The sequence below is a fragment of the Staurois parvus genome, unplaced genomic scaffold, assembly GCF_062004578.1.
Source record: "Staurois parvus isolate SC_StPar_1 unplaced genomic scaffold, SC_StPar_1.0 ptg000390l, whole genome shotgun sequence".
In the NCBI taxonomy this organism is placed as follows: Eukaryota; Metazoa; Chordata; class Amphibia; order Anura; family Ranidae; genus Staurois; species Staurois parvus.
The window spans coordinates 9,851,982-9,996,160 of NW_028318186.1; the positions used below are offsets into that span (position 1 = coordinate 9,851,982).

At 43.2% G+C, this 144,179-nt stretch overlaps 2 protein-coding genes across 2 annotated transcripts; one reads left to right on the plus strand and one right to left on the minus strand.

Moving 5' to 3' along the window:
• Positions 1-7,416: 7,416 nt before the first annotated feature.
• On the plus strand, positions 7,417-67,417 carry CLU (clusterin). Its single transcript, XM_089686073.1, has 9 exons — positions 7,417-7,576; positions 37,290-37,391; positions 39,416-39,564; positions 39,698-39,868; positions 44,048-44,456; positions 48,358-48,471; positions 59,872-60,101; positions 60,280-60,446; positions 67,170-67,417. Exons 2-9 carry the CDS (start codon positions 37,307-37,309, stop codon positions 67,180-67,182), a joined length of 1,338 nt encoding a protein of 445 aa, XP_089542199.1. The 5' UTR covers positions 7,417-7,576; positions 37,290-37,306; the 3' UTR covers positions 67,183-67,417.
• An 11,823-nt stretch (positions 67,418-79,240) lies between these two features.
• On the minus strand, positions 79,241-125,579 carry SLC35F6 (solute carrier family 35 member F6). The gene is made up of 6 exons (XM_089686074.1): positions 125,325-125,579; positions 95,200-95,272; positions 91,672-91,843; positions 90,879-91,091; positions 88,463-88,573; positions 79,241-82,830 (listed from the first exon to the last, which is right to left on the minus strand). The coding sequence occupies exons 1-6, from the start codon at positions 125,399-125,401 to the stop codon at positions 82,373-82,375; spliced, it is 1,104 nt and encodes a 367-aa protein (XP_089542200.1). The 5' UTR covers positions 125,402-125,579; the 3' UTR covers positions 79,241-82,372.
• Between the last annotated feature and the right edge of the window lie 18,600 nt (positions 125,580-144,179).

Here is a 144,179-nt window from a genome sequence, read left to right on the forward strand (position 1 = left end):
CAGAATTCCTAAAAGCGATAGCCTTCTAGTTCCATACGAAGCCACTCAGATTGATGGCGGTTCTCAGTACTGCCTTATAGGAAAGGCTGAGGATTGCAAATGATACTGATAATCAGAAGAATTGCTTTTAATTGTTGAGCTGTCTATGGCTACCCTTACTGAAGAAGACCATAAACAAATTGTAGGCAGGTGCAGGTACTGACCTGTAGGTGGCACAGTGCCATTGCTACAGAGGAAGAGGAGTCTATAGGGGAAGTTTGCTTTTTAGCGTCCTCTGTAGCGAGGTAACCATATGAATTGATGCTCAAGAGAGTTGAAGTGGCCGTCTTTACATGGGAACCTTGATAGGGGATCCCACCTGTCACGGGAGCAAGTTCGCCGCCACCAACATGCAACAATCTCACGATCGCGACCACCAATATGTCACGATCGCGACGTCGGACCCCAGACCTCCTCACCAAACTCGTGACCGAAGGACCGGCCGATGTAAAACCGCGATGTGACGTGCGTAACGATGCCACACCCAGCTGCACCCTACACAGTGATTTCTCAGCTAATGGATTTCAATCTGTGCCTGCAGCCTGGATGCGCTTGTTACTGGGTCAAGTTAATAACGCAACTGACCCTTACACTGCCACAACCCCTTTTTGTACAGAGAAAGGGGAAACTCTCTTTATCAAATATACACTGTAATGGTTGAAAAGTCGGCTGTCCAATACGATCACCGCAGGCCGATTGGGCAGAGGATTAAACAAACACAGTAGCGTCTCTTTAGAGGCAGGAATTCGTAAATTGCAATTAAGCGCTTAGAAACAATTAAACACTTTCAGAAAGAAAGATTTATAACTAAAAGAGTCAAACAGGTGCAATAAAATATTTACAGAAAAAGATGTAACTAAGATATATATATATACATACAAAGAACCATAACACAGCCAAGAGATATCAGAAAGGAAGTTAAAGGGTTAAGTTACTTGCCAATTAAGCCTTAGCCATAAGCAGATCCAAGTTTCAGAGCAAAGGGTCTCCCCAGGTGGTATCTTGATGTTACAATTGGGAGATGTCTTCAACTTAACTTTTTAGGCCTGCTAGCCTGTGATTTAAAGTCCCCCAGCAGGGGGGGTGGCTCTGAGTAACTGACCAATACTCTGTTTAGGGAGGGATTGTCGGGCGGACTGAATTAAAAGCAACATCTTCATAATCCATGATATGAAGCATAGGGAACAAACTGACTTGAGGAATGTTCATTTAATTCTGTCACCTAAGCTGGTAGGTTTTATGAGGTTACAATCTCTTTCAATTCCTGGGAAAAGCTACCTTATCTGGGTTACAAGGTGAGAGGTTACACACGTTTTTGGACAGCCAGGCTCTGTCTCTCTGGGGGGCCTTTGTAGCTCTGGGCCCCCTGCTGCTCTAGCCTGCCAGCAACTTTTAACACACACACATCTGTCACTGCGCCTCTCAGGAAGGGAGGGGAAAGGAGAATAAAGGATAAATTAATACTTTTAATAAAAAGGGGGAATCTGCGTCCATCTCTGATGAGCAAGTTTGCTACACCACCTATTATGGTCGCACGCCAAACAGGTTAGGTAAAGGAACCCGCTGGATGGGGATAGTGCTTAGCACAGGGAAAGGTCCCCAACAAGTAAGGACAGTGTGAGGGATACTGTCTGATGTTACAGAACCTTCTAGAATCTCTTCAGTGGTGAGTGCAGTGGGAATTGTCCTGTTCCACCAACCCTCCAGCAGCAGCCATCTTCTGGTGACCACTGTGTGAAAACATATTACAGGGGCTATTATAAACTGCAGGATCTAATTAAGTGCCTTGAACTGCATGTGCTTCTACATAGACAACTCCAGTTAACACTTAAAAAAAACACTGGTAAAATAGGAATAATCAATTAGAAATGTTTTTAACAAATTATACAGCTATGAGTAGTAAGCTTCAACTATTAAACTGCAACACCAGCAGTAAGAGGGGAAAGAAAAGGTTGACTTATCAGCTCCCTCTGGGCCACTGGCACCACAATGGTGGATGCAGAGAAATATGCAAATGTGTACTCCGACATAAATAGATATAAGTTTCCTAATTTGAATAACCATGGCCTTAGAAGAGAAGAGGTCCCTTTACCTAGATATTGCAACTTGAGTCCTGTGATGTTTAAAGTTCCTGATATGGTGGTGTCCTTTGTCTTCTGCTAGCTATGGTGGGGCCCATAAACAGTAGTGAATACTGGTAATTCAATAAAATTAAACATATGTTGTGTTGTATGGATATGGTAATGCTCAAAGCAAAGGTCTCCTGATACTGAGGTGTAAAGGTGTCTGCATTCAGTGTCTCTAGAGTGATGACAGAAAGAGGTTGGGCATCCACCCACTCACCAATCCCATGGATAGCACAGCATCCTAGAAACAAGAGTTCTTGCCCAGGCTCTTGGCTGTTTGCAGGGATATGCAGAGTTGCCGCCTGGTATCCTGTCAGGGCAGCAAGCAGAGTGTGAAGACCGGATAGTGTCAGTCCCGATACAGAGAAGCTCATGTGATCCCAGTGTGGTGATCGGTGTCATCGCTGTGCTGAACCGATGTGCAGAGTCCCGTAGCAGTAGGCCAACAATTTGTCTCTGGAGGAGAAAAGCAGCCCCCGTGTTCAGCTCTGAATCCCACACCAAGAGAGCGAGCCAGTTCCTTGCTGTAGAATATATCTGCTTTCCCAGCATCCTTCTGGTTTCCCAGCTCTCAGGATGTATTGGCTATAGAACTACAGGTCCCAGGATCCTCTGTTGTCAGCAGAACTGGATCTACTCTAACAGAAAGTGATGTAGCAGTTCCAGTACTGGGTACTAGGGAGGAAATGATTAATCATAGTCTCATCTATAAATGTCCCTGAAAGGCAAAATGATATAGCCAGCACCTGGCTACATCTGGATTCTTCCCAAGTGGGTACCTGCAATGAGGCCCCACCTACAAGCCATTGTAGTACAGAAGCTACTGAGATCTTGGGTCCTCCTGCTGCTCCCAGTGTTGACCCACCCTGAAAGGAACCCAACGCACCAGTAGTGATGCAAAAGATGAGTTTTATTAGAGGTGAGACAAGCACTGCAAGTAGAATAATAATAACACAAATTCCGAATGCCTTCTGGGAGATCAGGGAGGAATTTATTTTCCCTGCTGGAGCAAATTGTAGAATGTAATGTACTGCACAGTGTAAATAGTAAAGCTGTTCTATGTCATATACAGCCCAGAGTATGTCAGGTACAGCTGAGTGTACAGAGTGGAGTATGTAATGTAATGTAATGCATGGTATACAGAAAGGGGAAGTCTGGAGTATGTCACATACAGCACAGTAGAGAAATTAGCTTAGTTCAAGGTTTATGTCTGCAGAGTAGGGTTTGGAAATATACAGTATTCACTTTGCAATATTTATTGTTAGGGCTGACTGTATCCTTTAAAATATATAATGTACTCCACAGGAGTCAATATGTAGTTGTGAGGAGTATGCAATATACTGCATGGTGTAAAGAGTATAGCTGTTCTAAGTATGCTCTATAAAGCACAGAGTACAAATGGGGGTACCCCAGAGTATGTCAGGTACAGCAGAGTGTACAGGGTGGAGTATGTAATGTTATGTACAGTGTACAGAATGGGGAAGCCTGGAGTATGTCACATACAACACAGTGTAGAGATTGTCATGGTTCAAAGAATATACTTACAGAGTTAAGACTTTTGATATATACTATTCAAATTACAACATTTATTATTAGGGGTGACTATAGTATACCCAATACAGATTTTTTTTTTTTTTTGGGATAAGTCACCCAGTAGAATTTAAAGTGGTTCTAAAGACTGAAGGTTTCTTTTTACAATTCAGTGATTCAGTGCTGTGCATGAGAGATGTAATTATGCGCAGTTAAGTGCGTCAAATGTTTTTTTTCTGCCAAAACGCCACTAATCCTTGATGTGTTTGCAGTGGGTTTTTTATGCCTCTAAACACCCCTGTCTCTAAACTCCTCTAAACGCCTATGTGTCCATTCTTACATGCAGGGATATTTAGAGGCAGGAAAAAAAAAATGCTCGACACCCCTAAGGTCTAGATCACACTCCAAGTAGCAGGAACGCTTGTGATTTTGTCTGCGCAATTTTCACGCTTTTTCACATGTCCCAAATAGGGCAGACCATTCACTTCAAAGGGCTGCCCTATGCGTGTTTGTTGCTGACAAACTTCACACAATTTTTAAAAGTGCGTTTTGCAGCAATTGCAGTGCAACAATCGCAGAGAAATTGTACCACGTTTTGGGTGCCAGTTAGAATAAATGGTACCCAAACGCTTGTTATTTTACAGTGATTGATATGCGATTTGGAATTGTGGGTGGATTTGTGGAGTGAATGGAGCCTAAGAGCACATTAAAACGTCCTGTGTCCATTAGGATTACAGTAAAGGATGCAAAAACACCTGGCAGTTACTCTACCATTTATATCAGTGGGCAACAAACTGCATCTCGAGGGCTGAATGTGGCCCTTTGAAGGCCTTTATCTGGCCATTGGGGAATTATTCTTCCCAATGATATGAGGCACTATTCCTCCCACTGACACTAACGATAGGGTACTATTCCTCCCATTAATACCAATGATGGGGTACCATTCCTCCGACTGGCACCAATGAGGGGGCACTATTCCTCCCACTGGCACCAATGAGGGGGCATTAATCCTTCCACTGATACCAATGAGGGGGCACTATTCCTCTTACTGACACCAATGAGGGGCAATATTCCTCCCACTGACACCAATGGGGGGGAGCAGTATTCCTCCCACTGGCAACAATGATGGGGCATTAATCCTTCCACTGATACCAATGATGGTGCACTATTCCTCTTACTGACACCAATGAGGGGGCACTATTCCTCCCACTGATACCAATGGGGGGGAGCAGTATTCCTCCCACTGATACCAATGATGGGGCACTATTCCTCCCACTGACACTAACGATAGGGTACTATTCCTCCCATTAATACCAATGATGGGGTACCATTCTTCCGACTGGCACCAATGAGGGGGCACTATTCTTCCCACTGGCACCAATGAGGGGGCATTAATCCTTCCACTGATACCAATGAGGGGGCACTATTCCTCCTACTGACACCAATGAGGGGGCACTATTCCTCCCACTGACACCAATGGGGGGGAGCAGTATTCCTCCCACTGGCACCAATGATGGGGCATTAATCCTTCCACTGATACCAATGATGATGCACTATTCCTCCTACTGACACCAATGAGGGGGCACTATTCCTCCCACTGACACCAATGGGGGGGGAGCAGTATTCCTCCCACTGATACCAATGATGGGGCACTATTCCTCCCACTGATACCAATGAGGGGGCACTATTCCTCCTACTGACATCAATGAAGGGGCACTATTCCTCCCACTGATACCAATGATGGTGCACTATTCCTCCCACTGACACCAATGAGGGGGCACTATTCCTCCCACTGACACCAATGGGGGGGAGCAGTATTCCTCCCACTGATACCAATGATGGGGCACTATCCCTCCCACTGATACCAATGAGGGGGCACTATTCATCCTACTGATATCAATGAAGGGGCACTATTCCTCCCACTGATACCAATGAGGGGGCACTATTCCTCCCACTGATACCAATGAGGGGGCACTATTCCTCCTACTGATATCAATGAAGGGGCATTATTCCTCCCACTGATATCAATGAAGGGGCACTATTCCTCCCACTGATATCAGTGATGGGACACTATTCCTTCCACTGATATCAATGAAGGGGCACTATTCCTCCCACTGATACCAATGAAGGGGCACTATTCCTCCCACTGATACCAATGAAGGGGCACTATTCCTCCCACTGATATCAATGAAGGGGCACTATTACTCCCACTGATATCAATGAAGGGGCACTATTCCTCCCACTGATATCAATGAAGGGGCACTATTCCTCCCACTGATATCAATGAAGGGGCACTATTCCTCCCACTAATACCAATGATGAGGCACTATTCCTCCCACTAATACCAACGATGGGGCACTATTCCTCCTCCTACTAATACCAATGATGGTGCACTATTCCTCCCACTGATACCAATGATGGGACACTATTCCTCCCACTGATACCAATGATGGGGCACTATTCCTCCCACTGATACCAATGATGGGGCACTATTCCTCCCACTGATACCAATGAAGGGGCACTATTCCTCCCACTGATACCAATGATGGGGCACTATTCCTCCTACTGATACCAATGATGGGACACTATTCCTCCCACTGATATCAATGAAGGGGCACTATTCCTCCTACTGATATCAATGAAGGGGCACTATTCCTCCCACTGATATCAATGAAGGGGCACTATTCCTCCTACTGATATCAATGAAGGGGCACTATTCCTCCTACTGATATCAATGAAGGGGCACTATTCCTCCCACTGATATCAATGATGGGGCACTATTCCTCCCACTGATATCAATGAAGGGGCACTATTCCTCCCACTGATACCAATGATGGGGCACTATTCCTCCCACTGATATCAATGAAGGGGCACTATTCCTCCTACGGATATCAATGAAGGGGCACTATTCCTCCTACTGATATCAATGATGGGGCACTATTCCTCTTACTGATATCAATGAAGGCGCACTATTCCTCCTACTGATATCAATGAAGGGGCACTATTCCTCCTACTGATATCAATGAAGGGGCACTACTCCTCCCACTGATATCAATGAAGGGGCACTATTCCTCCCACTGATACCAATGAGGGGGCACTATTCCTCCCACTGATATCAATGAAGGGGCACTATTCCTCCTACGGATATCAATGAAGGGGCACTATTCCTCCTACTGATATCAATGAAGGGGCACTATTCCTCCTACTGATATCAATGAAGGGGCACTATTCCTCCTACTGATACCAATGATGGGGCACTATTCATTCCACTGATAACATTGATGGGGCACTATTCCTCCCACTGACATCACTGATGGGTCACTGTTCCTCCCACTGATAGCAATGATGGGGGGGACGTTTGCTACCCCCACTAGCCACAATCCCCCCCCCCACCTTCCCCCAAAGTCTGAAGGAAAGTAAACTTGCCTTTTGTTTGAAAAGTCTGGCGACCCCTGACTTATACGCAATATTTTTTGCACAAAAAGCAAAATTTCCACATGGAACAAAAAATAAATAAATTAAAAATAGACTTTTTATTTATTCTAGCCATTTTTCCTTCAGTATACTTTTAATAATGCTCAAGTAGATGGCAAATGACTTTATTGTACTTTAAAGAAAAACACGAAGATGGTAAAGCACTGTGATGGTGTCATTGCCATCCCTGTGCGCCCTCTGCTGGTGGTCTGTAGGCAGTGTAGCTCCTGCAGAGGGATGCACACTGACTCTTCCAGAAGGCTCTGCAGACACAGTGCTGGTACATTCCTGGCTGATGAGTCAGGATCAGTGAGAGAAAAGGGAGCTCTATATATACCGTCAGCATCTCAGGACTTGCTGCACATCCAGCTGACTGCCAGGAGCTCACACTGCACTGACAGCCCCAGGTAAGGTCCCTCTTCCGGTAATAAGATGATTCTACTGATGACATTTATTAGTTACATGTCTCATTTTATTCCATAAATTCGAATTCATTCAGGATTTGTAAATGTCGCATTATTTTTCTTTATAAAACCATAATGTGTGCTGTGCATAGTAATTATTGCCAAACAGTTATTATGCAGGAGGCTCGGTGAAGACACAATAACAGGGATGCATTGTACAGATGAAATTCAGGACATTCGGATAATCTCCAGGGGTCCAGGGGCACTTTTCTTTCTCCAATGACCTCTGAGTACCATATATATATATAAATATATATATACCCATATGGTAGAAAAATATACTTGAAATGTATTTTAAAAATATTCTTCCAAAATATATTGACATATACTTGGCCGTATTCAATATATATATATATATATATATATATATATATGTGCGTGTGTATATGTATATATATACTGTATGTTGAAATGTTGAAATGCGTTTTTATTACAAAATATCTGAAAAACAATTTTAAAAATACATTTTCAAATATACCGTATGTCTTTAAAAATACAAATCTACATTTTTTGGAATGCATTTACAAATATATGTAAAAATATATATATATAAAAAAATCTGAATAATATATTAAAAAATATATATTTTTAAAATTATTTGTCATATCTTTTGTAATATATAAAAAACACATTTAAAAATATAGTATATATATATATTGAATATAGCCAAAATTGTAGTACTTCAAATATATGTCAACATATTTGGGAAGAATATTTTTAAAATATATTTCAAATATATTTTTCTTCCATGTAGGTATATATATAGTTTGCATAATGGCATGTTTGCTACACTGGATTATCAACTGTGGGTTATGTCGTTTAAATATTATTTATTTATAAATGTATATTTAAATTATGAGTATTTATATAGCACCGTCAATTTGTTCAGAGCTTTACATATTGTACATTCACATCACTCCCTGTCCTCAGGGGGTGTACAATCTAAGGTCCCTAACTCACATTCATACATACACATACTAGGGCCAATTTAGACAGAAGCCAATTAACCTACCAGCATGTCTTTGGAGTGCTAAAGGAAACCGGAGCACCCGGAGGAAACCCACACAGGCACAGGGAGAACATGCAAACTCAATGCCGATAGCATCATTATACTAGGTTTATTAATCTGGTGAAATCACAAAGGACGTACGCGTTGTAGCAACCAAACAAGGGGTTAAATTGCTTTGCTAGCAAGAGCTTACATTCTAACTGAAAGAAAGGGATACTAAACAGATTCATTAAAGGGTCAGTCCACCCAAAAGTGGTATTTTAGTTCTAGTTGGCGCTTGGTATGCAATCATTCCCTGGCTTCTTGGATACTGCAAGAGTACAATCTTCCTGACATAATTCTGGAATCCCTCAGAATGGCCACAGCAGAAGTACAGAACAAGGAACTCAGGACAGGGGTGGTGGGGACCCCTCATAATGGGCAAAACAGATGTACAGACCTGAGAACTCAGTTGGTAACAAAGTTGCCTTCAGAGCTTTAATAGTTATTGTTTATTAATTAATTATTTATCTGTGCCCTAACTAAAGGCTTCAGAGAATAATAGGGAATAATAGGGAATCAGGTAATAATATGTGTCCAGTTCTGGAGACCTCACAAAAAAAATATTGATATGATAGAACGAGTCCAGAGACGGGTAAATAAAATAGTGAAGGGTCCAAGGATCAAGAGCGACTTCAGGAACCTAACATGTACAGTCTGGAGGAAAGAAGGGAAAGGGGAGACATGATTGAAACCTTTAAAGTGATACTAAACCCAGGACCCTGCATTCACTATATCTGGTCTCCCCGGACCCTGCAATCACTATATCTGGTCTCCCCGGACCCTGCATTCACTATATCTGGTCTCCCCGGACCCTGCATTCACTATATCTGATCTCCCAGGACCCTGCATTCACTAAATCTGGTCTCCCCGGACCCTGCATTCACTATATCTGGTCTCCCCGGACCCTGCATTCACTATATCTGGTCTCCCCGGACCCTGCATTCACTATATCTGGTCTCCCCGGACCCTGCATTCACTATATCTGGTCTCCCGGGACCCTGTATTCACTATATCTGGTCTCCCGGGACCCTGCATTCACTATATCTGGTCTCCCCGGACCCTGCATTCCCTATATCTGGTCTCCCCGGACCCTGTATTCACTATATCTGGTCTCCCAGGACCCTGCATTCCTTATATCTGGTCTCCCCAGACCCTGCATTCACTATATCTGGTCTCCCAGGGCCCTGCATTCACTGTATCTGGTCTCCCAGGACCCTGCATTCACTATATCTGGTCCCTCCGGACCCTGCATTCACTATATCTGGTCTCCCCGGACCCTGCATTCACTATATCTGGTCTCCCAGGTCCCTGCATTCACTATATCTGGTCTCCCAGGACCCTGCATTCACTATATCAGGTCTCCCCGGACCATGCATTCACTATATCTGGTCTCCCAGGAACCTGCATTCACTATATCTGGTCTCCCCGGACCCTGCATTCACTATATCTGGTCTCCCAGGTCCCTGCATTCACTATATCCGGTCTCCCCGGACCCTGCATTCACTATATCTGGTCTCCTGCAGCACCCACTTATACACACAGACATTTTTAACGCAGGAACGTGTGCGTTTGGATTGTACACTCGCATTCTGATATCGTATGATCACTATATCCACGTAAGCACTTTATGATTGCATCTGACACTTATTTTTAGCGCTGCACTTACATTTGTATTGAATGTTTTTATTGAATACACTTTGATTGCATATCTGTAGGTGCAACAATTGAATTGTGTGAGGTTCTATCTGATATAAATTGGATGGATTGTTTATTACATTGTTTCTGGTGAGCTCACAGGGATCTAAATACGTTATTTCAATTTAAAGAGATTTGCAAGGAGGGATATGATTTCTATATTGTTAGTATTTGCAGTCACTGGGCTAGTATTGAATGATACTGCAAGTAATATACTACAAGGCACGGAGATATTTATAGGATCACCTTTTATGTAATATACATAAGCAAGATGCTGTATGCGCAGACATAGCTATTACCCAATATATAATTATGATTTCATTATGACGGGGGAAGGGGGGGGTCATGCTAACTAATAAATCCTGTGCTATGTGAAAGTTAAAGTACAACTAAAGGCAACAGTGTGACAGTCTAAACAAGTACCTAGCCAGTTTCTATGTGACACACAAGCTTCATAAATCAGTCAAACATTGCTATTACATTCCTTGCCCGAGCCAAATTCTCCACCATTTGTGTCTCACATGCTCCCCCTCCCAGACACTGCAGCTCACAGTAGGAGGGTTTGGGCAACAGAGGTAGTGCTGTCAATCCTGATAGCCACACCCCCTGCAATGTCTTACAATCCTTTTGTAGTGTAAGCAGGCACAGCCTACGTACATGTAAGTGACAACTCTGCTCTGAATTCAGGAGCAGTACAGGGTTGTTGCCACCCCATCACTGAAAGCTGCATTAAGTGGTCTTTACTGGCAGAATTATTATTATTATTATTATACAGGATTTATATAGCGCCAACAGTTTGCTCAGCGCTTTACAATATAAAGGGAGACAATACAGCAACATTAAAGTTCAATACAAGAGGGTTAGGAGGGCCTGATCCTGGGAGCTTACAATCTAAGAGGGAGGGGCTGGTGGTACAGGAGGTAATAACTGTGAGGGATGGACTGGTAGGAGGAATAGAAGATTCCGCTATTAGCTGAGGGCAGGATAGGCTTCCCTGAAGAGATAGGTTTTCAGAGATCGCCTAAAAGTGAGTAGAGTAGGCGATAGTCTGATAGATTGGGGTAGAGAATTCCAGAGGATGGAGAAGGATCCTGGAGATGAGCATGGGAGGAGGAGACAAGGGATCTAGAGAGCAGGATGTCCGTCAAAGAGCAGAGAGGAGAGAATTAACAGTTATTTGTGGTACTTTTCAGGGGGGACTTTAGCCTGGTCTTGAATACCCACGTACCTTCCAATCATGTAACTTATATCTCCTGTAAGTGTACAGATGACACTATGTATTACCTGCAGTGCTCGGATAAAGCCTTTCAGTACCCAAGGCAAAAAAACAAAAAAACATCATGAGCTGTGAACTGCTTCAGCAGCATAGGTTGCAGGTTCTGCATTTTTTGGCTCCTCTCCTGCTTTAGCATCCAAGGCACATGGCTTTTCTTCCTACCCTGTGGTCTGACCCCGGCTTCTGCTTTACCTGAATGTAAAGTGTATGCTAGTGCAGTTTACATAGTTACATAGTTAGTCTGGCTGAAAAAAAGACAAAAGTCCATCCATTTAAACCATTAAAAAAAGATCCAAGCATACCACATCCACCGCCACCCCTCTGTCCAAGTATACCACGTCCACCTCCACCCCTCTGTCCAAGTATACCACGTCCACCTCCACCCCTCTGTCCAAGTATACCACGTCCACCGCCACCCCTCTGTCCAAGTATACCACGTCCACCGCCACCCCTCTGTCCAAGTATACCACGTCCACCGCCACCCCTCTGTCCAAGTATACCATGTCCACCGCCACCCCTCTGTCCAAGTATATCACGTCCACCACCGCCACCCCTCTGTCCAAGTATACCACGTCCACCGCCACAACTCTGTCCAAGTAAACCATGTCCACTGCCACCCCTCTGTCCAAGTATACCACGTCCACCGCCACCCCTCTGTCCAAGTATACCACGTCCACCGCCACCCCTCTGTCCAAGTATACCATGTCCACCGCCACCCCTCTGTCCAAGTATACCACGTCCACCACCGCCACCCCTCTGTCCAAGTATACCACGTCCACCGCCACAACTCTGTCCAAGTAAACCATGTCCACTGCCACCCCTCTGTCCAAGTATACCACGTCCACCGCCACAACTCTGTCCAAGTAAACCATGTCCACTGCCACCCCTCTGTCCAAGTATACCACGTCCACTGCCACCCCTCTGTCCAAGTATGCCATGTCCACCGCCACCCCTCTGTCCAAGTATACCACGTCCACCACCGCCACACCTCTGTCCAAGTATACCACGTCCACCGCCACAACTCTGTCCAAGTAAACCATGTCCACTGCCACCCCTCTGTCCAAGTATACCACGTCCACCGCCACCCCTCTGTCCAAGTAAACCACATCCACCGGCACCCCTCTGTCCAATATACCATGTCCACTGCCACAACTCTGTCCAAGTAAACCACATCCACTGCCACCCCTCTGTCCAAGTAAACCACGTCTACCGCCACCCCTCTGTCCAAGTAAACCACATCCACCGCCACCCCTCTGTCCAAGTATACCATGTCCACTGCCACAACTCTGTCCAAGTAAACCACATCCACTGCCACCCCTCTGTCCAAGTATACCACGTCCACTGTCACCCCTCTGTCCAAGTATACCATGTCCACTGCCACAACTCTGTCCAAGTAAACCACGTCTACCGCCACCCCTCTGTCCAAGTATACCACGTCCACTGTCACCCCTCTGTCCAAGGTTTTGTTCACCTCCTCATAAAAAGAAATCAGATTTGTTTGACAACTTCTGTCTTTCATGAACGCATGCTGTCTGTTGCTTAAAATATTTTTTTCCCAGCAAGAACTCATCTATGTGGTCTTTTATTAAACTCTCCAGTATCTTCCCAACTATAGAAGTTAAACTAACAGGTCTATAATTACTTGGAAAAGATTTTGACCACAGCAAATATATGGAAGAAGGTGCTCTGGTCAGAGGAGATCAAAATTGAACTTTTTGGCCTAAAAGCAAAACACTATGTGTGGTAGAAAACGAACACTGCACATCACCATGAACACACCACCCCACCGTGAAACATGGTGGTGGCAGCATCATGTTGAGGGGATGCTTTTCTTCAGCAGGGACAGGGAAGCTGGTCAGAGTTGATGGGAAGATGGATGGAGCCAAATACAGGGCAATCTTAGAAGAAAACCTGTTAAGAGTCTGCAAAAGACTAGAGACTGGGGCAGAGGTTCACCTTCCAGCAGGACAACGACCCGAAGCATACAGCCAGAGCTACAATGGAATGGTTTAGATCAAAGCATATTCATGTGTTAGAATGGCCCAGTCAAAGTCCAGACCTAAATCCAATGGAGAATCTGTGGCAAGACTTGAAAATCACTATTCACAGACACTCTCCATCCAATCTGACAGAACTTGAGCTATTTTGCAAAGAACAATAGGCAAAAATTTCACTCTTAAAGCTGGTAGAGACATCCCCAAAAAGACTTGCAGCGAAAGGTGGTTCTACAAAGTATTGACTCAGGAGGGCTGAATACAAATGCCGCCACACTTTTCACAGATTTATTTATAAAAAATCTTGAAAACTATTTATAATCTTCCTTCCACTTCACAATTATGTGCCACTTTGTGTTGGTGTATCACATCAAATCCCAAAAAAATACATTTACATTTTTTTTGGATGTAACATGACAAAATGTGGAAAATTTCTAGGGGTATGAATACTTTTCAAGGCAATATATAATATAAGAATTTTAAAACCTCCAGACGCAATGCCTTCTCTTGTAGCATCTGCATGACAAGCTGTTGGGTGATGACAATTTTTTTCTTTTCTACCCACCTGCTTACATTTTTGGTTGTGAAGCTGCCATGCGGGACACTAAAGGAAGCATTGCTGGCATCCCCCATGCTGTATGACTACCTTATCACTTTACATCAAACGATGAGCATCCCATTCCCTGACACTGCAGTTATATTTTTGTAGAATTTCAAGTCTGCTTCCTGACTCAGGCCTGCCATTTCTATGCTGACCAAACACTTCCGCTCCCCATATCAATGTGTGCAAAATAAAAACTAGCAAATCTGCTTCTTGGCCTTTTCAGCTGCCTGGAGGCTCCCAGCCTATTCACTGTATTTAAAATTTCAGCTAGTGTGCATGTGATACTGGCAGCTTGTATTTTGCTAGACTTGTCTCTTAAGTTTCAATTATTATAAGTTCACGTTTTCAGAAGATTCATAGGCTTGAATTTGGGTAATAATAAAAAAAAACGTAGGTGAATTCTAACCAAACAATGTAAAAATGTAGAACATTAGCACCTTGCAAAGCGTGGGAAGGTGCAACGCGGTGTGGCGACAGTAAAGACAGCGTCAGGTTGCAGATAAAATTAGAACTTTTATTGCAGAGTATGCCAATTATTGATAACCCCCATTGGGAGAGTGCCACTTGGGGGTAAAGCAGGCCATACATGGGTCGAATTCCAAAAGATTTATCGATTGAAAACATAGTTTGTTCTGTAATCCGATGGTGCCACCAATGATTTTGAAAATCGGTTGTTTTTCACGAATTTTCTAGCATGCCTGACAAACGAAATGGGGAGGAACCACCAAAATCGGCCGGTGTCATTGCCCCACTAACAGCGAAAATCGGCCGATTATACTTAGGTCTGATTTTCGAAAGAAAAATCGTTCAAAATTTGACCCATGTATGGCCAGCCTAACACTCACAGCTTAGTTCAATGCCAAGATACAGCAGGTAAAGATGCACTGATAGTGTCTGTCTTTAGATGGTGGAATGTGGCCTGGCTAGTCCAGTCCCAAAGGGGAGTCTTCTATGCAGGATTGCAAGTCCCTAGCCTATCCCTACTTATTTATTTCACTTACTTATATAGCGCTGTCAATTTATGCAGCACTTTACATATATATATTGTACATTCACATCAGTCCCTAACCCTCCAGGGGTGTACAATCTAAGGTCCCTAACTTACATTCATACATACACATACTAGGGCCAATTTAGACAGGAGCCAATTAACCTACCAGCATGTCTTTGGAGTGTGGGAGGAAAGCAGAGTACCCAGAGGAAACCCACACAGGCACAGGGAGAACATGCAAACTCCAGGCAGGTGGTGCCATGGCTGGGATTTAAACCAACGACCCTAGTACAGGCCAGGCGGAAATGCTAACCATTTAGCCACCTCTATGTGCGATATTATGTGCATCATGCATTGCCATTCATTTTGAACAGTATCTCAATTCACCTGGGGTATTGCATAGTTACAGAGTTAGTCTGGCTGAAAAAAGACAAAAGTCCATCCAGTTCAACCATTAAAAAAAAAAAAGTTATAATCCTATACCCACAATTGATCCAGAGGAAGGAAAAAAAACCCAGCAAAGCATGATCCAATTTGCTCCTGCAGGGGAATAAAATCCTTCCTGATCCACTGAGAGGCAAAAAAAAAACAAAACAAAAAAAAGTTATAATCCTATACCCACAGTTGATCCAGCGGAAGGCCAGAAAACCCAGCAAAGCATGATCCAATTTGTTCCTGCAGGGAAAAAAATTCCTTCCTGATCCACATATTAGGGCCAATTTAGACAGGATCCAATTAACCTACCAGCATGTCTTTGGAGTATGGGAGGAAACCCACGCAGGCACAAGGAGAACATGCAAACTCCAGGCAGGTGGTGCCGTGGCTGGGATTTGAACCAATGACCCTAGTACTGCCAGGTGGAAGTGCTAACCATTTAGCCACTGTGCTGCCCTACTTGTCAATAACCTTTCCCTGTCACTAATCACTTTCGCTGACAGGTGGGTGCTCTTTCCCTATATTAGCCACTTCGCATAGAGTACGCCAAAACCTGGGGGCAGGGACTTATAAAGAATCTGTTGATCCAAGATGGCTGCCAGAGGTCACCTGAATGCAGCATAGCCAACTGGAACCATAGAGAAACCATAGAGTAAACCATAAAGAAACCAAATTTCTCCTGACTTCTTCCCCAGGCTATGATACTGCTTCGGTCAAGCACCACCTACAGAGGGGCAAGCATACTGCACCTGCCTACACTTGCATACATTGTCAACCAAAGGGCGCTCCGACAAATTAGAATTTCACGCCGTGGGCTTATTTGTATTTTTATCTGCAGCTTTGGATCTATCCTTGACTGCTACCTCCCAGATCTCCCCCTGTCGCCATTACTGTTTGGCAGGCTTAAAAATCACTACATGATAAAGGCCCACTTACTTCCTAGTGGTGTGTTAGGCTCCATTCACACCAATGCGTTTTTTAGTGCTTTTTGCAGAAACGTACTACAGTCCATTTAACATGGTTTCCTATGGAACATGTGCACATCTATGCTTTTTTGAACTGCTGCCTTTTTGGATAGGGACAGGGACTTGTAGCATTTTTGCTACAATAGAGTTCAGTGGAGAATCTGCTGAAATGCATGGAAGTACGTTTTTGCCGCATTTTGCATTTTTATTCTGCCCAGCAGAAAAAAAAACACTTAAAAAAAAAAAGCTGAACAAAATGCAAAATGCGGTAAAATTTTGTCAAAGACGCATGCAGAAAAACGCAAAACGAACTGTAAAAAGCATTGCAAAATGGACAAAAAGCAAACTGCATAGGTGTGAACGGAGCCTTAAGGTAGCCCATTCAAAATGAATAAACTGCTAATGCACCCTAATGGGATTAACCGCTTCCCGTCCGCCCTATAGCAGAAGTACTGCTACAGGGCGGCACGAGTGCGCAAAATCACGTGTATATTTAAGTGATTTTGCATTTACGAGTAGTGGGCGCACGCCACCATTTGCGGCCTCGGCTGCCAATCACTGGATCCCGGCTGGTGATTACTCACTGGCACCTGGTGATTGCCGAGCATCTCCAATGAGGGGGGGGGGGAACTATATGAAAATAATACAGATCTCTCCCCTGTCAGCTCCCACTAACCATATAAAGCAGTGTGCTTACAGTAATACACAGCACACAGTTAACCCTTTGATCACCCCAGATGTTAACCCCTTCCTGCCCAGTGCCATTAGTACAGCGTCAGTGCTTTTATTTAGCACTGATCACTGTATTGGTGTCACTGGGGATGTCAGTGACACCAAGTTGGTTCCCCCCCCAGTGTCAGAATTCCCGCTATGGTCCTGCTATAAGTCGCTGATCCCGCCATTACTAATAACAAAAAAAAATAAAAAAATTCCAGTATATATACCGCCATTTTAGACGCTATAACTTTCACGTAAACCAATTCATTTACACGTATTGGGATTTTTTTTTAGCAAAGACATGGAGCAGGATACATTTTGGCCTAAATTTATGACGAAATTTGATATTTTAAATTTTTTTTCTGGATATGTTTAATAGCAAAAAGTAAAAAGAAAATAGTTTTTTTCTCAAAATTGTCCGTCTTTTTTTTTTTAGCATAAAAAATTAAAAATGCAGAGGCAATCAAATACCACTGAAAGCTCTGTTCATGGGAAAAAAGAACGTAAATTTAATTTAGGTGCAATGTTGCATGACCGTGCAATTGTTAAAGTAACGCAGTGCCGTAAAGCAAAAAATGGCCTGGTCAGGAAGGGGGGTAAATTCTCAGGAGGGCAAGTGCTGAAAAAACCAACACAATATATCGCAAAGCTGTGCAGTGGAATAACGTCCTCACAGGATGTCAACTTACAAGCCGACCTCAATGCTCTGTGTAATTGGGCAACTATGTGGCATATGAGGTTTAATGTTGATAAATGTAAGGTTCTGCACTTGGGGGCTAAGAATATGCATGCATCATACATACTAGGGGGGTACAACTGGGGGCATCAATGGTGGAGAAGGATCTGGGGGTTCTGGTAGATCACAAGCTTAATAATGGCATGCAATGCCAAGCTGCGGTTTCTAAAGTGAGCAAAATCCTCTCTTGTGTTAAAAGAGGTATAGACTCCAGAGAGAGATATCATATTACCCCGGTACAAATCATTAGTAACACCTCATCTGGAATATGCAGTTCAGTTTTGGGCACCAATTCACAAAAAGAACATTGGGGAACTGGAGAAAGTACAGAGAAGGGCAACCAAACTGATAAGAGGCATGGAGGAGATCAGCTACGAGGAAAGATTAGAGGAACTGAATTTATTCTCTCTTGAGAAGAGGAGATTAAGGGGGGATATGATCAACATGTATAATACATAAGGGGGGGATATGATCTCCATGTATAATACATAAGGGGGGGATATGATCACCATGTATAATACATAAGGGGGGATATGATCACCATGTATAATACATAAGGGGGGATATGATCTCCATGTATAATACATAAGGGGGGATATGATCACCATGTATAATACATAAGGGGGGGATATGATCACCATGTATAATACATAAGGGGGATATGATCACCATGTATAATACATAAGGGGGGATATGATCTCCATGTATAATACATAAGGGGGGATATGATCACCATGTATAATACATAAGGGGGATATGATCAACATGTATAATACATCAGTGGTTCATATAGTGAACTCGGTGTAGAGTTATTCACCCTGAGGTCATCACAGAGGACAAGAAGGCACTCTTTACGTCTGGAGGAAAAGAAATTTAATCTCCAAACACGGAAAGGTTTCTTCACAGTGAGAGCTGTGAAAATGTGGAATAGACTCCCTCAAGAGTTGGTTCTGGCCAGCTCAGTGGATTGCTTCAAAAAAGTCCTGGATTATTTCTTAGATACACAGAATATAGCTGGATACTAACATTTAGAGGTAAAGTAGATCCAGGGAATATCTGATTGCCTCTCAGTGGATCAGGAAGGATTTTATTCCCCTGCAGGAGCAAATTGGATGATGCTTTGCTGTTTTTTTTCCTTTCTCTGGATCAACTGTGGGTATAGGATTATAACTTTTTTTTTTAATGGTTGAACTGGATGGACGTTTGTCTTTTTTCAGCCAGACTAACTATGTAACCAGGTGCATTGGGATACTGTTCAAAATGAATGGCAATGCATGATATGCATAATATCGCACATAGAGGTGGCTAAATGGTTAGCATTTCCACCTGGCAGTACTAGGGTCGTTGGTTTAAATCCCAGCCATGACACCACCTGCCTGGAGTTTGCATGTTCTCCCTGTGCCCGCATGGGTTTCCTCTGGGTACTCCGGTTTCCTCCCACTCTCCAAAGACATGCTGGTAGGTTAATTGGCTCCTGTCTAAATTGGCCCTAGTATGTGTATGTATGAATGTGAGTTAGGGACCTTAGATTGTACACCCCTTGAGGGTTAGGGACTGATGTGACTGTACACTATATGTGTAAAGTGCTGTGTAAATTGACAGTGCTATATAAGTACCTGAAATAAATAAATAAATAGAGGTGAGAACATGCGTGGTAATAAACACTTTCAGGCTACACAGAAGTATAAATGGGTCCTACAGGTTTCTTAGGTTAAGAGGTGACTGGCCTGTGAGCGCTCACAGACCATTAAGCACATAGAATTTTATATTTGTACTGGATAGCAGCTCTTATTAAACTATTAATACAATTCAAGAATAGATGAGATTAATCAAAAGGTAAACTGAAAATCATTTTTAATGAAAATATTCCGAAATGTTTCAAGGTGGCGAAGTTTATTTTGGTGACAATGTAACAGGAACCTGCAATCTCTGCCGTCTAAACTCTAAAGAGCTGCTGTTTGTACGGGATAAAGAGTGTGACACTACGAGGACCTATCTGGAATAAATTAGCGCGGTTCAATGCCTCCGTGTCCTAGTTGTGCCAGTAACTGTGAGGACGGGTTTGGGAAACTCAGTCGTGTTTGCACTCTGAATGCTGAGCAATGATGGAATGGATTTTAAAACCCCCGATATGACCTAATTTCACAGCCTGGTAACTTATCCCTGCTTTATTTCAGGCTTTATGGAAAATAATCGTTAGGGCAATAGCGCCCCCTGTGGCCAAATAATCGTGGGCAAAGAAAGATGTGTTGGACTTTTAAAAATGTTCAGAATTGGACATACTGTAATTGCAGATCACAACAAAATAGGGATTGAGCTGATCTGCATAACTGCCAACCTAAAGAGTTAGGAAAGAGGGAAATGTGTAATACCAAAGCTTTTAGATCAAACAAATGGCCCTGACACCATCCTGATTAGTAACCTGAACGCTAGGCAGATATAAAAGAAGCAATGTAATGCTGCTCTGTATACATTTTATTTATTATTTCAGGTACTTATATAGCGCCGTCAATTTACGCAGCGCTTTACATATATATATTGTACATTCACATCAGTCCCTAACCCTCAAGGGGGCGTACAGTCTGAGGTCCCTAACTCACATTGCATGTATTTGTAAATGCAATCAGTGTAAGTACTAAGAAAAAGGAAGGGAGAAGGGAGGGAGTCTCTAGGTACCAACCAACAACATCATTAAAATAAAAAATACATGTATTAACCACTTCAATTCCGAATACTTTCACCCCCTTCCTGTCCAGGCCAATTTTCAGCTTTCAGCACTCTCACACTTCAGTCTCTTGTACAGCAGAACTCAGAGAGTGAGAGGGAGAAGAAGCACAAGAAGCCATTCAGGGTGTGCTACAATGTAAGGAGAATGCTGATAGGTGGAGAGAGCATGGGGACATAGAAGTGAGCCTATCAGTGTGCTGCTTCTTCTTTCACTGTTCAGGTGGGGATGGGGAGAGGACCTGTAAGTGAAAGTAAAGCTGCAGCAGAGAAAGACCTGAGCTAGACAGAGTGATGATGTATGGCAAAGCTGTGTAATCTCAGGACTGGATAGAAAGTAATACACATCACTTGGCAGGTGAAACAGCTTTCATTGTTATGTATTTCATACATGTATTTAACTCTTTCCATTGAGTTCAGATTTAAGCCTAGATGCCTAGAGCAAATTTAGCAGCATTATTATGCATTGGCTTGATAATAACTCAAAGCTAATTCACCTACTCAAGGTGTTGCTAAACCCCGGACCAGGGGCGGACTGACAACTCATGGGGCCCCCAGGCAATAGGGGATCATGGGACCCCTGTGTCCTTGCCCAAACTCAAAAAAGCCTATGAAAAAGGTACGAGGGGCATCTCATGGGGCCCCCTACTGACCCCGGGCCCTGGGGCAGTGCCCGAGTTTCCAAATGGTCAGTCCGCCCCTGCCCCGGACCCTGCATTCACTTTATCCGGTCTCCCACAGTGCACAGAACATGGAAGTGCAATTATTTTAGTAAATATAAACTGCTAAATACCTTTTCTCATCAGCAGTATATAGCAGTCTTGTGGCTCCTATCAGTGTCCAGCAGAGCACTAGTTAAATACTGTAGGAGGAGTTTTCATTCTCCCCTGATTGTCCTATGAGGCAGCATAACCTCTGACCTGTCTGGACAGTTTTGTTTGGTCCTGTGCTGATCACATGCACACCCCCCCCCCCCAAAAAAAAAAAGCTCTTTAGCAATACACACCAAACTGAGCATGTGCAGCTTGCCCCAAGGCTCTGTTCTATCAGCAGATGGATTGGGGGCAGTAGAAGAAGGGGAGGATCAGAGAAGACAGGATCAAATGGCCTTTTTACACAATGCAGAGGATTAACCCTTTAGGTTCCACAGTGAGTATAACAAGCATGCTTTACTGCATATACAGACTGATTTTACTGTTGTGGGTTTAGTAACACTTTAAATGATTTTGAAAAAAAAATCAAAAAGTAATTTTTGGAAGACAGAAAGGAAATAATTTACCATGATCAGTGCAATGTAATTCAATAAGGGCTTAGTGTAGTGACAGGTCCACTTCAGATCATGGATACATCAGAATAAAGAAATAAATGATGTTTAAATGATAATATTCCTTTTCTGTTATAAATAAATAATGATCCAGCTGCATCAGGCGTCTGCTCCCAGCTATTGCAAATGTTTATCCAAGTGCTGAGTGAAGCAAGCTGACAAGGTCAGTGTATGCCATAGGGAGGACAGCTGAGAGCAATAGCCGGTCCCAGCCGGGGGCCCCGGGTCCATGGGAGGGCTGCACAGGGAAATAATAATAATAATATTAATTTCCCATATGGAAGAAAAATATATTTAAAATATATTTTAAAAATATTATTCCACAATTTTGGCTATATTCAATATATTTCAAAATATATTTCAATAAATATATATATATATATATATACTGTATGTTGAAATGCCTTTTTATTACAAAATATATGAAAAATATTTGTAAAAATACATTTCAAATATACTGTATGTCTTTGAATATACAAATCTACATTTTTGGAATGCATTTTACAGATATATGTAAAAATTACTTTTCTATGTTAAAAAAAATCTGAAGAATATATATTTTTTTTAAAAAATATATCACTCTGTTTATTTGTCCTACTGATTATTTTTCTTGGGACAGAAAATGATGGGAAGTTCAAAAATGTACAGTTCTCAAAAGAACAGGAGGTGAGAAAACCTTCTAATAGGAACATTTGTTTTAATGACAACTAAGAAGGGAGTTCCCTCAGTTTGGAAAGATTTCATGTCAATTCCTGTTGTGTCTTTGGCTTGGGAAATGATGAGAAATCTTCCCAATGGGACACAGTAGAAATAAAACCCCCACTACATCTAAAACTATTATTTTTTGGGCCTTTAAATGTACATCATGGCAAACCTGTAATAAGAGAGATATAGAGGCTACCATAGCGGACTTCTCTGCAAAATGCTTGGTGCTTTGTCCTCAATATTTTCTGGTGGACTGACCCAGAACTAGCCTGAGGCCACTGAAATCAGAGGACAGTCAAAACTCCCAATCAACATACTTGTCCCGGCCATTGAAGCCTTTTGGATCATCACAACAGTCAGGAGACTAGAATGATGAAAAGGTGAGTGTAGTATTGGCAGTCTATGTACTGTATTTGCCTGTACAGGTTTCCTTTAAGATGAAGCATAGTACCTAGTGACCTCGATGGGTCTGCAGGATACCCCAATACCAAATATGATATTTATACAATAATGGAATACATATACTGATTCCAAAAGTCAGTTGCTACCAGCCAGGACTTATTAAAGGAAGCCTGCCATGGGATATGTAGGCTGCCATTGGTAAATTGCTGAAAATGCTAATTGCTTGGCTGTCAAGCCCATCTCCTGACTTACAATGGCTTGTAACACGAAAATCATAGGGACAAGGACAATTTAACGTACTGCTACACTAGGGATTGTCCATGGATATCACGGACAACTGGCACAGGCACTATCGACTGATATCAGGGATTTCTGACCCTTGGACAATCAGTAGATATCAGTGACAGCTGCCTCATGAACTTTCACAGCTGGCTCAGGTTAACATTTTAAAGTACAGCTAGACTAGGGACTCTCCATGGATAACAGAGATAGCTGACCCATGGTCTATCCATGGATATTAGAATGTTAGGATATTTGGGTGGGGGCATCTGATCCAGGGACTGACTGTGGATATCAGAGGCAGCTGACCCAGGGACTATCCCTAGATATTTGGGACAGCTTGCCCAGGGACTATCAATGGATATCGTTGACAGCTTGCCAAGGGATTATCCATGGATATTTTTGACAGCTTGCCAAGGGAATATCCATGGATATTGAATACAGATGACCCAGTAGCTGTCTGTGGATATAAGAGACATCTGGCCCAGGGACTATCCATGAATATTGGAGACAGATGACCCAGGGGCTGTCTGTGGATATAAGGGACAGCTAGTCCAGGGTCCATCCATAATATCAGTGACAGCTGGCACAAGAACTGTCTGTGGATTGCAGGAGCAGCCGGCTCTATATCCACAACAATGGATATTGTTGACAGCTTGCCTAAGAACTATCCATGGATATTTGAGACAGCTGACCCAGGGACTATCCCTAGATATTATGGACAGCTGGCCCAGGGACTATCCATGGATATCATTGACAGCTTGCCAAGGGACTATCCATGGATATTGGAGACAGATGACCCAGGGACTATCCCAAGATATTAGGGACAGCTGGCCCAGGGACTATCTATGGATATCGTTGACAACTTGCCAAGGGACTCTCCATGGATATTGGAGACAGATGACCTAGGAATGACCCAGGGACTATCCCAGCCACTCATGTGGATGTTACTTTGACTCATACCACCTACCTAAGTATTGTTGATGACCAAGTATACACCTTCATGGATATGACATTCCCTGATGGCAGTGGCCTCTTTCAGCAGGATAATGCACCCTGCCACACCGCAAAAATGGTTCAAGAATAGTTTGAGCAACACAATGAGTTTGAGGTGTTGACTTGGCCTCCAAATTCTCCAGATCTCAATCCAATCGAGTATCTGTGTAATATGCTGGAAAAAAAGTCCAATCCCTGAAGGCCCCACCTCGCAATTTACTAGATTTAAGGGATCTGCTACTGATGGCTTGGTGCCAAATACCATAGCATGCATTCAGAGGTCTACTTGAGCCCATGACCTCATTGGTCAGGGCAAAAGGAGCTGTTTTGATGGCAAAAAGGGGACCTACTCAATATCAGGTAGGTATTCATGAAGCTATTACTGGCTGGTGTATATCTAAGACAAATGGACCAGGGACAATCCATTGAGAAAGACAACTGGCCCAGGGACTGTGTTTGCATAACAGGGACAGCTGAGCCAGAGACTATTCATGGATATCAGTGATGACTGGCCTGGAAATTATCCATGGATGTCAGTGATGGCTGGCCTATGAATTATCCATGGATGTCAGTGATGGCTGGCCTATGAATTATCCATGGATGTCAGTGATGGCTGGCCTATGAATTATCCATGGATATCAGGTACAGCTAATCCAGGAAAATTGATCTGTTCTTGAATTTCTTCTTACCGCGGCATGATGTGTTGCTTTTTGAGATCTTTTAGCATGCTTCATTTTGTCAGACAGCATCTTTTCCAGTGATTTCTTGATTCAACAGGTATGGCAGTAATCAGGCCTGGGTGTGGCAAGTGAAAGTTAACTCAGCTTTCCAAAAATTGTGATTAATTACAGTTCATTCATGATTTAGCATGGAAGGGGGGGGGGGGGTTACTTTAAGGCCAGGCAAGTTTGGACAGCTTTTGTCCCTTAATAAATGAGAACATCACTTAAAAACTGCATTCTGTATTTACTCGGATTATGTTTCTGTAACATTAGAATGTGTTTGATGATCTGAATCATTGAAGTGTGACAAATATATATAAGATAAAAAAAAATAAAAAAAATCAGGAAGGTAGCAAATACTTTTTCACAGCCCTGCATCAGAGACAGGTGATCCAGGGACTATTCATGGATATTGAGGACAGCTGCCCCAGTGAGTGCCTGTGCATATCAAGGACAGCTGGCCCATGGTCTATCCATAGATATGATTGGCAGTTGTTCCTGAGATTATTTGCAAATATCAGGGACAGGGGCGGACTGACAAATCATGGGGCCCCCGGGCAATAGGGGATCATGGGGCCCCTTTGTCCTCGCCCACACTCAAACCACATCCACAAAAGCCTATGAAAGGTACCAGGGGCATCTCATGGGGCCCCTTACTGACCCCGGGCCCTCGGGCAGTGCCCGACTTTCCAAATGGTCAGTCCGCCCCTGATCAGGGATGATCCATAGATGTCAAGGACACTTACAATTGTGAGTATTTTTTTTACCAGGTATTAAGAACATGAGATACATCCTAAAAAACAGTTTTTAGGACCCATCTCTTCTTCCCTGCCCCTCTCTTCTTGCTGCTGCTTCATCTGCTGCTATTACTCTTCTGTTGTAGGATGACAAATGCAGATAGTCTGTAAGTGTCATTGTGTAAATAATCAGCCCTTATTAACTCTTGCCTTCCCTTCTCCACTCAACTATTATTTTTTGCTGATATTTTTTATTTCATTTTTTTTTATTTTTTACGTTTTCAAAATGTGCCCACACTATCCTATCACCAGAAGTCCCCTTTAACCCTCTTCTGAATACTGAGAGGATCCTGCTGCTGGACAGATAATAGGAAGGAAGTGTTTGTGTCACTCAGGCAGTGACATGGACACCCAAAGAAAAACCTCACCAGATGTAAACAAAAAAGGAGAGAGGACCCAGGGCTGGAGCGTCGTGTGACCACGGCTTTAGGTATGTAGAATGGACATTTGGGTTTTTTTTTCCATGTCAGTGATCAGTTTGAGGATGGTGTGTGTGGGGGCATGTTTTGCCCAGAGTTGGTAAACTGATGACAAAGTTATCACCCATATCTCTCAACTTTCTGAGATGGGAACGAGGGTCACCTATTAGCAAAAGTATGTAGGCATAGGACACACCCCCTGCCACGCCTACCTTTAAAGGAGAATTCTACAAAAAAAAGTGCTTTTTTTTCCTACTACTATTCCTTTTATACTGGCTTTCGAAATGTACAAATGCAACAATTAGAAACTTTATGAAAGGTTTAGCACCGTTTAGCAAGGTTTAAACACTTTTTGCAAGATACATAGTGCATTTTATATCCAACTATATAGATCAGACCAAAATGAGAGATGAATGAGGAGGAAAGAGGGGCTTTTTTTGAAATCAGGGACAGTTCCTTGAAATCAGGGACAGTCCCTCGAAATCAGGGACAGCCCCTCGAAATCAGGGACAGTTGGGAGCTATGGTCACCATATAAACAGACCCATAGTGAAACTGCTCCGGTCCATAAAGGGTCAATAAACTCCATATACAGTGGTTTTTTTCAGCAGGAACTTGGGGAACGCAGTTCCGGCACCTCCAGCACTGAATAGGGTGCTGGGGGTTTGCTGGGAGGTCTATTGATGCTGGGGTATCTATTGTCATTGAGGGGGGGGGGGGGGAGTCCTGTGTTGCTGGGGAGGCCTGTTGTTGCTGGTGGGAAATCTATTTTTTGCTGGAGGGATCTTATGTTGCTAGGGCACCAATAATTGCTGGGGGGGATCTACTGTTGAGGGAGGTGCCTATTATTGCTTGCCGCTGGAGGGTCTATTGATGCTAGCTGCTGATTTGGGGGTATTTTGATGCTGGTGGTCTATTGGTGCTTGGGGGAGAGGGTTTTATCATTGCTGATGGGGATCTATCGTTGCTGGAGGGGGGGCCTATTGTTCCTGGCTGAAGATAATTGTGCTTGGAGGTGGGTAGGGGGCGGAGACACGGGGTGACTCAGAAGCAGTACTTTCACCTGCCAATATTTATATATATATATGCAATATATGGGGTATGTTTTCCTAGACAATTACATTTAAAGCATACCGTAATGATAACTGTCACAGTTGCTGTGCAGTTGCTCCAGAGCTTAGTAAATGAGCAGAAGCTCTGCTGACTTCCGTAATCCAATCATGTGCAAGCAAAAATTCATTTTTTTTTTTTTTATTTTAATTGCATGTGATTGGGTATTCTTTGCAAAGTGAAGATTTACCTCATTTACTACGCACTAGAGCACCTGCATTTGCAAAGAGCACAGTGCACCATCACAGGAGTGAGCTCTCAAATGCCAAGCTCAGAGCTACTGTACCCGGGGGGGTTCGAATTAGAGAAGGAGCTTGCTCCTGTGATGGTGTGGATGAACAGTAATAGCTGGGCCTCGCTTAGCAACGTCCTAGTAACGTCCAGAAGGATTTTCAGGTCAGGATTCATGAGATATGTACGTTTTCTATATCAAGAGCATTATTCAATTTTGGTCAAAGCTGCACAGCTTTTTTTTTAATCTACAGACTCCCCTTACCTGTATAGTTAGGTTTTTGGTAAAGGTGAACTAACCCTTTAAAGCGGCTGTAACCCTCAGATATGAAATATGAACAAAGCATATCCCTCTATAGTGTGTACTTATCTCAATCCAGAGCACTAGGTGTTATTTTTGTCTGCTGCCTCCTTCCTCTGCCATCAGCATGAATCACTTCTGACAAATTTTCCTGACACCAAGAGAAAAATGGTGACAGGAGACCTCCAGCAGATTAATAACCTTAGCTCTGTTCCTGTGAGCTGTGTGAAGGGGTGTGTGTGTCTTTTCCCTCCAATCAGCTGTCAGGGATCTCCTCACTGAGCTCTGCAGAGTGTAACTTCAGCTCTCCACCCCCCGTTTTCTGAAAGCTCAGACAAGCTTTAGAAATTCAGCACTTTGAATGGATGTAGAGAAGAGAAGACTACAGATAAACAGGTACACCCACATGGTAAAAAATATATTTTAAATATATTTTAAAAATATCCTTCCCAAGTATATTGGCATATATTTGAAATGCTACAATTTTGGCCATATTCAATATATTTCAATATATATATATATATATATATATATATATATATAAATATAGAGCATGTTGAAATGCGTTTTTATTACAAAATATCTAAAAAATATTTTTAAAAATACATTTTAACCATTTCAATACCGGCCACTTTTACCCCCTTCCTGCCCAGGCCATTTTTCAGGTTTCAGTGCTCTCACACTTTGAATGACAATTGCGCGGTCATACAACATTGTACCCAAACTAAAATTTTATTATTTTCTTCACACAACTAGAGCTTTCTTTTGGTGGTATTTAATCACTGCTGGGGTTATTATTTTTTGCTAAATTAACAAAAAAATACTGAAAAGTTTGAAAAAAAACCACGTTTTTCTTTGTTTCTGTTATAAAAGTTTGCAAATAAATAATTGTTCTTCATAAATTTAGGCCGAGATGTATTCTACTACATGTCTTTGGTGAAAATAACCCAAATTAGGATGTATTATTTAGTTTGTAGGAAAGTTATAGAGTTCACAAACTATGGTATAGATCTGAATATTGATCAATCCTGAAGTACTGACAGCCAATCTAATTTCTTGAGGTCCAAGAATGTCAGAATAGTACAGATATCCCCCAAATGACCCCTTTTTCCAAAGTAGACAGTCCGACGTACTTCATAAGAGGCATGGCGAGTTTTTTGAAGTTGTATTTTTTTTCATAATGTTTTGGAAAATGAAAAAATCAAAAAAATTATTTTCACTATTTTTTTTTACATACTGTCACCAGCGCAGTACAGCGTCATCATATAACTGGCATGGCGGTGAACAGGGACACTGACTGGTGACAGCACGAAAAAAAAAATATATCATTTTTTTTTTTTTTTTTATTATTGTACATTTTTTATTACATTTTGTTCTTTTTTTTAAGATTTTTTTTCATATTTCACTATGACCAAAGTAGTATAATGTTACCATAGTAACATTGTACTACTTTGGGGAAGTGATCAGTGTTTATTTATTTTTTTACACAATTTGCTTATTGTTATTATTATACAGTATTTATAAAGCGCCAATAGTTCGCTCAGCGCTGTACATTACAAAGGGGGACAGAACATGTGACAGAACAATACCAATACAATGCAAAACATGAGGGGATCGAGGGCCCTGCTCTTTCCAGCTTACAATCTAGGAGGGAGGGGATGGTGGCACAGGAGGAAATAGCCGTGGGGGATGGGGTGGTAGGAAGAGTGGAGGAGGTCGGCAGGTTAGCAGGGGGTGGGGTAGGCTTCCCTGAAGAGGTGGGTTTTCAGGGTGCACCTAAAGGAGAGGAGAGTAGGTGATAATCTGATGGGTTGGGGCAGGGAGTTCCAGAGGACAGATGACACTCTGGAGAAGTCCTGGAGGCAGGGCATGGGAGGAGGAGACCAGGGAACTAGAGAGAAGGAGGTCTTGTGAGGAGCAGAGTGTGCGTGCTGAGCGGTACTTGGATATTAGGTCAGTGATGTAGTTTGGGACAGTATGAATTACTTTGCTATAAGCAAGCATTTACCTGAATGACATTGATTCATTCAGGGTTTTTTTTTTTTTTGTGCTTAGCTGTGATTTGGCCACGGCTAATCACATGACATGTGCATGTGATTGCTGTGACCATTCACAGCTAGGCACTAGTATACAATGGATGGCATGAATGAAGCCATCCATTGTATACAACTGTCATGTGACCTGCTGTGATTGGTCACAGCAGGTCACATGGTACCGGCAATGGGGGCCGGTACTCAGATCTGTCATTGGCTGTGTCCGAGGTACACGGCCGGTGACAGATCGCGCCGCTGCGTGGCTCTGCAAGCGCGCACACTGCACATGCCCGGGAGGACGCCATATGGAGTCCGCCCGGAAAGCTAAAGCATTTTGCCGGCCGCCAAACGACTATTGGCCGGGCGGCTAATGGTTAAAAAATACTGTATGTCTTTAAAAATGCAAATCTACCTTTTTGGAATGCATTTACAAATATATGTAAAAATATATGTTAAAATGAATTTTTTATATGTTAAAACAAATCTGAAGAATATATTTAAAAAAAATATATTTTTAAAAATATTTGTCATATATTTTGTAATATATAAAAAACGCATTTCAACATGCAGTATATATAATATAACAAATATATTTTCCTTCCATACAGGCAGGTAGGAGGATTTGTTTCATCTCGGTGTATCACGTGAAGCCAGTCGCTTCACTGGTGTATATAAAGGTATAAAGGTTTACAACCACTTTAAGCCTGGCCAAAAAAATCTTGGAGATGGCATCATCCTGTCCTGCCTTGTTGCTAGAACGTTGGTATGAGCAAGGGCATTATCTAACTTTGGTCAATGCTGCAGTTTGTTTTTTGCAAACATCCATGACCTGCATAGGCAGTTTTTTTTGGTAAAGGTGAACTAATACCAAATTAAAAAAGAAAAAAGCGCCACTTACAAAAAACACCAAAGTGTCAGCAGCATATCCCACCCAAAATAAATTTTGGCAACAATAATCCAAATTAAAAGGTATGCGCTAATAACAAACTTATACAAAAGTGTATATCATCATCCAAAAAACATTAGTGTTTTAAATAAATTATAGTGTCCAAACATAAATTAGTGTCCAAAAAAATATATATATCTTCAGTGACTTGAACCAATTGTGAGAAATCCACCACCAAAGGAGATTAAATGAACTCACCAGAGCTAATGGCTGGTCAGATTATAAACCAGCAACAACGCTTGTGCTCTGGGAGCAATGAACCCGATGTCCAAATAGATATGGTGAGGTTTCAGATACTTCCAGATAATAATAATCACAGCCAAACAACTTTGCAGCCCAAGCTCTTATGATGAACTTCTCCACTCTTTCTCATACCTCCATGACAGCATGCAGTACACTCAGGGACAAAAAAGAGAACATAATGGTGCAATACGTTTTTTTTCATTTATCTCTTTAATAAAAAAGGTATAAGGAAACTCACAAACAAGGTGTCCAACAGACACCAGCTTCAATCGCAAAAAAGGGGTTGAGATACAGTTAACGCTCACCGCAGATCTCTCCCATACAGCACAGACCAGCAAGGCTCTCTAACGTCCACATCAAGTAGGCTACGCCCCTTGATGACGTCGGTGTGACGAAACCGGTTGAGCGTAGCCTACTTGATGTGGACGTTAGAGAGCCTTGCTGGTCTGTGCTGTATGGGAGAGATCTGCGGTGAGCGTTAACTGTATCTCAACCCTTTTTTGCGATTGAAGCTGGTGTCTGTTGGACACCTTGTTTGTGAGTTTCCTTATACCTTTTTTATTAAAGAGATAAATGAAAAAAACGTATTGCACCATTATGTTCTCTTTTTTGTCCCTGAGTGTACTGCATGCTCTCATGGAGGTATGAGAAAGAGTGGAGAAGTTCATCATAAGAGCTTGGGCTGCAAAGTTGTTTGGCTGTGATTATTATTATCTGGAAGTATCTGAAACATCACCATATCTATTTGGACATCGGGTTCATTGCTCCCAGAGCACAAGCGTTGTTGCTGGTTTATAATCTAACCAGCCATTAGCTCTGGTGAGTTCATTTAATCTCCTTTGGTGGTGGATTTCTCACAATTGGTTCAAGTCACTGAAGATATATATATTTTTTTGGACACTAATTTATGTTTGGACACTATAATTTATTTAAAACACTAATGTTTTTTGGATGATGATATACACTTTTGTATAAGTTTGTTATTAGCGCATACCTTTTAATTTGGATTAAAGGTGAACTAACCCTTTAAGAAGTAAATTGACTTTTTCTTGTAGTGGAGCATGCTCGAATGGTCAGTCTGCCCCTGAGTGGAGGAGGTTGTGAGTTACTTTGTGACTATTGACCTCAGGGACATCTGACTCCTGTGTGTTTTGTATAGTTATGCAATCCATGTACGCAGCCCCGCTCTCCGCTCCCCTCCCTGGTCTTCCTGACAGCCTGAGCCATGTTTTCCACTCCTCCTTACTGTAAAGATGTTACATAAGATTTCTTCTTCTGGGAAAGTCTGGGAAACATCTGTTATACACGTTCTTTACAAAACAGCTTGCTTTTATTCCGCCAGGTGGGTTTGTGTCTAGCTATCTGTATGAGATTAGTGTAGAAAACATTGGGCGTGATATATGATCAACGGTGCAACAACATTCTCACTAGTGTAGCGTTTGAATGTGCGCCAAATCATGGGTGTCGCATTTGCAGTGCCATTCGTTTTTAATGAAATATAGAAACATAGAAAAGTGATGGAAAAAGTGGTCCATCAAGTCTGCCTGTCTTTTTTTTTTTTTGGGGGGGGGTAGTGTTTGTATTTTTTTTTTAGGTTTTTTTTTTTGGGCGGGGGGTTAGCATTTTGAGGGGTGGAGGGTAGTTGTGTTTGTTTTTTTTTTTTTACTTTTTTGTCTGAGTATAGATCTATGCTTGTCTCAAGTACGTTTGAAGCTACCATATTTACTGTTGACTGGCTCACTACCTCTTCTGGACATTTATTCCAAGCATCAACTACTCTTTCAGTAAGATAGTACTTTCTGACATTAGTTGTGAACTTTCCTCCAGTTAGTTTGAGGTCATGTCCCCATGTTCTTGATTTATGTTTCATGTTGAAAATCCTGCCCTCCTGAACCTTATTTATCCCCTTGATGTATTTAAAGGTCTCAGTCATGTTTCCCCTTTCCCTTTATCTCCTCCAGACTGTACATGTTAAGATCCTGAAGTTGCTCGATGTGTTTTATCCCCCGGATCTTTCACCATTTTTGTTACCCATTTCTGGACTCGTTCTATCTTATCAATATCTTTTTGTAAGCGAGGTCTCCATAACTGGACACAGTATTCTAAATGAGGTCTAATTAAAGATCTATATAGAGGAATCAGGACCTCCTTCCTCCTGCCGGAGATCCCTCTAGTGATATAAAGATCTATATAGGGGAATAAGGACCTCCTTCCTCCTGCCAGTGACCCCCTAGTGATATAAAGATTTATACAGATTAATCAGGACCTCCTTCCTCCTGCCGGTGACCCCTCTAGTGATATAAAGATCTACTATATAGAGGAATCAGGACCTCCTTCCTCCTGCTGATGACCCCTTTAGTGATATAAAGATCTATATAGGGGAATCATGACTTCCTTCCTCCTGCTGGTGATCCCTCTAGCGATATAAAGATCTATATAGGGGAATCAGGACCTCCGTCTTTCTGCCGGTGACCCCTCTAGTGATATAAAGATTTATACAGATTAATCAGGACCTCCTTCCTCCTGCCGGTGACCCCTGTAGTGATGTAAAGATCTACTATATAGAGGAATCAGGACCTTTTTCCTCCTGCCAGTAATCCCTCTAGTGATATAAAGATCTATAGAGGGGAATCAGGACCTCCTTCCTCCTGCTGGTGACCCCTCTAGTGATATAAAGATTTATACAGACTATTCAGGACCTCATTCCTCCTGCCGGTGACCCCTCTAGTGATATAAAGATCTACTATATAGAGAAATCAGGACCTTCTTCCTTTTGCCGGTGACCCCTTTAGTGATATAAAGATCTATATAGAGGAATCAGGACCTCCTTCCTCCTGCTGGCAACCCCTCTAGTGATATAAAGATCTATGTAGAGGAATCAAGACCTCCTTCCTCCTGCTGGTGACCCCTCTAGTGATATAAAGATTTATGTAGAGGAATCAGGACCTCCTTCCTCCTGCTGATGACCCCTCTAGTGATATAAAGATCTATGCAGAGGATCAGAGGCTCCTTCCTCCTGCTGGAGAACCCTCTAGTGATATAAAGATCTATATCGAGGGATCAGTACCTCCTTCCTCCTGCCAGTGATTCCTCTAGTGATATAAAGATTTGTATAGGGGAATCAGGACCTCCTTCCTCCTGCTGGTGACCCCTCTAGTGATATAAAGATCTATGTAGAGGAATCCGGACCTCCTTCCTCTTGCTGGTGACCCCTCTAGTGATATAAAGATCTATGTAGAGGAATCAGAGCCTCCTTCCTCCTGCCGGTGACCCCTCTAGTGATATAAAGATCTATATAGAGGAATCAGGACCTCCTTCCTCCTGCTGGCAACCCCTCTAGTGATATAAAGATCTATGTAGAGGAATCAAGACCTCCTTCCTCCTGCTGGTGACCCCTCTAGTGATATAAAGATCTATCTGGAGGAATCAGGACCTCCTTCCTCCTGCTGATGACCCCTCTAGTGATATAAAGATCTATGTAGAGGATCAGAGCCTCCTTCCTCCTGCTGAAGAACCCTCTAGTGATATAAAGATCTATATCGAGGGATCAGTACCTCCTTCCTCCTGCCAGTGATCCCTCTAGTGATATAAAGATTTGTATAGGGGAATCAGGACCTCCTTCCTCCTGCTGGTGACCCCTCTAGTGATATAAAGATCTACGTAGAGGAATCAGAGCCTCCTTCCTCCTGCCGGTGACCCCTCTAGTGACATAAAGATTTATACAGACTATTCAGGACCTCCTTCCTCCTGCCGGTGACCCCTCTAGTGATATAAAGATCTACTATATAGAGAAATCAGGACCTTCTTCTTTTTGCCGGTGACCCCTTTAGTGATATAAAGATCTATATAGAGGAATCAGGACCTCCTTCCTCCTGCTGGTGACCCCTTTAGTGATATAAAGATCTATATAGAGGAATCAGGACCTCCTTCCTCCTGCTGGCAACCCCTCTAGTGATATAAAGATCTATATAGATGGATCAGGACTTCCTTCCTCCTGCTGGTGACCCCTCTAGTTATATAAAGCTCTATATAGAGGAATCAGGACCTCTTTCCTCCTGTTGGTGATCCCTCTAGTGATATAAAGATCTATATAGAGGGATCAGGACCTCCTTCCTCCTGTTGGTGACCCCTCTAGTGATATAAAGATCTATATAGAGGGATCAGGACCTCCTTCCTCCTGTTGGTGACCCCTCTAGTGATATAAAGATCTATATAGAGGAATCAGGACCTCCTTCCTCCTGCCAATGATCCCTGTTTGCTCATTCTGCAATCATCTGAAATAAGTACCCCCAAATTATTTTCCTCTGAAGTGCTAACCAACAATGTACCCCCAGTGTTGTACTCTCTCAATGGATTCTTTTTCCCTTGGTGCATCCTGAAACACACTAAGCAAATTGTCCTTTCTTGCATGGTTAAGAAACACTGGGAAAAAAAGGTGCATGCTTCTTCTTGCTGCATTTGCTGCGTGTATTGAAATGAATGGGCTGCACTACGTGAAAAGCACAACGCAACACAAGTGTGCGTGTAGGCAATGTTTAACACTGCACTACAGTGCTGAGAATGGGGGCTAAAAAATTGTGACATTTAGTATGCATGAGTTGGCAGCAAGACCCTGAGTAAAACGTGTTCTGTATGCATGTGACGCTTCAGCAGTGGCCAATGGCCCTGTTACTAGGACACAGGTGGCTTCTTAAAGTGACAATAAACTATAACTTTATTCTCCAAAAATAATCTTTATGCATCCATTACTCAATGGCCATGTCATTTTTTTCATGAAATAGTTTCTTACTGTGTTTTTTTCTGCCTCTTTGAAATTGTGAGCTCCCAAACCTCTCCTTTTCCTCTCTTTTCCATTTGTTTGTAACAAGCAGTGCACATTAGTTGTGGACATGTGCACCACTGTATACATACCACCTCTCTGGTGGCCTGTGTCTCCTATCTTCACTTCTTTCCAGAGCTGTAGCCTCTGTCAGAATCTTCATTATTCAAAACTTTGGGGAGTCTTGGATTCCCATGTCCCATGCCATGCACTGCGAGTCCTTCCTCTGCCCTCCTATGTCATTACATAACACAGGTGTCTTAGGGGTCAGTTGGTGGAAGCATCGTATGCGGCAGGGGGATACAGTGTCTGCCAGAAGTGCAGTGCAGGAAACCTCCAGTTAAAGTATATGCCTCACCTTGTAAAATAACCCATTCAGTTTAAAACCGAAATGAAAGGCAAAACATTTGTGTATAGATATAAAAACACATTATAAATACCTTTACCCTCTTTTTATAAGCGATCACATACCCTCTTTGCTCAGCTGCATAGAAAACCAGGGGAGGAGAAACAGCAGCACCCTGGTCTTCCTAGTAAATGGCTGTGCAGGAAGGGGGGGGCAGTCAGGTCAAGTCTGATCATTGGAGGAGAGCAGACTGAGTTCCCAGCAAAGCTAGCGAGCTGACCACACTGTGCTCTCCTGCCTGGTGTGGTCAGTTTTTAATAGGAAAGCAGAGGGGCTGGGAGGAACACCAGGGATGGTACATGGTACAGCAGGCACATATCAGGAATATAAAATGTTGGGTTTACATATTCTTTAAAGGTTTTTCAGGCAATTGACAGGGTCGCTTTAGGTATTCTGATTAATGTGTCCTGGTCAAACTTCCCATTTAACTTGAATAAGGATGCAAATTAAATTCAAACAGTGTCATATACAGTAGATCCACATAGTGAAAACTGCCGCTGAAAAATATCTTTTTATTATCAGTGGTAGTCACAGTATTATGCAGATGTTAAAGGGCTCACAAAAAGTTATACCCTGAAGGGTGTGCAGCTGATGGGTAGATGGGTTCCTGGCCAGTGACAAGGACCCATCCTATTGTCCCTTTCCTGTCTAATTTGTTTCTGAAGTCAAGTACAATATATTTCATACAGGCTTGGCAATGGGTGATCCCTCATATGTATTTGTGTTCTTCTTACAGAGATATCCAGTGAGAAAATGAGGATGGTTCCTCTATCACTGCTGCTAGTGGGCATTCTGGTCAACTTTACAGGGGCTCTTCTACCCCCCGAGAGCCTGAAAAGTGAGTAAATTATAACCTTTATTCTGTAACACTACTGATAACCTTTATTATATGTAATACATTTTTATTTTCTATACTTTAGGTTACTTCCTCCCTTCTTTCCTTCCTTCCTGCCTAACTTCCTTCCTTTTCCTTTTTCCCTCCCTCCCTACCTTCCTTTCCTTTCCTCTTCCTTTCCTTTTCCTCTTCCTCTTCCTTTCCTTTCCTCTTCCTTTCCTCTTTCTTTCCTCTTCCTTTCCTTTCCTCTGCTTTTCCTCTTCCTTTTTCCTTAATCCTTGATTCATTCATTTCTTCATTCCTTTCCTTCCTTCATCTCTCCTGTCTTTTCTTGCCTTTGTCCTTCCCTTTTTTCCTTGCTTTTCTTCCTTCGTTCTTCCCGTCATGCCTTCTTTACATCTCCCCATTTGTCTTCCCTTTCCTTCCTCTCTGTTGTCCTTCTTCATTTTCTTTCCTTCCATTCTCCTGTCTTTCCTTCCTTTCTCTCTTCTGTCTTTCCTTCCTTCCTCTCTTTCAATTTTCCTCCTTTTCTTTCCTTCCTCTCTCCCATCCTTCATCCTTTTTCTCTTTCTGTATCCATGAAGGTTCAACCATGTCTGCTTAAAGTGGTTGTAAACCTCAGACATGAAATATGAACAAAGCATATCCCTCTATAGTATGTAGTTGTCTCTATCCAGAGCACTAAGTGTCAGTACTGTCTGGTATATACCTGCTTGGTATGCTATAACGTGTCCATACACAGTTTCTTTTTTGTTCAGCCAGGTGGATAGAGGAATCCGACAATCCCTCCAAATACATTGTATTGCACTAATCAGCAGCTCCAGCTGCTGATCAATGGAATCATTTCTAATATGTCCCTTCGACAAAAGCCGATTAAACAATTCATTTCTGTTGAGCTGGGGGAGCCCACCCACTTATCGAAATTCTGCCAGTTCCTTCTGGACCAGATGAATTTTGTTCCTTAAACTCATGATGAGCCATAGATCACAATATTAGCAAGAGCCTGTTCATTTTAAAAAAGATGTTTATCAGCATGCATGACAACGTAGTGCCACCTTAGCACCCTGCACTGTAATTTGTGGCTTTATGTATGTAGCACCCTCCTAGTTAGCTAGGGGGAGCTAGCTGATTATATTTACAGGCAGAAGGGCTGAATAGCAGCTTGGGCAATAGTCAGCTGGGTAAAATTTAGGTCAGGGCTGAAAGGCTCTGCAGATCAGTTCCTTGATACCTCCCCCTGCTCTGGAATCTTGGAGAAGAGTCTAGAAGCAGTGAGCGGGGGTGAAGAGGGGCTGGTCTGCACACTTGAGGGTATCTAGTCAATCTCCATGCAGGAGGCTTGACATGGGGTCCTTAAGTGTGACTGAGCCTTCCCAGTAAGAAGGGGCCTACCTGCAGGCAGGAAGCAGGAAAGGATGATCGCTCAGCCTTACTGGCCCTCAGAGCGAGGGCCACCTGTAGAGCCAGGAAAGGAGTCAGCCCAGTGTAAGGCCTGAAGGCAGCCACCTACCTAAATCAGCTCACAGGTTAAGGGGAAAAGAGCAATCTGGTGGGAAACCTGATTAGCTCCTTACCTAGGACAGTTTAATTTAACATGGCAGAGACTGGATTCCCTTGCCCAGGGATTCCCTCAGGCATCTGGATAAGAAGAGGATTATCTGGGGTCTGTGGTGGTACACCAGGTGAGGCTGGAGAGCTCTCCAAGAAGAGTTTCTGCTCTGTAAAGACTTGTACATAGTTGCTAAGGAGTTTGTCCTCAGATCACTGTTCCTTGGGTATCCCATACAACCCTTACCCCATCCAAGTTCAACACCATTAATATAAAATAAAACAAAGGACTGTTTACTGATTCTGAATGCAAGTTTGAGAAAATATGTGTTGCCTAGCTATGCAGGACTACAGGGGGGCCCAAATCTTCAGCAACTCCTATGGGGGTAGTGCTACATGTAGATGGTCTGTTGTATCATTGTCAGTTGAGGAAAATTGCTTCTGACATTTTTGTAACAATGTCTGTCTTCGTTCTGCAGAAATTTCAGAAGAGGGAAGAAAGTACATCACTGAACAGTTTGAGAATGCCCTAAATGGAGTCAAGCAGATGAAACAGCTCATGGATCAAACTGGGGAAGAGCACCAGAAGATTCTTCGCACACTGGAGGAGACCAAGAAGAGCAAGGAGGTAATTCTTTCACTTCTTTTATCTATCAAATCTATGCATTGTGGAACTTGAGCCTATGTTTTAGGCTTTTTTTCTGCCGATGTCTACTGCAGCATGATACAAGCCTCTTGACATTTTTCTTTTATATTCTTAGGATGCTTTGAAGCAGGCTCTGGAGTCTGAGCAGCAGCTCTCCGAGACCCAGGAAATCTGCAATGACACCATGCTGGCACTGTGGGAGGAGTGTAAGCCTTGCCTCAAACAGACTTGCGTCAGGTTCTACTCCAAGACCTGCAGAAGCGGATCAGGCCTGGTTGGGCGTCAGGTGAATTTATGCCTTCAGTTGTAATACAAAGCAGAATCCAAAGCGTTCTGGAGCACATACAGTCAGGTTTTCCAAGACAAAAATGGGCAGTATTTATAAACCCTCTACAAGCAAACAGAGTTCATATTTTCATGTTTTGGTTTTCCTGTGGTGTTGAAAGATAAAGTATGATAGGATAGTGACCTTTGCAGTTGAACTGGTATATTATCAGTCCATGCATGTAGTTCTCATACATTTTTACTTTTTTTTCTTTTAGCTTTTTACAAGGCTTTATTTTCTCAGAGAATAGGTGCAGGTGCTCCCCCCTTCTGAGTCACCCCTTATTTCCACCACCAACCCAGCTGGGAGAATTATCACTTGGTCCCACCCCCTACCCACCTCCCAGTACCACCCCTCTATAAAAAACAGAACCAAGTATAATTTTTTGGGCTAAATAATTTGTATAATTTGTTACTGATAACAAGAAAGGCAGTAAATTAAATTCCTTGCAGCCTGGAATAATAGATCCCCCAACAGCAACAACAGACCCTGTGCAACAAAATATCCCCAGGAGCAACAAATCCACCCCAGCAACAACATACCCCTGCCAGCAGCCAGCATTAATAGACCCCCTCCCTCAATAGTAGTTTCCTCACAGCAGCAATTGACCCCCCCCCAGCAACAACAAATCCCCCAACAGTAACTGTAGACCTAAGGTAAATAATAGATTCCCTGCAATAACAGATCCCCCAAGTGATAACAAATCCCCCGGCAGCCAGCCTCAATAGACCCTCCAGCACACCCCGCCACCCCCTACCATTACATACATTCAGTGCCAGAACTGCGTTCCCCCACTTTCCCCCTGAAAAAAGTCCTGGCTTTTTATAGCTTTGCACATGCAAACCTGAAAATGAATCATTGAGATGCATACAGGGAGCCCAGTCTACCTGTTTAATGCTTCTGTCTTTCATCCAGGTTGCTGTAGGCCAGTTCTTAACAGGTGGTGTGCATGCCCTGGGGAACAAGGTACAAATATCAGCTTCCCATCCCGTTCAAGTGCATAGAAGCCTTTGAGATACTGAGTCCCTTTACTAGAAGAGGCTGTCCCTGATTGTAATGGACCCAAGAACCTCAGTGGTTAGATGACAACCAGGTACTTTCAGTGAATGAAAGTGCCCTGGCCATGTCCTGAATCTGTGAGCAGTATCTAATATTACACTCATTGTTTGGGTGCAGAGTCTGCAGGTATCAGCATGTGAAGAGGGGCTCCTGTTTCATCCACGTAACCGCTGACCACGAAGGAGTAAGAGTCCTTTTCCACTGCCATCATTGAATAGAGGGGCTTTCACCGACTAGCACCAAATTGATAGGTCCTTCACCCATTGAAGGCCAATGACTTGGGGCACTGCACTCACTGCCAATGGAACAGGGCCCTTCTGCTTTTGAACACCGATGTAATGACGGCATTTACATCAACCTCCTTAGGCCTTACAGGTACTTATAACTTTAGAAACTGATGCCTTTATAACTTAAAAAATAATTGACCAAAAACTTGTTTCCTTTTAACAACGAACTACTTTTTCATTTATTTTTGGGTGTATATAGTTTTAACTGACATCTTTGCTCCAGACAGCAGGAAACAGATGGCATTTATCTCTGCCTGATTATGAGCAACTACTCGGAATAATACAGCTTATAATGAAAAAGAAAATCCATATTTACTTCTAGAAATGTTTTCAAGCCTGAGAGTGGCTGTACATGCATACCTCAAGGTCTCTTCTGCTATGAAAAGCTAACTTGCTTGTATTTTCATTTTCAGGCATTAGGTGCAGCTGTGGATGTCTTTGTCTTTTTTTACCATAATCTCCTTATGTGCTTTTGCTACAAATATCATTTTATTTACAGAGCTAAACATCTCAAGCTAAAATTTACAACAGAAGGAGTCAGAGAAGTGACTCTTCAGCCTACCTTCCTTCCCTTCTGTTGGGTTCAGATGGCTCCATCCAATGTTTCAATCAGAGGGAGTCAGTCTCAAAGCAATTATAAATAGTATCCATAAGTTCAGTGCAGAGGGATCCCAATAATTATTTATATGTAGCTCTACACCTCTTAAGGGTTGCTTAGTAATTTTTGGGTTCCCTGTCAACCTGGACTTCTTTCTGAAAGCCCAACCTCTGTTTACACCACCACACTCTTGTGACCCAAATAAGTCACCACTGTAAAATGGACTCACACACAGGTTAGTGTAAATCAAAGTGAAGTTTATATTGAGTCTGAACGTAGCTTGATCAAACCCCCCCCCCCCCCAAAAAAAAAAAATAGCATTAGTATATGCAGCAATATAATCACTCTTGTCAACTTTAAGTAAAAGTAACAACATCCACAGTAAAGTACCAGTAACTGTTAGCAGTCCTGCTTTCAGGGATAATGTACTGCCTCCAATCTACAGTGACTGTTAAATCACCAGCGAGCGAGAGCAACTATCATTAAACAGGTACGCTCAATGCGAGTCCTCAGAACCTGATGGCAGGGATTAGATTTGAAAATGGAGAGAGCACCTGTCTATAATCAACCAATGCCCCTTTAAGAACAATATGGAGTCTTCTGCATGCTAGTTGGGGCCCAGTTGGTGTGAAGATGATCTAAGGTGTAGATGATAGTTAATAAGTACTTCTCCTCTTAATGGTAGTGAACTTACATAAGGTCCCCTTTAAGGCACTAAACAAAGACAGATTTGAAGTAGTAAAGTGTAACAGTTGGCATAAGTGTTTGTAGGCAAGAACAACTCTCTCTCTGGATGACAAGGGCCAAAGGCAACAGTAGTAGAAAACATGTTCAACTGGGAAGGGTAGATTACTGTATCAGTGGGCACTGCTGTACTCTGGCCTGCAGCTGTGTGTCCTCCAGTCTGCTTGGATGATAAGACTAATGCAAATATGTTCCAATGGTGGCAGCTGGGAGAACTAGGCCACAAACTAGGGTAACTAAGTGTAATGTCCGTACCTATGTGCAGGTAGATAGCAGATGTGATGAAATTGTCAATGTTCTCTCAGGTGGGGGCCCCCTCAGACTCTCCAGTCCTGTTTCGGCATCACCAGCTGGTCTGCTTAAAGATTGACTCACCTCAGCATGGGGAAGACTGATGATCAGCAGACTTATTCTGTTCCCCCTCTATCTCTGACTCTGGTTCTGCGGCCTGGACCAAAACTCCAACCATCAGCACACTTCCTCCTCTCTCGATCTCTTGCCTCTAGCTTCTTGGTCAGTCTCCTGGGCTTTGAATTGTATATGCCCCCGCCCACACGCAAGCTCCTCTGGGAAATGTAGTTTCCTGGTGCACTGTTCTTCAGTAAAGTCCTGCAATTCAGCATACAGGTTCCACATGGCTATTCTTCAACATGTGAATGCTATTGTTCTGCAAGACACTGCTATCTTGTGTTTGCTTCATCATCCTGCATTAGACATTTATAGCAGGGTGTTTCATATACTTTTTGAGCAATGAGACTATTTATTGTGATCTGCACACTTTCATGGCTCTGCCAAACAGGAAGAAACATATCAATATACCTCAGTCCGGTGAATGCTTAAAAAAATAAATAAGATCACGTTCAACGCTAGTTTCCTGGTAGAGGTTTATCACTATTCTTTTTGCCTCTTTATAGGAACATACAGTTAAAAAACATAGGCCTCAGCCTACCTATCTTATAAAACCATGTCCCCTTTACATGGGATTGAGAGAGGCCCACCACAGCAGTAGCAGCACAGGCATAACACAGGTCCATTTCTTTCTCACTCTTCTGGTTGCCTCCCATAACATTATTATTGTCTCTGATTGTCCCCTGGAAGAGGGACCAATATAAATTCCTCAGGAGGGAGCAACATAAGGTGTATGAATAAAAGTGAATGTGGCCTTACTATCATCTAGCAACTGCTTTCATTTTTTACTTTTTGGACTTTTTTGTGAGCAATTTAAGGACAGCCAAAATTCTCTCTGTTCTCATGGACTGTTTATGAAGTTATGGGTGGTTGGCATTCCTGGAGGCCTCAGAGGAAGTTCACAAAAGCGTGAGGCTAAATAAAAATAAAAACTGCATGCAAATTGCACCCTACTGGAAACCGATCCCGGTGAAAATTTGACAAAACTTTAAGAAAAAGTATTTTAATGGAGTGAAAATGATGGTGTCCCTTTTCTCCTTACAGCTGGAAGACTTCTTGAATAGATCTTCTCCCTTTGCCATTTGGGTCAATGGAGAGAGAATAGACACTCTAAACAAGCAAAACGAGCAGCAGCACATGGCATTGGAGGATATCGAAGATGGCTATAGCATTGTAGAAGACAGCGTACATGAACTCTTCCAGGACAGCATCAAGGCTTTTGACCACATGAAGCCACTTTTCAGCAGGCCTTTCAATGGTTTCAGTTTTCCCCAGTGGGAACCATTCCCCTTTCAGAGAATCAGCCCTCCAGTTTCCGCCATGCGTATCCGCAAGCAACGCTCACCTTTGTTTGAACCTTTTTTCACTAGCAATTTTGACTCCCTCTTCAAAGCTGCTCAGAAAATGATGGAGAAGCATCGTCAGATGATCCAACAAGGACCACGGTTCGATGGTAAGAGTTAGCCAGAGATTTATTTAAAGCCCATTGCTAACTGATATATATTTTTCATAGCTTTAGAGTTCTTAATAGATGTTTACCTCTGCCATTTGCTGTCTGCTTTCTTCAAACAGGTTAAAAACACTTTAGTCTTCTTGGATAGTACAACTCCTGCTGTGCTACTGGCAATACTGCCATAACTAACACCCGTGTTGCGTAACCGGCTCTTGTCCAATCACAGAGATCTCTGTGCTACAATAAGCAGAGAAAAATCCATGCTGTGGCCTGCATGAATGGGTTGTAAAATACGGACCACAGCGTGCCTAGCCTGATGGAGTATAATGAAAAGAGTAGATAACAATATCTGCCCCACATTATAAATAAGCCCTTAAAATTTATTTTTTTAACTGGTTTGGGCAAAAATGACTAAACAACAGCGGTAAAACACTTACTAAACTCTCTTAAAGGATATGTTCACCTTTTAACAAATGGAGCACTATCCCTGCAGATGCTGCATGATAATGCTTGTCCCTAGTGGTTGTCCTGACCTTGCAAGCCTCCCAACACCTCTGACACTCTAGGTTCAGACATATTTCAACAAGAGACACAATTCCTTAATAACACCTCTATATTAGGCTTGGTTAACAGATCATACGGTTACAAATGGTATGTTGTAACTATGTAACTGCAACAGCAGCAGCGGGAGGGGAAGAAAAGGCTTGTTGACTTATCAGCTCCCTCTGGGCCACTATCAAAAAAATAGGGAATGCAAAGAATCAAGTACATATATATATATGCTATATATACTCTGGCATAAATGGGTATAGACACCCTAAATTTAATAACAATGGCTTGAATGCAATGGGGTCCCTATGTAACTAGAAGTAACAACTTGAGCCCTGAGATGTTTAAAGTTCCTGATGTGATAGTAGCCGCTGTCCTCTGCTAGCAATGGTGGGGCCCATATACAGTAGTGACTAATGGTAATTCAATGAAGATAACAGATAGGCTGTGTTACTGAGGGGTAAAGGTGTGTGCATGCAGTGTCTCTAGAGTGTTGTCAGAAAGAGGTTGGGCATCCGCCCGCTCACCAATCCCATGGATAGCATGGTCTCTTAGGAAATGTAAAAATGATCCCCCTGCGCTCCACTGGTATGAACAAACACAACCCCAAATATATGCAAGTTGCTGCCACCTATTTCCAATACCACAGGATGTATAACATAAAAAACCAATAATGGTGAAGCGCTTCACATAAAGAACTAAAATATATAAAGTACAATAATATAAAAATATGTAAATATATAAAATACATGTAAAGTGATCACACTGTATTGGAAGGTATAGTAACTAGTGCTAAGTATTACCCAAAAAAATAAATATAAATAAAATATATAAGTGCCAAGTGCTAAGAGTGCAAAACCGATCATGCGTTTGCTGACTAGATTGTGCCAAAATACAATATATATAAAGTAAAAATAATACACAATGACAATGCACACTCTAACTAAAAGTGACAGGTGCTCAGTATGAGTATATATGTTAATTAAAAATAAAAATCCACAATAAAGTGCAATAACAAGTGCTTAACATTTCATGTGCAAACAAACACCACGATGTCAGTGCTTCAATTCTTCACTCCAAAACATGATGCGTGTTAGCATGCCACACGTGTAAATCGCAATCCAAAAGTGGCTAAAGTGCCTCCTCACCTTAACCATGCGACCCCTAAGGGCCACAATGCTTTAAGTAATATTGCTCCACGCTTGGAGGAATGTGGGTAGGTCCTTTTCTAACATTTTACATGTTACACCCTGAAGATGAGTGTAACGTAACATGTTATGAAAGGTGAACTTATCCATTTAAGAAATCAAATGATGGTACCTGAAGTTGGGCTTTATGTTTTATGGCAATATTTGCCGTATACTAGTGCAGTTTAGTTGAGTGCCTTTATGGAAAATGGACACAGATCAGTGCCTAAGTGTTAAAACTCCATTAAACCTTTTTTATTTCCATTGGGAAACATTTCGATTTTTGTTTTCATATTTAAAAGGGCTTTTTGCCATGCACACATTTTCCCATTTAGAACCATAAAAAAAAATAAATTACAATCTCATAATTGTATAATATGCATATCAGCCTAGAGAAAGTTTTGCTAAATATTATCCTAAAAAAGTAAAACAACAGACAAATTCTAATGTTTCCTCTTATGTATAGGATGTAATAAATGATTATGAGAAATGTTTAAATATCAAGACCTTACTATTAAATCTTTGGATAAGTGAGGTGATTTAGTGATATAGTGCAGAATTATCATACAAAAAGATGTTCGAAAAAAAAAGTTATGAGAAATCATACAAAAAAATATCTACACTAGTAGCTTGTAAGTTGTACGAAGCTGTTTACAAAACTAAAAAAAAACAAAAATAAACATTTTGGAGTTCAGCTACAATTGTATTCTGATACTGTTTGCTTTTATTATTACTATACATGATTTATATAGCAGCAACAGTTTGGGCAGCACTTATAAGGGCATTACATTTACAATTAAAAACAAAAGGGTTAGGATGGCCTTGCTTGTGAAGGTTTACAATCTAAAAGTGGGAGGGGGGACAAGTGATACAAATGGTAACAACTGTGTGGGTTGATGGAGAAAGTAGAAGTACAGTTTTTAGGTAAAGGTGGGATAGGCTTGCCTCAAGAGATGGATTTTCAGGGATCGCCTAAAGGCAGACAGAGTGGGAGATAGCTGGACAGATTGGGGTGAAGAGTTCCAGAGGATGGGAGAAGTTCTAGGGAAGTCCTTGAGGTAAGAAAGGGAATAAATTACAAAGATGCTGAAGAGCAGGAGGTCTTGGGAGGAAGAAAGAGGACAGTTTGGGTGATATGAGATTAAAGCGGAGCTCCAGTCAAAGATAAAAAAAAAATAAAAGTCAGCAGCTACAAAAACTGTAGCTGCTCACTTTTAAAAAACAGCCACTCACCTGTCCCACAATCCAGCAGTGTACTCACTACAGCAGTTTTCTCCAGCTGTCCTGGCTCCCCGGTGCCGGCATCTTAAGTGTGGGCACCCGGTTGCGACGGCGTTAAACAACAAATAATAGAAAGGCTCCCAACCCTGTGGAAGCCAATAGAGTCACAAGCCCAGGAACAAATAAAATAGAAATTCACTTTAATGATGGGTTAAAAAGCATGACATGTAGGAGTGCCCAGATTAATACATCACCAAGCCAGTGGAGAGGAGAAACACATATTCCCAGAAGCTGGAGGATGCCACATGATCCTGGTCCCAACAGTAGGTTGCTCAGCCCAGGAGCCTCAGGACAGTGGGAAGGGTGTGTGGATGGCAGCCACTGGGATCACTAAGATGGCACCTTCACCAGAAGTCATGTGTCCCACATACAGTTGTCTTGTCATACACCTGGCGAGAGACCACCCGAACATGGGCTGATGAGGGCAAACTGGAAGACTAGGGGAGCACTCAAACCATATCAAACCAAAAGAGAGAAGCTGGTCATCATGATAACATGTTTCAGGGACTTGCCCCTTCCTTAGATCATGTCAACATGAGTGATGGTAAAATTGATGATTCTTACAAATAAGATAAACATACAGTAGTTGAGACCTAGATTTCCCATTACAAGAAGGGGAGATGCATACCTTGGGTAAATGGTGGTTTTATGAATGTACCAAATCTTCAGATGACTGACATAAAAGTTCAAATTCAGGGCTTTTCAAAAAATAAACATGCTAGCTACTATTCAACTAGTGGGGTGGCCTAGGAGACATGAAAATTAAAGAAAATCAGCAGGTAGGTAATTTCCAAATGCAAAATGTCCATACGTGATAAGAGTGCACTTTGTTTATTTATTTTTTCAATAGCCACTATGTATTTTTTTTACATTTCTCTTCTTAGGGATGGGTAATGCTACTGATGACAAAATGGTATGTCGGGAACTCAGACGAAATACTGGCAGCTGCTTAAAGATGAAGGACAAGTGTGAGAAGTGCAAGGAAATTCTGGCAGTAGGTAAGTGTCTATATATGACAAGTGCCACTGTTAACAGCAGTGACAGATGAACCGTGGTTAGTTATGGGCTGCTTTTCTTAGTTAAAAGATGAGTCCACCCAAAATGATATCTTAGTAAGAGACAGAGCCCCAGGCTTCGTGTCTTGGATGCCCCCTGCCAAAATTCCTGGCTCTGTACCAGTCCACGTCACAGTTTGGGCGTTCTTGCCCATCTTTGTGTGTTCCAAATCCATTCTGTTACATTCATTATAATGTAAATTTGTAAAAGTCCAGCAAGAATGGTGGGAGTCACTCATATTGGGCACATCAGGCGTGTGTGCTCCCAGATGTGTTGAATGCTGAAGAGTTTGACAGCAAAGGTAGGAGACACTGACCACCAAAGAGTTGAGTTGCTCCTCTTTCCTTTTTTTTTAAAGGAACCACCATTATTATTGTTTTGGGAAATTAATGAGTATCGCTTTAAATTGTATCTAAAGGCAAAACTTTTTTTTTTTTTAATTTATGGATATAGTGGTAAGAGGCTAAAACCCCCATCAGGTGTTTTTTGCTGTTGTGTCTCCAATAAGGAAAATTCACCCTATTTGTCCTGTTGGCTATTGTCACCAGAAATGAAGTGATCAAAAATCCAAACTTTTGAGTTTCCACCAGACCAGGGTAAGACAAGAAATTTTCCAAAGGGGGCACTGGCTCTGGTGACATCTAAGGGGGAATTTACTTTACTTTGAAGATTTCTTCTCAATGCTGATTGTGCATAAAAGACAGAAAGTGAAGGGAAATCTCATGAATATGACACAAATGGAAACAATTACGTGGGTTTTAACAATTTCCTTTCCCATCTGAAAAAAACAAACATTTTGGCTTACTGTATCTCAAACTCACACTTTAGCTGCAAGTCCTCACTGTCCTGGCCTCACCCAGACATTAGTACCCATAGACTGCTAAGGGGCTGTGTTCCAAGGCTGAAGGTGATAGGAGATGATCCCTTAAGAGTCTATGGAGCTATAATGCGAAGGTGCAGTCAAGACACTGAACACTTTTACCGCTTGATGTAAGCAGAGAGAGGAATTGTTGCCATTGGTAAATATGCATTTGTGAAGGGTGGTTAGGTTAGGTTTGACGAAGGGGAAAGGGGCACTTATTTAAGACCCTGGTGCCCAACCTGCTGCAGCCACATGTGGCCCTTTGGCAAGGGTGGATCTAGGAGGATGTTTGGGTGGGATGTGCCCCCCCGCCCAGAATTTAGTTGAGACCCCCCCCAGGTCTCTGAGAGTGCATCCACTAATCCACGAGCCAGTCTTGTGGTGGCAAGAGAGCACTGTGATGGGGATACCTGATGTAAAGGGGCACTCTGATTCAGATACCTGATGTGATGGGGTAACTGATCATATGTTAGGGGGCACTCTTATGCGAACAGTTAATGTAAGGGGGCACTCTGATGGGGACAGTTGATGTAAGGGGGCACTCTGATGGGGATAGTTGATGTAAGGGGGCACTCTGATGGGGACAGTTGATATAAGGAAGCACTCTGACAGGGACCCTGATGTAAGGGGGACTATGGTAGGGAGCCTGACGTAAGGGAGCATTCCGATAAATATCCTGTTGTTGAGGACCCTGATGTAAAAGGAGAACTCTGATGTGGACCTTGATGCAATGGGGAAGTGATGGAAACCATAATTTAGAAGGGGACCCTGATGGGGGATGGGGGGAGGGCACAGGGTCTGTTTAATCATCCTAATCTAATGGCAGCCTAATACATACTGTACTAGTGTTTCCCAGGTGGTGACAGACTGTCAGTAACTCACACACAGTGTTGACATTGTGCCCCCTGACTTTTTTTCACTGCACCCCCAGATCAGGCTAAATCTGGCCCTGCCCTTTGGTATATGATGTGCGGTCCTCAGACCTCAGCAGTCTGTAGTGGGAACATTGATTAGGGTAATAGTATTGATCTCTACCAGCCTCATGTATTATGTTTCCAGTTTCGTATTGTCTTCTGCAGCATATCCCAACCAAAAAATGTATCCTGTCTACACTCTCTGACCCTCATCTCCTCTGTTAGGTCTGCAGTTTGAAAGTCCTCTCAAGCATTACATATATTGAACATTACGTGCTGCCCTTTGGTGATGTCAGGAACAGCATTTGAGGGCCCCTTTAGCTCATAAGTTGACAACCACTGCTTTAAGAGCAGAATTTCCCCTGAATTTCTGTCCCAGTAAGTGAGAGTAGTTACTGGAATGAGTAGAAATCTCATGTTTGAGCATACAAACAGAAAAAAAAAAACAGACAAAGGTTTTTTCCATTCCTCACTTCGAACCAAACTATGAAAAAACTTCTGGATGGATTCATGTAGAAGAATAGGATGATGATGTTGAAAATTATATCAAGGTGCTAGACACACAGGCATCTCTCTTCTCCAAGGTGATTTAGGCTGTCTTCGTACATATGTGTTTTGGTAACATGCAGAAAAATGTGGGATTTACTATGCATTACTGCAGCACAGGATAACACATAGCAATTTGTCCTATGTGTAGTGCCAATCATTAAAAGCGGTGCTCCAGTTTCCTGTTAAAAAAATAAAAGTCAGCAGCTACAAAAACTGCAGGTGCTGACTTTTAAAAAACAGCCACTTACCTGTCCCTTGATCCAGCGGTGTGTCCTCACTGCAGGTGGTTTCACCAGCCATCCTGTGTCCCTGGTGTCGATATCCTAAGGGTGGACACCCGGCTGTGACAGCTTGCGGCTTCACAGTTGGGTGCCCACTGTGCAAGTGTGAGCAGCGCTGCGCTTTGTGAATGGTCCCGTAGTCTTCTGGGACCTGTCATGTATCCTTGAAGACTGCAGGGGGTGGGTGGGGGTGGAAGAGAACTTCCAATCGCCTAGGCGGTCGGAAGGGAAGTGGGAGTGGGTACCTGTTAAAATTGAGTACCCACTCCCCAAAGGAGCTAATCGTTAATGGGGAGCGGGGGAAAAGTCCTTAAAGCGGAACTTCCCCTTTTGGGTGGAGCTCTGCTTTAAGAATGGCACCCTGATGCACACAGAACAGTAGGTGCCAATGGAGCCAGACTGCAATGATCTGCAGTGCACATACCGTGCTTTGTGGCACAGTCAGGATGGGACAAGGGGTGGGCAGGAGGGGAAGGTGCTCCTGGCGCAGTAATTCATGTGAGGGAGGGAGGGGGGGGGGCACTGCATGGTGAGTTCCTGCTCCTGTAGCATTTAAGGTCTGCAAGATCATGGAGGGATGGGGGAATTGTACTGGGGACTCAATGGGGAAAGAGGGGACTGGATTTGTGGTAGAAGGTGTGACAATCACGGCGTCAGACCCTAGACCTTCTCACCAAACTTGTGACTGAAGGACTAGCCAATCTAAAACTGTGATGTCACGTGCGTAACAATGCCACACCCAGCTGCACCCTGCACAACGATTTTCCAGCTCACTGGACCACAAATCGATGTACCAGCAGCCTGAGCGTGATTGTTACTGGGTCAGGTTAATTACGCAATTAACCCTTCACACTGCCACCACCTCCTTTTTGTACAGAGAAAGAGGAAACTCGGCAACATCGGCAATATCACTAGGATGATTGGATAATCGTCTGTATACCACTGTCACCGCAGGCAGGTTATACAGAGGGTTAAACACACATAGTAGCGCTCTTCAGTGGCAGGAATTCGTAAGTTGCATTAAGGAGCTTTAGAAACAGTTCAACACTTTCAGAAAGAAAGATTTATTACTAAAATGTCAAAAGGGTGCAATAAAAATGTTTACAGGAAAAAGATGTAACCAATATATATATAAATATACAGAGAGCAATAACACAGCAAAAAGATAACAGAAAGAAGTTTAGGTAGGTAAGTACTTGCCAAAAAGTCTTGGGTTAAGCAGCTTCAAGTCTCCTGAGCCAAAAAGGATTTCTTGTTTCTACTGCTAGTTTTGATGTTAAACGCAGGAGACTCTGCTTTCTCTCACCCCCAACTCCAAGCTTAACAGCCTTTTTCTACAATCTCAGCGGGGTGTCTCCTTACAACAAAGAACCAATTGCCTTATTTGGGGAGGGAAGTGTAGGTGGAGACGTAAGTTACAACCAGAATCTCTCCTAGCTTATATTTTGGCCCATAACTTTTCCTAGGTACATTTGACATCCCACCCGTGGGTAGATTATATGCAGACGCATCTGTGGAATGATTAGATATGAGATATGAAATATACACTTGAATGGTTCAAGAGATATACTTTTCTGATTTTCTATGTATGCCAGCCAAGGAGAGTGACATATCAAACTGTTTGTCTTACGTTACCAATCTGAAGATATGCCTGGTTTTTATGTGAGTCTCTCATATTCCAAGATATGAGACATAGGGGGAAAATAGATTTTGAATTTGGTATCTAGTTTATTACTCCTCTGGAATGTCTTTGAATTCAGGGAAAGTCTTGGGTTATACTTTTACGATATGCCAGATTGAACAGTTTCTTAGACAGCCAGGCACCCAACTCCCTGGGGGGGGGTTTATAGTTCGGAGCTGCCTGCTGTGCTTTGGCTGCCTATAACCTCGTCCAACACACAGGCCACATGTCACTGTGGATGAACAGAGAGGGAGGGGGGATGATGGGACAACATGGAGAATTCTTAACAAAATGGAGGGCTGTGTCTGTCTGTGTACACGATTGCTACAGAAGGGGGGATTTGTGGTGGTTGGGTGCACTTTGTCGTCTTCGCCCTGAGTGCTAGATGACCTTGTCCCGGTACTGGGTGCACTGCATTAAGAAAATGTGCACCTTATTTATTTTGATACAGTGCATGTGTGCAGTAATACACCACAACGGAAAGAGTAGTTGTTCTGGGGTCCTACATGCAGAGTAAGAAGGTATAGCGCACAGATCTCCATTAAATGATTATAACGTGTACTCTACCAGCAGCAACTTCTTTATTCACATCAGTATCAGTGTGCTTGGCAGGTCCATCACTGCCGAGATCCAAGTTCCCCGTGCCAAGTTCCTAATGGATGTGTTCCAGTCCTGACCAGTTTGATGGAGAAGACTCAGGACACGCTGGAGGGTGTTACATCTGCCAGAAAAGTTATCCTGTCCCAGTTTCTGAAGCGGGAATCATGACTCATCTATAGCTGCCTATAAACCTTAGGATCATCTAACAGACATCTAACAAAAGATCTTTCTACAGATATACAACAATATATTGGGCGAACACGCAAGCTTGTGTTTATAGAAAAGTCAGTGTGATGCGGCACCAGCTGTCTCAGAACGATCAACTTTCCCCCAAACAAGCTCAGCCTGGTAGTGGTGGTTACGCTATATTCCTTAATCTGCCCAACCTGTTTTCTCTGCAATTTATCTGATTCTGTCCAGTCTGCAACATATTAAAGCTGAAGTTTAATCTTATACAGTGCCTTGAAAAAGTATTCATACCCCTTGACATTTTCCACATTTTCTCATGTTACAACCAAAATTGTAAATGTATTTTATTGGGATTTTATGTGACAGACCAAAGTGAAGTGGAAAGAAAATGATAAATGGTTTTCAACATTTTTTTTACAAATAAATATCTCAAAAAGTGTGCCGTGCATTTGTATTCAGCCCCCCGGAGTCAATACTTTGTAGAACACCTTTCACTGCAATTCCAGCTGCAAGTCTTTTTGGGGATGTCTCTACCAGCTTTGCATCTACAGTTGTGACCAAAATTATTCAACCCCCAATGCTGTAAAGGGGTTTAGGGACTATAGTGTACATTTGGAATTGTATTCAGAATCAAATCCTACAAGGACGTTGTAACTACCCAAATGCAACTAAAATGACATCAATTGTTTATGTAATACAGTAGTAAATGGTTCTTATGTGGTTTCTTCATTGCCACAATTATTCAACCCCTTAAAGACTACCACTCTGAAGAACAGAGGTTCATACAGGTGCTTTCCATCAGGTATTGAAAACACCTGTGGATGTCACCGAGCAGCAATCAAGCATAATAAGCACCAATTAGGCAGCTTTAAAATGACTGTGATACTCAGCTCCTTCTAGACATTTACTGGTGTGGTTACAAACATGGTGAAGGCAAGAGAATGGTCCAGGAAGACAAGAGAAGAGGTGATTTCTCTTCACAGGAAGGGCAATGGCTATAAGAAGATTGCAAAGATGTTAAACATACCAAGAGACACCTTAGGAAGCATCATTCGCAAATTCAAGGCAAAGGGCACTGTTGAAACGCTACCTGGTCGTGGCAGAAAGAAGATGCTGACTTCGACTGCTGTGCGCTACCTGAAGCGTAGAGTGGAGAGAAGTCCCCGTGTGACTGCTGAGGAACTGAGAAAAGATTTGTCAGATGTGGGTACAGAAGTTTCAGCCCAGACAATAAGACGCACACTGCGTAATGAAGGCCTCCGTGCCAGAACTCCCAGGCGTACCCCCTTGCTGTCTCCAAAGAATAAGAAGAGTATGCCAAAAGCCATGTGGACAAACCACAAAAGTTGTGGGATAGTGTTCTGTGGACTGATGAAACAAAATTAGAACTGTTTGGGCCCATGGATCAACGCTATGTTTGGAGGAGGAAGAACAAGGCCTTTGATGAAAAGAACACCTTGCCTACTGTGAAGCATGGTGGAGGGTCAATCATGCTTTGGGGCTGTTTTGCTTCTGCAGGTACAGGGAAGCTTCAGCGTGTGCAAGGTACCATGAATTCTCTTCAGTACCAGGAGATATTGGATGGAAACGTGATGCAGTCCGTCACACACCTGAGGCTTGGGAGACGTTGGACCTTTCAACAGGACAATGATCCCAAGCATACCTCCAAGTCCACTAGAGCATGGTTGCAGAGGAAAGGCTGGAACATTTTGGAGTGGCCATCGCAGTCACCAGACTTAAATCCGATTGAGAACCTCTGGTGGGACTTAAAGAAAGCAGTTGCAGTGCGCAAGCCTAAGAATGTGACTGAACTGGAGGCCTTTGCCCATGAAGAATGGGCGAAGATACCCGTAGATCGCTGCAAGACACTTGTGTCAAGCTATGCTTCACGTTTAAAAGCTGTTATAACTGTAAAAGGATGCTGTACTAAGTACTAAGATTGAATGTCACTTGGGGGTTGAATAAAACTGATAATGCTGTGAGCACAGAAAAGACATTTGTGGTTATTTCATTATAACTGTTATGTTATATTTGTCTGACCTACAAGTGCCTCTTTAATGTAAATGTAAGCAAGATGACTGAATGATCAAAAGCAATGTCAAACTGGCCAAAACACTCAATTTCAGTGGGGGTTGAATAATTTTGGTCACAACTGTAGAGAGGGACATTCCTGCCCATTCTTCTTTGCAAAATAGCTCAAGCTCTGTCAGATTGGATCTGTGAACAGCAATTTTCAAGTCTTGCCACAGATTCTCCATTGGATTTAGGTCTGGACTTTGACTGGACCATTCTAACACATGAATATGCTTTGATCTAAACCATTCCATTGTAGCTCTGGCTGTATGTTTAGGGTCGTTGTCCTGCTGGAAGGTGAACCTCCGCCCCAGTCTCAAGTCTTTTGCAGACTCTAACAGGTTTTCTTCTAAGATTTCCCTGTATTTGGCTCCATCCATCTTCCCATCAACTCTTACCAGCTTCCCTGTCCCTGCTGAAGAAAAGCATTTCCACATGATGCTGCAACCGTCATGTTTCACGGTGGGGATGGTGTGTTCAGGGTGATGTGCAGTGTTTGTTTTCCACCACACATAACCTTTTGCTTTTAGGCCAAAAAGTTCAATTTTGGTCTCATGTGAGCAGAGCCCCTTCTTCTACATGTTTGCTGTGTCCCCCACATGAATTCTCGCAAGCTACAAACGGGACTTCTTATAGCTTTCTTTGAACAATGGCTTTCTTCTTGCCACTCTTCCATAAATACCAGATTTGTGGAGTCTACGACTAATAATTGTCCTGCGGACAGATTCTCCCACCTGAGCTGTGGATCTCTGCAGCTCCTCCAGGACCTCTTGGCTGCTTCTCTGATTAATGCTCTCCTTGCCCGGCCTGTCAGTTTAGGTGGATGGTCATGTCTAGGTAGGTTTGCAGTTGTGCCATACTCTTTCTATTTTCGGATGATGTATTGAACAGTGCTCTGTGAGATTTTCAAAGCTTGGAATATTTATTTTATAGCCTAACCCTGCTTTAAACTTCTCCACAACTTTATCCCTGACCTGTCTGGTGTGTTCCTTGGCCTTCATGATGCTGTTTGTTCACTAATGTTCTCTAACAAACCTCTGAGGGCTTCACAGAACAGCTGTATTTATACTGAGATTATATTAAACACAGGTGGACTCTATTTACTAATTAGGTGACTTCTGAAGGCAATTGGTTCCACTAGATTTTAGTTACGTGCATCATAGTAAAGGGGGCTAAATACAAATGCACGCCACATTTTTCAGATATTTATTTGCAAAAATATTTGAAAACCATTTCTCATTTTCCCTTCCACTTCACAATTATGTGCCACTTTGTGTTGGTCTATCACATAAAATCCCAATAAAATACATTTACAATTTTGGTTGTAACATGACAAAATGTGGAAAATTGCAAGGGGTATGAATACTTTTTCAAGGCACTGTATTTTGCCTTCCCCCCTCAACATGCCAATATAATTGTGAAATAAATCTTTATTGCTTTCATTACATACCTTATTTTAGACTCATCACTGAGTATTTGTGTTTCTCTATGCAATGCAAGCAGACCATAGAGGGAGAGGTCAGCGGGGTGCTGCACATAGCTTCCTGCCTCAGCACTCCTCTGAAGAGTCCTTAGCCCTGATGCAAATAAAAAAATGCCTTGATGGAATGTCAGTCTGGAGGAGTGGAAATTCAGAGGCAGGCTGAATTTGCAAACAAACCACTCTACGTAATGCTGATCCTTTCTGATTGAAAGAACTGAAATCCAATTAATTAAAGGGATGAGCAAGGCATAGTAAAGCAATAAAGGAAAGAGCTAGATGATGCTGGATGACCTCTAGCTACTAAATGAAGTAGACTCTGACATGATGCAGCTTCTAATGCACACTGTGAGAAGCTTACAGTCTGCAGGGAAATCAGAGTCAGCAATTTCAGAACATGAAAGGAGCCTGTACAACTGTGCATGACTGACAGTACATTTTATTACCAAAGTGTGTTAGATAGCATGGGAAATGGTTAGAACATCTATCAGTATTCACTGTTTTCTGTGGCCCCAAATGAAGAGATTTCCTCTCATTTCCTGTCCTGGCGACAACATGAGGTGCACAGTAATAAAAACACTCTGCTTTGGTATAGTTGGTAGAATGCTGGAGCCCAATAGGTTTTTATTATGTGCCCCCACAGGAGATTATCCATTCTAGCCGACAGACAGCAGTAAAATCTTTAAAGAGTTTCTACCGCTTTCCACTCCATCTAAAAACTACGAAAAGTGTTTGGGCTTGAGTTACACTTTTCCAAGAAAATTGCAGTATCTGCTCCAATTGAACAAAGTCCTATGTATAATGTATGTAAAAGATTGGAACAATCTGTGTGGTCAGCAGTAAAGTAGATCAAAACCCAAGAACAAAAATAATATATTGAAGCTTATTGGTCCTTAGATGTGGCTGCATTTGTTTTCTTTTTTTCAGGCTATGAACATTTCCTGCAAGTACATGTTTTTGTACAAGAACTGTGCAATGTCCTTGTAATTTCCTGTGCCCTGAACTCAGGGATCTTGTTAGAAACCACGAGGCCCTATATGGCCCCCCAAAAGAACACAGTTTACTATGCTTCAGTTACGAATGAACACAGTGAATGATTGTTACTGGATCCTTCCTCTGGATCAACTTTGGGTATAGGATTATAACTTTTTTTTTAATGGTTGAACTGGATGGACTTTTGTCTTTTTTCAGCCAGACTAACTATTTAACTATAATGGTAATCAGGACAAATACAGAGGTTGAATCTCCCCATCGGGGGCACAGACAGCAATAAAACCTGACTGGGGTTCTACTGCCTCTCCACTTCGTCCAAACCTAAACAAAAAGTTGTACCTTTTAGTTATGTTTTAAGGATGAAATAAATCAATAAATAAAATGTAACTGTAAACCCACTAATGCCTAAAGGTAAAACAAACCTGAATGCGAAGTTCCAGATGTTTTTCTTTTTTAAAAGCACCCCGGTGAGAGTGGCAGCTTATGCGATGCCATTTGACATTAACTGTACTTTTAATCCTTTGTGTTCCTTTTATTAAAAAAATTACTTACTGCACCCTCATATTCTGAAAGCTTTCATCTTGAGAGTGGGCACCTAAAGCTAGACTAACTATGTAACAGGGGCGGACTGACCAATGGGGAACTCGGGCACAGCCCGAGGGCCGGGGTCAGTAGGGGGCCCTATGAGATGCTACTGGTACCTTTCATAGGTTTTTTTGGGTGTGGTTTGAGCATGGGCGAGGACACAGGGGCCCCATGATCCCCTATTGCCCGGGGGCCCCATGAGTCGTCAGTCCGCCCCTGCTATGTAACTATGTAACTCATTGTGTTCATTCAGGAAAAGAAGGGGCTTGTGACATATTTACCAAACCCTCCACCCACTCTCCATCCTAAAGGATCCTATTGTGTGCTTACAGCTGCCGTAGGAAGGAAAAGGAGGGAAGCCGGCAGCACTGTGGGGGTGGGGGAACCCCAGGGGGCTTAGGCAATGGAGAAAACATATGGTGCATGGGGAGGATAAAGGGTGTTGTGGGGGCAGCTGCTGGAACTGATCCCCTGTATGGCTCTCTCTGCAGCAGCTGAAAGTCAGCAGACGGTAGAGGAGAAGAAGCCAGCTTTCAGCTGCTACGGAGAGAGCCATACAGGGGATCGGTTCCAGTAATTGTTCCCCCGCCGGTCACCCCCTCTCCTGCCCACATCTGATTCACCCAGCTTCCTGGGCCCCCTAGTTGGCCTGGGCCTTATACAGGAGGACTGGTGGTACCTCCTTATCTACGGCCCTTCCTGAACTGATTTCTCACACAATGTTATCAGCCTTTAACTGCTGTCTTCTGTGAGCTAGAAAACACTTCTTCCTTTGCAATGGAGATTGCGTGTGTGACAGCACTGCTCCCCCATAGATACAATGCATTGAATGAATAATCTGGCAGTGCAATGAGTGAGTGTTCAGGTGTTCTGTTCTGGCAGGATCACCAGATGAAAAATAAAGGAAAAATAAAATGAACGCAGCCACCTCATCTAAGGGCTTTATTAGATGCAATATATGACATTTTTGTTCTAGGATTTATACATGCTTAAGCAACCTGGCTTGGCTTACATGACCACTCCAGCCTTATATCCCATGCCACCTAAAAGGGTATCTAACGGAAGATGAGATTACTTTCTAAAGATTGGTGAAGATAATATTTGATGATTTGTATTATCTTCTTGCCCATGACAGATTGTTCAGGGAAGGATACAATGCAAGAAAAACTGCGGGAGAAATTTGAAGACTCCGTTCGCTTAGCAGAGAAGTATACCAAGCTGTACGATGATCTGCTACAGAGATTCCGGGAGAAAATGCTGAATACCACCGGAATCCTGGAGGACTTGAGTCACCAATACAGCTGGGTGTCCAAGCTGGCCAACCTCACCGATAGTGACATGAATGGAATCTTCCAAGTGTCTACAGTGAGTACTAGGGCTCATTTCCTCCCCTCTCTCCTCCTTTTCCTTTTCCTTTCCTTTTCTTTTCTTTCCTGTCCTGTCCTTGTATTTCACTTGTAGAAATAATATTGCTGTGGCCCTCCATGTGATCAGTTACTTTCTTTTTTTGTAAATAAATAATGATACTATGTTCCTTTCACAGGCCTATTCCTCCAGCGGAGGGGCTCCATCTGACACCACTGTCACAGTCAAACTTTTCGACTCTGAGTCTTTCACCTTCACAGTGCCTGGACACATCACCATGGAGGACCCAAAGTTTGGAGAACTGGTGGCTGAGGAAGCTTTGAAGAGATTTAAAAAAGAAGTCATGTAAGTTTTATTTAGTGCAACAAAACTGGAAGAGCAGAGTAATTCAGCAGTGCAGAATATTTCAGGAGAGGAGAGTTAGAGGAAGGATCAGAGTCCTCCAGCAGTGCAGAATATCTCAGGAGTAGAGCGTTAGATAGAGGAAGGAGCAGAGTCCTCCAGCAGTGCAGAATATCTCAGGAGTAGAGAGTTAGATAGAGGAAGGAGCAGAGTCCTCCAGCAGTGCAGAATATCTCAGGAGTAGAGAGTTAGATAGAGGAAGGAGCAGAGTCCTCCAGCAGTGCAGAATATCTCAGGAGTAGAGAGTTAGATAGAGGAAGGAGCAGAGTCCTCCAGTCCTACGCGATTGCAAAAGCAGCGCTAGAACATGGATTTGGAAATCCAGTTGGCTAAAGTGTAGGTGGAACACCAAAAAACCATTGTGACTATAATGGAAGGGAGAGATGGGCCTTTCAAGGAGACATTTTGCAATGACAGAAGGTTTGCAAGGATGGCAAAGATGGAGGTGGAGGAGCAGACCTCCAGTTCTGACCCCCTACTCCCTCAGGGTGAGGTAATCAGCCCTATACCTTCTCAGGACTCAGGAGGCATGCTAAGGGTGATCTGGTCAATGGAGTCTCCAATGCAGGGGAATCAGCTGGTGTTTGATGGTGAGGACATACCCGATAATGTGCCTGATAAGGTAAAGCCTATCAAGCCCTAAACTGTGGATAAAACAATTTTTGTGTCTTTTAACACTGTGACTAATGCTGACAGTTTGCCCAGTGACCCCATGTCCAGCAATGCTTTGACTGATGGTGTTCTAAGCAAAAAGTGCATTAAAAAACAAATATGAAATTTCTGCAGTGGGACTACAAATGCCAGCAGAACCCACTAACCCTTCTTTGGCCAAATCCAAAGCTGCTTGCCCAGTCACAGCTGCTGATCAAAGCTCTATAGTGCAGAGTCGGGTGACCAGTGGTATTGCAGTGGAGACTGTGACTGCACTTGATGGAAAGGTTAATGTCTGTGTGACTGATAACAGTTTTTACAACACAAGTGTGATAGAAAATCCTGCCAGTACAGGTGTGATGGACAATCCTACCAGTGCAGGTGTGAAGGACAAACCTACCAGTGCAGGTGTGAAGGACAAACCTACCAGTGCAGGTGTGAAGGACAAACCTACCAGTGCTGGTGTGAAGGATAATCCTACCAGTGCAGGTGTGAAGGACAGTTCTACCAGTGCTGGTGTGAAGGACAATTCTACCATTGCAGGTGTAAAGGACAATCCTACCAGTGCAGGTGTGAAGGACAATCCTACCAGTGCAGGTGTGAAGGACAAACCTACCAGTGCAGGTGTGAAGGACAAACCTACCAGTGCTGGTGTGAAGGATAATCCTACCAGTGCAGGTGTGAAGGACAGTTCTACCAGTGCTGGTGTGAAGGACAATTCTACCATTGCAGGTGTAAAGGACAATCCTACCAGTGCAGGTGTGAAGGACAATCCTACCAGTACAGGTGTGAAGGACAATTCTACCAGGACAGGTGTGAAGGACAGTCCTACTAACTTAAATCCATCTGTGAATAGTAATGTGCAGATTAATGCTGTATTAGTGTGGGGCCTTGGCCTTGATAAGCCTACCTTTGCTTAGGTAGTAGGCTCTGCTCCCATTAATGTCATCAAGCCAGGGCTGCAGTCAAAGGGGAACTCCACTTCCAAGCAGGTTTTCCCCCCACAAACCACCGTTTTGAGCACCTCAGGATCGGGTCTTGGGTCTCTGACCTCTGCCAGGGGGTCCAAGGCGAAATGTCGTCATACTTAAATGGGAAGATGGTGCAATCCCTCCAGCAAGGCATGATCTAATCTTGGGGATGGGTTTTAGGGAAAATTTCTTCTATGCCCTCATTCATGTAGCTGGAAGCTGGGAGTACATCATAAGCTTCACCTTTGAGGGTTGTTGCCTATGCAGATGATGTATTAGTGATTGTCACTGGGACGGATGAAGCAGAGGAGGTGGTCTCTCTGACATCACGGTACTCTGAAGCATCAGGCTCCAAGATCAATCAGGATAACAGTAAAGTTTTCTGGATGGAAAAAGAAGGCGAGGTGTTTGATCTCCCGGACACCTTTCCAACACCCCAGGAAAAAATAAAGATACTAGGCATTGAATTCGGACCCGTGATTATGGCCTTAAAAATTGGGAAGGCAGCCTGGAAGTTGCCAATACTAAGGTGATAAGCTGGAAGAGATGGAAGTTATCTCTGAGGGAAAGGGTTGATTTGGTTAAGACTTACCTGATTCCGGTCTTCTTGTATGTCAGCTTTGTCTGCATCTTGCCAGTGTCTCTCTATGGTAAGGTCTCTAGTGTGTTCTTCCAGATGTTGTGGGGGAACAGACTGAACCTCATCAAGAGGAATGTCACCTATCTGTCCAGGAGGGAGGGAGGCTTATGTATGGTCAACCCAGTTATTATCTTTTCACTGATTTTTCTCAAGTTTAATATTGGTAATATGCTTGCAGTGTAACCTCCTGGATGGGCAGGCATGTTTAGATCTTGGTTTAGGCCTTTTCTACGACTTTGGGAGGAAGGTGGTCAAGTGAAAAATCTCAGGGGTCATTGTGGTCAGCTTCCAGCCTATGTCTTTCCGTGCCTGAAGTTGCTGCGGCAGTGGCGATTGTTGGCTGAAGATCTCAGATCCGCTCCAAGGAAAGTCCTTATGAGCTGAGTCTTGAGTGAAGTCTTTCATGACCCACTGGCCTTAAGAGATTCCCCAGGTGAAATTATGAGGGAAGGGGTAAGGCTGATTAATTTGGATAGAGTCCCCCCTAAATTTAGGGATCTGGCCTGGCTGTGCTTTCATGGGAGGATCTATGTTTGGGGCAATTTGAAATATCGCAGTGAGATGGATCGTAGTTGTCCTCGGGAGGAGTGTGCAGATGAGGAGGAGACTATGGACCATTTTCTGCTTCATTGCCCTTTTAACATAGAGGTATACAAACAGATCAGGCAATCCCTCAGTGTTCCTTTCCTCTCTAGGCTGGGTTATGCTGAGTGGGTGTACGGAGCATTCAACACTGGTGGGGCTTTTTGTTTGGATACACTTTTTTTAGTTAGCCTAGTAGTCCGTTATTTCACCTAGAATGCACGGTCACCACTTGGCATACAATCCTTCCTGTTCAGGTGGTGGTGTGTGACATTTTGCATGAGGTGGGGAAGATTCAGGTGCTTAAGAGAGACAAGTGGGGTTGGGGGGCTTGGTTGAAGGCGTGGATGGGGTTTCAGGCCTCCCTGACTACCAGGAGTCTCTTTCCAGGGCGTGGCTGTCTGTCTCTTATCACCCTAGTTTTTTTCCTTGATGCTTAATTTTTGAAAAATAGCTGCATACATAGGTGATGGGTTGTGCCTCTTAGGCCCCCTCTGTTGCTTTATGTAAATAGTTTTCTACAGTGTGAAAGTTTTGGTAGTAGACTATGTATATATTGTATATATTCTGAACATGGATGTGCATGCCTTTTGTTTTCTGTTGAAGTATGACTGTATTATGGTTATGTTTTTTTACTTTGGCATAAAGTTTTGTTGCTTGATTCTTTTCAATAAAAGATCAGCAGAGTCCTCCAGCAGTGCAGAGTATTTCAGGAGTAGAGAGTTAGATAGAGGAAGGAGCAGAGTCCTCCAGCAGTGCAGAGTATTTCAGGAGTAGAGAGTTAGATAGAAGAAGGAGCAGAGTCCTCCAGCAGTGCAGAGTATTTCAGGAGTAGAGAGTTAGATAGAGGAAGGAGCAGAGTCCTCCAGCAGTGCAGAGTATTTCAGGAGTAGAGAGTTAGATAGAGGAAGGAGCAGAGTCCTCCAGCAGTGCAGAGTATTTCAGGAGTAGAGAGTTAGATAGAGGAAGGAGCAGAGTCCTCCAGCAGTGCAGAGTATTTCAGGAGTAGAGAGTTAGATAGAGGAAGGAGCAGAGTCCTCTAGCAGTGCAGATTATTTTAGGAGTAGAGAGTTAGATAGAGGAAGGAGCAGAGTCCTCCAGCAGCGCAGATTATTTCAGGAGTAGAGAGTTAGATGGAAGAAGGAGCAGAGTCCTCCAGCAGTGCAGAGTATTTCAGGAGTAGAGAGTTAGATGGAGGAAGGAGCAGAGTCCTCCAGCAGTGCAGAGTATCTCAGGAGTAGAGAGTTAGATAGAGGAAGGAGCAGAGTCCTCCAGCAGTGCAGAGTATTTCAGCAGTAGAGAGTTAGATAGAGGAAGGAGCAGAGTCCTCCAGCAGTGCAGAGTATCTCAGGAGTAGAGAGTTAGATAGAGGAAGGAGCAGAGTCCTCCAGCAGTGCAGAGTATTTGAGTAGTAGAGCGTTAGATAGAGGAAGGAGCAGAGTCCTCCAGCAGTGCAAAGTATCTCAGGAGTAGAGAGTTAGATAGAGGAAGGAGCAGAGTCCTCCAGCAGCGCAGATTATTTCAGGAGTAGAGAGTTAGATGGAGGAAGGAGCAGAGTCCTCCAGCAGTGCAGAGTATCTCAGGAGTAGAGAGTTAGATAGAGGAAGGAGCAGAGTCCTCCAGCAGTGCAGAGTATTTCAGGAGTAGAGAGTTAGATAGAGGAAGGAGCAGAGTCCTCCAGCAGTGCAGAGTATTTCAGGAGTAGAGAGTTAGATAGAGGAAGGAGCAGAGTCCTCCAGCAATGCAGAGTATTTCAGGAGTAGAGAGTTAGATAGAGGAAGGAGCAGAGTCCTCCAGCAGCGCAGATTATTTCAGGAGTAGAGAGTTAGATGGAGGAAGGAGCAGAGTCCTCCAGCAGTGCAAAGTATCTCAGGAGTAGAGAGTTAGATAGAGGAAGGAGCAGAGTCCTCCAGCAGTGCAGAGTATTTCAGGAGTAGAGAGTTAGATAAAGGAAGGAGCAGAGTCCTCCAGCAGCGCAGATTATTTCAGGAGTAGAGAGTTAGATGGAGGAAGGAGCAGAGTCCTCCAGCAGTGCAGAGTATTTCAGGAGTAGAGAGTTAGATGGAGGAAGGAGCAGAGTCCTCCAGCAGTGCAGAGTATCTCAGGAGTAGAGAGTTAGATAGAGGAAGGAGCAGAGTCCTCCAGCAGTGCAGAGTATTTCAGGAGTAGAGAGTTAGATAGAGGAAGGAGCAGAGTCCTCCAGCAGTGCAGAGTATTTCAGTAGTAGAGCGTTAGATAGAGGAAGGAGCAGAGTCCTCCAGCAGTGAAGAGTATTTAAGGAGAGGAGAGTTAGAAAGAGGAAGGAGCAGAGTCCTCCAGCAGTGCAAAGTATCTCAGGAGTAGAGAGTTAGATAGAGGAAGGAGCAGAGTCCTCCAGCAGTGCAGAGTATTTCAGGAGTAGAGAGTTAGATAGAGGAAGGAGCAGAGTCCTCCAGCAGCGCAGATTATTTCAGGAGTAGAGAGTTAGATAGAGGAAGGAGCAGAGTCCTCCAGCAGTGCAGAGTATTTCAGGAGTAGAGAGTTAGATGGAGGAAGGAGCAGAGTCCTCCAGCAGTGCAGAGGATCTCAGGAGTAGAGAGTTAGATAGAGGAAGGAGCAGAGTCCTCCAGCAGTGCAGAGTATTTCAGGAGTAGAGAGTTAGATGGAGGAAGGAGCAGAGTCCTCCAGCAGTGCAGAGGATCTCAGGAGTAGAGAGTTAGATAGAGGAAGGAGCAGAGTCCTCCAGCAGTGCAGAGTATTTCAGGAGTAGAGAGTTAGATGGAGGAAGGAGCAGAGTCCTCCAGCAGTGCAGAGTATTTCAGGAGTAGAGAGTTAGATGGAGGAAGGAGCAGAGTCCTCCAGCAGTGCAGAGTATCTCAGGAGTAGAGAGTTAGAGGAAGGAGCAGAGTCCTCCAGCAGTGCAGATTATTTCAGCAGTAGAGAGTTAGATAGAGGAAGGAGCAGAGTCCTCCAGCAGTGCAGAGTATCTCAGGAGTAGAGAGTTAGATAGAGGAAGGAGCAGAGTCCTCCAGCAGTGCAGAGTATTTCAGTAGTAGAGCGTTAGATAGATAAATGAGCAGAGTCCTCCAGCAGTGAAGAGTATTTAAGGAGAGGAGACTTAGAAAGAGGAAGGAGCAGAGTCCTCCAGCAGTGCAGAGTATTTCAGGAGTAGAGAGTTAGATAGAGGAAGGAGCAGAGTCCTCCAGCAGTGCAGAGTATTTCAGTAGTAGAGCGTTAGATAGAGGAAGGAGCAGAGTCCTCCAGCAGTGCAGAGTATTTCAGTAGTAGAGCGTTAGATAGAGGAAGGAGCAGAGTCCTCCAGCAGTGCAGAGTATTTCAGTAGTAGAGCGTTAGATAGAGGAAGGAGCAGAGTCCTCCAGCAGTGAAGAGTATTTAAGGAGAGGAGAGTTAGAAAGAGGAAGGGACAGAGTCCTCCAGCATTGTCTTAGCTCCCTGGGGCTTCCATCTTCACCTGGTTCTTCTTCCAGGTTCATGGGCTGTGGCAGTTTGACTGGCCAGAACACGATGACGGCACTCCTGTGCCTGGGAGTCTCAGCCACGACACAGCTCTCTCAATAGACGGCACACAGTCCCTTTAGAGTGTAGTGCGCATGAGCCAGTGGCATCAGCAACGCTGCTAATGTAAATATGTCCTAAACGGTGCAGGTTTAGGAGATACTGTATTTACCGTACCTGCAGGTAAGGCTGTAATAAGCCTACAAGGGAAAAAAAGGCTTTACTGTCACTTTGAAAAAAAAGCTGAACAGTCTATTTGCCTTTAGTCAATCAACCCCTTTGAGTCTGTGTGTTACTCACTGTGTCGTTCTGTTCTTCCTTCCGCAGTGAGGCTGCCTGATTGTACAGAGTGAAGTCTGGTACACCTAATCCACAGCCATTTCCAATCCAGGTAGAAGTTGATTGTGACGCTCCTCCTCATAGCCAGCCAGACCTAGACAAGCATCCAGCCATTCCGTGTCCAGCACACACCTCCTCTCACTACTGTTGTACTGCTACTACTGGTACTAATGTTTGCTGCTTTTTTTGTAGGGACCAAAAATGCACAAAAAACAATTAAAAGACCTTTAATGTTATCCTTGCTGAAAATGGCTAGTCCTTTTTCTTCCATTCCTATCGTATTCCATTCCAGTTGTTGAACTGCTTATGCCTTTAAATCTGCTATTCATTTCAGGTGCATCAAAACAATAGGTGAGCAAAGTCTTACAGTTACTGTTAGCAGACTCAGCCAAAGAAGTGGAAGCAGTGGTCTCTCTGCATAGGTCTGACACACCCCCTGTGGAGCTAGAGCAGCCTTTCTCAACCAGGGTGCCCAGGCACCCTGGTGTGTCTTGAGGTTTCTTCAGGGGTTCCTTGGCAAAATGTCTAAAAATTGTCCAAAACTTGTTATACAAGCCAGCGGGTGGAACAAGCCTGCCTTTTTGTTACACCAAGTCACAGGGTTTCATTGTGCACCATTACGTCCTTCTGGCCACCGAAATCCTGACAACCAATGACATCATTAACCCCCCGGCGGTATTCCCGATTGTAGCTCGGGGTTAACTTTCAGTACCAAAAGCAGTAACCCCGAGCTACACTTGGGATTGCCCTGCAGTGTTGCTCCAGGATCCCTTGATCACTTACCTTTTCCTGCGCTCCTGCGATGTCCCCCCTGCAGCGTACCCGGTCATGTCCTCCGGCAGATGCCAGCATCCGTCTTCCAGGTTCCGGTCCCTGCGAGCATCGGGACGTACATGGGACGGAACTGGCGAGAAATTCAAAAATGGAAAAATGTGACATTCACTAAATTCACTAAAATCACATAGTAAACATTACTGTATCAAACCATTTCACATACATTTTGTCCCTAGTGCTTTGTCCTGTGCCCTGCCTGCATTTTGACTGTTCTTTCTGCCTGGAAATTGAGAAACGTCCATGGCGTCCAAAAAGTGTCCCTTTATGTCAAAAGCGGTTTTAGACCGGCTAGAGAGCAGCGATAGTAAATTAGAATCACTTGCAGAATTGAGTGATAATGATTCGTGGGGAAATTCGTCATCAGACACTGAAAGCGATTTTGCGACTTTGCTCAGCGATGTGCAAACTTGGCGCTATATTTCAAATTTCAGTGTTTTTGGTTTGATTATATTATTGAATTAAATTTATTATTATTATATTATTATTTTTTAGGATTATTTATTATATTATAATTTATGATTTTGTGTTTCAAGTTTTATTATACCCGGGATGTTTACTAGACCCTTGTTCGGACAGGTTTCAGTGAGTTATTCCTAAGAATTACAGGCCTACAATAAAAAAAACAACATATTTCCATGCAAAAAAAAATGGACCACTTTGAGCACAGAAATACTGAAATAATCAGACCGCTAGGGAGCTTAATTGATAAGTAACGTATTTGAAGCTGAACTCTGGGATCAATTTTGTCTACATACAAGAGTCTTGTACCCTGTTCTTAAATCTTGGCGTGTTTTGGGTATTTCTTAAACATCTGTATATAATCCAGTTTAACACTTTACCTCTGTGCAGGAGCTTCCTGTTATAAAGACTAGTCACTGCTGTTTTTTTTTTATTTGTTTTTTTTGGGGGGTTAGGTTTTTTTTAGTTTGTTTTTTTTTTGGATCTATGCTTGTTCCAAGCACATTTGAAGCTATTTACTGTTGACTGGCCCAAAACCTCTGCTAGAAGTTTATTCCAAGCATCAACTACTCTTTCAATAAAATAGTGCTTACTGGGATTAGTTTTGAACTTTCCTCCAGTTAGTTTAAGGTCATGTCCCCGTGTTCTTGATTTTGGTTTCGTGTTGAAAATGCTGCCCTCCTGAACCTTATTCACCCCCTTGATGTATTTAAAGGTCTCAATCATGTCTCCCCTTTCCCTTATCTCCTCCAGACTGGACATGTTAAGTTCCTGAAATCACACTTGATATGTTTTATCCCCCAGACCTTTCACCGTTTTTGTTACCCGTCTCTGGATTTGTTCTATCTTACCAATATATTTTGGAAGTGAGGTCTCCAGAACTGGACACTATTCTAAATGAGATCTCACTAAAGATCTATATAGGGGAATTAGAACTTCCTTCCTCTTGCTGGTGACCCCTCTAGTGATGCATCTTAGAATTCTATTCGCTTTCCCCGCTGCCTGGCCACACTGTTTGCTCATTTTGCAATCATCTGAAATAAGTAACCACAAGTCGTTTTCCTCTGAAGTACTGGCAAACACTGTACCCCCCAATGCTGTCTCTCAAGGGATTCCTTTTCCCTAGGTGCATTATTTTACATTTAGAAACTTTGAATTGCAATTTCCACTTTTTTATATTCAAATATTTTTTTTGAAAGATTTTCAATAGACATGTTATCACACATTGATAAGAAAAAAAAAAGGAAAGAGCAGTGTTCACATTGAAATGAAACATTTGGTAAATATACATACAAGAAATAAAGCAAGTCCCCACCAATTGGCTGGGGATGATAGAACATGGTCGCGGATACTTGAGAGGTATGCTCGGATCAATGGGAACCCTAGTTGGTTGGGAGTGTGATAAACATTAGAGGGGGAGGGGGGGGGGGGGCACCAGTCAAGTGCATTGGTCATAGTGTGGTATTATTTTGTTATACAGTAGTTGTCAATGGACGGAGCAGTTAGGGTCTTGAAGCCATCGAGACCACTGAAATCGGAATTTATGATATGAGAAATTTTGGATTGCTGTTCTCTTTTCCATCTCACAATGGAGATTAAGTTCAGAAATAAGGGTTGAGAACGAGGGGGTTGTGGTGGATTTCCATAACTTAGTGATATTAATTTTTGCCACTGCTAATGTATGGACTATGATGGTACGTGAATCTGGGGGAAAGTTGTCTATTCCTGTGTGAAGGAGGGCTAAGGCTGGATTTGGAGTTGTCAGAACTCCAGATGTAGAGGAGATTAATTGGAAGACTATTCCAATACGATTTGAGAGATTTACATGTCCAAAGTATATGGAGGATTGTTCCTATTTCTCCGCACTGTCTCCAGCATTTGGGCGAGTGTTGGGAGTAGTAAAGGGCGAGTTTAACAGGTGTTAGATACCACTGATGTAAGATTTTCATGTATGATTCCCAGTGGGAGCTACATTTAGAGGCTCTGTAGGTGATGTTGAAGGTTTTTGCCCAAGTGTGTGGAGACACTGGTTGAAGAAGGATTTTTTCCCAGTTAGGGAAGTGGTGTGTATGGCAAACTGAGTTTTAGTTATAATCGTATAAAAGGTTGAGATTCCTTTCTTAGGATACTGCGTTCTGTGGAAGAAGAGGTACGCAGTGGAGGGGATTGTTAGTTCTAGAGGCAAGTCTATTGTACGTGAGGAGTGGGCTATTCTTATGTACGTGAAGTTTTCATTGTCGGGGAGGTGGAATTTTTTTTGGAGATTAGAGAAGGATTCTAGTCTATGGTTTATGTATAAGTCTCGAATATGAAATATACCTCGATTTTCCCATTGTGTCAGGTTTAAAGAGGGAATGATGAGGTGTAGGGTGGAGATTGGAGTAGGAATTTTTTTTTTTTTGTTTCATTTTCTGGGTGATTAGAGGATAAAAGGTCAAACCAGGCCTGTAAGGAGGCTTTTATACACGGATGGTTGGGTAGTAGTTGAGCTTGGGTATTTAGAGGTAGGAACAATAACTTGTCAGGAATATGCGGAAGTTGTGGAGGATTTTCCATGTAGGTCCACGTTTTATCTTTAGTAGGATGCCACCAAAAGAAGAGCTGGTCTAGGAGCGTGGCGTTGTAGTAGGATTTTAAATGTGGGAGACCTGCTCCTCCCTTAGAGGAAGGTCTTATTAGTAAATTTGTCATGCACCTAGGTTTTTTTGGGTTCCACGTAAATTTGTTTAGTATCGCTTGGAGTTTGGAGAAAAAAGAGTTGGGAACTGGAATTGGAAGAGTACGTAATATGTAAAGTATTTTAGGTAATATACACATTTTTAGGGTTGCTATTCTACCCATTGTCGATAAGGTTAATGTGTGTAGTTGTTTAATTTCCACTTTTTTGACCAATGTTCCAGCAATGCCAAATCATGTTACAGACATTTTAAACACCTTTGCGTCATCAGCAAAAATACATACCTTACCCAACAAATCTTTAGTTATATCACTTACATATAGATTAAATAGAACAAGACCTAGTACACAGCCTTGTGGTACACCACTAGTGACTGGTTCTGAGTGAACCCCATTTACAATCACACTCTTGTATCTATCCTTTAGCCAGCTGCATATCCACTGAACCACCCAAGGGCTAAGTCCTAGCTTTCACAACTTTTGTATTAAATCATTATGTGGAACTGTATCAAATGCCTTTCTGAAATCAAGATATGCTATGTCCGCAGCACCATGCTGGTCCAAAACATTGGTAATATAGTAAAAAAATCCAGTCAGATTAGTTTGGCATGATCTGCCTTCAGTAAAGCCATGCTGCTTTGGATCCAGCAAGTTGTGTGTTTTTAAGTGATCAATGATCCTTCTTTTCAGGAGTGAGTCTAATAACTTGACTACTACCGATGTTAAACACCTTTGCATTAGTTTTCATACAAACTGGTAACAGACAGTAAATGACACAGTAAATACATCCTCAGAACAAAAGATATAGAAGGCAACAGGGACAATATTCTGTGGGGGCCCAAAACACACAAATAACCAGATACCATATTTAGTCGCATAACAAACGTAGAGACACTAAATTATGGAAGGGGAAAGGTAGGATATAGGGAGAGGGAAAAAAGGGAATAAAAGTAAGGAACAGAAAACAAAAAGAAAACAATGGAAAGGGGTTGAGGGGAACTTCAGTCTATTCAAAGGGGGAGGAGGGCCCAACAGCTATGAAATCTTTGAATGACTTACATTTTCGTCCCTTGCCAAGCACAATGAAGGAATGCTTTGGAAAATGAAAGCCTACTGATCAATACTCAAAAGGGTTATGACATCAATTGAGTGTAGGTGTTGGAGGTGGTAAAGTCTATCCACAATGCCCAAATCGTATAAAATAGTGAATACTTATCGGCATATTGATACCTCCTCTAGCTATATATCTCGTACCTTGAATAGCCTTTCCCTAACCATGGGAACCACCAAGGTTTTGAAGTGTATAAGGTTTTTACCAACATTGAGCAAGTACGGTATCACATACCACTTATACTTATCCACAGACAGGTGGGTAGCATGAAATAATATCTGAAGAAGGTCATCATCTAGTGGATGTTGTGTAAACTTGGTAATGAGAGTCTGAATATCTGTCCAGAAGGGTTTAATATAGGGACAGTCCCACCAAAGATGGGAAAACCTATCTCTTTGTGCATTAAACTTCAAGTCATCCATGGGAGCTTGCTATACTGTTGAGAGGGGAAAATATTGGAGTTTATTTTATGGCATGGGTTTACTTTAAGAAGACCTTTTCCTACCTAGAGTTCTGTCTCAGTGGAGAAAGTAAAATTTGGATACATAATAAACACAAACAGTTCAGGTTTCCGGCAAACAAAAGCGGCAGAACTTACAATTCCATCTCCCAGCCCTCACTAAGCCACATGGAAATTTAAAAGATCTTATTTCTAAGCACCGGCCAATTTTTTTTCAGAGCTGTGAAACTGAAAACCGAGATTATCGGAGTTTATTTCACACCAGAGCTGGGCTCGCACTGACTTCCAGGAGATGATGTGCAAGGCGACTGATAAAAGTGGGATGGAATATCTGAAAAGGGCAATGGCTTTTCTTCCCGTGTAATCTGAAGAAAGACACGGACACCAGATATCTCCCTGAGGACAGGTCCCGGCTACAACATACTTCACTAATTCATCTATTTATAAATACGTGTGTCCTGGCCACAGAATGGCCTTTATTGTCACCACATTGAACATACAGTATTTTAAAAATGAAATAGAAATGAAAAGTTTTTATACAAGTATATTATTATAAAAGTAATTTTCTCATGGAGAAACCAGACCTGTGGCTGTTTTACCCTGATGTACCTTATAGTGTAACTACACAGCTATGAATTCTGTCTACTGGTCCATAGAAAATATGGAGAGTCTCAAATGCAACCCTGACATGTCCAGAGGGCTGCACAATAGCTTAATGTTACAGTGTTGTGTTAAAGTGGTTGTAAACCTCAGACATTAAATATGAGCAAAGCATATCCTCCACAGTGTGTACTTGCCTCAGTCCAGGGCACTAAGGAGCTTATTTACTAAAGCTGGTTAATTCAGAATCTCCTGCACTTCTGCATAGAAACCAATCAGCTTCCAGGTTTTATTGCTAAAGCTTAATTGAACATGCTGAGGTTAGAAGCGGATTGGCTACCATGCACAGCCACATGAGATTCTGAGTGAACCAGCTTTAGTAAATAAACTCCTAAAGTGTAATTTCTGTCTGTTGCCTCCTTTCTCTGATATCTGCATGAGTCACTTCTGACAAGTTTTCCTGACACCAATTAACAGCCTCAGCTTTGTTTCTGTATGCTGTGTGATGGGGGGGATGTCTCTTCCCTCCGATCAGCTGTCCTTACTGAGCTATGCAGTGTGTAATTTCAGCTCTCCGCCCCCCTTTTTTTTCTGAACTCTCAGACAAGCTGTATAAATTCTGCACTTTTTTTACCAGTTGCGTTTATTGAAATCATACAAAAGTATAACAAGGCAAGGTACATAAAAACAGGCAAACTTAAGGCACTCAGTGTAAATACAATTCACATGGAATTCCAATGCTAAAAATCATATGGAGTCAACTGAACATCCTTGATGAAAAAAAGGGGGGGGGGGAGAAAGGGGAAAAGGTTAGAATAGAGAAACTGTAAGGGACCGCCTGGCGGTACCACTAGCTCTCCACTGAATAGGCGTCCCCAGCGCATGGAGTCTAAGTCCCAGGGTGCTTGTTCACCAGGGCCCCTGATGGTGGGGATGGACTTGGAGCCCCCTGAGACCAGGTCGTGGCTACTGGGTGCGACCGTCAGTGGTAGTGGTATGCGCCAAGGGCTCCCACGGGGAAGAGTCTGATATGAGGAGGTCAGCAGACCCCACTGCACGGGATGGATGGATGGATGAGCAAGGTCAGACGGGCCGGGTCGGTAACAGAGAGGACGGCAAGGTACAAGGCAGCGGGCATAGAATGGTCGGGTCACACGCCAGGTCAGCAACAGCAGGTCAAATCCAATAGGGGGCATCCAGGAGAGAGGTCAGGCAAAGCAAAGGTCAGGGCAGGAGAAATACAGCAAGGTCAAGGCACAATCCGGGTCAGCAACTTACAATTCACAGGTTCGCAGATACAGGATACAGGTAAGACCAGAAGGCATTTAAATATCCCGCCCTGCGCTGCCATTGGTGCCCAGCGGGCGGCCGCGGCTTCTACTGCGCATGCGCGAACTCGAACGCCGCGGCCGGCCCGGACCTAGTGCTCGAGTCCCTGCACAGGGCAGCACACTGCGCCTGCGCCGGGACCATCGCGGCGGGGATCGAGGGGATCCCTGACAGAAAGCCCCGAGAGGGGGGGGGGAAGAGGAAGAAAAAAAAGAGAGAGGGGGAGGAGAAGAAAAAGCGGGGAAAAGAAGAAAAGCAAATCATAAACATAAACAATAACCAAGCAAGTACACAGTACAAACTGGACATACCTGCAAGAGAATAAGCCAATTATTATGCCGTAAGGCCCTGAGCCTCCACCCACCCAGTCCATATTTTATCAAATTTAGCTGGAAAATTACAGCTCATATAAGTAAGTTTGTACAATGGAAGCGCCCCGTTGACTGCCGATTTCCATCCCGAGACTGTTAGTGGAGCAGACTGATTCCATTTCAACAGAATTTCTCTCCTAGCATAGTAAAAAACATAGAAGACAAACTGTCTATTATGCTTAGACGTCTCCACGAGGTCCAAAAGGCCTAGCAACATAATCAGGGGATCCATGGTGATAGACAGTTTACTAACAGTGTTAACAGTATCCAGTACCCTGACCCAGAAGGGGAGAAGCTTGGAACATTCCTAAAACATATGGAGAAACGTGCCCACCTCCTTATCACAGCGAGAACATGTGGCTAATATATCAGGATATATCACAGCCAAACACCACAGTGTGTAATATACTCTATGGATACATTTAAGCTGTATAAAGCGGTCCCTGGCCAAGATTATGGTAGGGAGGCACTGTAGAAGGCAATCCTCCCAGTCATCCTTTGTTAACGAAGGGAGGTTCATGTGCCATTTATCAAAGGGAGCCTGCATTCTAGGGGTAGAGAGTGGTATCAACAGGGAATGGAGAGCAGATAACGGCTTAGGCAAATCCTCCAGTAACAGCAAGTTTTCTAACGGATCTGTCTGAATGCTCGGTGGAGAGGGAAATTGAGCAGCCACCGCATGACGCAGTTGTAAAAACTGGAAAAACATTCTGTTAGGCAGGCCATAATTGTGTTTGAGTTCATCAAACCAAAGCAGGGTGCCGCTAGGCATAATATGGTACAACGTTTTAATACCATATCGAGCCCTCACCATGGGGTCCGGTATCGTATGCAAATGTGGGAGGGCAGGGTTGCCCCAGAGTGGTGTGTCTGGGGAGTACACATTATTCACCTGAAATTTAGCTCTAGCCTGACTCCACACCCTCAGGGTCGTCAGCATAGGAAGAGTGATGGCATAGTTGGACTTCGGACCTCTATGAATTAGGTTATGAATTTCAGCATACGAACCCAGTATTGCCGCCTTCAGGATCACTGCAGCATTATCCCTAAGCCGGGAGAGCCACCATCGCACCGTGACCAGTACAGCCACCCAATAATTTAGAAGCAGATTAGGAAGTGCCAGGCCACCGCGATCAATAGGCAAGTGCAGCGTGGATCTGGAAAGTCTAGGGGCCCTTCCAGCCCAAATAAACCCAGAGACGATGCCATCAACATGACGGAAAAATTATTGTGGGAACTGCACCTGTGTATGCCGAAAAAAAGTAGATAAACTTAGGTAGGAATATAATTTTAAAAAGATTAACCTGGCCAATGGTGCTAATCGGAAGGGAAGACCATGCAGTACATTTAGTCTGCAACTGTTGGACAAGGGGGTAAAGCTTGTCCGCTAGAAACTTCTGCAAGTCACGTTGCACCGTTACACCCAAATATTTAAAGCAAGAGACCGATCTAATAGGAGCGAAGGAAATGTCGGGTAAGGGTCCTGATGCAAGAGGAAACAGTATGGACGTCTCCCAATTAATGCGGACACCGGAGTAACTGCCCAAGTGATCAATAAGACTCAGTGCCTCCCTAAGAGACAAATTACAGTCCCTCAAATATAAGAGAATGTCGTCCGCATATAGGGAAATCCTATCCTCCCAGTCACCCACCGGTAGGCCATGTAAAGAATCGGAAGAGTGGATTAGGCAGGCTAAGGGATCAATCACAAGGGCAAACAAGCCTGGCAAAAGTGGACAGCCCTGCCGAGTGCCTCTATGGAGAGCAAAAGGGGGGGAGAGGATATTGTCAATACGTTCTCTTGCAAATGGCGCACTGTAAAGGCACCTAATCCATGAAATGAAATGAGGGCCAAATCCGAATCGATGCAGCGTTTCCCATAGATACTCCCACTCAACCAAATCAAAGGCCTTCTCGGCATCCAAGGACAGCACCACCTATCACAAGCCACAGAAATATGGTGAGCAGTCTCCATATGTTAATGTCCGTACCCTTCCCCGGTATAAAATCCATCTGATCATGATGCACCACCACAGAGATAACTGAACCCAGTCTCCCAGCCAGCACCTTGGTGAGTACCTGAAGTAGATGTTATAAAGAGACTTGCCATTTGCCAAGTCTCAGCATGTTTTGCCTGATAAGGTCTTTATCAGGAGCTCACAGTTGACATACTTCTTCCTCTTTTTTGATCCTCTTTTTTTCAGAATTTAACATTTTCGTGACTGTTTTAAAAAAACAAAACAAAAACCCTTTCAGTATCAAAAGTCAGGATTCTTCTTCAATACTTCCTATCTATGGCAATAAAAACCTTGCAGCTCTTGGTACTCCCAGGCAGTGTCACAACCATATATTAACCAAGTCCAACCTTATGTTGTCATAAGCAGTCAGTGAGTACATCTGTGTTGGGCATTTTGGTGGTCTTTAAAAGTGGAGTGCGATTTTATTTGGATTTGATATTTAGTTGGAAGCTGCAGCTGAGAGACTCTGTCTTTGACTTGTAGGATTAGCACAGAGCTGTTACGAAAAATGTAATATAGCAAGGCAACTTGTAGTGAGCAGTAACTGCTTACCAGCTTGGGCGATTCATGGGCAAGTCAAGGAGAGCATGGGGCCCAAGGTTCCCATGGTTGCTGGGTGGAAACCTCCAGACATCACCCCACTGATATTTCCTGTGAACAACTCACCTTGGCCTAAACGGAAACCAGGCCCTCCGATCCAATCCACAATCTTGGTCCCTCTCATTCCCCTGGGCCCATTTCCAAGAGTAGTCCTCCACTGGTACAGAATAAACAGTGTACATACCAGACTTCTTCTGAAGGTCTTTGTTTTTAATGAAGAATGTTACATGAACTATTAGCTATATAGAATAAAGATGCACCTTACTTAAACACGTTTCAACAGTTTTTGTAGTAAGGAAGGGAAGAGAAACATGGAGTGACCCATAGCCTAGCAGAGGGTAGAACATTGTTCTGGCATTCTCCAAAGGAGGAATGCAATCAGTCTTATCTCACCAAGTGTGAAATGCCTTTATACCTCCCCCAAAAGGGAAAATGTACATGGAATAGCTCCCTGGCTACATCAGTCTGTTGGATAGGTGCAGCGTGGTGCAGCAGAAGTAATCACACAGTGCGTGGAGTGCAGTAACCAATGTATTGAAGGACTTGCAAACAGTACAACAGCCCAGCAGGGAGCTCAGCCAATGCAGCAGAGAGTCAGCAGGAGTAGGCCTGAGCTGAAGACATTGTTCGCCATGGAAGGTGGAATGTGGCCTAGTTGGTCCAACCCAAGGGGGAGCTTAAGGGAGTGAAAACGTAGGTCCTGAGCTTTCAAGAACTCCTCCAGAACCTCTCCTTGCCATTAGTGCTGTCCCTGACAGATGGGTGTACTCTCCCTACACTAGCCACTGAGCAAATGCACGCCAAAACCTAGGGACAGGGGCTTAAAAAGACTATGCATGACCCAAAATGACCATCAGGGTCACCTGGATGCAGTGTAGCTAACTGGCGACCAAGGAAACCATAGAAAAAGCAAGTGTTCCTTGACCTCCCCTCCAGCTGCACAACCCTTCTGGATGAATGCCACCTACAGTGGAGAAAACAGATTGCACCTGTCTACAAATCCTATAGATAAGTCCTAGATAAGAAATGCTGTTGCTTCTTCCCACAGGCTGAAAGCCCAATCCATTAACCTATGTATTGCATATAGCCCTCTAGGAATATCCCAAATATCCCAGACTGGTAGGGCATTGTTGTCAAGCAACCTAAGGTGGTGTGCCACCTTAAAGGGCTTTATCACAATCTTTGCTCAAGCAGCAAGCACTTAAACTAGTAACGTCAGTAACAAGTTGAATCTGTGAACAACAACAGCATCTCCACTGCACCCTTCAACAAAACTGGAAAACTAAAATGTGCTTTTGGAGGCTGCATAGAGTATACTTTACATAATGGATGATTTTTTTTACTGCACAGCCCATCAAATAAGAGAAAGGAAATCTTGAGGTTACTATCAACCCAACACAACCTGTACCCCTTTTCCCACACAGTTATTGAGCTAAATTTATGCACAAATGCCCAGAGGTAGCAAGATGAAAGAAAGGAAGGAAAATGTCATCACTATTTGGAAATGTTAAGGTTTGGTACTGCCTCAGGCAGTGCCCATATGGTACCCACAGCCATGATACACCCTGGAATTTTTGTAAATAACTAAACATATCAGTCCATGTGGTCCAGCCATTTTATTCTGCAAATAGGCAAACATTCCGAAAGTTACAGTGTTGATATTACTATAGAGCTTTTCCATACAACTTTCCACCCACATAGTGTAATATCTGTATTTTAACATCTAAGTCAGTCCAGACAGTCATTGTTCAATTCTCATGTATAATATAAACCTATATATAATTTGTTTTAAAGCTAATTCATTATATATAAACAACACTAGGACTTATTTATCAGAATTACTGTTACTATTTCCATCCAGCAACGAATCAGCTGCATCCCAATGTGGTTCTGGTTCGGGCCTGGAGCAATAAATGATGGAAAGGATGTGACTGCTACAAGGCAGCAAATTCATTTTTTGGACACTTCATTTAATTATGAAGCATATTCATATAATCTAATTTACAGTTTTAACTTGAATAATAGTATAGTGTACTGTTCGGAGATCTGAGCATGACATGCAATGTGCTCTACATGCACAGCTTCTGTAAGGCTACTTTCCCACTGATCAGCCACAAGAACATGGCAAAAACGCATATGCATTTTTGCCGTGCTTTCTGAGCGTATTTTAAAGGACACATGACATAAAAACTGCAGTAAAAATGCTTCTTTGAGCCATCTTTGAGGCGATTTCCATTGGGGTAGGAGTTTTTACACTGCAAAGGAGGCACAACGCCCCAGTGTGAAGACATACATAGGCATACATTGACATACAGAGGGAAGAATTGTTCTTGAGCTTTTCAGGCGCATTTTTTAACTCAAAAGCACTTCAAAAACTCCTCAGTGTGAAAGTAGCCTCAAAGCAGTGGGATTGTAAGCAATATATAAAAACAATTATGACATATCTAATGCTATCTATGAACATGGAAAATGTGCTTAAAGTGGATCTGCTTTTTTTTTTAAATAATTTTTTTCATATCATTATTTAATAATCATCATGTTCACAATATGCCCTTTCCCAGTAGTGCATACCTTCCTTTCACTACCCTGCAAGTAAGCTGTATCAATATGTAGGTGAATATATAGTATCAATATGTAGGGGAAGGTGTCAAAAAACTTACTCCTGTACTCATTAAAATCCTCCCCTGGCTCTGGGACATATGTTCAATGCCACCAATCAATTGAGTAGTCTCTGCTGTACAGTCTTGAGGAAGTGATACAGCTTCTGTGCCACCAATTACCCTAGGTTCACATATATATGGCCGTGTGGGCTGCGTTTTACGCGGGCATGAGAGCCTATTCATTTGAATGGACTCCCGTGCCCCGTGACACACAGGAAAGACGTCCCTGCACTTCTTCTGAAAACGCAGCCTGCATGGGAACCTCGATTTCCAGTACAGCTGCGTTTTCCAGTGCGAGAAGCGTGCCATTAGAAATAATGGCACCTGCCCGCGGGTCCGCATTCCTCTGTGCGGGTGGTGCGGCTGCATGCTCATGCGGATCCACAGCAGCACCACCTGCACAGATGTGAACCTAGCCTTTATTGCATTTTCAACACATTGAGCACCATTGGCACACTGAATGTTATTGTCATTGACACACCCTGCTGTAGAATGCACACTGAGCACACTTTGACTGCCCCTGTTTCATTTTCTCTGAGGAGCACATGAAACATGTATACTGATGCAGCAGACTAACTAGAGCAAGAACAGTGAGGATTTCAAAACTAATAAAGTCAGTGGCATTGCTGATCCACTGAATATACCAAATACACATCATGCAATTTTATTTGTGCCAACATTCCCGATCACCCACTCATGGCCAGTCTGTGTCCACAATTCTGTAATACAGTAAACCTGTACTGAGAGAAATATGGGAATTACCATTGTTGACCTCCTTCTATAAAAGAGCTTTGTAAAGGGATAGAATTATACATTTCTCTCTTTCACATATACCCTTTTTAATGTGCAATAATAGTCTGCTAGCCTTGCTTGCTGCAGCTTGGCATTGCAGGTCTACAAGACAATGTGTGGCATGGACAACAATAACTCTCAGATCCTTCTCAATCCTGGATTCCCCCCAAAGTTCTTCTACTAGCAAGTAACTTATCTTCATAATTTTAACCCCCAAGTGCATTACTTTACATTTTTCAGCATTACACCTCATCTGCCATGAAGCTACCCACCATTCTATTTTAACAAGGTCTTCTTAAGTTGCTATATCCTGTTGTTAAATTGTTGCCCTGCAAAGCTTGGTATCATCAGCAATCAATGAGACTGAATTTTTTATACCAACCTCTATATCATTTATGGACAAGTTAAACAGAGTAGGTGTCAAGGCAGAGCTCTGGGGTACCCCACTCATAACTGCAGACAACACTCTTTGGATGTGCTACTGCAATCCACGTTCATACAATTTCTTAAATGCAAACAGATCTTAATTTGTAAATAAAGCGTTTATGGGGGACTGTATCAAATGCCTTAATGAAATCTAGATACACTATATGCATAGGTCTTTCACTATCGACATTACAGCTCACGTCCTCATAGAACAGTGATAGATTGTTCTGACAAGATTAGTCCTTGATAACTCCATGCTGGTTGCCACTAATAATACCATTTTCACTTGTTCACAAGCCTTTGCCCTTGTGTTGGTGCACTGATCTGCATTGTGTTTAGTACACCGATTCATTTTCAGTGAGTGATCAGCACATGTCCATTGGCCTTGTGCTGAGGAGCAGGTTGTTTTGCCTACGCATGTGCGATGTGGTGTCATTAAAATTAAATGGAGATGTACCACAATGCTCATAGACCACGTGTTGTACAAAACATGATTGCTAAAGTGTGATGACAGCCTTAACCCAGCTTCTGAACATTGAACCCTTTTCATCCTTATTTTTCCTTATAATTATTAAACTATGGAAAAGTTTTACCCCCCAAGAAGAGTAATAAAGTGTTAAATTTATAAATAGCAGGCACTTGTTTTCAAGCAGGTATCCTTAATTAGTCAAATTTCTTTACAGGTGTGTACCTGCATGCTTAAAAAACCCTTTTAAGACAGTCCTTTTTTAAATCTGGAGTCCTTTTGTGTCCACCCTTTTTAAACAAAATTGGAACAGTCCTCAGGAAGAGGTTTGGCTGCAAAAAAATTAAAATCTAGTGCCAGGGATCTGGGTTGACCCTTGAAGTGCAACATTAACAGTCGCCGTTGATCACTGTCCGTTCTCCGTTCAGAAGGCCTTGTGTCTCCTCGCTTTGCTCCTTGCATCGCGCACACATGAGTGGCTTGTGGAGTCCATTGTAAAGGCAAGTTCCCAGCAAGAGGACAATAAAGCCTAGAATCTGCAGTGGATGGAACTGCTCCCAACCCACAGCTAAGCTGACGACCCAGATGACCACAGTCCTCAGGCTGTCTATCACCATGCGGGTGGTGGCACTGATCTCCTTGGTCACACTGATGCCAGCAAAGTTGAAGAAGGCGATGCTGATGATATTACCCAACAAGGCCAGGATGATTAGAGGCTGTCGACCCATCTGGCAGAAGGCATCTATTGAGTCTTCTAGAACTCCGCGTTCACTGCTACTGAAGCCACCGGCAGGAATGTAGTAGAAGGGGATCAACAGGATGGTCAGAATGATAAACCCAAAGAGACCTAAACAGAAAATATTCATATTAATGAAGGAAAACCATAATGTGCTTTCAGCAAGAGATCATGTTAAAGTTGAACTTCAATCAAAGAGCTAAGTACTCCACAAGACTTTAAATAATCTACTTGAACCCCTCCAATCTGGTTTTCATCAACTGTGCAGCACAGAAACTGCCTTGGTCAAAGTCACTAATGACCTTCTGTTAGCTTCCAATTCTGGCTAACTATTCTTATTCCACTGGATCTCAGTTCTTCCTTTGATACTGTAGAGCACAATCTTTTACTCCCTCACCTTAAAACCATTTTTGGAGTCTCAGAATTGACTTTACAAGTCATATCTTACTGATCGCTGTCACTTTGTTTCTGTCAGTGGATTCCAGTTTGAAGTTGGGCCACTCAAGCTCAGTGCTCCCCAGGGCTCAACCATGAGTCCCTTACTTTTTAGCACTTAATTATTTCCACTTGGCCAATTGCTTAGATCACATGGGCTCAATAATGACTTCTATGCTGGCGACACAGATATACATCAACACTAAACCGGACTCTACTTTGGCTGCTTCTCTCCTATCTCACTGTATTTGTGATATAAAAACTTGGATGGCCCATAATATCCTTCAATTAAATGGTGACAAGACTGAAGTCATGTTTATTGGTACCCCCCATAAATTGTGTAAAGCCAGTCCTGGTAGTCTATCCATTGACGACACTGTACTTGAGCTTTAGTTTAAATTAAAAAATCTAGGGGTGATATTTGATGCTATATTAACATTTGATCCCCATGTACAAAATGTTGGCAGAACATTTTTTCCATTTGAGAAACATTGCTCGGCTGCATCCTATGCTATCATACACTGCAGCTGAAAAGCTGATCCATGCATTTGTGTTCTCCTGACTTGACTATTGCAATGTTCTACTCACTGGTGTACCTAAATCCACTATTAATTGATTACAATATTTACAAACTTCTGCAGCCAGAATCCTCACTAGGTCTGTTACAATAACCATATTACCCCTATCCTGGAGTCCTTGCACTGGCTACCCATCAGGTTTCGCATAGACCTTTAAGATCCTCTTGCTCACCTATAATGCTCTTCATGGTTTGGCATTCCATTATCTGTCTGAACTCTTATCAACCTACTGCCCCTCTCATAACCTCCACTCCTCAAATTCTGGTCTTCTGTGTGTGTCCCCTACTCACCTACACTCGATGGGAGACAGAGCCTTCTCCTGCAATGCTCCAAAACTCTGGAATTAATTTATTAATTAGTCATCAGAGTCATCTTCTCTAAACTCATTTAAAGGACAAGTTCACCTGTTGTAACAAGTTACATGTTACACCCATGATCAGGGTGTAACATTTCACGATCTGATCGGCCCCCGATCTCCACTTTGAAAGCTAACGAGATCTTCTTCCCCCCTGCTAGCTGTAAAATTTGAACAAATGTGGCCATGCAGGGCTCCGCCCGCCCGGCAGCATCACTCATTCACAGCATTCTGTGAATGAGCAATTACATGTCCCGACAGCCTTAGCGACTGTCGACTTGTAGTCCTCAATGAACTACATTGACTCTGTGGAAAGCTGTGGTAGTTCATTGATTCTTCCTGTTAGTATATATGCTTGCTCGTACATCTTGTAAGGCAAGCAGATATTCTGACAGGTCTGCAGGAGACCTGCATGGCACCAGTGATCTACTGATTGCTGGTGCAATGGTTTCCAGGCTCCTTTAGACAAAAATAATAAATGCACATTTTTTACCTTCAAAAATGTGCATTTATTATTTTTGCTGAAAAGGTGAACTTATCTTTTAAATCAGATCTAAAAACTTTTTCCTTTAGACTTGCTTTCACCTAATGGTCCCTTTTTTTCCTTTGTTTTATCCTGTGTTTTCTTTGTAAAGCACTTTGAGAAGCTACCTTTAAAGGTGCTATATAAACTAAAGTTTATTAATTGTTATTATTATTAGTAGTAGTATTATTACTACTTCTGTGCTGACGACACTCAGGTACACATCCACACTAAACTGGATTCTACTTTGGCCGCTCCTCTCCTTTCTAAGTGTATTTGTGATATACTGTAAACACTTGTATGGCCCACAACTTCCTTCAATTAAACTGTGAAAAGACTAAAGTCATGCTTATTGGCACCCTCCATCTATTATGTAAGGCTGGTCCTGGTAGCCTGTCTATAAATGGCACTGTACTTGAGCTTCAGTCTAAATTGAAAAGTCTAGGGGCAATATTTGATGCTAATTTAAATTTTGATCCACATGTACAAAATGTTGTCTGAACAACTTTGCTCTGCTGCGTCCTACGCTATCATACACTGTAGCTGAAAAGCTTATCCATACACGGGCTCTTTTGCCACTAATCTCTGCAGTTTTCCAGGTTTGCCAATGATTGGTACTCTTCTAGGAGCTCTTATACCTGCCTAAAGATTTGTCATTTTGTCTATCCAATCCTAAGACTTCAAGAGCCAATCTGACTGTTCTCTGCTACAGTTAAGGCGTGGTCACCTCCCCATCTCCATACTGTGACTGGACAATGAAAGAGCAATAACGGACTGATTAGATTACATTTCTACTCCCTACTCCATTGTTTTTTTTATATTTGATGTGATGATTACATTTGGCATACAGTTTTGCTTCTAGCAGTCCTGTGTATAACTCGGAATGTCTAAGGGACTGTAGAATCTAACAAGGCCTCTACATGGCAAGACAAAATGGCCCTCGCACCACTAACCCGAAGAGTTTAATAGACTCATTGTTGCCATTGGTTGGTCCTCCTCTTGAAGGCTCCTGGAGACAACAAGTCTGGTATATCTAAAGTAAACCTATCAGAAGCCCAGCCAGTGCATGGAAATTACAAAGGCTAACGTTACCCACAGTGACCACCATTTTTCACTTTAAAGTGGAATTAATTACTTCTGTTCTCTTACAGCAGAGGAAGGTACCATCTTAACCTCTGTTTGATCTGCAGCTGCCTTGGTGCTACACATGTGATCAGCTGTGCAGCTATGACAATAGCCAGTGTTGTATTTAGGTGTCGTGCTGCCCTAGGCAACACAAAAATTGGCTCCCCCCATGGAGAGACCCTGATACTGAGAAGCATCCCCCTCCCCCACGAAAGGAAGCCTGACACTGACCAACAACACCCCAGCCCCCCACCACCACCCGAGAGAGCCTTCCACTGCCACCGACCCCCATACACTGGCAATGCCCCCCTTCCTCTTGACCCTGTGAGAGAGAACACACTCACCTTCACAGCTCCGGACATCCCCGGAAACAAGAGTCAGGCTCTGCATACACCATCAAGCAGCCCACAGCCTCTTTCAGATCCCACCTGGTCCCCATGCTGCATGTGTCCCTTCTTCCATCCCTTCGCTGCCCCCCTGAAAAATGCTGCTGACCCCCTGAAAGGTGCCGCTGCCCCCCTGAAAAATGCCGCCCTAGGCAAATGCCTTTTTTGCCTTGTGGTAAATACACCCCTGACAATAGCCATCTGAAGTTCAGTTGAGTGCTGAAATTAGAAAAGTAGTAAATGCAACAGTTGTCACCAGAGGCATGTCTTGAATTAGCTGATATAGGACCAGTGCTGTAAAAATAAGCCGGCTTAAAAGCATCCAGCATATCATCTTCTTGGCTTTTCTCCTTCTCTGTGTGTTGGCTCCTCCAGGAGCACGTCTCACTCATCCACTGTAATAAGCCCAGATCAACCATGTCTGCTGGTAAACATACAGGTTTCAGCTACAGTCCCTTCATCTTGGCCCCTCAAATGCATGTATCCCAGATTGGGCTTAGTCGTAGAGGTCCTCTACATTAGAGGGGCCAAGATGCGGGTAAAATGCATCAGATGGACATTGCCAGGATGCAGGGACTGTAGCTGAAGACTGTATGTTTACCAGTGGATGCGGCTGATCTGATTCATGTGCTGTCGTAGGACCGAGGCTGTTACATGTAGCGGGTCACACGCTTGTCCGTAGTCTTTTTGGTATTTGATGTTTTGTGTATTTAGTATGTTCCTCTGCCGACCCCCCTTCCCCCAAGAAAAAACAAACATTATTTGCAATGGCAAGCTGCAATAAATTATCGTTGATTCTTTTCTACCCAGTACTTTTACATAATGTGTGCACAGATTGAATTCCAGGAGGTATGTCTTTTGTATAAATCAGTGGTTCTCAACCTTCCTAATGCTGCGACCCTTTAATACAGTTCCTCATGTTATTTTCGTTGCTAATTCATAACTGTAATTTTGCAGTGGGAGGAGTAGTGCCACATCATTGGTGTCAGTGAGAGGAGTAGTGCCACATCACTGATGTCAGTGGGAGGAATAGTGCCCCATTGTTGGTGTCAGTGGGAGGAATAGTGTCCCATCATTGGTATCAGTGGGAGGAATAGTGTCCCATCATTGGTATCAGTGGGAGGAATAGTGCCACATCATTGGTGTCAGTGAGAGGAGTAGTGCCACATCACTGATGTCAGTGGGAGGAATAGTGTCCCATCGTTGGCATCAGTGGGAGGAATAGTGCCACATTGTTGGTGTCAGTGGGAGGAATAGTGCCCCATCATTGGTGTCAGTGTGGGAGGAATAGTGCCCCATCATTGGTGTCAGTGGAGGGGGGAATACTGCCCCATCATTGATACTAGTGTGGGGGGGAATTGTGCCCCATCATTGGTGTCAGTGGGGGGAGGAATAGTGCCCCATCGTTGGTGTCAGTGGGGGGAGGAATAATGCCCCATCGTTGGTGTCAGTGGGGGGAGGAATAGTTCCCCATCGTTGGTGTCAGTGGGGGGGGGAGGAAATAGTGCCCCATCATTGGTGTCAGTGGGAGGAATAGTGCCCCATCATTTGTATTAGTGACACCAATGATGGGGCACTATTCCTCTTACTGACACCAATGATACTTACCTTGCTGACTCCTGCTCCAGCCTGGGCTTGCTCCCTCCTTCTCCCATCTACAGCCAGCATACCTGGCTGCAGCAGCACCATCTGCACGCTACAGACACTTACCTGTCAGCTGTCTTCCTTCTCCGGCCGCTCCCTTGCTCGATCTTCTTTGATCTTCGCGCTGCTGCTCGGCTCCTCCTCCTCGCCGGTGATTGGCCGCCTGTGTGCCTCTCCTGAGCTACAGTTCCAGCGGCCAATCACTGGCGAGGAGACGGAGCTGTTGAGTGATCCCGGGGATGTGGCCAGATGACAGGGGCGGCATGTCATCCCGCGCACACATCGCGTCCAGGGAAATGTGGACGTATCTGCATGTGGGAGGACCCGCCTGGAGACTGATAGAGGAGCGGTGTCTCGGTTCCTAACCATCGGAAATATGTGTTTTCCGATGGTCTTTGGAGACCCCTGTGAAAGGGTTGTTTGACCCCCAAAGGGGTCGCGACCTACAGGTTGAGAACCGCTGATATAAATCAATATTTATATCAGAACAGTATCTAGAAGTACCTGTATTTCCTTCTGCTCTCAATGCTAAACATAGTGGCAGGGCAGTGAATAATGTGAGGATGAGGGGTGAGATTAAAGCAAACGTGCTGCTGTGGCCTGAATGGGCACAAAACTTATAAAGACAATATAGATAAATACCAAAAAATGTAGTAAACATTATTCCAGTTCACACAGCTAGTGGAGCACTACTTACCCTCAGTTCCCACAGCTCGGAGGGGATGCACGTTATGTTTGTAGACAAATTTTTCCTCTAGCACCATCTGGATAGAAGCAACAATCTGAGCCATGACAATAAGCAAATCACCTGGATGGAGAGAATAACAATAGAAAATATAATTTGCAGTACAAAAAAGTCTAAACTTTTGCAGTTTTGAGGATGAAACACACAGACCAAGGGTAGAGTATAGAAACTTCCCTTCATTAATCCAGCCGGATGTACAACAGCCACAAGACATTAGACACGTGATTGGTTGTAGGTCAGCCCGTGATCCCTGTGTTTTTTTATACTTCTCTCCTATGCTGGTTCCTGTACTTTGGAACTGCTACAAGGACAATTGTACTGTACATGAGTGTACTGATCCTTTAAAGAGCAAACCCTATTTTCTAGGCTTGTGGGTTTGATCCTTTGGGCTTGTGTAGACAAGCTTTGTGTTGAATTGTAGCGGTGCCAACCAAATACATGCTTTTGCTGTACTTGAATTGCTTTTTGCAACCATTTATGGTCCTATTGTAGCAGCAGGAACGCATCCCAAAAGGACAAGCTACATCTCCATATAATCAGCAGGTACTTTTTATTTTGTACTTGCAGAGAATCTATCTAGCCTTAAAGGTTATCTAAACGCAAAAACAAAAATGTAATGTATCACAGCATACCGGTTCTTAGATGTGGTGGAAGGAAGTCATGGATGTCACCCAGACATTACATGAGAAATGGGGAGATTAGTATTTTAGAGAAGGCATTGGGGGTTATTTATTAAAACCAGAGAGTGAAAAAACTAGTACAGCTCTGCATAGAAACCAATCAGCTTCCAGGTTTTATCGTCAAAGCTTAATTGAATAGGCTGGAGCTAGAAGCTGATACAAGCACAGCTGCACCAGAGTTTGAGTGCGCCAGTTTTAGTAAATCTTCCCCACTTTTTATTCTTCCAGTTCATCCCACTGGAAGTGACAAAGGCACAGCATTTCTGGCAAGATCATCAGGTAGTTTCTCTACTTCTGTTCTAAGCTGGAAACAGAAAACGAATGCAGCCACTGCATCGAAGGATTGGTAAGCTTCACTATATTACATTTTTGCGGACCTGCTGGTATTGATCCTGGACTAAGCTTCTATCCTTCCCCTGGCACCATCTACATCCAGCTACTTTGACCCTTGTTTCAGGTAGGTCTGTCCTGCAGTTGACGTTCTGACATTGTACTGCTTATTCTGGTTTCACCTAGGACTGCTTGACCAACCCCTATGTTCTCACCACTTGGGCTACTACCATATTGTTGCTTGAATAGCCATTGGCTATTTTGGTACTGGACCATGCATACTAAGCATAGGAGAGAGGTGGCAGCTAATAGTGAGAAAAGCAATACAGCAAATGCTGAGCTGGTAACTATAGCATTGGTTTTGTAAATACCTATATTAGCATTTCTGGGAGGGTTTGACGGTGAAACTTTTCGAGAGTCTTGGTGAGAAGGTTTCTTAGCTACATCTCAAGATTTTAGGGGTTATGCTCCAAATCCTATTGTCAAAGTCAAACTCTCAATCAGTCTCGCTTTTGGACTATCAAAGACATATAGTATAAGTAACCTAGGGGCTCACACCATTTGGCTTCACCTATAACTCAAATATTTTTTTGTTTGAATGATCTTTGAATATCTGTTTTAATTATTTGAGTTCTGGAAACTAATCAGAAATATATCTAAACTGAAGACTCCAAAACATTTCCACCTACAATTACTGGCTATTAGTAACACTTTTAATAACTGCCCTACCATATACAGTCATTTATGGTGGTGTTATGTGCCATATCATTTCATTACGAGCTTATAGGGAACATTTCCCATTAAGTACATCAAAGGTTGGGAGTGCATATAGCATACAGGCCAGGGAAGTAAAGCGTTCAATATTGCTGTCTCAATCATATCTCATTTCTTTATTTTCTGTGTTTGAGGTTGAGGTAAAGGATCCTGTAAAAGTCCACAGGCAGTTATAAATAAACATTAGTCCATAAAGATTATCTGCACAACTGATGTCGCTCTAAAATCCTGCTTTTATTCAGAAGACCACAGTGTACAATACGCAAATACAGTCAATTGATGCTTTTCAGTCTACACAGCCTTAATCATAACGGAGTCAGTTATGATTAAGGCCGTGTAGGCTGAAACGCGGCATCTAACTGTAACATTGGTTGTGCAGATCATCATTATGGACTATTACTTTCAAATGTGCAACTGCGGATCAAGCACCTGTGAGCTCTATTGATACAACATTTAATGGGTAGTAGCACTGGACTTTTTGTTTGTGCTAATAAAGAATGCATGAGCAGGGGGTGTAGTGCCCCTTTAATTAAGGATGTTTTGCTTTTGGACCTTAAAGTGACATACAACAAATAATCATTTACCTGTAATGACATCATTGAGGCTCTTTCCACTGCTGTGACCGCTTAGTAAGTCCGTCAAGCCAACAATGACCAGTCCAGCAATGGTGACCAGGATCCCCACCCATTGACTGCACTCCAACTTCCTCCCCAGGAATGCCACGGACAGAAGACCTGTGAAGATGATGACAGCTCCTCGCAGCATCTGGAAACTGGACGCACTGGTCATGTTTAAGGCTGATGGAATGATGAGAATAGCATTTAGAAGCTTTAAGGAAGATCTAAATCCAATCGCTGGCTATATAAGCTTTAATATCATAATGTCACTTCAGAAGTCGCTTTTAATCTTGTTAAATCTGAAACTTTTACAAAAATAATGCCCATTGATGCTGCTGTGTAGGCCCTTGTTCATGCACTTTTTATGAGGTGACAGCTGTCCACCAATTTTTGTAGTCACCCTGTCACATGTACCCCAGGTAGTGACTACAAGCAGTGATGACACTAAACCTAAGAGACCCTAAGATGATCATATAACTGGTGTATCTAATTGCATTAACAGCAGGGGCGGACTGACCATTTGGAAACTCGGGCACTGCCTGAGGGCCCGGGGTCAGTAGGGGGCCCCACGAGATGCCCCTGGTACCTTTTTCATAGGCTTCTTTGAGTTTGGGCAAGGACACAGGGGCCCCATGATCCCCTATTGCCCGGGGGCCCCATGAGTTGTCAGTCCGCACCTGATTAAGAGGATACATTTGTCATGCCAGTTCTTCTTTATAATATCTGTACAGTTACCTTCTGTTTGGCTCCGTGTACTCACCCACATACATGATGCTGGTTCCAGCCATGTCACAGATGGCTGGTCCAAGGAAGATGAAAGGACTGAAGGGCTGAGAAGGTGGCAAGGTGGGCTGGGAAGACCGCTTGTCTTTGAAGACCAGGATGTAGAAGACAGCCAGACAAGAGAGCTCTCCTAAGAACATGCCCACCGCCTAAGATACAAAGAAAGACCGTTCAGTTCATGACTGCTATCTACTACATGGGAACTCCCTGCCATCTACAATGAACTATTCCAGCACTGCATAAAAACAGTTGCTTCAATAAGGCTTCATTCACATGGGCATACGTGTTCTACACATATGTACTGTATATGTGGCCATTCTGCATGTAGAGCGCAGGTTCCTGTTGGCACAGACTCTGCAAAAATAAACATCCAAAGTACCTGTGTTCAGACGCATAGAATTCTTCTAATGGCTTCAAATGTGTAAGCATATATGCGTTTACTTGCATTTACACACATAAAATCTGCAGATGTGTACAGTTCCAGAAGCAACTGTCTCCTACTTTTTTGTATGCTGCTAAACGCGGCACATTTTTGTTTGTAGATGCAGATATGTGTATGGCTCTATTGATTCCCAGTGCCATGTTTTAGATATGTACAAAACTACATGCTGTACACATCTACGTAAATGCTGTGTTTTAGATGCATGTGTGAAAGAGCTCAAAAGGAGCAGTAATGTGCAAGGTGCAGTACCCTTTATCAATCAGAAATCACAGTTCATGAAACTGATTTTAGCAAACTGAAATCTGATTAGCTGCGCAGGTTACTGTATAAGTTGCACATCACCACATTGCTTTAACCACATGAAAATGGACCTATGCTGAAATGTTGACAAACAATCAAGTCCAAAAAAGGGTAACAAAATGGAAGAAATACTTACTTTTCCAGGAGAATATGCTGCTCTAAGACCCCTTCTGCCTTGCTCACAAGCATGAAGCCCTAAGTAACTGGTTATATGATCTCTGCTGAAGGATCGGCCAGTATGAACTCTGATCTTCTCCATCAGAGATCACATGACCAAGTGCCTAGGCCTTCAGACATGTGGCTGGTGCTGAAGAGAGCTTTGAGCAGCATTTTTGCCGGTCCTTCCTAATTTTTCCATCCTATTATCATCTTCATGATACCACTTTAGTATACTTACAGTAGGTCCACGTTAGTGTGTTTTTTCCTAAAGCAACAAATCCAATGAGGATGTTGAAGTGTAAAAATTAATCTGAGAGATATTATTATTATACAGGATTTATATAGCACCAACAGTATGCTCAGCGCTTTACAATATAAAGGGAGACAATACAGCAACAATACAGTTCAATACAAGATGGATAGGAGGGCCTGATCCTTGGAGTTTACAATCTAGGATATAAAGAAAATGTGTCAAAAGGCACTTTATAATCCCCAATATTCACCTTGTTGGCTGTTTCCTTGCATCACATCTCTCCATAGACTTAAAATATAACTGCAAAAATGTTTTTAATTTTTTTTTGTTTGATTGCTGCCTATGTCACCATTGAAATTCCATCTCACTTAATGTGCTAGTGATAACATCACATAGAAAAACAAAAGGAAACCTCATTGTGTGACTAGCACAGATGGAAAAACGAATAGATTTATACATCTTAAAGTGGAACTGCACTGCTTCTGAACAACAGAAACGAAAAATGCTATTTATATTCATTGTTTCATAGTTATATAGTTAATCTGGCTGAAAGAAGACAAAAGTCCAGCCAGTTCAACCATAGAAAAAAAAAATTTATAATCCTATATCCATATATTGTTAATATTCAAAGCAAACTCCCCCATCCATCCGTGTCTCCATGCTAAATGTTGCTGAGAATCATTTTGAAAAACACCCTCTAGCATTTCTGGCTGTGGCCATCTTGAGTAAGGGCAGATGATTCATGTAGTATTTACTTCCTGGAATACATCTGCCTTTAGCTTAGGCATTGGCTGAGCTGAGAACCTTCACTCCACCCCTGAAGATTCTGGTATGTATGGCATCATTTGCCTAGGCATGGAAACCAGGAAGTAACTGCAGAAATGTAAAAAAAAAAGTTTAAAACAAGTAAATATAGTTACATAGTTAGTCTGGCTAAAAAAAAAGACAAAAGTGCTTCCAGTTCAACCATTAAAAAATAAATAAAAATGGTTATAATCCTGCATCCACAGTTGATCCAGAGGAAGGCAAAAAAACCAGCAAAGCATGATCCAATTTGCTCCTGCTGGGAAAAAAAATCCTTCCTGATCCCCCGAGAGGCAATCGGATATTCCCTGGAACAACTTTACCAAATATGACATACCTTCCTATCTATTTACTAATGCTAGCAGCATTAAGGATTAAACATAGTCAATGTTGATTGAGAGAATGAAGTTCCGCTTTAAGACAAATAATGTGTACCATATATACCCAAACATCTGTTTGTCCGAACAGTTAAATAATAAAATGCACTTTTATTACTACTTTTACTATTATTTTGGTGTATTTACATACCTACCTTCGATAGTGACAACACTATCATATAGTGTATTTGAAGGGAAGAAAGAAAGAGGATGAAGGAAGCTACGAAGGATGGAAGAGAAGAAAGAAAGAGGATGAAGAGAAGGGAAGGATGGAAGGGATGAAAGAAAGAGGATGAAGGAAGCTAGGAAGGATGGAAGGGAAGAAAGAAAGAGGATGAAGAGAAGGGAAGGATGGAAGGGAAGAAAGAAAGAGGATGAAGGAAGCTAGGAAGGATGGAAGAGAAGAAAGAAAGAGGATGAAGAGAAGGGGAGGATGGAAGGGAAGAAAGAAAGAGGATAAAGAGAGGGGAAGGATGGAAGGGAAGAAAGAAAGAGGATGAAGAGAAGGGAAGGATGGAAGGGAAGAAAGAAAGAGGATAAAGAGAAGGGAAGGATGGAAGGGAAGAAAGAATGAGGATGAAGGAAGCTAGGAAGGATGGAAGGGAAGAAAGAAAGAGGATGAAGAGAAGGGGAGGATGGAAAGGAAAAAAGAAAAGGGCTGAAGGGAAGGGAAGGATAGAAGGGAAAAAAGAAAGAGGCTGAAGGGAAGGAAGGATGAAGGGAAGGGAGGGGAAGGGAAGGAAAGGGAAGGGAGGGGAAGGGAAGGGAAGGGAAGGGAAGGAAAGGGAAGGGAGGGGAAGGGAAGGAAAGAGAAGGAAGATGAGGGAAAGGAAGATGAAAGAAAGGAAAGGAGGAAGAAGATGGCATAATGAAAGAAGGGAAGGAGGGAAGAAGCAAAGAAAGGGACAGAAGGAAGGAAGGGAAAATGGACAGAAGGTGGACAGAAGAGCCAGGAGGATGGAAAGAAGGAAGGAAGGAATTAAAAAGAAGGTGGAACAAAAGAAGAATGGAAGGGAAGGAGGGAAGAAGGAAAAAAAGATGTAGGGAGGGAAAGAAGGAAAGAACAAGGGAAGAAAAAGGAAAAACCCTATAAATTCCTTTTAAACTTGGAGACATTTGTCCCATGGTGCTCTCAGCCATTACAGACAAGGATCCAGAAATGTCACTCACCTGAAGGAAGGGATGCTGGAACTGATGAGTTGCTTCATCATTACATCCTTTGGCACTGAAGTTGTCTGCCCACCTACAAAGCAGAAATGTGTACAGTAAGAGGAATATTCTCCATGTTATCCATAAATGCACTTTTCTTGGCAAACCTACCCAGTTGGACATTCCTGTGCACTAAAACACTAGAACCACTTACATGCAGCCCTGCTACTAATTCCAGAATCTGTAGGAAAGCTGGTTGTTTGCTGTCACTGTCACCAGGCCTCACAGCAGGATTTTTGCAAATTTCAGGATCCCAAACTTGAGAAATTTGAGATCCTCAGCTTTTTCAACATTTTGGGAGAAGACCAAGTCACATCACCCTTGGAGTATTGTTTTATGTTTTGTGTTCAACCTTTTTTTTTATATCATCTTTATTTAGATTTTCGTACAATAAAATAAAAGGCTATCAACAGCAACATACATGTATCGTGAATATTGTATATAAAGTGCTCAGTATAAGATATGTTAACATAATTAGCTTCCAGGTTTTATTGTCAAAGCTTAATTGAACAAGCTGAAGTTAGAAGCTGATCGGCTACCATGCACAGCTGCACCAGATTCTAAGTACTCCAATTTTACTAAATCTCCCCCAATATGTTGCCGTGCCCCATGAAAGGAATAATTTACAGAGGCATTGAACTAAAGAAGAAAAGGAAAGAAAAACTACATATATGACAACCGTGATATACAACTGTAAGTAACTCTAAGGAAAAAGTACACCCAGTGGCTATGGGTTCCAGTGCTTTCAGAGGGTGTTCCTCTGAAATACTTTGACAGAAGACTAAAAAGAGAACTCTCCATGGAAAAACTGGTGCATAATCCAGTAATGAAACAGTAACCTGTGCACCAGATGTCCAGTTCCCTAGCTGTATAACTAATTAATTGACAAGACAAAACAAAGACAATAAAAAGTTAACATTTTGATTGTGACGCAGGCCTGAATCCAGCATGTTAACCTTATGCTAATGCAGCACCCTCCTAGTGCAGAGTAGCCTGGTAGGTACATTTAGTTGACTCATCTGTAGTTAGAGGAGCAAAGGTTGATTATTCAGGGCTTCCCAGTTTCTCACAGACTGCTGCTCTCATTGCTTCACCCTGTATTCTAGATGATTTTAGATTCATAGCTGGAGGAAGAACAGAGTGGTCAGCCTAAATATTTATGGAACTCCAGCCAATCTCTGGGAAGGTGTGCCCAGTATGGTAAGGGAGACCATAAATAGTCTGAGGCCTGAGCAGCAGGGGCCAGAGTTCCTAGGTCCAGTCCTGCTGGAGGAGACCCCTGTGCAGGGGCTCTGCTTCTAGGGCAGAACACTAAAAGGTGCCATCAGGAAGACACCAAGGTTCCAGCTAGGATTAGCTTGGGGGCCTATTCATATTCTGTAGAAGCTCACTGGAGAGAGCCAGGAGGAGGTTGGTGGGGAAAAGTCTTGCTGTTCTATGGTGATGTGAATCTACATCTTCCTCATTTGGAAGAGCCTGATGGATATCAGGAGGATACAACTAATGATCCTGTGAGTAAGTGACCTCAGTGCTGGAAAGTCAGTGACTGTGTGTAGCTTTTAAACTCTGGAAGGAGTACTAGTTCGCACCATCAGCATAGAGATTCCTTTTTCACAATTCAGCCAGAAAGCTAAGGAGTCCTCAAGATATTCAGTTCTTTAGTTTTTTTTTTGGGTATCCCCTGCTGCCCTTATCCCCATCCAAGTTCAGGGTTCCATTAAAACCCAAAAAGACCCCCCTAGACTGTTCTTTGAGCCATCTGTAGAGTGCTGTAGAGTGTAAGTGCCTTAACCAGGGGACTAGAACCAAGTTCACCAGAGGCTTGTTAGGAGGTGCTTTATACTAATATAGTCGTCTATTCCAGGCACAGTAGGCAGTAGGACAAGAAAAATGAGGAGTTACCAGATTCTATTGAGAAGATGTACTGTGTTCAATGCTTGGTGGAGGGGTCAAAAGTGCTCGTGGGGATGCAGCAGAGGTTCCTGAGTAATGGGAACTATAATGGATCCATGTGGCCCAGATAGTGTATTTCTCTTTAAATTTGGCTATCCATTCCTCCATGTCCATTATATTTACCACCATCTGAATCCAGTCTGATCAACCAGGAGCCTGAGATTTCTTTTCCAATAAACTGGGATCAGATGTCTTGCAGCATTTAAAAGGTTTGGCTGCAGGGAATAGAGGGAACATGTTGTAGATAATGTAGTGGGAAGTCTAGTATATCCACATCTAAGGCAATTTTCATTTGGGTTCTAATATCCAGCCTAAATGAGTGGATTTTGAGGCATACCCACCAAATATGTAGGAACATGCCAGATTGTACACATCCCCTCCAACAAAGCTGGACTGATAAGGATAAATCACAGCCACCTTGGATGAGACACGATACCATACAATGAACAACTGTGTGGTGCAAGTCTCTCTCCCATTTTCAAATATACAAAGTTTTGCTTTCAACTTTTGATTTATGTATTTATTTAGTTTACAGTTTTCCTCCAGCATTTTACATACAATTTAACCTTGTTGCTACCACCTGGTGGTCCTTTAAGTGGGTGTAAAAACTGGAAGGTGGAGGAGGTGATCACATGATTAACAAACAATACAGGTGACAAGAGATTGTCTGAGCAACTATAATTAGCTCCAACCCCAATTTTTGTATATTGCTGATAACAAGTAAATGGGCTATTTGGTTGTGGTTCTGGAACAAAGAAGAAGTCAGCTTTTATAACATTGGGGGGGTTAGTACAAATGGAGCATTCAGAATCTGGTGCAGTTGTGCATGGTAGCCAATCAGCTTCTAACTTCAGCTTGTTCAATTAAGCTTAGACAAAAAACTGGAAGCTGATTGGTTTCTATGCAGAGCGGCACCAGGTTTTGCAGTCTCCAGTTTTAGTAAGTAACCCCTATGGTCTTAAAGACACTAAACACTATTGTTGTTCTCCAAAAATAATACACACCCACTACTTAATGACCCTGTAATTTCATTTTCATGTAATCGTTTCTTACTGTGTTTTTTGCCTTCTGTGAGTTTCCAAAACTTTACTTCTCCCCCTCACTTCTGTTTGTTTGGAACTGGCAGTGCACGTTACTTGCAGTCATGTTCACCTCTCTATGCACACTACACGTCCCATAATCCATAGTTCATCTCAGTAGAGGGCATGAAAGGGTGGCTACGTTTCTATATACAATGGGACTATGGACAACAAACGTGGCCACCTTCTAACAGGAAGTCAGCAAAAAAAGGAATTTGGAGATTTGAAGGTCTGAGCAATAGAAGGGACTTTTCTGAGTTAAAAATAAATACTTGGATAGAATTTTTTTTTTAAATGTCACTTACATAGTTAGTCTGGCTGCAAAAAAGACAAAAGTCCATCTAGTTCAACCAAAAAAAGTTATAATCCTATACCCACAGTTGATCTAGAGGAAGGCAAAAAACCCAGCAAAGTATGATCCAATTTGCTCCTGCAGGGAATAAAATCCTTCCTGGTCCCCCGAGAGGCAATCGGATATTCCCTGGATCAACTTTACCTATAAATGTTAGTAACCAGTTATATTCTGTGTATCCAAGAAACAATCCAGGACTTTTTTAAAGCAATCCACTGAACTGGCCAGAACCACTTTACCCCTTCCCAACAGGCATACGAATATATTCGGCCTCACAGAAGTGGGTCTTTATCCATGGGTTCACATACACTCACTGGCCACTTTATTAGGTACACCTGTTCAATTGCTTGGTAACGCAAATTGCTAATCAGCCAATCACAAGGCAGCAACTTAATGCATTTAGGCATCTAGATGTGGTGAAGATGACTTGCTGAAGTTCAAACTGATCAAGATCGGGAAGAAAGGGGATTTAAGTGACTATGAAAAGGGCATGGTTGTTGCTGCCAAACAGACTTGTATGTGTATTTCAAAATCTGAAGATCTACTGGGATTTTCACGCACAACCATCTCTAGGGTTTACAAAGAATGATCCAAAAAAAGAAAATATCCAGTGTGTGGCAGTTGTGTGTATGAAAATGCCTTGTTGATGTCAGAGGTCAGAGGAGAATGGGCAGACTGGTTGCTGCGACATTCAGGTGGTAGGGTCAGAATTTGGTGTAAACAACATGAAAGCATGGATCCATCCTGCCTTGTATCAATGGTTCATGCTGGTGGTGTAATGGTGTGGGGGATATTTTCTTGGCACTAGCAAGGTGTACCTAATAAAGTGGCCGGAGCAGGGGCGGACTGACAACTCATGGGGCCCCCCGGGCAATAGGGGATCAATGGGGCTCCTGTGTCCTCACCCACACTTAAACCACACCAAAAAGAGCTTATGAAAGGTACCAGGGGCATCATATGGGGCCCCCTACTGACCCCGGGCCCTCGGGCGGTGCCCGAGTTCCCAAATGGTCAGTCCGCCCCTGGGCCGGAGAGTGTATATGCGCCACTGTTTTTGAGCCCAGTTCCCAATCACCTGATTGCCATGATAGCCTCTGATTGGCTATCACAGTGATCAGTCAAGAAAGAGTCTCTGTTTTTTTTCTCCTCCTGAATGGGGAAGATACATTGGGGTAAATTTACTAAAATTGGAGAGTGCACAATCTGGTGTGGATATGCATGGTAGCCAATCAGCTTCTAACTTCAGCTTGTTCAATTAAGTTTTGACAAAAAAAAATAGAAGCTGATTGGTTTCTGTGCAGAGCTGCACAACATTTTGCTGACCCCAATTTTAATAAATGAATCCATTGCATGTTTTTCTACTTGCTAGAGGAGAAAAGTGTAAGCAAAATAAATAGCTAGATCAGGATTTGATCTAGGCCAGTGTTACGGCCAGAGTCAAGGGCAGGGCAGGGGCGGACTGACCATTTGGAAACTCGGGCACCGCCCGAGGGCCCGGGGTCAGTAGGGGGCCCAATGAGATGCCCCTGGTACCTTTTTCATAGGCTTTTTTGAGTTTGGGCAAGGACACAGGGGCCCCATGATCCCTTATTGCCTGGGGGCCCCATGAGTTGTCAGTCAGCCCCTGGGTCATGGTAAATCTATTTCTAGGTAGTATTAAAAAAAAGCATTTTTTAATTTAGTATCAGTGTCAGTTAGCATCATTGTGTTTCAGTCATTAGGAGTAGTAGAATTTATTTTGGGTTGTTCTTTGGTGGTAGGGTATGGTATTTGTGATGGACTGCCTGACACCCCCGACTGGGTATCTCCACCAAGCTACAGCTTTCTCCACTCTGGAACCAGAATATAGCAAATTTACCCCAAGCATCAGACAGAACCAATGTTGGAGTAAAACAAGTGTAGCACCCTCCTAGTTAGCTAGGGGAAGCTAGCTAATAGTTTTTAATGATAGGGTGACAGTCAGGAGAGTCAAATTCAGGTCAGGGCTAAGAGGCTCTGCAAATCAGCTCACTGATACCTCCCCCTGATCTAAAGACTTGGAGAAGTCTCTAGACTTCAGTGGGTAGGGTGAGGAGTGGCTGGTCTGCATACTTAAAGGATCCCAACCAATCCCCAGCCAGGAAAGGCTTGGCATGGGGTTGGGTCACCCTTTAAGTATGTTTAAGTCTGCTCAGCAGCAGGAGAGTCGGGGTGGAAGATGAAATGAGAGGACAAGATGCCTGGAAGGGGGATCAGTGGGAGGGGGCCTACCTACAGGCAGGAAGCTGGAAAGGAGGATCACTCAGACCTCATTGGCCCCTAGAGCAAGGACCACCTGTGGAGCCAGGGAAGGAGCCAGCCCAGCGGAAGCCCTGAAAGCAGCCACCAACCCAACCAGCTCTTAGGCAAGGACTGAGTGAGCAATCCTGCACCCCCTGGGCCAGACAAAGGGAAAGAGCATTTGGGTGGGAAACCTGACTCACTCTATACCCGAGACTGTTCACCTTCACAATGGCAGCCACTGAATCCCCTTTGCTCAGGAATTCCTCCAGATTGCTGGATAGAAGAGGATTTATCTGGGGTCTGGGATGGTACACCAGGAGAGCCTGAAGATCTCTCCTAGAAGAAGAAACTCTTCTTTGTGGACTTGTACAATGTTGTTAGGAAGTTGTCCTCAGTTTACAGTTCCTTGGGCATCCCATGCATTCCTCAACCCCATCCAAGTTTAATTCCTCTAATAAAATCACAAGTTCAAGGACAGTTTACTGTCTCTGGAAGTCTGAAAGGAAATGCGTGTTGCCTGGCTGTGCAGGTGGACCAAAATCTTCAGCAATTCCTAAGGGGATAGTGATACACAAGGACTGATTTTATGAATAATCAGCACAGCATTTATACACAAAAAGCTTCCCCTTAGACAGGTATGGCACACATTACAAGTCCCAGGAGAAAATTACATTACATAAAATAAACAGTCAAACACAAGAAAACAATGGATTCCTTCCCGGCACCTAGCAGTCTGGACTCTGGAGGTGATTAAACTAAGTGAGAGCTTATCGCCTAAACCTAAGTACAGCAAACAATAGTTGATGCCAGGAAACCCGTAACAAAAAATAAAGTTTCTTAGTCCCATATATCCTGGAATTCACTCCATGCACATAGTTTCACTCTGCACAGTATGCCAAGGGGTCCCAAAAACAGTCCCACCAGCCCCAATTGCATGGAAAGGGTAGCTGATATAATTTAGGTACCCAAGGAAGTGATATAACCCTCTTGGGGAAAAGTTTCCTTGTAACCCCAAGACGGGGTTTCCTTAGTTCTGGGTCCATAGTCAATGCCAAGGAGGCTGGCCCCCAGGCCCCTCCAGGAGCCCAAATCACGATGGTTTCCATGAGAGTAATAACAAGAAATATACAACTAAACTTTAAATTTTTTTTTTTTTCTACTATTTTGTACCATTTTTTATTTGAAAAAAAAAAAAATCAGGTGATTTCTATTACCATTTACCACCAAATGAAATCCCAATTTGTCCTTAAAAAACACAAAGTATAATTCACCTGGAAACAGAAAGTAGTTGTGATGATTTGTACAGCTTTACTGACCCTCCATCATGAAGGGGTTAAAGGATAAGGTCACCTTTGGAAACATGTTACGTGTTCCACGTGTTTTTAGGGGGGAACATATAACATGTTCCCATAGCCGCAGCCATACCTACCGCGCCCTCTCCCTCTGAAAGATAGTATGGAGAGAAGTCTCCCTGTACTATCTGTCAGATTTGAAAACAGTGCAGCCATGTAGGGCTCCGCCCACACGGCCGCATCGTTAATTCACGGACTTCCGTGAATGAACGAGCTGCAAGTCCCGGCAGCCTTAGCGGAGGTGGGCTTGTAGTTTTCAATGAACTACCATGGCACTGTGGAGCACCATGGTAGTTCATTGAAGCTTCCTGTCAGAAAAACTGCTTGACCATACATCCCTTACATCCTGTACATCCCATACATCCCGTACATCCCATACATCCCATATATCCCATACATCCTATACATCCCATACATCCCATACATCCTATACATCCCGTACATCTCATACATCCTATACATCCCGTACATCCTATACATCCCATACATCCCGTACAGCCTATAAATCCTGTACCTCTTATACATCCCGTACATCCTATACATCCCGTACATCCTATACATCCCATACAGCCTATACATCCCGTACTTCCCATACATCCCGTACATCCTATACATCCCGTACATCCCATTCATCCCGTACATCCTATACATCCCGTACATCCTATACATCCCGTATAGCCTATACATCCCATACATCCCGTACATCCCGTACATCCTGTACAGATTTGAAAACAGTGCAGCCGTGCAGGGCTCTGCCCACCAGGCCGCATCATTAATTCACGGACTTCCATGAATGAACAAGCTGCAAGCCCCCGCAGCCTTAGCGAAGGTGGGCTTGTAGTTTTCAATGAACTACCATGGCACTGTGGAGCACCATGGTAGTTCATTGAAGCTTCCTGTCAGAATAACTGCTTGACCATACATCCCTTACATCCTATACATCCCATACATCCCATACATCCTATACTTCCCGTACATCCCATACATCCCATACATCCCGTACATCCTATACATCCCGTACATCCTATACATCCCATATATCTCGTACATCCTATACATCCCATATAACCTATACATCCTATACATCTAATACATCCCGTACATCCCGCACATCCTATACATCCTGTGCATCCTATACATCCCGTACAGCCTATACATCCTGTACATCCTATACATCCCGTACATCCTATACATCCTGTACATCCCATACATCCCGCACATCCTATACATTCCATATATCCCGTACATCCTATACATCCCATACAACCTATACATCCCATACATCCTATACATCCCATACACCCTATACATCCTATACATCCCATACAACCTATACATCCCATATATCCTATACATCCTGTACATCCCATATATCCTATACATCCCATACATCCAATACATCCCGTACATCCAATACATCCCATACATCTCATACATCCTACACATCCCTTACATCCTATACATCCCATACATCTCATACATCCTACACATCCCTTACATCCTATACATCCCGTACATCATATACATCCTATACATCCCCTACATCCCGTACAGCCTATACATCCCGTACATCCCGCACATCCCGTACATCCTATACATCCCGTATATCCTATACATTCCGTACATCCTACACATCCCGTACATCCCATTCATCCCGTACATCCTATACATCCCATACATCCTATACATCCCGTACATCCCATAAATCCTGTACATCCCGTTCAGCAAGCAGGTATTCTGACAGGTCTGCAGGAGATCTGAATGCTATCACCCATCTATTGATCACTAGTGCAATGCTTTCCAAGCTCCTGTAGACAAAAATAACAAATGCATATTTTTTTACCTGCAAAAAAATGTACATTTATTATTTTTGTCTAAAGAGTGAACTTATCCTTTAGTCCTGGTTCACATCGGTGCGACTTCAGGTGCGACATGCAATTTACAAATTGAAACTAATGTATTTCTATGGCACTGTCTTAATCAGTGTGATTTGAAATAGAGCAATTTCAAAAATAGTTCCTGCACTACTTGTTTTTCTCGATTTTATTGTGACTTGCATTGACGTCTGTTAAATAAAGTTGCAATCCACAGTGAAATCGGAAGTACAAATCGCACTGATCTGCAGCTCTGAAATCGCATAACTTCAAGGGAAGTAAAGCGATTTCAGAGTTGCATTCAGTGTGAACCAGGGCTTAAAGTGGTCTATATTGTGACATGTCTTCTACAATTTGGCCACTAGATGGAGACAAATTACACTTTTCTTGCATGGCCTACAAATCTGTATTCCTCTGTGCTGGAGATTGGAGATGACATTTACAGCTCTGCCTGTTTTTGGCAAGAGAACAGGGGTCAGTCTCATCCAGAGGCGGACTGACAACTCATGGGGCCCCCGGGCAATAGGGGATCATGGGGCCCCTGTGTCCTTGCCCAAACTCAAAAAGCCTATGAAAAAGGTACCAGGGGCATCTCATGGGGCCCCCTACTGTCCTCGGGCAGTGCCCGAGTTTCCAAATGGTCAGTCCGCCCCTGGTCTCATCTCTGTATTTTTCTGCATGTTGGTCATGGTCAGAGTGAACTAGAAAATATGTGCCGATGCCTATTATTCCCCCTACTATCAGCCTCTCGCTCTCAGTGTCCCACCTTCATAATTCTATGGACATTGATCTGTCTACACCAGGGGTCCCCAAACTTTTGAAAGAAAGGACCAGTTTACTGCCCTTCAAACTTTACGGGAGTCGGATTGTGGCCAGTGGGAGTAGAAAATGCCCTGGCATCAGCGGTGTGACCAGTGACTATGTGCCCGGTCATACCAGTTCGATTTAAGGTGTGATTTGCAAATTGAAATCGCACCTGAAATCGCATCTAATGAATGTGAATGTCAGTGTTTTAACATGTGCGATGAAAATCTTCACAAGTCACAATAAAATCTTCAGAAATCGCACCTGAAATTGCACACAAAATTGTGCAATTATAAATTACAGCGGCGTGACCGGTGACTTACACCCCGGTCACATAAAGTTCGGCTTTGAAATCGTACAACTTACAGTGAAGTCGCACGATTTCAAAGTCGGGAATCATTCCAATTTCAGGTTCGATTTGCAAGACATCTGACACAGATATCTATGGCAACTGCACCAAAAGCAGTGCATGTACTACTTTAGAAATCAATGCGACTCCGACCAAGTTGTGACCGCACCGATATGACCGCTGTAATTGCGGACAATAGATGCGACTTGGCATACAATTTGCAAATTGCATGCCAAGTCTCACCCAGTGCGACCGGGGTGTAAATGCCTGGTCATACTGGTGCGATTTGCAAATGGAAATCGCATCTAATGAATGTGAATGTCCGTGTCTTAACATGTGCGCTTTGCTGCAGCGCAATTACTAAAGTAGTTCTTGCGTGACTTTTTCTGCAGTTTATTGTGATTTCACATACATAGAATATAATGGAAATCGCAATACAAATCACAAGAAATAATTGAAAATCTTCACAAGTCGCAATAAAGTCTTCAGAAATCGCACCTGAAATTGCGCCATTTTAAATCGCAGGGGTGTAACTGGTGACTAATAAGGTGGTGGGGCTTTTTTATTGTTTTCTGCAGGAACCTGAATAATAAGGAACCCACATAGAGGAACGGATTCCACCATACGCCAAATAGCACAGCAATCTAGGGTGGAAGTGAACCCTCGTGGTTCAAAATATCACTTAAAAGGTAACTCCGCTCTCTTGGAGACGAAATACAGCAAACAAATCAATAATATAGTGTATACTAGTGCTGCATAGGCCATGAATGTTAATAGAAATGACCTTCCCTCTTCAGTCTGCAGCCGCTGTGATTTTCTGTAAAGTTCCATGCAATATGAATCCTGCAACACGCCTAGTACTGTCATGTCCTGCTCGTGTGATTGGATCAATGATTCTCCCAGAAGTCTGCACTAACATACAAGTCTGATTTGCAGCATCCTCTGCAACAGGAGTTTCAGTTTTGACGAGATGTTCCCTAAGGGATGCAGACCCTGCAACTTTCCTCATCAGAACACTGTGAATACACCAGGTGATTATAATGAACCAGACCCTCCCATTCAGAATCAGTATCCCAAGGCACTGGTATAACAAATAGTTATTTATTTACAGCAGACAAAGATAGCACTACTACAGATGATCACATGACATGGTAAAGGGCCAATCACAGTGGCCTTTTACCACATGATCAGCTGTGTCCAAAGACACAGCTGATCACAAAGTAAATGCAGTTGCTGGTTATCGGCTGCACTTTCCTCATGCTGTCACAGTGTGAGGAAAGTACTACCGATAATCGGCAAGTGTCACAGAGGACAACTGCACTGATCATCTGGGTGCTGATGATCAGTGCAGCCCAAAAGTGCCCAGCAGAGGTGTCCATCAGTGCCCTTCAGAGCCCAGCAGTGCCACCCATCAGTGTCCAGCAGTTCCACCCATCAGTGTTGTCCAGCAGTGCCACACATCAGTGTTGTCCAGCAGTGCCACACATCAGTGCCCAGCTGTGCCATCAGTCAGTGCCCATCAGTGCCGCTTATCAGTGCCCATCATTGCTGCATATCAGTGCAGCAGCATCAGTGCCTCCTCATAAATTCCCACCAGTGCTGCCTCATTTGTGCAGCCTATCAGTTCTCATCGGCACAGCCTATTAGTGCCAGTCAGTGCCACCTCATCAGTGCCCATCATTGCTGCCTATCAGTCCTGCCTATCAGTGCCCATCATTGCTGCTTATCAGTCCTGCCTCATCAGTGCCTATCAGTGCCCATCAAGACTGCCTATAAGTGCCCATCAGTCCTGCCTCACCAGTGCCCATCATTGCTGCCTATCAGTGCCCATCAAGGCTGCCTATCAGTGCCCATCAGTGCTGCCTATCAGTCCTGCCTCATCAGTGCTGCCTTTCCATGCCACCTCATCAGTACCACCTATCAGTGCCCATCATTGCTGCCTATCAGTACCCATCATTGCTGCCTATCAGTCCTGCCTCATCAGTGCCTATCAGTGCCCATCAAGACTGCCAATCAGTGCCCATCAGTGCTGCCTATCAGTCCTGCCTCATCAGTGTCCATCGTTGCTGCCTAGCAGTGTCCATCGTTGCTGCCTATCAGTGCCCATCAAGGCTGCCTATCAGTGCCCATCAGTGCTGCCTATCAGTCCTGCCTCATCAGTGCCCATCAGTGCTGCCTATCCATGCCACCTCATCAGTACCACCTATCAGTGCCCATCAGTGCTGCCTATATGTGCCACCTCATCAGTGCTGCCTATCAGTGCCCATCAAGGCTGCCTATCAGTGCCCATCAGTGCTGCCTATCAGTCCTGCCTCATCAGTGCCCATCAGTGCTGCCTATCCATGCCACCTCATCAGTACCACCTATCAGTGCCCATCAGTTATACCTATCAGTGCCCATCAGTGCTGCCTATATGTGCCACCTCATCAGTGCTGCCTATCAGTGCCCATCAGTGCTGCCTATCAGTGCAGCCTCATCCATACACATCAGTGAAGGAGAAAATGTACCTGTTTCCAAATTTTATAATAGAAACAAAGAAAAACTTTTTATTTTCCAATGTGTTGCTCTTTTTTTATAATGCAAAATATAAAACACTAAGTGGTGATTAAATACCACCAAAAGAAAGCTCTATGTGTGTGAAAAAAATGATAACAATTTCATATGGATGCAGTGTTGCATGACCGCGTAATTGTCATTCAAAGTGTGACAGCGCTGAAAGCTGATAATTGGCCTCAGCAGGAAGGGGGTAAAAGTGCCCAGTAGGCAAGTGGTTAAAAATCCCTGCAATGTGCGTTGATCACCCCAGGGTAACATTCTAAGGTTAGAGTTAGACATGTGTCTAAATCTACTGAAGAGCGATTTACGTTGGGGTCACTTTTCAGAGGCCATTGACAGGCAGTGAGGAAGTGATGTGAAGCGCTCTCACCACCTGTTTTAACCCAATTTTTGCCAACAAATGTACAGCATCCATGTTCATTGCACACAATGGCGGGGTGTTTGCGGTGCTTCCCCATTCGCCAGAATAGGCTACGTTCAGCAGGCTTGCCAGCCACTGATTGCTGCACGTCAGGTAGGGTTTGCTTTGTGAGCGAAGTAAAGCATTGTGACCGCGTGTAAACACTCCCCTCTTCTGCCTATTGCAGCTTGAGGCAAAAATGTGGCTCAACCAGGGGCGGACTGACCATTTGGAAACTCAGGCACCGCCTGAGGGCCCGGGGTCAGTAGGGGGCCCCTTGAGATGCCCTTGGTACCTTTTTCATAGGCTTTTTTTAATTTGGGCAAGGAAACAGGGGCCCCATGAGCCCCTATTGCCCGGGGGCCCCATGAGGTGTCAGTCCACCCCTAGACACAACCGTACATTTTATCTCCCCACCAAGCCACACATCTAAATGAGGCCTTAATTTGTATATATACAACATAGCTAAAGAAACAAAGTATCGATAACGGGGAAAACACACGACGTTAAGGTAAAATCATTTACAAAAATGATTGGTGATCGTGCATTTTCAAATAGATTTTTAAAGCTAAATTCTGGGCACAAATATGTTTTTTCTTAAAGTGTTCCTAAACCCACAACAGTAAAATCAGTCTGTATATGCAGTAAAGCATGCTTGTTATACTCACTGTGGGACCTGAGGGGTTAATCCTCTGCATTGTGTAAAAACATCATTTGATCCTGGCTTCTCTGATCCTCCCCTTCTTCCAATGCCCCCCTCTTATCTCCTGATAAGACATATGGTGTGCAGACACTCTGTACATGCTCAGTTTAGTGCGAAGTGCTAGAGAGTTTTTTTTCTTCGGAGAGAGCATGTGATCAGCACAGGGCCAATCAGCACTGTCCAGACAGAGGTCAGGGGTTCTGCATCCTCCTAGAGCAGAATGAAAACTGTGAACTCAGAATGAAAAAGAACATTTGATCCTGTGTTCTCTGATCCTCCCCTTCTTTTACTATCCCCATTCCATCTGCTGACAGAACAGAGCCTTAAGGTCAAGCTGCACATGCTCAATTTGCTGTGTATTGTTAAAGAGTTTTTGTTTTTTTCTTGGAAGAGCGCAGGTGACCAGCACAGGGTCAATCAGCACTGTCCAGACAGAGGGTCAAAGATTCTGCAGCCTCTTAGGACAATCAGGAGAGAATGAAAACTCCTCCTACAAGCGTTAACCAGTGCTCTGCTGGACACTGATAGAAGTCACAAGACTGCTATATACTGCTGATGATAAAAGGTATTTAGCAGTTTATATTTACTACAATAATTGCATTTCCATGTTCTGTGTACTGTGGGAGACCAGATATAGTGAATGCAGGGTCCGGGGAGACCAGATATAGTGAATGCAGTGTCCACGGAGACCAGATATAGTGAATACAGGGTCCGGGGAGACCAGATATAGTGAATGCAGGGGCCTGGGAGACCAGATATAGTGAATGCAGGGTCCGGGGAGACCAGATATAGTGAATGCAGGGTCCTGGGAGACCAGATATAGTGAATGCAGGGTCCGGGAGACCAGATATAGTGAATGCAGGGTCCGGGGAGACCAGATATAGTGAATGCAGGGTCCTGGGAGACCAGATATAGTGGATGCAGGGTCCGGGAGACCAGATATAGTGAATGCACGGTCCAGGGAGACCAGATATAGTGAATGCAGGATCTGGGGAGACCAGATATAGTGAATGCAGGGTTCGGGGAGACCAGATATAGTGAATGCAGGGTCCGGGGAGACCAGATATAGTGGATGCAGGGTCTGGGGAGACCAGATATAGTGAATGTAGGGTCCGGGGAGACCAGATATAGTGAATGCAGGGTCCGGGAGACCAGATATAGTGAATGTAGGGTCCGGAGAGACCAGATATAGTGAATGCAGGGTCCGGGGAGACCAGATATAGTGAATGCAGGGTCCTGGGAGACCAGATATAGTGAATGCAGGGTCCTGGGAGACCAGATATAGTGAATGCAGGGTCCTGGGAGACCAGATATAGTGAATGCAGGGTCCTGGGAGACCAGATATAGTGAATGTAGGGTCCGGGGAGACCAGATATAGTGAATGCAGGGTCCGGGGAGACCAGATATAGTGAATGCAGGGTCCGGGAGACCAGATATAGTGAATGCAGGGTCCGGGGAGACCAGATATAGTGAATGCAGGGTCCTGGGAGACCAGATATAGTGGATGCAGGGTCCGGGAGACCAGATATAGTGAATGCACGGTCCGGGGAGACCAGATATAGTGAATGCAGGATCTGGGGAGACCAGATATAGTGAATGCAGGGTTCGGGGAGATAAGATATAGTGAATGCAGGGTCTGGGGAGACCAGATATAGTGAATGTAGGGTCCGGGGAGACCAGATATAGTGAATGCAGGGTCTGGGGAGACCAGATATAGTGAATGTAGGGTCCGGAGAGACCAGATATAGTGAATGCAGGGTCCGGGGAGACCAGATATAGTGAATGCAGGGTCCTGGGAGACCAGATATAGTGAATGCAGGGTCCTGGGAGACCAGATATAGTGAATGCAGGGTCCTGGGAGACCAGATATAGTGAATGCAGGGTCCTGGGAGACCAGATATAGTGAATGCAGGGTCCTGGGAGACCAGATATAGTGAATGTAGGGTCCGGGGAGACCAGATATAGTGAATGCAGGGTCCGGGGAGACCAGATATAGTGAATGCAGGGTCCGGGAGACCAGATATAGTGAATGCAGGGTCCGGGGAGACCAGATATAGTGAATGCAGGGTCCTGGGAGACCAGATATAGTGGATGCAGGGTCCGGGAGACCAGATATAGTGAATGCACGGTCCGGGGAGACCAGATATAGTGAATGCAGGATCTGGGGAGACCAGATATAGTGAATGCAGGGTTCGGGGAGATAAGATATAGTGAATGCAGGGTCTGGGGAGACCAGATATAGTGAATGTAGGGTCCGGGGAGACCAGATATAGTGAATGCAGGGTCTGGGGAGACCAGATATAGTGAATGTAGGGTCCGGAGAGACCAGATATAGTGAATGCAGGGTCCGGGGAGACCAGATATAGTGAATGCAGGGTCCTGGGAGACCAGATATAGTGAATGCAGGGTCCTGGGAGACCAGATATAGTGAATGCAGGGTCCTGGGAGACCAGATATAGTGAATGCAGGGTCCTGGGAGACCAGATATAGTGAATGCAGGGTCCTGGGAGACCAGATATAGTGAATGTAGGGTCCGGGGAGACCAGATATAGTGAATGCAGGGTCCGGGGAGACCAGATATAGTGAATGCAGGGTCCTGGGAGACCAGATATAGTGAATGCAGGGTCCGGGGTTTAGTAACACTTCAATAGCCACAAAAGATATAAATTTGCTTTGTGTGCACCAAATGCCTTTACAAAACCAGAAATTATCTTGTAACACTATCAGTGACATCATCACCATCATCACTGTGCTGTACATAGCCTATGCAGACAGCAGAACTGTGGGAGGATCCTGGCAGGCTCCACCCACTACAGAAAACTACAGGAGGGAGAAGACGCGACCAGTCTCGCTGCACAAGGAGAGAGAGCAGCAGCGACTGGTCTTTATTACAGGAAGCTCCTGAACTGGATCTGGAAGAAATACACAAATCACACCAAGATTCAAGAATACACATGATGAATGGATCCCAGAGTTGAGCTTTAACCACTTGCCCTCCAGAGGATTTACCCCCCTTCCTGAGCAGGCCATTTTTACTGTGCTGCATTAATTTAACTGACAATTGCGCAGTCATGCAATGCTGCACCCAAATGAAATGTCTTTCCTTTTTTCCCACAAATAGAGCTTTCTTTTGGTGGTATTTGATTGCCTGTGCGGTTTTTATTTTTTGCGCTATAAACAAAAAAAAGACCGATAGTTCTGGAAAAATAAACTTTTGCTATTAAACATTTCCAGTAAAAAAAAAAAAAAATGTACACATAAATTTAGGCCAAAATGTATTCTGCTACATGTCTTTGCTAAAAAAAATCCCAATACGTGTAAATTAATTGGTTTACGTGAAAGTTATAGCGTTTACAAATGGCGGTATAGATACTGGAATTTATTTTTATATACTAGTAATGGCTGCAATCAGAGACTTATAGCAGGAATGCGGGCATTCTGACACTGGGGGAGGAATGACATGGTGTCACTGACATCCCCAGTGACACCAATACAGTGATCAGTGCTAAAAAAAAGCACTGACACTGTACTAATGGCACTGGGCAGGAAGGGGTTAACATGAGGGGCGATCAAAGGGTTAACTATGTGCAGGAGGTGTTTTACTAGGGGGCGGGGGAGGGTGTGTGCTTCACTGTAAGCCCACTGATCGGAATGGCTGTACTGTGCACAGCCATCCCGAGCAGTGTGCCCGAGCTGACAGGGAGGAGGACTGTTTGTAAACAAAACAGTCTTCCTCCCCGTCGGAGATGCTTGGTAATCAACGGGCGCCGGCGGGTAATTACCGGCCGGGGCCCGATGATTGACAGCCACAAATGGCGGCGTGGGTAGGGCACGCACGGGACTCGTGTGCACCCCCTACCCGGAAATGCAAAATCACACACACACACATATATATATGTGATTTTGCACACCCATGCTTCCCTGTAGCAGTGTTTCTGCTATAGGGCAGTCAGGAAGCGGTTAAACATGCCCAGTAAAAAAAAAATGTAAAAATCAAATTCCATCATAAATTTCGGCCAAAATGTATTCTGCTGCATGTCTTTGCTAAAACAAATTCCCAATAAGTGTAAATTAATTGGTTTACGTGAAAGTTATAGCGTTTACTAATAGCGGTATAGATGCTGGAATTTATTTTTGTTATACTAGTAATGGCAGGACTGCGACAGGCATTCTGTTGGTGGGACTGCGACAGGCATTCTGACACTGGGGGGGGGGGGGAAACTGACTTGGTGTCACTGACATCCCCAGTGACACCAATACAGTGATCAGTGCTAATAAAAAGCACTGACACTGTACTAATGACACTGGGCAGGAAGGGGTTAACAAATGGGGTGATCAAAGGGTTTACTGTGTGCTGTTTTAATAGGGAGAGTGTGCAGAGAAATACAAAGCAGCATGTCCTTACTGGCAGGAGAGAGATCTGTGTTGTTTACACACAGATCTCTCCTCTGTCAGCTTTGCACGACGATCGCCGGGTGCCAGTGGGGAATCTCCAACCTGGACCTGCTGATTGACATCCATAGCCACCAATGGCGGCGTGGGTAGGGCAGCGGCGCACACGCGCTCCCTACCTGGAAATGCAAATCTCGTATATATACGTGATTTTGCGCAGCCCTGTAGCAGTAGTTCTACTATAGGGTGGTTAAAACAGAAATGTAAGTTGTTGGTAATGTACAAGTACTCTTTATAGTGTCACTGAATTCAGAAACCGAATGAAAAATGCTGCTTTCAAATTTTTTTTTTTTTTTTCAATTCAATTGATAGGGTGTGTGATCTAAAGGGGAAATGTTTGTGTAGAAATGAACGGTCTGGTGACAGGTTCTCTTTCGTCCTGGCTCATTGTTTTCTCTGCAGACGCAGGTGAGTGATGTTGATTACTGGGAAGAACGCCGGAGGTGGCTGACAGAGGGAATCACCTGGATGGGACATGTCAGGACAAGGAGCCAGTCACAGGATGTCTCCACCTGTCATACGGGTACATAAACCGGCCAATCAGGCGGTACAGATCAACACGCTGTCATGTGACCTCCCTCTGCACTGACTGCTAATACACAGGGTGATAGTGAACAACAAGGAGACAAAGGAAGGCAATTTCCATTTGTGGGAAAAAAGGGTGTAAACGCAGCGCCGTATAGCAAAAAAAATGGCCTGGTCAGGAAGGAAGGGATCCTCTGGAGGGCAAGGGGTTAAAGACGAAGTGGGAGTGTTTCCTATACGGAAGGCAGTTTCCGGGCACTGAATGAATGAATGAATGAAGCTTCCTTATGCAGCTTTCTGTTCCGACTGATCAGAGAAAATCTATGAGCCCTGACAGTTACTTCAGCTGACGCCGGGCAGCAGTCACAAGAAACACAAAGCCTTCTGTTACACAAAACATGAAAAATAATAACCGTCTCATCTTTCCTTGCTGCAGCTTTACAGCAAATTCATTTTATTTTATCAGTTCTACTAACGGGCAGCACAGTGGCTAAATGGTTAGCACTTCCACCTGCCAGTACTATGGTCATTGGTTCAAATCCCAACCACAGCACTGGTGTTTGCATGTTCTCCCTGTGCCTGTGTGGGTTTATTCTCACACTCCAAAGATATGTTGGTCGGTGAATTGGCTCCTGTCTAAATTGGCCCTAGTATGTGTATGTATGAATGTGAGTTCGGGACCTCAGATTGTACACCCCTTGAGGATTAGGGACTGATGTGAATGTACAATATACAGGCATACCCCAGTTTACAAATGTAGTTCGTTCTGAGGGTCTTTTCATATTGCAAGAAATTTGTAAACCAAAACGCAGTTTCCCAGAAGAATGCATTGAAAACCAATTAATCCGTTCTGGAGGTCAGAAAAAACTCAAACAAAGTTTCATCTGTTCAAATCTCTTTATAACGTGCACTTTAAAGGCATAAATACTGTACAGGGACATGATAAAAAAACTATTTTGCAAATGCATTGAAAACCAATGAATCCGTTCCGGAGGTCAGAAAAAACTCAAAGTTTCATCTGTTCAAATCTCTTTATAAAGTGCACTTTAAAGGCATAAATACTGTACAGGGACATGATAAAAAACTATTTTGCAAATGCACTGAAAACCAATTAATCCGTTCTGGAGGTCAGAAAAAAGTAGAAAAAAGTTTTAGCCGTTCAAAACTATTAATAAAGTGCACAGTTTTTTTGTAGGGATGGGGGGGGGGGCCCTGTTAGGTTGACTGTAAGGGGCCTCATGGTTTCTACCAGCAGCTCTGTTCCGGACTATGCAAGAACAATACCTTTACCTATCAAAATTTCTTTGTAACCTGTAGGATGTATGTGTTTTTCGGTAGGGGGGTGTCTTATTTCTCCTGAATACATATGTATACTGCCGTTCCCTGTACAACACGGGCATGTTTCTCCTCTCTTTTGTATTTATTATTTTTGTTGTGTAACTGGATGACTACCTGGCTTGTTGACCGTAGCCATAGCTTGTTTTTTGTTGTTAATCTGTATGTTTTCTGAAAAATTACTAATAAATAGAATTTTACCAAAAAAAAAAAAAAACAGCAAAAACGCACTACATGCTTTTTTGCAGCATTTCCATTGAAGTCTATAGAACCAAAAACGCAACTTTGTGCATAAAAAAAAAGTCCCTGACCCTTTCCAAAAAACACACCAGGTGAAAACACGGAGATGTGAACCTGTCCCATAGGAAATCATGTTAAATGGACTGCACTGCGTTTCTGCAAAACACTGCGGAAAAAGCTTCAGTGTGAAACTAGGGTAAGCCCATGAAAGGGTAAAATGCGTTAGAGGGGCTTAAATGAAGGCGATCTGTAATACTCTTGATTGGGTGATCTGCTGTTGTGTTCTTCTATGTCTCTTCCTGACAGTTGGGTTTGCATCTACTTTAACCCTAGGTTCACATCTGTGCGGGTGGTGCCGCTGCATATCCGCACGCAACTTCGTGCAGCCACACCACCCGCACAGAGAATTGCAGACCTGCGGGCGGGTGCCATTAGTTCTAATGGTACGCCGCCCACACTAGAAAACGCAACCGTACTGGGAACCGGGCTGCGTTTTCCAAAGAAGTGCAGGGAATTCATCCCTTGCGTGTCACGGGCACGGGAGTCCATTCAAATGAATGGGCTCTGGTGCTCCATTAAAACGTGCCCCGCACGGCTGCATAGGTGTGAACTGGGGGTGAAACATTCCCATCTCGGTCACAAGTAATACATCAGAGAGGCATGGAATTATTCACATTGTGTTTATCTTTTTAACCACTTGCCCTCCAGAGGATTTACCACCCTTTCCTGACCAAACCATTTTTTGCAATATGGCTCTGTGTTACTTTAAAGGACAATTGCGGATATAAATTTCATTTGGGTGCAGCACCAAAATTAAATTTATGTCCTTTTTTTTCCACAAATGGAGCTTTCTTTTGGTGGTATTTGATCACCTCTGCGGTTTTTATTTTTTGCGCTAGAAACAAAAAAAAAACTAACAATTTTGAAAAAGACCCCAATATTTTTGACTTACTGTAGCTATTAAACATGTCCAGTAAAAAAATCTTAAAAATCAAATTTCAGCATAAATTTAGGCCAAAATGTATTCTTCTCCATGTCATTGCTGAAAAAAAATCCTAATACGTGTAAATTAATTGGTTTACGTGAAAGTTATAGTGTCTACAAATGGCGGTATAGATACTGGAATCCAAATACGTGTAAATTAACCACTTGCCCTCCAGAGGATTTACCCCCCTTCCTGACCAGGCCATTTTTTGCGATACGGCGCTGCGTTACTTTAACTGACAATGCAAATGACCAAATAAAATTTATGCCCTTTTTTTTCCACAAATAGAGCTTTCTTTCAATGGTATTTAATCGTCTCTGAGTTTTTTACTTGTTTGCGCTATAAACAAAAAAAGACCGACAATTTTGAAAAAAAAACAATATGGTAAAAAAATGTAAAAAATTGAATTTTGTCATAAATTTAGGCCAAAATGTATTCTGCTCCATGTCATTGCTGAAAAAAAATCCTAATACGTGTAAATTAATTGGTTTACGTGAAAGTTATAGTGTCTACAAATGGCGGTATAGATACTGGAATTTTTATTATTTCTTTTAATATTAGTAATGGCGGCGTTCAGTGACTTATAGCAGGACTGCGGCGGGCATTCTGACACTGGGGGGAACTGACCTGGTGTTACCGACATCCCCAGTGACACCAATACAGTGATCAGTGCTAACAAAAAGCACTGACACTGTACTTATGACACTGGGAACAAAGGGGTTAACATCTGGGGAGATCAAAGGGTTAATTGGTTGCTGTTTTACTATGGAGACATGCTGCTGTGTATTTCTCTGATGTGCAGGGCAATACACAGCAGCATGTTATTGCTGGTAGGAGAGAGACCTGTGTTGTTTACACACAGGGCTCTCCCCTGTCCCGTCAGCGGGGAATCTCCGGCAGGGACCCAGTGATGGACATCTGTAGCCGCCATTGGCGTTGCGGGTGGGGCTTCATGCGTGCCCCCTACCTGGAAATGCAATCACATATATATACAGTTGTGTTCAAAATAATAGCAGTGTGTTGAAAAAAGTGAATAAAGCTCAAAATCCTTCTAATAGCTTTTATTTCCATACACACAAATGCATTGGGAACACTACACATTCTATTCCAAATCAAAACATGAAGAAAAATAGATCAAATTTGTGTTGTTCCTCTAAAAACAAATGAAGAAAAGTGAATATTAGACTGTTCAAAAAAAATCAGTGTTTGTATTCTTCTTTACAAACTCAAACATTCACTATATAAACTGAATAATGTTTGAAGATTTTGCTTTCCTTTGAATCACTTAATGAATATTTTGTTGTATAAGCACTGTTTCTGAGAACTGCTGTACATCTGTGTTGCATGGAGTCAACCAACTTCTGGCACCTGTGAACAGGTATTCCAGCCCAGGATGATTGGACTACATTCCACAGTTCTTCTCTATTTCTTGGTTTTGCCTCAGAAACTGCATTTTTGGTGTCACCCCACAAGTTTTCTATTGGATTAAGATCCGGGGATTGGGCTGGCCACTCCATAACGTCAATCTTGTTGGTCTGGAACCAAGATGTTGCACGTTTACTGGTGTGTTTGGGGTCGTTGTCTTGTTGGAACACCCATTTCAAGAACATTTCCTCTTCAGCATAAGGCAGCATGACCTCTTCAAGTATTCTGATGTATTCAAACTGATCCATGATCCCTGGTATGCGATAAATAGGCTCAACACCGTAGTATGAGAAACATCCCCATATCATGATGCTTGCACCACCATGCTTCACTGTCTTCACAGTGTACTGTGGCTTGAATTCAGTGTTTGGGGGTCGTCTGACAAACTGTCTCCGGCCACTAGACCCAAAAAGAACAATCTTACTTTCATCAGTCCACAAAATGTTGCGCCATTTCTCTTTAGGTCAGTCAATGTGCTCTTTGGCAGATTGTAACCTCTTCAGCACGTCTTTTTTCCAACAGTGGGACTTTGCGGGGGCTTCTTGCAGATAGCTTGGCTTCACATAGGCGTCTTCTAATTGTAACAGTACTCACAGATAACTTTACACCTTCTTTCATCTTCCTGGAGCTGATTGTTGGCTGAGTCCTTGCCATTTTGGCTATTCTTCTATCCATTCGAATGGTAGTTTTTCGCTTTCTTCCACGTCTTTCCGGTTTTGGTTGCCATTTTAAAGCATTTGCAATCATTTTAGCTGAGCAGCCTATCATTTTCTGCACTTCTTTATATGTTTTCCCCTCTCCAATCAACTTTTTAATCAAGGTACGCTGTTTTTCTGAACAATGTCTGGAACGACCCATTTTCCTCAGAATTTCAGAGAGAAATGCACTGTAACCAGCATGTACAACATTTGCTGCCTTCCTTCCTTAAATAAGGGCAATAATTGCCACCTGTTTTTCAAAGAATGAATGACCTCACTAATAGAACTCCACACTGCTATTATTTTGAACATGCCCCTTTCAATGAGTGATTCAATTACACAGAATCAGCAGCATGCATGTCATGACTGTTGGGTCTGTTGGATTTCTATTACTCTATTACACCTGCTAGTAAATTATTTGCCATGTAGAAATATCATTTCTACCAAAAACAGTGATTGATCAGGTTAGTCATGTCTGACTGCTATTATTTTGAACACAACTGTATATATATATGTGATTTTGTGCATCTGTGCCGCCTTGTAGCAGTACTTCTGTTATAGGGCGGAGGGGAAGCGGAGAGCTGCTCCAAGGGGCTTCGGGTGTTTTTTTTTTATAAAATAGATATATGTAATGAAATAAACAATATCAAGACATCTAAGCACATTTTGTTTATTACATCACATTATTATGTGCTTAGATGACTTGATATTGTATATTTTATTACATAAATGGTATTGCATCACAACAGCTTAAGTTGGGGGGAGATTTACTAAAACCGAAGAGTGCGAAATCTGGTGCAGCTCTGCACAGAAACCAATCAGCTTCCAGGTTTTAGTCCTCATGCACACTGAATATTTTTACAGCGGCTGTTTTTGGCTTTTGATGTTTTTTTCTACAGCCAGTAAGCCCCCCAGCATGCTATCCTATGTGTCCATGCACACATAGACTGTAATCGTTTTTTGCCAGGGACGTTTTTTGGCTGCAAAAAAACCCCAAGAGTAGTGGGTTTCTAAAGGAGTTTTTTAGCTGTAAAAACACTCTAATGATGAAAAACATGGCAAAATGCGGTAAACCATAGCAAACCAGTATTTTTGACTTTTTTTGCCAAAAAAAGTACTAAAAAATGCAAATGTTGAAAAAAAAAAATTATGCTACTCGTGGCAAAACACCGCTAAACGCTAATGCAAAAACGCAAAAAAAAGCTGAAAAACTCACGTTTTTAACATGACTTTACACAGCTAACATTACCAGCGTTATCAAAACATGAGGACGCAAAACACCCCGTGTGCATGAGGACGGGTTGTGAAAGCTTAATTGAACAATTAAAAATTGAATCTAGAAGCTGATTGGCTGCCATGCACAACTGCATCAGATTCTGAGTGCTCCAGCTTTAGTAAATCTCCCCCATGATGCTCTGTGATAAAATACAGCTTGCCCTATTTTCACATGCGTTGCTGTGCGTCTTAGGTGATTCATTTTGAATAGGCTACTTAAATGACCACAATGCAATGCATGCGTTGGAGCACACGTGGTTGTGGTGTGAATGAGCCCTCAATGTACCAAGCTAGCCATGACTAGCAGGCAGTGCGTGGGGGTTACACTGTACAAGTTGCAGGATCTGGTGCTGAGTAAGGCTCATACTTCCTATAAGGTAGCTGTAACGGCAATGTGGTCTGACTCATCACATGATCCTCGGATCAGAATTTGCTGTCACATACAGTTTTAAAAATGTGGAGAACAGCTAAATTCCAGAGGAAGTCAGAGAAGTATGTCAAAGGGGATCCCCTACTCACGCACTGTTTGTAATAGGTAATGTTCTAACTGAGCGCTTGGGATCATGCATCTAAGGACGTTGATTTTACAGCCATTCAAAAAACTGGAGGTCAGTTGAAAATCAGGATTTCTCATTGTGCCTTAAAGGAATTCTTTACTAACAAATGTAGAAGTTGCCATTGTTAACTTAAAAATGCCATGTACCTGGTTGCCTCTAGCTTCAGTGCTTTGAGACACTGACTTGGAATAAGCATGCAGATCAGGAAAGTGAAGTCAGAATGCCTGATTTTCTTACCCATTTTGAGTCAGACGGCACAACAACCCTGACACAGCGCGGCAGCTAAAATTTACAGAAGAGTTCACTGGTACCATCTTCCCTAATTTTTAGTACGTATTTCCTTTGAAGATCCAATTAAATGACAATTTCCCAATTTAATGTTCATCGGAGCATCCACAGAAACTCTCAGCCAAGGTTCACCAGGAGAAATAGCTATTGTACAAGTTAGAAAACCTTGTTTGATTGTTATTGTTGTCCCCCTCTAAACTTGCATTAAAGGCGTTAGAAGCACCCCCACCCTATGCTTGCTAACATCTTCATCCCAGTCCTCAGGACGCTATCACCACACTTGATACACCCACCTTCTGGGTGGTCCTGCTCACATCATACCCACTTTCTGGGAGGTCCTGCCCAGATCTCACCCACTTTCTGAATGTTCCCACCACTAATTATGCGGGAACCACCCACTTGTGGCCTCCTCAGCTTATACCTTTTTTGATTTACTGCACATGCTCAGTAAACTCAAATAATAATGATGCTGTAATCTCAGGACACAGTCCAGGACACATGACAGAGATGCAGGACTGTCCCAGCAAATCTGGTCTTTTGGCTAAAATCAAGCATAGTATCTGTTCCTAACACCACAGGCCCTCTGTGGGCCTGTGGTTTCCATTGAGGGAGCTCTGCCATCATTCTGAAATTTCGGATGGGATGTTTGACTGTAGGGTATCCCTGCCGGTATAATGGGAGTTCTGAGGGATCTTTTTAAGAAACCAAATTCAGCACCCACTGGGTAAGGTAGGGTCAGGAACAGGGGCGGACTGACAACCCATGGGGCCCCTGGGCAGTAGGGGATCATGGGGCCCCTGTGTCCTTGCCCACACTCAAACCACACCCAAAAAAGCCTATGAAAGGTACCAGGGACATCTCATGGGGCCCCCTACTGACCCCGGGCCCTCGGGCAGTGCCCGAGTACCCGAATGGTCAGTCCGCCCCTGGTCAGGAATATTTCCCCAGTGTGGAGGATTCAGCCCAGTGCCTTCTGATTTGAACTATGCTACCTTGTCTGGTTGAGGGCCGGGAGGGTAGAGGGCCTATGGTGTCGAGTGCCCCCTGAGAGTGGCATCCTGGGGATGGTGGAGTAGCACTATGGGTTTGGGGTCCCACTGTGTAAAACTGCACTGAGCCACGACACTAAACTTTTTTTTGCACCAGGCCTCATGGCATAGACACTAGGGCAATTTTTGTTACCAGGCTGCAAGGCCTAGTCACTGCACCCGTACTTGCACTCTTTTTTGTTTTCTCTTATTTTATTTCTCTCCATGCGTCTGTCACCTCCCCTGTATATGTGTCTTTTTCATTTGGATTGTAGCATGTGGGTCTTTGGGCCTACCCTGAAGGCTAGGGGGAAGATGTATGGCCCTTAGGTTTCTTCCTCCTTGGGGGAACCCCTCACCTAATAATCATGCATCAGCTTTGGCTGACAATGAGGAGCGTGGTCCAGCTGTTTTTTTGGCTAGGTGAACCGAAGCAGCCTTGCCCTATCAGGAGTCTTGCAACCCAAAAAAGGGTTCTTCTTGTTCAGGAGGAGTCCATATGACATTGCACTAATGCACTTTTTTTGTGTTCACATACTTTTTTGGTTCACTTTATTGTGCTTTGCTTTTGCGCACCACACTGAGCTTTGAAAAAAAAGAAACCTGGGATAGTCTGTCTGCTTTCCTATGGATGTAAGGTTTGGGTGAGATGCTTGGGGGTGGTTGTATCACGCAAGAGCCCCCCAACATTGTCTGTACACAGTTATATAGTGGCCCGGTGGTCTCTAGAAGTATGTCATCCTTTTGTAAGTATATGTATTGGTAACTATTACTATTTTAAAAAGGTATTCGTGATCTATTCCAGTTAAAGAAAAGTATGAAGGATTAGTCTACTTCCACCATTTGGTCACATTCACGTATCTACTGGATAGTTAAATGGACTAGAATTTCAATCAATCATTCTGAGTGAATTACAGCCCCAGCCAAACAAATAACAAAGTGCTGCTTGAGCTTTACAAACAGACCTGACATTTCATGGTATGTTTAACCAGAAACAAAAGTGAAAGTGATTAGGTTAGATTGGTAAAATTCCAGGACACTTTTACACAGTTTCTTTACTCAGAAACCCTAACCCCTCATAAGCTTTATACTTACCTAGAACCCAAAACAGGACCCATTACATTGTTTACATGGCGAATGACTTTAACCCTAGTATGCAATATTTGGCTCCAATTGTCAGCTATCCATCTACCAGCCCGGAAGAAGTGTAAGAGGCTGAACTACAAATGCATACTAGAGACAGCTGGTGAAGAAACCAGAGGAGTTTCTGTGGCTGCGCTTGGCGTAAGAGCATTCTCATTGAAGGAAGGATATAAAAGGCTAGCAGAGTGGTCCTGGCCTGTCCAATCTATTGGAAGAGCTAGCCTGCAGCCAGGAAAGATGTTACTTACACTGATACATGAATGCTTTCCATCCTGAAGGAAGCCTGGAGACTTCTCCATTTGGGAGGCAAGAGAAAGGTCATGCCTAATGGTTGTGGATGCCAGGACTTTATCTCATAGGGCAGGGCACAGGTCTCTCTCAGTAGATCCTGTCTCTCTAAAGACTTGTTTGGGTTACTTAGCCAAACTATTGTGCCACCACCTAGGGAGTGGCTGAATGTACAGAACCTTGTTTATTTGAACTATTTAGTAAAGGAATATACTGTAGATTCTGTACCACGCTTTGCCTTCCCTTAACTCCTATTTGTAACATCTCCCCAAGGCCATATACTCCATATCTTTCTCCTACCTTATCTCTTATCACCCCTTGTAATCCTTTTCTGATACATTTCCCTTTCTCACCTTTCACCCCTCACTTCAGTGTTCTTTGTCTATATCTTTCTGCTCTCATTGCTTGCTACACAACTAGTAGTTTATTTTTTATACTCAAATGTTAATACACTCCCATTAACTTGTGAAATACACTAAATAAACTACACACATTACCTACTCATCCCAAGTAATATATAACATTATAGCTAATGTTTCATACTCTAGTGTATGGTTTACATTGAATATATATAGTATTTACAGTACAGTACCCTTGGAGTTCTCTATGTTGTAATTGATTGTACTATATCAATCCTTCTTTCATAAATACTTGAATAAACATTGAATAGGAACCAGAGTGAAAACAAGCTGGGACTTGTAAATCTGAATCAGGTGCCGTTGCAGACCTGACAGTGTATTACTGGAATCGGCAAAGATCATCTTCCAACCTGGAGACATCAAACCCTTAATTTCTCTGCTATGGTACCATAGCCAGTTTTTCAAACTTGTAAAGGAACTACAAGCTCAGGAACCAAAAGTACCAACAAGCCAGTAACCCTACTACTAAGTACTAGTGTGTTTGTCGCTGCCAATGGGGCAAGGTTGTCCTTGCTATGGTACTGTAGATAGTTTCCCAACCTGGTGGCCCTCTAGCAGCAAAGGAACTGCAAGTACTTGTGAGTCGCTGCTGTTGCAGGCCAACCAGTTGGAAGAAGTTTGTCCCTGCTATGGTACTGTAGCCGGTTTCCAAAGCTAATAGTCTCTAGCAGTAAAGGAACTACAAGTACTTGTCTCTTTGCTATTGGAAGCCAACCAGTTGGAGAAGGTTGACCCTGCAATGGTACTGTAGCTGATTTCTAAAGCTGGAAGCCCTCTAGTGATTAAGGGAAGTACAAGTACTTATGTCTCTGCTGCTGGAGGCCAACCAATTGGAAGAAGGTTGTCCCTGCTGTGGTACTGTGAACAGTTTTTTAAGCTGGTGGCCCTCTAGGAGTAAAGAATCTACAAGTATCAGCAAGCCAGTAGCCCTCTAGCGGTAGGTAAAGGCACTACAAGTACTTGTGTCTCTGCTGCTGGAGACCAACCAGTTGGAAGAAGGTTGTCCCTGCTATGGTACTGTGGCCAGTTTTTTAAGCTGGTAGCCATCTAGCAGTAAATGATCTACAAGTATCAGCAAGCCAGAATCCCTCTAGTGGTAAAGGCACTACAAGTACTTGTGTCTCTGCTGCTGGAGACCAACCAGTTGGAAGAAGGTTGTCCCTGCTATGGTTCTGTGGCCAGTTTCTCAAGCTGGTAGCCCTCTAACAGTAAAGGAACTACAAGTACCAGGAATACCGTAGTCCTCCAGCAGTAAAAGAACTACATGTACTAATGTAATTTCTGCTGGAGGCCAACCAGTTGGAAGAAGCTTGTCTCTGCTATGGTACAGTAATTAGCTTCCAAAGCAGTAGCCCTCTAGCAGTAAGAGAGCTACAAGCACCAGCAAGCCAGTAGCCCTCTAGCTGTAAAGGAACTACAAGTACTTGTGTCTCTGCTGCTGGAGGCCAACCAGTTGGAGAAGGTTGTCCCTGCTATGGTATTGTAGTTGGTTTCCAAGCTGGTAGCCGCTAGCATTAAAGGAACTATAAAGTAATAGTGTCTTTTCTGCTGGAGGCCAACCAATTGGAAGAAGGTTTTCCCTGCTATGGTACAGTAACTAGCTTCCCGAACCGGTAGCCCTCTAGCAGTAAAGGAACTACAAGTACTTGTGTCTCCACTGCTGGAGGCCAACCAATAGGGGAAGGTTTCTACAGAGCAGTCCTAGGCAGAGCGCTCATTGTAAACAATAACTGATTGTACGTACTTGGCAGACAGTGTGTTGATGGAGCCCGTCACGAGCATCATTGCAGCCAGAATAAGCTGGTACGACGTCCAGGCCATGGTTGCTGCTGGGCATTCAGGGGTTTCCTTCGGCTGAGGCTGCTGGAAGAGGGATGCACCTTGTTTGTGACAGATTAAATACAGTAAGAGAAAGGACGGAGGTTTCCTGTATGAGTAGACTGTGCAGTCATGTGACCGACAAGTCAGCTGTAACCCATAGAGGGAGCGTGAGACACAGCTTGTGTGTGCGTGACGTCATGTGCAGCCACTGGATAGAAATCTCACTGTGGTTGGGGCTGCCAGTCTCTGCTTCTGCAAAACCGGCAAACAATGAGGAAATAGAAATGTTACATCTGTTACATTGCATATATAAAGGATCGGTCCACCCAGTACTGATATTTCAGTATTTGGTAGATATTGGAGAACTAAACCTACCAACAATCTGGGCACTGAATTCTGAGCTCTGCACACCTGCTGTGCCCATTATGAGGGGCTCCAACCTTCCCTCCCGGTCTTTATCTTATATTATGGAGAATGTAACAGAATTTGCTGGGACACACAAAGGTGGGCAGAGGAATCCAAATCTCCCAGGTGGACAGGAACAGAGTCAGGTATTATGTAGATCTCTCTGTAGGAGCATCTTAACCCCTTCACGCCTAAGGGTAAAACAAATGTAAATGCCTAAGCACTATTTTGCAACGTTGACATTTATTAGTAAACCGTACATATCATCAACTACTTTGTACATCCAGGTGAATTATAACTTTTTTTTTTTTTTCAGAACAAATTGGGCTTTCATTTGGTGGTAAATGGTAATGGATATCTCCTGATTTTTTGTTATTATCAAAGGAAAACTGGCTCAAAATATAAAAAAAATATATTTTTTTTATTTAGCTGTGTGTTTCTTGTTACTAACATAACCTACCACCAAAGAACAACCCAAAATAAATTCTCCAGCTCTTGACGATCACAGCGATACCATATATGTGTATGTTATTTGTTGCTTGTACCCGTAGTGCAGCCCAGAAACAATAGTGCGCATTTTGTTTTTGTCTTTTTTATTTTACCTAAAACACACTGACACTGACATTGACACTAACTGACACTGATACCATTTTTTTTAATCCTGACCTTTGACCCTGACCTTGACCTTTGTCCCTGACCTTGACCCAAACACTAACCCTGGCACTGAACTAGATAAAACTTTGATCTAGGTATTTTTTCCTTATTTTTTTATATTTATTTATCTCTTTTTTTTTTCAAACATTTTTTTTCCCCTCTATGTCAGGAGTTAGAGAGATACAATTTATCAACAAGGGGGGCGGGCTGTACAGTGACTGATCACAGTGATAGCCAATCAGAGGCTGTCACAGCGATTATGTGACCCGGCATCGGTATTCCCGGGTCCTGATCGTTCGAATGGGACTTGGTGCTCTCAGTGACACCGCGGTCTTTGTGCTGGGAGCGCGCCGTGCGGCGTGCTCCCAGCACAAAGACAGGTACGCAAATATGCGGCCCCACAGAAAAAAGCCCAGTTCTATGAGGCCGCATATTTGTGTTAACAGGTTAACCATAAAAGAAGCCAGGGGCTGACTCAGCCCACCATGTCCCACCTACGCTCACCAGCCACTTTATCAGGTACACCTTGCTAGTGTCAAGAAATTCTCCTCCACACCATTACACCATCACCAGCCTGAACCGTTGATACAAGGCAGGATGGATCCATGCTTTCATGTTGTGTACACCAAATTCTGACCCTACCATCTGAATGTTGCAGCAACCAGTCTGCCCATTCTCCTCTGAAATCAACAAGGCATTTTCATCCACACAACTGCCACTAACTAGATAGATATTTTCTCTTTTTCGGACCATTCTCTGTAAACCCCAGAGATGGTTGTGCGTGAAAATCCCAGTAGATCAGCAGTTTTTGAATTACTCAGACCTGCCCGTCTGGCACCAACAACCATGCCATGTTCAAAGTCACTTAAATCCCCTTTCTTCCTGATCCTGCTCGATTTGGACTCCAGCAAGTTGTCTTCACCACGTCTAGATGCCTAAATGCATTGAGTTGCTGCCAGGTGATTGGCTGATTAGCAATTTGTGCTACCAAGCAATTGAACGGGTGTACCTAATAAAGTGGCCGCTGAGTGTATATCTAAACTAACACTTTTAGGTTGACCTTTTAAATGGCAAATCAGACAACATGGTGTTGCTGCAGAGAAGACCAAGGCGCAGAAAAATCAATTCTTCTTTTAATAGTATGCTGTTTTTTGCTGAGTAATCAGCTGTGGAAATTCAACAGAATTATCTCTCTAGAGGCAGTCAGATCTGTTTAAATAAAAGCACCCTGTATATGGCAGATATTTTATCTCAGGGGGTTAAGCCCCTAATGGCTAATCTACAAATACGATGCTCAAAAAAAATTAAAGGAACACTTTTTAATCAACATATAGCATAAAGTCAATGAAACTCCTGGGATATTGATCTGGTCAGTTAAGTAGCAGAGGGGATTGTTAATCAGTTACAGCTGCTTTGGTGTTAATGAAATTAACAACAGGTGCACTAGATGGGCAACAATAAGACGACCCCCAAAACAGGAATGGTTTTACAGTTGGAAGCCACTGACATTTTTTTCCCTACTCATCTTTTCTGATTGTTTTTCACTAGTTTTGAATTTGGCTAGGGTCAGTGTTACTACTGGTAGCATGAGGCGACACCTGGACCCCACAGAGGTTGCTCAGGCAGTCCAACTCCTCATCAATATGTGCCATTGCCAGAAGGTTTGCTGTGTCTCCCAGCACAGTCTTAAGAGCATGGAGGAGATTCCAGGAGACAGGCAGTTACTCTAGGAGAGCTGGACAGGGCCTTAGAGGGTTCTTAACCCATCAGCAGGACCAGTATCTGCTCCTTTGTGCAAGGAGGAAAAGGATGAGTACTGCCAGAGCCCTACAAAATTACCTCCAGCTGGTGTGGTCTCTGACCAAACAATCAGAAACAGACTTCATGAGGGTGGCCTGAGGGCCTGATGTCCTCTAGTGGGCCCTGTGCTCACTGCCAAGCACCATAGAATTTGACTCGCATTTGCCATTGAACACCAGAATTGGCAGGTCCGCCATTGGCACCCTGTGCATTTCACAGATGAGAACAGGTTCACCCTGAGCACGTGACAGGGTCTGGTGAAGCCATGGTGAATATTATGCTGTCTGTAACATTGTTCAGCATGACCATTATGGTGGTGGGTCAGTGATGGTCTGGGGAGGCATAACCATGGATGGACATACAAACCTCTACTGGCTAGACAATGGTACCCTGACTGCCATTAGGTTTTGGGATGAAATCATTGGATCCATTGTCAGACCCTACACTGGTGCAGTGGGTCCTGGGTTCCTCCTGGTGCTTGACAATGCCTGGCCTCATGTGGTGAGAATATGCAGGCAGTCCCTGGAGGATGAAGGAATTGATACCATTGAATGGCCCCCACGCTTACCTGACCTAATGTCAGAGCCTGGGTCCGAACCTGGGCCTTCTGCAGTGAGTGGCAATGTTGCTTCTTGCTGAGCCACCTGGAATGCTGGACAGCTCCCTTGACAATTATTTGGATGATCCTACCTTGACCTTGTTTGTCATGAACCTTGAATCCCTTGCTCCTTCCATGAACTTCCTGATATAAGCCATGTCTCTGCACTTCCTGTTTGCCAGATTATTGTGCTCTCCAGCCAGTACCTTGCTCCTTGTCTTCTCTGCTGTTATCCGTATTTTGCTACCACTCGTTATTGACCCTTGGCCTGTTCTTGACTACGATTCTGCCTGATCCCAACCTGTGACTGCTCATTACTGACCCTGGCTTGTTTACTGACCACACTTCCATTTTATCCTTACCTGCTTAATACGCTACTGGACCTCTACTTGCTCACCTCCTGGTGGGGTGATCCTGAGGACCACGACCTGGTGCAGCAAAATCCATCTCCACCATCAGGAGCTCTGGTGAACACTGGTTGGTACTTAGACTCCTCGGGTGAGCCCACTCCTCCGCCACGGTGACCTACCCGTGTACCTATCCTGCTGGTTTCAGGTGAGTCTTTCCACTACTATAGCAACTGTTCTTTCAGCTTGACCCCTGATCGTGACAGAATAATCTGGCCCAAACATGGAGGCCACTATAGCAAACGTGGCTCCTCTTAGGCAGCAAATTGCTGAGCTGCAGGAATTCGGGGTTTCCCAACAAGAAAAAGTTGCCAAACTGGAAAGCATAGTGGATAGGTAACAGAGAGAGATTCATACTCTGCAGAGACAACTGCTGGACCGAGATGATACAAACTCACATATGCCCCAGCCCCAACCATCTAAGTGTAATGGAGACCACCGCCATTACAGGGGTTTCCTTAATCAATGTTGTATATGTTTCCAAATGCACCCTGCTGCATTTCCTTCAGAGAAAAAGAAGGTAATGTTTATTATTGGACTTCTGACTGGTGAAGCTCTAACTTGGGCCTCCCCTTATATAGAACAAGACAATGGCACTCTGAATAATTTTGATACCTTTTTGACCGCGATGAATCAGGTTTTTGATGATCCCAACCGTTGTGCTACTACCGAAGCAAAGTTGCATAGTTTGTGGCAAGGTAAACGCTCTGTTGCTGAATACACAGCCAAATTCAGATGTTGGATCGCAGATACCACTTGGAATCCTGCAGCACACAAAAGCTAGTTCCGCCAAGGGATTTCTGAACAGGTAAAGGATGAGCTTGCCAGAGTAGATACTCCTAATGATCTTGAGGAATTCATCCAATTATGTATCTGAATCGATCAAAGACTTACAGAAAGGAGGAAGGAGAGGCTGGGAATGTTTGGAAATAATGGTGGCATGCATCTCTCTGCTAGTCCATTTGTTCCGCAGGATTCAAAAGTCTCTCTGGGTTCTAACACTCCTGAGCCTATGCAGGTTGATGCTATCAAGAGATCCATTTCCATTCAGGAGAGAGCGAGAGAGAAGACGTTCAGAGAACCTATGTCTATATTGTGGGGACTCTGGTCATTATGCAGTTAATTGTCCTAAAAAAAAGTTAGAAGAACAATTGCTATGGCTGATGTGATTGTGCCTGAACAAATAAACTCTATTGCCAGTCTGTCTCCCTACTGATTCCTGAAGAAAATAAAGTGAACTATCTACTCTCTCATTTTGTCATCCCCATTAAACTTGTCTCCGAGGGCTGTGAAATCTCCTGCTCAGCTATGCTGGACTCCGGGGCTGGGGGGAACTTTATGGATATAGAATTTGCCAACAGCAATAATATTCAAGCAAGAAATACATTTACCACTATTGCTATGGAGGCAGTATGAAGATTCACCCTGTTTTTTACATATCGCTATTCAAACCATTTCACGATTTCTCTGAAATAATTCTTCCATCTTCTCCAACTGTCGAGGTACAAGGTGAAGAAGAATATGTGGCGGAGAAGATTCTTGACTCTAGGATGTTTAGAAAAAAAACTGCAATATCTTGTCCAATGGGAAGGATATGGGCAAGAGGAGAGTTCTTGGGAGCCTGAGGAAAATGTTCATGCTCCTAGATTAACAAGAGAATTCCACCAGAAGTTTCCCCTCTAGCCTGGTCCTAAGATATGCAGGGGATGTCCTGTGAGGAGGGGAGTACTATCAGAGCCTGAGTCCGAACCTGGGCCTTCTGCAGCGAGAGGCAATGTTTCTTCTTGCTGAGCCACCTGGAATGCTGGACAGCTCCCTTGACAATTATTTGGATGATCCTACCTTGACCTTGTTTGTCATGAACGTTGAACCCCTTGCTCCTCCCTTGAACGTCCTGATATAAGCCATGTCTCTGCACTTCCGAATTCTGCAGTGTTTAGAGTTATACTGTCAGCCCAGATTCAGCCAAATGCAGCAAAGTTGATTGGACGGTGCTTCACAGTATACAGTTGTGACCAAAATTATTCAACCCCCAATGCTGTAAAGGGGTTTAGGGACTATAGTGTACATTTGGAATTGTATTCAGAATCAAATCCTACAAGGACGTTGTAACTACCCAAATGCAACTAAAATGACATCAATTGTTTATGTAATACAGTAGTAAATGGTTCTTATGTGGTTTCTTCATTGCCACAATTATTCAACCCCTTAAAGACTACCACTCTGAAGAACAGAGGTTCATACAGGTGCTTTCCATCAGGTATTGAAAACACCTGTGGATGTCATCGAGCAGCAATCAAGCATAATAAGCACCAATTAGGCAGCTTTAAAATGACTGTGATACTCAGCTCCTTCTAGACATTTACTGGTGTGGTTACAAACATGGTGAAGGCAAGAGAATGGTCCAGGAAGACAAGAGAAGAGGTGATTTCTCTTCACAGGAAGGGCAATGGCTATAAGAAGATTGCAAAGATGTTAAACATACCAAGAGACACCTTAGGAAGCATCATTCGCAAATTCAAGGCAAAGGGCACTGTTGAAACGCTACCTGGTCGTGGCAGAAAGAAGATGCTGACTTCGACTGCTGTGCGCTACCTGAAGCGTAGAGTGGAGAGAAGTCCCCGTGTGACTGCTGAGGAACTGAGAAAAGATTTGTCAGATGTGGGTACAGAAGTTTCAGCCCAGACAATAAGACGCACACTGCGTAATGAAGGCCTCCGTGCCAGAACTCCCAGGCGTACCCCCTTGCTGTCTCCAAAGAATAAGAAGAGTCGACTGCAGTATGCCAAAAGCCATGTGGACAAACCACAAAAGTTGTGGGATAGTGTTCTGTGGACTGATGAAACAAAATTAGAACTGTTTGGGCCCATGGATCAACGCTATGTTTGGAGGAGGAAGAACAAGGCCTATGATGAAAAGAACACCTTGCCTACTGTGAAGCATGGTGGAGGGTCAATCATGCTTTGGGGCTGTTTTGCTTCTGCAGGTACAGGGAAGCTTCAGCGTGTGCAAGGTACCATGAATTCTCTTCAGTACCAGGAGATATTGGATGGAAACGTGATGCAGTCCGTCACACACCTGAGGCTTGGGAGACGTTGGACCTTTCAACAGGACAATGATCCCAAGCATACCTCCAAGTCCACTAGAGCATGGTTGCAGAGGAAAGGCTGGAACATTTTGGAGTGGCCATCGCAGTCACCAGACTTAAATCCGATTGAGAACCTCTGGTGGGACTTAAAGAAAGCAGTTGCAGTGCGCAAGCCTAAGAATGTGACTGAACTGGAGGCCTTTGCCCATGAAGAATGGGCGAAGATACCCGTAGATCGCTGCAAGACACTTGTGTCAAGCTATGCTTCACGTTTAAAAGCTGTTATAACTGTAAAAGGATGCTGTACTAAGTACTAAGATTGAATGTCACTTGGGGGTTGAATAAAACTGATAATGCTGTGAGCACAGAAAAGACATTTGTGGTTATTTCATTATAACTGTTATGTTATATTTGTCTGACCTACAAGTGCCTCTTTAATGTAAATGTAAGCAAGATGACTGAATGATCAAAAGCAATGTCAAACTGGCCAAAACACTCAATTTCAGTGGGGGTTGAATAATTTTGGTCACAACTGTAGATGGACAATGATGCAAAAGCAACCCAGGAGCTTATGAAGTTAAAGAAGTGGAATATTCTGCAATGGTTGAGTCAGTCATTTGATCTCAACCGAATTGAGCACACATTTCACTTGCTGAAGGCAAAACCAAAGGAAGAAAGACCCTCAAACAAAGAACAACTGAAGACAGCTGCAGTTAGAGCCTAGCAAAGCATCAAAAAGGAGGACACCCAGTCTTTGGTAAGGTCCATGGGTTCCAGACTTCAGACAGTCATTGCCAGTAAAGGATTCTCAACAAAATATTAAAAATGAACATTTTATTTAGGATTATATTAATTTATCCAATTACATTTGAGCCCCTGAAAATGTAGGGACTGTGTATAAAAATGGTTGCAGTTTCTAAAATTTGTACTTGATATTTATGTTCAACCCCTTGAATTAAAGCTGAAAGTCGGCACTGCAAATTAAGTTGGATTGTTTCATTTTAATTTATTCTGGTGGCATACAGACCCAAAAGTATGAAAATTGTGCCTGTGTCCAAATATATATGGACCTAACTGTATATACACACATACACTATATTGCCAAAAGTATTGGGACGCCTGCCTTTAAACGCACATGAACTTTAATGGCATCCCAGTCTTAGTCCGTAGGGTTCAATATGCAATGTGGAGCAGCAGGAAGGTGAGAGGGGTCTGGACTGTAACAACTATCACAAGGCACACTTGGTGTGCAACATGGGAACATTATGGCGAAGGCGGGAGGGTACCGGAGAGAGAGGTCACATGTGGTGCACAGTGTGGGAGCAATATAGTGGGAGGTGTACGGGGACCTGAGCGAAGGCACCACTGAACTGGGGCTCTCTGCTGAGTGAAGGTGCCACTGAGCTGGGGCCCTCTGCTGAGCGAGGGTGCCACTGAGCTGGGGCCCTCTGCAGAACGAGGGTGCCACTGAGCTGGGGCCCTCTGCAGAGCGAGGGTGACACTGAGCTGGGGCCCTCTGCAGAGCGAGGGTGCCACTGAGCTGGGGCCCTCTGCAGAGCGAAGGTGCCACTGAGCTGTAAGCCATGTACCGGGGTGGGCTCCCCAGGATACAGTGAAGTCACGAACGAGGAAATCAACCCCAACACCAGCTTTTGCCACAACAGAATTTTACTTAGATGTGGCAAATAAACACAACCACAAATGCTGAGACAATACAATAAATTTACATACACCCAGCCCAAAGGCTGAGACCCTTGTGCTGCACAGCACGGCGCCTCCTGATGGATGAAGGTAGAAGGTATAGTAATTTACCTACTGGTGGACACAACTAAGCTGCCACACCTTACCTGTTATTACCCTAAAAGAGCAGGAATCAGTGTATGGGTGTATGGTATGGGCTAGCCTGCAGTGCAGCACAACAGCTTACAATCTTACACAAATCTACAGTATTCCCCCTCCCATAACTGGTCCTGTAGCACGTGCCTGATTATTCCTTCTGAGCAAAACGCCAGTCTGGCTTGAGTTTGTAGGATGTTATCAGCTCTCCAATGTGAAATGTCATTTTAAGTTATGAAGTCCTTCCAATGATCAGTAATAACACTTGTGGCCTGACACAAACAGAGACCCTAACTAACTAACAACAGGCATGGACTCAGTCTCTGGGCGCCAACACTGAAATGAGGTGCGTGCACGATCTTACCGACCCGGCTCTGCTTTGTATCCGCTGGTGACTCTGAACAGAACAAATGTCTCTCCAACAAGCATGTGGTATCGCAGTATATATTGCTTAGTTCCTCTGCTCTCATCAGCATTCCAGGCAGCAATCTTCCTTTCTCTGAACAGGATCAGGGTCTTGGACACGATCAGCTTCACTTAGCTGCAGCTCTGGTTACTGAGGGAAGCTTTCACACCTGGATGTCATCAGATTCTCAGCTCACACGGCCCCTGCATTCACCATCCTCTAAACATGGCTACTCTCTCTCCTTTTCCTGTTCCTTCAACTGTGTGAAAACTCCACCTCTTCATGAATATAGAAATACAATTGCAAGAAAAAGTATGTGAACCCCTTGGGATTACGTGGCGTTTTGCATGAATTGGGCATAAAATGTGCTCTGAACATCATCTAAGTCACAACAATAGAAGAACACAGTCCGCTGAACATAATACTACACAAACATTAGATGTTGCCATGGTTTAATTGCACATAACATGTAAACATTCACAGTGCAGGGAGGAAAAAGTATGTGAGGCCCTAGCTTAATGACTTCTCCCAGAGCTAATTGGAGCTCGGAGTGAGCCAACCTTGACTCCAATCAGTGTGATGATATTGGATATGTTGCTGACAGCTGTCCTGCCCTTAAAAAACACACACCTGTTTTGGGTTTACTGGTTTCAAGAAGCACTGTCTGATATGAACCATGCCTCGCAGAAAAGAGCTCTCAGAAGATCTATGATCAAGAATTGTTGACTTGCATGAAGCTGGAAAGGGTTACAAAAGTATCTCCAAAAGCCTTGATGTTCATGTGTCCACGGTAAGACAGACTGTCTACAAATGGAGAAAGTTTAGCACTGTTGCTACTCTCCCTAGGCGTGGTCGTCCTGTAAAAATGACTGCAAGAGCACAGCGCAGAATGCTGCATGAGGTAAAGAAGAATCCCAGAGTGTCAGCTAAAGACCTACAGAAATCTCTGGCACATGCTAACATTTTTGTTGACACATCTACAATAAGGAAAACATTAAGAATGGAAAATATTAACACAAGAATGGAGTACATGGGAGGACACCACGGAGGAAGCCATTGCTGTCCAAAAAGAATTGAGTTGTTTGGGAAGAACACACAACACTATGTGTGGAGAAAAAAAAGGCACAGCACACCAACATCAAAACCTCATCCCCACTGTAAAACATGGCGGAGGGGGCATCATGGTTTGGGGCTGCTTTGCTGCCTCAGGGCCTGGACGGATTGTTGTCATTGATGGGAAAATGAATTCCATAGTTTATCAAGACATTTTGCAGGAAAACGTACGACCATCTGTCCTCCAACTGAAGCTCCGCAGAGGATGGGTGATGTAACAGGACAATGACCCAAAGCATACAAGTAATTCAGCAAAACAATGGCTGCAACAGCACAGAATCAGTCCTGACCTCAACCCGATTGAAATGCTGTGGCATGACCTTAAGAGAGCAATTCACACCAGACATCCCAAGAATATTGCTACACTGAAACAGTTTTGTGAAGAGGAGTGGTCCAAAATGACTCCAGATCGTTGTGCAGGTCTGATCTGCAACTACAGGAAACGTTTGGTTGAGGTTATTGCTGCCAAAGGAGGGTCAACCAGTTATTAAGTCCAAAGGTTCACATACTTTTTCCTCCCTGCACTGTGAATGTTTACATGTTATGTGCAATTAAACCATGGCAACATCTAATGTTTGTGTAGTATTATGTTCAGCAGACTGTGTTCTTCTATTGTTGTGACTTAGATGACGTTCAGAGCACATTTTATGCCCAATTCATGCAAAACTCCACGTAATCCCAAGGGGTTCACATACTTTTTCTTGCAACTGTACCTGTCTGCTGCCAGCCTTTGCCTTTGGCCTCCCAATTTAGGGATACCTTGGGATAGCATGTGAGTGTACCAATTTCTCCATCTTCTATTTTTTTCTTCTTTCTTTTCTTTTTTGAATAATATATACATTTTAAGGATATATTGTAATGTATGTTTTTTGTAAATAGGTCATACTCCTGTAAATCTGAATTTATTCTCTCTTGAGAAGAGGAGATTAACGAGGATATGATCAACATGTATAAATACATCAGTGGTTCATATAGTGAACTCGATGTAGAGCTATTCACCCTGAGGTCATCACAGAGGACAAGGGGGCACTCTTTACGTCTGGAGGAAAAGAAATGTAATCTCCAAACATGGAAAGGTTTCTTCACAGTGAGAGCTGTGAAAATGTGTTCTGGCCAGCTCAGTGGATTGCTTCAAAAAAGGCCTGGAATCTTTCCTACATACACAGAATATAACTGGATACTAACATTTGTAGGCAAAGTTGATCCAGGGAATATCCAATTGCCTCTCGGGAATCACTAAGGAATTTTTTTCTCTGCATTAGCAAATTGGATTGGATGCTATGCTGGGTTTTTTCCTTCCTCTGGATCAACTGTGGGTATAGGATTATAACTTTTTTTTTTTTTTTTATGGTTGAACTGGACTTTTGTCTTGTTTCAGCCAGACTAATTATGTAACTATGCAAATCCTAATTGAAGGCCCTGAGGAAGCACTTATGCAAAACGTGTTGACCTCTAAAGATTAATGGAATTGAAGAATGTCTGTCTGAATTGAAGGGATGATCCATATACTTGAGCGATGACCTTATATAGTTTTTAATGCCTTTTGTCAATCTAGATTTTTAAATCTCTAATAAAAACAAAGTTTTTATTGATATAATTGGTGTGTTCCCTGGTACCAGTAAAAAAAAAAAACATACTAAAATTTATCTGTCTAAACCTAGCACCTATGTAGGAGGGTGCCACATTTATTTTATAGGGTAGAAAGAAACTTCAAGATATGTTGGATAGTGAACATTTAAGCCTCATGCACACAAACATATTAAAATACTCCTATTTACACTGGAACCCTTTCTGCCATGAGCTAGCCGAAGAATCAAGTGTAAAAAAGACTTGTTTTGGTGTGTAAATACGTGCATTTATGTACATTAACATATGTATGGTGTTTAGTGTAAGCTCATTCTACTGCCCACAATATCAATTTATTCTGGTTACTGGAATAAATGTACTAGTGTAAATTATGCTCCTTTCTGAACGCAGGTTTGGGGCTTTTTTTATGTCTATAAACGCTGCTCATAAAATACTTATCTAAAAATGCCTGATGACCACCTAGGGTAACATAGAACTGCTTTTAAAGGCACAAAAAAGTATGCTGTATGCCTGTGTATATGAGGAAGTCTGCGTGAGGTTTTATTCATTTGACAAATTGTTTCTGTTTCTATTTTCTGACCTACCCATTTGCTATTTCCCCTAGACAATAGCAGGCTAAAGGGTGGCATTTTCGCACATCGTCAGTCGCTTGGCAATAGTGAGAATGGTGTGTTTCCTCTTCTTTAAAAATAATATTTAAATTGAAATTCCTTCATAAGCTAAACTAGTGATGACAGCACAGTGGCTAAATGGTTAGCACTTCCACTTGGCAGTACTAGGATCGCTGGTTTGAATCCCACCCATGGCACCACCTGCCTGGAGTTTGCATGTTCTCTCTGTGCCTGCGTGGGTTTCCTTCGGGTACTCCGGTTTCCTCACACACTCCAAAGACATGCTGGTAGGTTAATTGGCTCCTGTCTAAATTGGCCCTAGTATGTGTATGTATGAATGTGAGTTATGGACCTTAGATTGTACACCCCTTGAGGGTGTAAATGTAGAATATATATATATATATATATATGTAAAGCACTGTGTAAATTGACAGCATAAGTACCTGAAATAAATAAATAAATAATGGGAATTGTTACATTGTACATCTGTGAACCTGGGAAAGGGCAAGGAAACCCCAAGCTGTTGTTCCTATTGTGTTGCATCTGAATCGAAACATTAGGCCTCATTCACATAGGGCATTAACTGTGACTGTCAGAGGAATCTGACTTTTTTTTTCTGCCTCTAAAGTCCCTTCTATGTTACACATGGGCATTTACAGGTGTTTATAGGAAGAAAAAAACCATCACTAACATGTTCAGGAGAGAAGCATTTTGGTGGAGAAAATGCTAGACGAGTCTAAACACATGTAAATGCACCTAAACGCTATGCATGATTGGCACTTGAGCATTCTTTCATTCCAATGGCTAGAATAGATTATTATTGTGGCCAGTGGAATCAACGAAAGCCCAAAATGCCTGACCTGCCTAAACATATTTGCAAAATGCAGCTTTAGGTGGGAATTTTGAGCTGCTTTTTCCTCCCCATGAGTTAGGGCATCCAGGGGAGGAAAAAAAATGTTCTGTGTGCATGAGGCCTTAAAGCAGAATTTCATTCTCTCAATCAACATTGACCATTGTTATGTTACTAGCATTTGTACATAGATAGAAAAGTATTTTATAGTTCCTGGTTTAAAACTTTTTTTTTTACATTATTTTACAGTAACTTCCTGGTTTCCAGGCCGAGGTAAATGACATCATACATCCCAGGAGTCTTCAGGAGGAGGGGAGGTGGAGTTTTCTCAGTCAAGGAAACCCTCCTGTCTGCAAGCCTGAGCTAAGGGCAGATGGACTCCAGTAGGTAAATAATACATGAACCATTTGCCCATTATTTGGACTAATATTTCAACTTTGGATGAAAGCCCACCTGATGTGTTTGTACTCCAACCTTACTATATATATATATATGTATATATATATATATATATTGCCAGAAGTATTGAGATACCCCTACAATTCATTGGATTCAGGTGTTCCAATCACCTCCATGGCCACAGGTGTATAAATTCAAGCACCTAGGCACGCAGATTGCTTCTACAAACATTTGTGAAAGAATGGGTCACTCTCAGTTCAGTGAATTCAAGCGTGGTACCGTGATAGGTTGCCGCTTGTGCAATAAGTCCATCCGTGACATTTCCTGGCTACTAAATATTCCATGGTCAACTGTTAGTGGTATTATAACAAAGTGGAAGCAACTGGGAACAACAGCAACTCAGCCACCAAGTGGTAGACCACGTAAAATGACAGAGCGGGGTCAGCTAAAGCGCACAGTGTCAATAGCTAAAGACCTCCGAACTTGGTGTGGCCTTCAGATTAGCAGAACAACAGCGCATACAGAAATTCATGGAATGGGTTTCCATGGCCGAGCAGCTGCATCCAAGCCTTACATCACCAAGTGCAATGCAAAGCGTCAGATGCAGTGGTGTAGAGCATGCCGCCACTGGACTCTAGAGCAGTGGAGACTTGTTCTCTGGCGTGACAAATCACACTTCTCTGTCTGGCAATGTAATGGACATGTCTGGGTTTGGCTGTTGCCAGGAGAACAGAACAGTACTTGCCTGACTGCATTGTGCCAAGTGTAAAGATTGGTGGAGGAGGGATTATGGTGTGGGGTTGTTTTTCAGGGGTTGGGAATGGCCCCTTAGTTCCAGAGAAGGGAACTCTTAAGGAGTCAGCATACCAAGACATTTTGGACAATTTCATGCTCCCAACTTTGTGGGAACAATTTTGGGGATGGCCCCTTCCTGTTCCAAAGTCACTGCACACCAGTGCACAAAGCAAGGTCCATAAAGACATTGGATGAATGAGTTTGGGGTGGAGGAACTTGACTGCCTTGCACAGAGTCTTGACCTCAACCCCATAGAACACCTTTGGGTTGAATGAAAGTGGAGACTGCGAGCCAGGCCTTCCTGTCCTACATCAGTGCCTGACCTCACAAATGTGCTTCTGGAAGAATGGTCAAACATTCTCATAGACACCCTCCTAAACCTTGTGGACAGCCTTCCCAGAAGAGTTGAAGCTGTTATAGCTGCAAAGGGTGGGCCAACTCAATATTGAACCCTACGAGCTAAGACTGGGATGCCATTAAAGTTCATGTGTGTGTAAAGGCAGGCATCCCAATACTTTTGGCAATATAATGTATAGATTTTTTTTTTACATTATTATTATTATCTTACAGACACACACACACATATACTTTTTCAAAAACGATATTTTATTATCTTTTATTATTTTTCTTGTTTATTGCCGTTTTTTCCATTTTTATATTTACTTTAACTATTTTGAACACAATATTTTCTGACCAATCTAAAAATAAAAGCCTCACACACCTCATTAGGTACACACAGGAAATAGCGGTGAAGGTCTCACACTTCATTAGTCATAATTGTTTTATTTATCCAAAAGATAGAAATTGATCTCTGAAGGTTTATTCACCTTAACTATAATTCTATGAGGGATCCTGAAATTATTTTAATGAGAGCTCAATCATTAGGGGTTTTATAAAATACATTTTAGTTTAATAAGAGATGATATCATTTCTTTCTTATTTTTTTTAACTCTTTTTTATGTCTTGTAAATTTTATTAAAATTGTACTTTTGACCTCCTGACCTGCCAATTCCTATTAATGGTTTTTAAAATGCCCCATGTGTTTGTGAGTAAACCATCTGCTGAAAAAATAAAGGGTAGGATAGCCCCCCACATACACATCTTTGTGTGTCCATCTAGTTATGATATTTACACAGCTTTGCCACACCTCACATGTCTGTCTAGTGGATCAGATCTTCCACTGCTGCAGTTGCACATTCACTTACAGGCTCCCTCCCCATCCCCACCCTGTGTCTGAACAGAGATGCAGAAAACTGATGAGCTCATCTTTCTTCTCTATTACTCTGTTCTCTTCTTCTATCAGTATGCACTGTCCCACACCTAATTGGCACCCTGTGCTGCATATCCATCCCTCTCATTGAGCAGCATTGTATAAATTGTACAGTAGACTGCAATGTACCACATTTGTTTATTTTATTTTCGTAGCACCCTCCTAATTAGCTAGGAGGAGTTAGCAAATTATTTTTTATTTAGAAGGACTGAGTAGCAGCGTGGGTGATAGTCAGAGGTTAAATTTGGGTCAGGGCTGAGAGGGTCTGCGGATCAGTTCCCTGATACCTCCCCCTGATCTAGAGATTTGCATTGACTCTAGAACTCATTGCGCAGGGGTGAGGAGGAGCTGATCTGCATACTCAAGGGACTCTGGCCAATCCCCAAGAAGGAGGCTTGGCATGGGATCAGAGCAGCCCTTAAGTATGATTGAGCCTGCTCAGCAGCAGGAGACTTCGGGTGGAAGATGGGAGCGCAGGCTGATATGCAGGAGTCTTGGAGGGGGCCTAGTGGGAAGGGGCCTACCTACAGGCTGAGGCTTGGACAGAAGAATCACTCGGCCTCACCAGTCCCCAGAGGGAGGACTACCTGTAGAGCCAGGAAAGGTGGAAAACCTGATTAGCTCCTTACTCGGGACTGTTCATCTTAAAGTACATGGCACCGGATCCCCCTTGCCCATACAGGACCCTTTTCTGAGCATGCAGCCTGGCAGGTCAGGAAAGGGGGGAGGTGAGCGAGCTGCCCCCCTGAATCATACCAGGCCACATGCCCTCAACATCAGGGGAGGTGCTTTGGGGCAGGGGGGCTCCCTCACCCTTAAAGAACCTTGTCCCCATGTTGATGGTGACAAGGGCTTCTTTCCCATAACTGTGGCCAGTGGTTGTGGGGTTCTGCTGGTGGGGGGCTTATCAGAATTTGGTAGCCCCCTTTAACAAGGGGACCCCCAGATCCCAGCCCCCCCATGTGAATGAGTATGGGGTACATGGTACCACTGCTCATTCACAAAAAAAATGTGTAGTGTTAAAAAATGACAGTAGACAGTCTTTGACAAGCCCTTTATCAAAAACAAAAATTAAAAAATGTCCCCCGAAGTGGATCCAAAGTCATCCTGCCGCCACCGCCAACCCCCCCAAAAAAAAACCTCTCTCCACTCTCGACGCTGTCTCCCACCATGTGACAGCTGTGCTGACCTGACAGTTCTTAACCACTTGCCTACTGGGCAATTATACCCCCTTCCTGCCCAGGCCAATTTTCAGCTTTCAGTGCTCTCACACTTTGAATGACACTTACTCAGTCATGCAACACTGTACCCATATAAAATTTTCATCCTTTTTTTCACACAAATAGAGCTTTCTTTTGGTGGTATTTAATCACCGCTGGGTTTTTTATTTTTGCACTATAAACGAAAAAAGACCAATTTTTTTTTTAAATGCGTTTTTCTTAGTTTCTGTTATAGAATTTTGCAAATAAGTACTTTTTCTTCATAAATTTTGACCAAAATTTATACTGCTACATTTCTTTGGTAAAAATAACACAAATCAGTGCATATTATTTGGTCTGTGTGAAAGCCATAGTCTACAAGCTATGGTACCAATCATTGAAAATTGATGACACCTGATCACACTTGATGTACCAATAGCCTATCTCATTTCTTGAGGTCCTAACAAGCCAGGACAGTACACATACCCCCTAAATGATCCATTTTTGGAAAGCAGACATTCCAAATTATTTAGTAAGAGGCATGATGAGTTTTTTGAAGTTGTAATTTTTTCCCACAATTCTTTGGAAAATTAGGATTTTTTTTCCCCACAAAATTGTCATAATAACAAGTTATTTTTTACACACAGCACAGGCATACTTGCAACTACACCCCACAATACATTCTGCTACTCCTCCTGAATATAATGATACCAAATATGTGAGACTTTTCCACAGCCTGACCACATAGAGTCATAAAGAGTCCCAACATGCAAGGAGCGCCATCAGGTGTTCTAGGGACATAAATTACACATCTAATATCTTGACTACCTTTTACAATTTGAAGGCCCTGATGCACCAGGACAATGGAATTACCCACAAAATGACCCCATTTTGAGAAGCAAACACCCCAATGTATATTCTGTGAGGTATAATGAGTCTTTTGAACATGTCATTTATTTCTAAAAGTTTTCAGAATATGCGGAAAGAAAATGAAAACTTATTTTTTTTTACACAAAGTTGTCCATTTATAAGATATTTCTAAGACATAACATGTACAGTTGCAAGAAAAAGTATGTGAACCCCTTGGGATTACGTGGAGTTTTGCATGAATTGGGCATAAAATGTGCTCTGAACATCATCTAAGTCACAACAATAGAAGAACACAGTCTGCTGAACATAATACTACACAAACATTAGATATCGCCATGGTTTAATTGCACATAACATGTAAACATTCACAGTGCAGGGAGGAAAAAGTATGTGAGGCCAACCTTGAGCTAATTGGAGCCAGGAGTGAGCCAACCTTGACTCCAATCAGTGTGATGATATTGGATGTGTTGCTGACAGCTGTTCTGCCCTTAAAAACACACACCTGTTTTGGGTTAACTGGTTTCAAGAAGCACTGTCTGATGTGAACCATGCCTCGCAGAAAAGAGCTCTCAGAAGACCTACGATCAAGAATTGTTGACTTGCATGAAGCTGGAAAGGGTTACAAAAGTATCTCCAAAAGCCTTGATGTTCATGTGTCCACGGTAAGACAGACTGTCTACAAATGGAGAAAGTTTAGCACTGTTGCTACTCTCCCTAGGCGTGGTCGTCCTGTAAAAATGACTGCAAGAGCACAGCATAGAATGCTGCATGAGGTAAAGAAGAATCCCAGAGTGTCAGCTAAAGACCTACAGAAATCTCTGGCACAAGCTAACATTTTTGTTGACACATCTACAATCAGGAAAACATTAAACAAGAATGGAGTACATGGG

What these genes read in the sequence shown, in the direction of transcription:
- CLU (XM_089686073.1), top strand. Translation starts at nt 37,307, where the DNA reads ATGAGGATGGTTCCTCTATCACTGCTGCTAGTGGGCATTCTGGTCAAC. An exon ending in ACCCCCCGAGAGCCTGAAAA is followed by an intron (nt 37,392 to 39,415) that starts GTGAGTAAATTA and finishes TTCGTTCTGCAG; the next exon opens with AAATTTCAGAAGAGGGAAGA. An exon ending in CAGGCCTGGTTGGGCGTCAG is followed by an intron (nt 39,869 to 44,047) that starts GTGAATTTATGC and finishes TTCTCCTTACAG; the next exon opens with CTGGAAGACTTCTTGAATAG.
- SLC35F6 (XM_089686074.1), bottom strand. Translation starts at nt 125,401, where the DNA reads ATGGCCTGGACGTCGTACCAGCTTATTCTGGCTGCAATGATGCTCGTG. An exon ending in ATCAACACACTGTCTGCCAA is followed by an intron (nt 95,273 to 125,324) that starts GTACGTACAATC and finishes TCTGCTTTGTAG; the next exon opens with GTGGGCAGACAACTTCAGTG. An exon ending in TCCAGCATCCCTTCCTTCAG is followed by an intron (nt 91,844 to 95,199) that starts GTGAGTGACATT and finishes TTTGTATCTTAG; the next exon opens with GCGGTGGGCATGTTCTTAGG.